Source organism: Haliotis rubra, unplaced genomic scaffold (genome assembly GCF_003918875.1).
Source record: "Haliotis rubra isolate DU_JTF1 unplaced genomic scaffold, ASM391887v1 Scf1723, whole genome shotgun sequence".
NCBI classification, from domain to species: Eukaryota; Metazoa; Mollusca; class Gastropoda; order Lepetellida; family Haliotidae; genus Haliotis; species Haliotis rubra.
In genome coordinates, this window is record NW_025765696.1 from 1 (window position 1) to 121,284 (window position 121,284).

General features: G+C 46.3%; 2 protein-coding genes across 2 annotated transcripts; one reads left to right on the forward strand and one right to left on the reverse strand.

Annotated features, from left to right (window-relative positions):
• Positions 1–15,373: 15,373 nt before the first annotated feature.
• Positions 15,374–94,598, reverse strand: LOC124272759 (protocadherin Fat 3-like). The gene is made up of 26 exons (XM_046707961.1): positions 94,108–94,598; positions 89,270–89,349; positions 88,653–88,774; positions 75,224–75,389; positions 73,676–73,840; positions 69,746–69,871; positions 68,885–69,010; positions 67,918–68,091; positions 67,146–67,327; positions 65,245–65,557; positions 63,320–63,561; positions 46,044–46,224; positions 44,407–44,571; positions 41,191–41,328; positions 40,959–41,093; positions 39,235–39,408; positions 35,878–36,062; positions 35,199–35,378; positions 32,115–32,292; positions 30,430–30,632; positions 26,999–27,164; positions 26,699–26,860; positions 22,577–22,717; positions 19,655–19,780; positions 16,453–16,644; positions 15,374–15,432 (listed from the first exon to the last, which is right to left on the reverse strand). The coding sequence occupies exons 1-26, from the start codon at positions 94,596–94,598 to the stop codon at positions 15,374–15,376; spliced, it is 4,572 nt and encodes a 1,523-aa protein (XP_046563917.1).
• A 19,165-nt stretch (positions 94,599–113,763) lies between these two features.
• LOC124272760 (circumsporozoite protein-like) lies at positions 113,764–115,688 on the forward strand. Its single transcript, XM_046707962.1, has 5 exons — positions 113,764–114,267; positions 114,342–114,689; positions 114,921–115,090; positions 115,139–115,369; positions 115,529–115,688. Exons 1-5 carry the CDS (start codon positions 113,764–113,766, stop codon positions 115,686–115,688), a joined length of 1,413 nt encoding a protein of 470 aa, XP_046563918.1.
• The last annotated feature ends 5,596 nt before the right edge of the window (positions 115,689–121,284 follow it).

The window sequence follows — 121,284 nt, forward strand, 5'->3', positions numbered from 1 at the left end:
TCAATACGGACGCATCTTAATTACACATACCAATGGTAATCGTACAGGCGCATCTTAACAAGCTACAGACCAACGGTAATCATACAAGAGGAAGTTAGTTACACACAGACCAATGGCAATCATACGGACGCATCTTAGCTTCACACAGACCAATGGAAATTATACAGACACCTCCTAATCCACACAGACTAATGGTAATCATTACAGGCGCATCTTAACTTCGGACAGACCAATGATAGTCATACAGACATATATTTAACAACACAGACCAATGGAATTTATACAGACGCCTCCCCTAATTACACAGACCAATGGTAATCATACAAGCCCGGATGTTAACTGGACAGACGAATGATAGTAATCATTAAGGCGCATCCTAACTACACAGACCAATGGAAATTATACAGATGCCTTAATCACACATACCAATGGTATTCCAACATACTCATCTTAATTACACAGACCAACGGTAATCCTACAAGAGGAAGTTAATTACACAGACCAATGGTAATCATACGGACGCATCTTAACTAAACAGACCAATGGTAATCCATACATACGCATCTTCATTACACATACCAATGAGGGAATTATACAGACGCCTCTTAATTACACAGACCAATGGTAATCATACAGGCGCATCTTAACTAGATAGACCAATGGTAATCATACAGGTGCATCCTAAATACAGAGACAAATGGTAATCATACAGGCGCATCACTTCTACTACGAGACCAAGTAGTACCATTGATGGAAGCGAGTTAGATGTCAGGAAAGTACTTACACATGTTGACTTTGACACTTGAGGTGGTTGCTGACACGAGTTGTTCTTGAGGTTTGACTCGCCGCAAGTGTGGAAATGTTGGATTTGGGACGTGTCACTCATACCAGAGACCATATAATTATCATAATAAACTAGCGTCCAAAGAAACGCCACCAAACAGATTTCTTCACTAAAACACAACAAACGCAGAGTGTAAGCAACAAAGTGTTGTATTGTAAAACACGATCATTTCAGCAACAGTTCTTGGGAAACTTTTCGAGATTAGAAACAGAAACAGTTCGTGTTCTGAAGGCACATGGATGGCACACCGGTGTGCAGTGTCCAGTATTCGATCACGCCATAACGCTGATTCGTCTTTAAAGGTCTTAAACTGTCTTGAACAACACAGATGATTCAGTTTCGTGTGTGGCCACTATGCTAGCAGTGATGCAGGCTCTATCGCTGCGTCGAACTGAATGTGTCAGCCTTCTGACGTCATCATTTTAGGATTCGGCGCCATTCCTCTTGCAGGGCAACTGCCAACGCGTCCATAGTCAATGGCGGCTGTTGACGTTTCCGAATACGTTGCCCCAGTTGGTCCCAGATGGTGTTCGATTGGAGACAGATCGGGTGATCTCGCTGGCCACTGAAGAAGGTTGACGTTGTTAGTGTTGTGGAAGTCACTTGTGATCCGGGCTGTGTGAGGTGTGGCGTTTTCCTGTTGAAACAAGAGTCCTTGGGTGACGTTGCAGGTAAAGGCAGCACCACAGGCCGTAAAACCTCGTCGATTGTAAACGACGTGCGGTGATGATAATACCGTTGATGATGACGGGATCTGTCTTCTGGTCCCCACAAGCTCCGCCCCAGACCATAGCAGCGCAGCCACCGCCGTAATGCTCCACTTCTTGGATGCAAGCAGGTTCCGTCCGTTCGCCCGACGTCTGGTAGATTCGAACGACGACCATCAGATTTGAATGAAACGGAACCTGCTCTCGTCACTGAAGGCACTCTTCGCCAGTTTCGCTGCTGCCACTGCATTTACGGTCCGTGCCCCTGCAATCCTGGCGTCGTTGTCAGACGTTAACGTCATGCAGCAGAAGGTCGATGAAGGCACGAATACCATACTGGCGGAGTCGTCTTGCTACGGTCTGTCTCCTGACTGCATGTCCAAGGCTATTGGCGCTTGGTGACGTCACAGTGAGGTAGCGGTTTCTCAGATGAAGCATCCGTGAGAGATCCCGATCTTCCTGTGGGGTCGTGACCTTAAGTCTGCCACTCCTGGGTCTGTCAGCGAAGTACTGCCAGTCTGTCTGTGACGATGTGACAAGTCTGGCGATGGTGGACTTTACAGCATCCATGATCCTGGTCACGTGCTCCTGTGTTGCGCCCATCTGGAAGCATACCAATTGCTCTTTCCTCTGTTCTTTGGTCAATCAGGGCATGTTGGCTGCTTTCAATCATCTCTCACATGATGAGAGAGAACAAATCTAGTCAGGTTTTATACCCTCATGTCATACAGGTAACTTTGTACCAAAATTTCCATTATTTCTGTGCGAAAAGAATTCATTTGACTCACTAATCATCAAATTTCTTGCACTTGTGCACTGGGAATAGACAGGTTGTGTTCGAGGGATGTGTTTTTCAGACGTTTTCGCCGTTTTCAGCAGATTGGCAATTATTTTGACAATTTATGATAATTTTATTTTGGTGGCGATTCTTTTGGACGCTAGTTTATTATATGGTCTCAGCTCATACATTGTAACAGCAGTAAGTAGCCACATGCGGCGAACTATAATTAATTGGTATTTATTCACATGGTGTGAGTTTCACATCCTCAAATACTAAACTATTCCACTATTATATAATATTGCTATACTCACGAGAGTTGACTTTGTATCTTCTTGTGTTCGACTTATTACTGTTCCTGGTTGCACATCGCTTCTTCGCCTGGATCCACCAACAACCGCTGCAGCCGTCAGAGCGCCTCCTATGGCCACAGCTCCACAGATTAAACCAGCCATAGCCCCCGGGCTCAACGAAGAGAATCCATTGGAGCCTGACCCAGCTGAGTTGGACAGTAGGTTAGGAGAGCTCCATTGGCCCCACCGGCTATGTTGCCATTTTGTATTACCGTTAGCGTTAGCGTTTGCGTTTGCGTTGGCATTTGCATTTGCGTTGGCGTTCGGATCTGGTGTCTGGAGTGGGTGGTGGTGGAACGGTAGTGACAAGCACGTATTGGAGGGTCCAGCTGGAGACACACAAGATATGCTACCATTTCACAGATGCAGACACACAATATATACTACCATTTCACAGATGCAGACACGCAAGATATGCTACCATTTCAAAGATACAGATACACAAGATATGCTAAGATTTCACAGATGTAGACACACAAGATATGCTATTATTTCACAGATGCAAAACACACAAAATATGCCACCATTTCACATATGCAGACACATAAGATATGCTACCATTTCAAAGATGTAGACACAAAGACATACTACCATTTCGCAGATGCAGACACACAAGATATACAACCACTCACGGATGCAGACCACGCAAGATATGCGACCATTTCACAGATGCAGACACTCAAGATATGCTACCATTTCCAACATGCAGACACGCAAGATATGCTACCATTTCACAGATGCAAAATACACACAAGATATGCCATTATTTCACAGATGCAGGCACGCAAGATATGCTACCATTTCATAGATGCAAACAAAATATCTGCCACTATTTTATAGATGCAGACACACAATATATGCCACCATTTTACAGAGGCAGACACACAAGATAGTCTACCATTTCACACATGCAGACACAAGACGCTTGACACCACTTCACAGATGCAGACACACAAGATATGACACTATTTCACAGGTGCAGACGCACAAGATATGCCACCACTTCACAGATGCAGACACACAAGATACTCCACTATTTCACAGATGCAAACGCACAAAATATGCCACCATTTCACAGATGCAGACACATAAGATATGCTACCATTTCAAAGATGTAGACACAAAAACATACTACCATTTCGCAGATGCAGACACACAAGATATGCGACCATTTCACAGATGCAGACACAAGATATGCTACCATCTCACAGATGCAAACACACAAGATATGCCACCATTTCCAGCACGCAGACACGCAAGATATGCTACCATTTCACAGATGCAAACACACAAGATATGCCATTATTTCAAAGATGCAGGCACACAAGATATGCTACCATTTCAGAGGATGCAGAGTCTCAAGGTATGCTACCATTTCATAGATGCAAACAAAATATCTGCCACTATTTTTTACAGCTGCAGACACAATATATGCCACCATTTTACAGATGCAGACACACAAGATAGTCTACCATTTCACACATGCAGACACACAAGATATGCCACCACTTCACAGATGCAGACACACAAGATATGCCACTATTTCACAGGTGCAGACGCAGAATATATGCCACCACTTCACAGATGCAGACTCACAAGACATGCTACCACTTCACAGATGCAGACACACAAGATATGCCACTATTTCACAGGTGCAGACGCAGAATATATGCCACCACTTCACAGATGCAGACACACAAAATATGCCACCACTTCACAGATGCAGACACACAAGATATGCCACTATTTCACAGGTGCAGGCGCAGAAATATGTCACCACTTCACAGATGCAGACACACAAGATATGCCACCACTTCACAGATGCAGACACACAAGATATACCACCACTTCACAGATGCAGACATACAAGATATGCCATTATTTCACAGATGCAGACGCAGAAGATATGTCACCACGCTATAAACATGCAGACACACAAGATATGCCACCATTTCACAGATGCAGCCACGCAAGATATGCCATTATTTCACAGATGCAAACACACAAGATATGCCATCACTTCACAGATGCAGACGCAGAAGATTTTGCCACCACTTTACAGATGCAGACACACAATATATGCCATTATTTCACAGATGCAGACGCAGAAGATATGCCATCAATTCACAGGTGCAGACACACAAGATATGTCACCACTTCACAGATGCAGACACACAAGATATGCCACCACTTCACAGATGCAGACATACAAGATATGCCATTATTTCACAGATGCAGACGCAGAAGATATACAACCATTTCACGGATGCAGCCACGCAAGATATGCGACCATTTCACAGATGCAGACACGCAAGATATGCTACCATCTCACAGATGCAGACACACAAGATATGCCACCATTTCCAACACGCAGACACGCAAGATATGCTACCATTTCACAGATGCAAACACACAAGATATGCCATTATTTCAAAGATGCAGGCGCAAGATATGCTACCATTTCAGAGATGCAGAGTCTCAAGGTATGCTACCATTTCATAGATGCAAACAAAATATCTGCCACTATTTTACAGCTGCAGACACAATATATGCCACCATTTTACAGATGCAGACACACAAGATATGCCACCACTTCACAGATGCAGACACACAAGATATGCCACTATTTCACAGGTGCAGACGCAGAGATATATGCCACCACTTCACAGATGCAGACTCACAAGACATGCTACCACTTCACAGATGCAGACACACACAAGATATGCCACTATTTCACAGGTGCAGACCGCAGAATATATGCCACCACTTCACAGATGCAGACACACAAAATATGCCACCACTTCACAGATGCAGACACACAAGATATACCACCACTTTCACAGATGCAGACATACAAGATATGCCATTATTTCACAGATGCAGACGCAGAAGATATGTCACCACGCTATAAACATGCAGACACACAAGATATGCCACCATTTCACAGATGCAGCCACGCAAGATATGCCATTATTTCCACAGATGCAAACACACAAGATATGCCATCACTTCACAGATGCAGACGCAGAAGATTTGCCACCACTTTACAGATGCAGACACACAAGATATGCCATTATTTCCACAGATGCAGACGCAGAAGATATGCCATCAATTCACAGATGCAGACACACAAGATATGTCACCACTTCACAGATGCAGAACACACAAGATATGCCACCCACTTCACAGATGCAGACATACAAGATATGCCATTATTTCACAGATGCAGACGCAGAAGATATGCCACTAATTCACAGATGCAGACACACAAGATATGCCACCATTTCACAGATGCAGCCACGCAAGATATGCCATTATTTCACAGATGCAAACATACACAAGATATGCCATCACTTCACAGATGCAGACGCAGAAGATTTTCCACCACTTTACAGATGCAGACACACAAGATATGCCATTATTTCACAGATGCAGACGCAGAAGATATGCCTCAACTTCACAAATGCAGACACACAAGATATGTCACCCCGTTATAAACATACAGACACACAAGATATGCCACCACTTCACAGATGCAGACATACAAGATATGTCATTATTTCACAGATGCAAACACACAAGATATGCCATCACTTCACAGATGCAGACGCAGAAGATTTGCCACCACTTTACAGATACAGACATACAAGATATGCCACCACTTCACAAATGCAGACACACAAGATAATGTTACCACGTTATAGACACGCAGACACACAAGATATGCCACCACTTCACAGATGCAGCCACGCAAGATATGCCATTATTTCACAGATGCAAACACACAAGATATGCTATCACTTCACAGATGCAGACGCAGAAGATTTGCCACCACTTCACAGATGCAGACACACAAGATTTGCCACCTCTTCACAGATTCAGTCACACAAGATATGCCACCACTTCACAGATGCAGACACGCAAAATATGCCACCATTTCTTAGGATGCAGACACGCAAGATATGCTACCATTTCATAGATGCAAACACAATATATGCCACCATTTTAAAGATGCAGACACACAATATATCCCATTACTTCACAGATGCAGACACACAAGATTTGCCACTTCACAGATGCAGACACACAAGATATGCCACCACTTCACAGATACAGACGCAGAAGATATATAATGCCCCCAAAACAGAAACACAAAATGGATAAAAACGTATATTTAAGTAGTATTCTACATGATATTCAATTTTTGTTTAGTTTTGAGAGATGAAGTGGTACAAAATGCCATTTCCTATCAGATGGAAGTTTTCTTCAGAATTGTTCAGACAGAACAACATGGAAATTGACCAAAACGAAGCCACATGCTAAGCATGTCACATCCATGAACTGCACCTGAAACATGCCTGCATTAGCAATAAATGTGTGGGGTGTTCAACTGAATGGCAATTGTTGCTAAAGCAAACGAGAATTCTGACAAATGCCACGCCTCAGCGACGCTATCGGCAGATTGGAAGCTGGTGAATCACGTTCTGTTGTGGCCAGACTGTTCAACGTGTTGCCAAGCACCATAACAAGACATGTGGAACGTATGTCAAAATCAAAGAACAACACGTTACCGACTCAGAACAGAGTGACCACGAGTGACCAAGGGGCGGGACCGATACATCAGCTTTCGTCATCTACGAGACAGAACCACAATCCTCTACGGCATCCAACATACCGGATATGTGTAGGGTATCGGCCCAAACAGTTAGGAACCTATTATGAAAAGCAGGACATCTTGCAAGACGTCCTGTTCTTAGAGGTCGTTTTAACAGCACAGCACCAAATCCAAAACCAATGTCAGTTATATCAAGCACACTTGGTATTTGTTGCTTTGTGACCTTGACCACTGTATGATTGTTTTGGTAAAATTGTTCTTTGTCGCATTTTTCCTTTTCAAATTAAATGTTTCTGAATTTTATAACCATTTTATAATTCTATAATCTTCATGTGCGTTTCTTTTTAGGGTGAGTATGCTATCATTTTACAGATAGTGACACACGCAACACAAACCACCATTTTAAAGATGGATACACACAAGTGTACAAATGGAGATTTAAAGATAACATTATTTCACATTTACAAATGAAGAGTGGTTTCAGGTCGTGAGATACAAACAATACAAGCGTGATTTCCGCTATTGAGACACAAACAATACAAGTGTGGTTTCAGTTCGAGGAGATACAAGCAATACAAGTGTGGCTTCAGCTCCACAGACACAGACAATACAAGTGTGGCTTCAGCTCCACAGACACAGACAATACAAGTGTGGCTTCAGCTCCACAGACACAGACAATACAAAGTGTGGCATTGGCTCCACAGACAATACAAGTGGGGGCTTACAGCTCCACAGACACAAACAATACAAGTGTGGTTTCAGCAGTGTTCATAGTTAAAGCTAGATACTCATAAGAATGTTTCCATAGTGACAGCTAGATACCCACTAGAAATACTTCGATAGTGACGGCTAGATACCAACAAAGAAATTCTTCAATAGTTACAGCTAAGATGCTCCAGAATGTTTGTATAGTTACAGCTAGAGACACACAGGAATGCTTCCATAGTGACAGGTACATACCCACAAGATTTTTTTCCATAATTACAGCTAGATACTCCAGAAATGTTTCAATAGTTACAGCTAGATACTCACAAAGAAATGCTTTCATAGTGAGGCTAGATACCCACAAGAAATGCTTCCATAGTTACAGCTAGATACCGACGAGGGCATGCTTTCATAGTGACACCTAGAATCCCACAAGAACTCTTTCTATAGTTACAGCTAGATACCCACAAGAAATGTCCCCATAGTTACAGCTAGATACCCACAAAAATGTCCCCATAGTTACTGGCTAGATACCAACAAGGAAATGTTTCTATAGTGACAGCTAGATGCCCACAAGTAATGTTTCCATAGTTACAGCTAGATACCAAGAAGAAATGTTTCTATAGTTACAGCTAGATACCCACTCAAGAAATGTTTCCATAGTTACAGCCAGATACCCACAAGTAATGTTTCTATAGTTACAGCTAGATACCAACAAGAAATGTTTCTATAGTTACTGCTAGATACCCTCAAAACATGTTTCCATAGTGACAGCTAAACACCCACAAGAAATGTTTCCATAGTTACAGCTAGATGCCCTCAAGAAATTTTCCATAGTTACAGGTAGATACCCACAAGACATGTTTCTATAGTTACAGCTAGATACCCAGAAGAAATGTTTTTATAGTTACAGCTAGATACCAACAAGAAATGTTTCTATAGTTACAGCTAGATACCAACAAGAAATGTTTCTATAGTTACAGCTAGATACCAACAGAGGAAATGTTTCCATAGTTACAGCTAGATACCCACAGAAATGTTTCTATAGTTGCAGCTAAATACCCACAAGACATGTTTCTATAGTTACTGCTAGATACCCCTCAAAACATGTTTCTATAGTTACAGCTAGATACCAACAAGAAATGTTTCCATGGTTACAGCTAGATACCCTCAAGAAATGTTTCCATAGTTACAGCTAGATACCCACAAGACATGTTTCTATAGTTACAGCTAGATACCAACAAGAAATGTTTCTATAGTTACAGCTAGATACCAACAAAGAAATGTTTCCATAGTTACAGCAAGATACCCTCAAGAAATGTTTTCATAGTTACAGCTAGATACCCAAATGAAAATGAAAGAACGTGAACATGAACCCCTAATGCGCTGAAGCTTGTTTACTGATTCAATGTTACGAGTTGACTGTCTGAACAGAATCTGAAATTTTACAAACATTCCTTATAATAATCACATAATATTCATTTTTTTCATCTTTGTCTTTGTAGATAATGTAGCCCCCAAACATCCCTTCTCTTTTTCCGAATGGTGAACATGGCATATGGAACATCACATGTCATATCCACTGTGTTTTAACAATGCTGTTGGGGATTATCTGGTGTGGGCATGTGAGCACAATGGGGTGGTGGACTTTGCTACATCAGAGACTTAGGGAGCCACGAATACTGTGGAACCATCAAAACATTAAGAACATTTCAGCTTAGTGTTGACATTTTTGGACAGTTCTCAATACAATAGAAGGGGACACACCCTCTTCTCCATCACCTCACATGAAGACTAGCGTTTGCACCCTGGAGCTCGGGCCTGTTTTGAAAGCTTGACCACTATTGTCTCAAGGTGAACAATATTATCACTGACTATTGCTATTATAGTTGTCATACTGTTTTATACTTCGCTTGTAATAGTAAACCCACCGCATATTGATCTGCTTCTATATTTGCTGATACTGTCATTTCCGTAAAACCAGCCATACAACGTACCTTAGTCTCGCTCTTTCTTTGAGGATTCCCATTATCAATGACTTCAACGTCACATTTGAAGTTCTGTCCTCAACAAACCCAGTAGCCATCAGGCTGGATAGTCGGACTTTGCAGTCAGCGCCGATAGTGATGTATCCATCCAGAGCGGCGTCGCATTGCTTGGCTCTACACGTGAACATACCGTTTGTCAGGCGTCAAGATCGTCAGCTACCATGGCAAGGATCTCTTTCCCTCAACGTCGGTGTTAAACACTTGGCCGAAGTAACTTGCCTGCTCAAATATGGGGTCGTTGTCGTTCACCTGGACATAGAATATAGCGTGTATTAGACTGCCAGTATATTGCGGGAAGGACGGACAGGGTATTCATCCGCTTGATGTATAGTCTATATAACGGAACATTCTATCAATTTCAATTAGCAGCATTTGAGACTTATAGTTGCGTTATGTTATTAAACTGTGCAGCTACCTCCAATACTGTCACTGCAACGTCAAATTTGACTTTAGCTGCAGGTAGGTCTCCTTTATCTACGAACTCGACCTTGAGATCAATCAGTTCCTTGTCTGCCTTCTTGTCTCGCAGCTCAGGGTCAAAGCTCAATCGCTGCCCTAAGACACAGCGTGCAGTCAGCGCCACTGATTGTGAAGGAGTCCTTGTACTTTGCCGGGTCAGTGATTGTCCACTTCCATTTGTCGACATCGCCGATGTCGGGGTCAAAACCACCGCAGCCTAAATTCACACAGTGGTTCACTTGATCCTGAAATGTAGATGTCATGAAGGGACTTGTAGTGAACACACAATATCAAGAAGGCAACGTGTAGTGAAAACAAAATGTAAAGATGGTAACATGTAGTGACGACACAATATCAAAGAAGGTAACATGTAGTGAAGACACAATGTAAAGAAGGTAACATAAAGTGAAGACACAATATAAAGATGGTAACGTGTAGTGAAGACACAATGTAAAGATGGTAACATGTAGTGAAGACACAATGTAAAGATGGTAACATGTACTGACGACACATTGTAAAAATGGTAACGTGTAGTGAAGACACAATGTAAAGATAGTAACGTGTATTAAAGACACAATGTAAAGATGGTAACATGTAGTGAAGACACAATGTAAAGATGGTAACGTGTATTAAAGACACAATGTAAAGATGGTAACATGTAGCGAAGACACAATGTCAAGAAGGTAACATGTAGTGAAGACACAATGTAAAGATGGTAACGTGTATTAAAAGACACAATGTAAAGAGATGGTGACATGTAGCGAAGACACAATGTCAAGAAGGTTACATGTAGTGGAGACAAAAGCCAAAGAAGGTAACATGTAGTGACGACACAATGTCAAGATAGTAACGTGTATTGAAGACACAATGTAAAGATGGTGACATGTAGTGAAGACAGAATGTAAAGACGGTAACATGCAGTGAAGACACAATGCAAAAAGATGGTAACACGCAGTGACGACACAATGTCATCAAAGTAACATGTAGTGAAGACACAATGTAAAAGAGACAGTAACGTGTATTGAAGACACAATGTAAAGATGGTAACATGTAGTGAAGACACAATGTCAAAGAAGTTAACATGTAGTGGAGACAATGTCAAGATGGTAACATGTAGTGAAGACACAATGTCAAAGAAGGTAACGTGTAGTGAAGACGCAATGTCAAGATGGTAACATGTAGTGAGAGACAGAATGTAAAGATGGTAACATGTAGTGAAGACCTGCAATGTCATGAAGGTAACATGTAGTGAAGACACAATGTCAAAGAAGGTAACATGTAGTGAAGACAGAATGTCAAAGAAGGTGACATGTAGTGAAGACACAATGTCAAGATGGTAACATGTAGTGAAGACACAATGTAAAGATGGTAACATGTAGTGAAGACCACAATGTAAAGATGGTAACGTCTATTGAAGACACAGTCAAGAAGGTAACATGTAGTGAAGACACAATGTCAAAGAAGGTAACGTGTAGTGAAGACACAATGTCAAAGAAGGTGACATGTAGTGAAGACACAATGTCAAGAAGGTAACGTGTAGTGAAGACACAATGTCAAGAAGAAGGTGACATGTAGTGAAGACACAATGTCAAGAAGGTAACATGTAGTGACGACACATTGTAAAGATGGTAACATGTAGTGATGGGAGACACAATATAAAGATGGAAACGTGAAGTGAAGACACCATGTCAAGATGGTAACATGTAGTGAAGACACAATGTCAAAGAAGGTAACATGTAGTGAGAGACACAATGTCAAGATGTTAACATGTAGTGAAGACACCATGTCAAGATGGTAACATGTAGTGAAGACACATTGTACGACAAGAAGGTAACATGTAGTGAGAGACACACTGTCAAGAAGGTAACATGTAGTAACGACACATTGTAAAGATGGTAACATGTAGTGAAGACACACTGTCAAGAAGGTAACATGTAGTGAGGGACACAATATCTTGAAGGTAATGTGTAGTGAAAAGAATCTGGGATTAAATTCATTAATGCAAATTTTAGTTTCCGAGATGAGAGACAAAAACAGGTTCACCTCTTGGAACTCGGCGGAGTATTTCAACCCGTTAGTGATGCCCGGAGCCTCATTGACGTCATCTAGGTCCAAGTACGTGACGATGTCGTCAGACGTCCAGCAACCATCATTGACGTTAACAAAAAAGTGTACTTGTTCAACGTCTCGAAATCCAGCTCCTACCAGCACGTAGTTTAATTGAAATGACTGAAAGAAGAACGTAAAACTCATAAAGGGAACGGAACAGTTCCTTGTACTGAAATAAGCTTGTGTTGATGGGTTTGTTGAGTTACGTTGTTTGCTGGTGTTGACATAAAGCTTGTCTGGAGAGTTGGTTGAGTTAAGCTGTTTGTTGGCTCTGGGATAAGCTTTTGTTCAGGGTTGGGTGAGGTAAGCTGTTTGTTGGTGCTGACATAAGCTTGTCTTGAGTTGGTTGAGTTAAGCTGTTTGCTGGTACTGAAATAAAGCTTGTGTTGAGGTTTGGTGAGGGTAAGGTGTTTGTTGGTGCTGAAATGAAAAGCTTGTGTTGAGGGTGGATGAGCTATGCTGTTTGCTGGTACTGAAATAAGCTTGTGTTGAGGGTTGGGTGAGTTAAGGTGCTTCTTGGTGCTGGGATAAGCTTCTGTTCAGGGTTTGTTCAGTTAAGCTGTTTGTTGGTGCTGAAATAAGCTTGTGTTGAGAGTTGAATCAGTTAAGCTGTTTGTTGGTGCTGAGATAACCGTGTGTTGAGGGGTGGATGAGTTACCGTGTTTGCTGGTGCCTAAATAAGCTTGCGTTGATTTAAGCTGTTTGTTGGTGCTGAGATAAGCTTGTGTTGAGGGTTGGGAGATTTAAGCTGTTGGTTGGTTCTGAGATAAGCTTGTGTTCAGGGTTGGTTGAGTTAAGCTGTTTGTTGGTTCTGGGATAAGCTTGTGTTGAGAGTTGGTTGAGTTAAGCTGTTCGTTGGTGCTGAAATAAGCTTGTGTTGAGAGTTGGTTGAGTTAAGCTGTTTGTTGGTGCTGAAATAAGTTGTGTTGAGAGTTGGTTGAGTTAAGTTATTTGTTGGTGCTGATAAGCTTGATTGAGGGGATGAGTTAAGCTGTTTATTGATGCGGGATGAGCTTGTGTTGAGGATTGGATGAGTTAAGCTGTTTGTTGTTGCTGGGATAAGATTTTTTTGAGGGTTGGATGGAGTTAACCTGTTTGCTGGTGCTGAGATAAGCGTGTGTTGGGGTGGATGAGTTACCGTGTTTGCTGGTGCCTAAATAAGCTTGCGTTGATTTCAGCTGTTGGTTGGTGCTGAGATAAGCTTTTGTTGAGGGTTGGTTGAGGTAAGCTGTTTGTTGGTTCTGGGATAAGCTCGTGCTGGTTGTCTGACGACCAGTATTGTTACTACTACCAGGTAGAACGTCAACACTGTTACTACAAGGATCTGACGACCAAGTACTGTTACTGCTACCAGGTAGAACGTCAACACTGCTACTACAAAGGGTCTGACGACCAGTATTATTACTACTACCAGGCAGAACGTCACCACTGTTACTGCTACCAGGAAGAACGTCAACACTGTCACTACAAAGGGTCTGACGACCAGTATTGTTACTAATACCAGGCAGAACGTCACCACTGTTACTGCTAGGGGCAGAACGTCAACACTGTTACTGCTACCAGGAAGAACGTCAACACTGTCACTACAAGGGTCTGACGACCAGTATTGTTTACTACTACCAGGAAGAACGTCACCACTGTTACTACAAGGGTCTGACGACCAGTATTGTTACTGCTACAACCAGGAAGAACGTCACCACTGTTACTACAAGGATCTGACGACCAGTACTGTTACTGCTACAACCAGGTAGAACGTCACCACTGTTACTACAAGGATCTGACGACCAGTATTGTTACTACTACCAGGTAGAACGTCACCACTGTTACTGCTACCAGGTAGAACGTCACCACTGTTACTGCTACCAGGTAGAACGTCACCACTGTTACTACAAGGGTCTGACGACCAGTATTGTTACTACTACCAGGAAGAACGTCAACACTGCTACTACAAGGGTCAAACGACCAGTACTGTTACTGCTTCAACCAGGTAAAACGTCAACACTGTTACTACAAGGGTCTGACGACCAGTATTGTTACTAATACCAGGTAGAACGTCAACACTGTTACTACAAGGGTCTGACGACCAGTATTGTTACTACTTCCAGGAAGAACGTCAACACTGTTACTGCTACCAGGTAGAACGTCAACACTGTTACTGCTATCAGGTAGAACGTCAACACTGTAACTACAAGGGGTCTGACGACCAGTATTATTACTGCTATCAGGTACAACGTCAACACTGTCACTACAAGGATCTGACGACCAGTACTGTTACTACTACCAGGTAGAACGTCACCACTGTTACTACAAGGGTCTGATGACCAGTACTTTTACTGCTACCAGGTAGAACGTCAACACTGTTACTGCTACCAGGTAGAACGTCAACGCACTGTTACTGCTACCAGGTAGAACGTCACCACTGTTACTACAAGGGTCTGACGACCAGTATTGTTACTTCTACCAGGTAGAACGTCAACACTGTTACTACAAGGGTCTGACGACCAGTATTATTGTTACTGCTACCAAAGGTAGAACGTCACCACTGTTACTACAAGGGTTTGACGACCAGTATTGTTACTGCTAGTAGGTAGAAGGTCAACACTGTTACTACTACCAGGTAGAACGTCACCACTGTTACTACAAGGGTCTGATGACCAGTATTGCTACTGCTACCAGGTAGAACGTCAACACTGTCACTACAAGGATCTGACGACCAGTATTGTTACTAATACCAGGCAGAACGTCCACACTGTTACTAGAAGGGTCTGACGACCAGTTTTGTTACTTCTACCAGGTAGAACGTCAACACTGTTACTAGAAGGTTCAGACGGCCAGTACTGTTACTGCTACCAGGTAGAACGTCAACACTGCTACTACAAGGGTTTGACGACCAGTATTGTTACTACTACCAGGTAGAACGTCACCACTGTTATTGCTACCAGGAAGAACGTCAACACTGTTACTACAAAGGGTCTGACGACCAGTATTGTTACTACTATCAGGAAGAACGTCAACACTGCTACTACAAGGGTCTGACGACCAGTACTGTTACTGCTTCAACCAGGTAGAACGTCAACACTGTTACTACAAGGGTCTGACGACCAGTATTGTTACTAATACCAGGCAGAACGTCACCACTGTTACAACAAGGGTCTGACGACCAGTATTGTTACTAATACCAGGCAGAACGTCACCACTGTTACTACAAGGGTCTGACGACCAGTATTGTTACTACTACTAGGCAGAACGTCACCACTGTTACTACAAGGATCTGACGACCAGTACTGTTACTGCTTCAACCAGGTAGAACGTCACCACTGTTACTACAAGGATCTGACGACCAGTATTGTTACTACTATTAGGAAGAACGTCAACACAGTTACTGCTACCAGGTAGAACGTCACCACTGTTACTACAAGGATCTGACGACCAGTATTGTTACTACTACCAGGCAGAACGTCACCACTGTTACTGCTACCAGGTAGAACGTCACCACTGTTACTACAAGGGTCTGACGACCAGTATTGTTACTACTACCAGGAAGAACGTCAACACTGTTACTACAAGCGTCTGACGACCAGTACTTTTACTGCTTCAACCAGGTAGAACGTCAACACTGCTACTACAAAGGGTCAGACGTCCAGTATTGTTACTACTACCAGGTAGATCTACCAGGCGTGGACCTTCTTGACCTTTAATAGTATTTAATAGTCCACGATAAACATTTCTCAATTCGGATTCGAAAGTCAAGATTGTGAAGAACAAGTCAGTCGCAATCCAAATTGTGTTGATGCAGCGTTTGAAACAATGCCCTTTCGAAGATCCTAAGCTTACCTTTGCCGGTGACTTCAGCCTCAAAATTGGCGGCCGCTTCTTCAGGGAGCGTTTTAATGGTCGTCACATAGGTGGCGACGTGGGTGTCAGGGTCCTCGATGTTCAGAGTGAACATCACATCACCGGCTGCAGCATCCTCTTTGATAAACACCTTGGTGTTGGTCTGCTTCAGTACTGGCTTCTTGTTTACATCTAAACAAAGAAAACGATGGTTTCATTGTTAAATATAGAAGACATATCTCCTACCTCTTCAGGTGAAATTGTTTACCAGCATATTCCTGGAGTAACTTTGTGTATATATCAATCCCAGGTGACACATACACAGCTACGCTCTCCCAGGTGACACAAACACAGATACACTCTAACAGCTAACACATACACAGATACACACTCCCCAGATTACACACATACACAGATACACTCTCGCAGGTAACACAGACACAGATACACTCTCCTAGGTGACACATACACAGATACACTCTCCAAGGTGACACATACACAGATACACTCTCCCAGATTACACATACACAGATACACTCTCGCATACAGGTAACACAGACACAGATACACTCTCCTAGGTGACACATACACAGATACACTCTCCAAGGTGACACATACGCAGATACACTCTCCCAGGTAACACATACACAGATACACTCTCGCAGGTGACACATACACAGATACAATCTCCCAGGTAACACATACACAACTACTCTCTCCCGGGTAACACACATACACAGATACACTCACCCAGGTGACACATACACAGATACACTCTCCCAGGTAACACATACACAGATACACTCTCCCAGATGACACATACACAGATACACTCTCCCAGATGACACATACACAGATACACTCTCCCAGGTAACACATACACAGATACCTCTCCCAGGTAACACAAACACAGATACACTCTCCCAGATGACACATACACAGATACACACTCTCCCAGATGACACATACACAGATACTCTCTCCCAGGTGACACAAACACAGATACACTCTAACAGCTAACACATACACAGATACACAACCCTAGGTACCACAAACACAGATACACACTCTCAAAAGGTAACACATACACAGATACACTCTCCCAGATTACACATACACAGATACACTCTCGCAGGTAACACAGACACAGAAACACTCTCCTAGGGTGACACATACACAGATACACTCTCCCCAGTGTGACACATACACAGATACACGCCTCCCAGGTAACACATACACAGATACTCTCTCCCAGGTGACACATACACAGATACACTCTCCCAGGTAACACATACACAGATACACTCTCCCAGATGACACATACACAGATACACTCTCCAAGGTGACACATACACAGATACTCTCCCAGGTAACACATACACAGATACGCTCTCTTAGGTAACACATACACAGATACACTCTCCCAGGTAACACATACACAGATGCGCTCTCTTAGGTAACACATACACAGATACACTGTCCCAGATGACACATACACAGATACACTCTCCCAGGTAACACATACACAGATACGCTCTCCCAGGTGTACTCACACACATACACAGATACACTCTAACAGGAAACACACACACACAGAGCTAATCTCTCCCAGGTAACCCACATACACAGATACACTCTCCCAGGTAACACATACACAGATACACTCTCTTAGGGTAACACATACACAGATACACTCTCCCAGGTAACACATACACAGATACGCTCTCCCAGATGACACATACACAGATACACTCTCCCAGGTAACACATACACAGATACGCTCTCCCAGGTAACACAAACACAGATACTCTCTCCCAGGTGACACATACACAGATACACTCTCCCAGGTAACACATACACAGATACACTCTCCCAGATGACACATACACAGATACACTCTCCAAGGTGACACATACACAGATACACTCTCCCAGGTAACACATACACAGATACGCTCTCTTAGGTAACACATACACAGATACACTCTCCCAGGTAACACATACACAGATACGCTCTCTTAGGTAACACATACACAGATGCACTGTCCCAGATGACACATACACAGATACACTCTCCCAGGTAACACATACACAGATACGCTCTCCCAGGTAACACACATACACAGATACACTCTAACAGGAAACACACACACACACACACACACAGAGCTAATCTCTCCCAGGTAACCCACATACACAGATACACTCTCCCAGGTAACACATACACAGATACACTCTCTTAGGTAACACATACACAGATACACTCTCCCAGGTAACACATACACAGATACGCTCTCTTAGGTAACACATACACAGATACACTCTCCCAGATGACACATACACAGATACACTCTCCCAGGTAACACATACACAGATACACTCTCCCAGGTAACACATACACACAGATACGCTCTCTTAGGTAACACATACACAGATACACTCTCCCAGATGACACATACACAGATACACTCTCCCAGGTAACACATACACAGATACACTCTAACAGGAAACACACATACACAGATACACTCTCCCAGGTACACACACACAGTTACCCTCTCCCAGGTAACACACGCAGCTACACTCTCCCAGGTAACACACACACACGCACACTCTTCCCGGTAACACACATAGCTACTCTCTCTCCCAGGTAACAGATACAGCTACACTCTCCCAGGTAATTCACACAGCTTCAATCTCCCAGATAAACACACAGCTACACTCTCCCAGGTAACACACACACGCACACTCTCTCCAAAGTAACACAAACACACAGAGCTACGCTCTCCCAGGAATCACACAGGCATAGATTCCACTGTACAAACTGTACAGTCCCCACGTGTGATACACACTGTACAGTTCCCGCGTGTGGTACAAACTGTACAGTCCCCACGTGTGATACACACTGTACAGTCCCCACCTGTGATACAAACTGTACAGTCCCCGCGTGTGATACAAACTGTACAGTCCCCGCGTTTCAAACGGAAACTGTGCCCTCCGTTTAACTGTGTATGAAATGAAGGGTTCGTGTCTTTTGCAGGATGTTATTTTACGGATATTTGGACAGTGCGTGCAAATCATTTTAGGCACCAATTTGTTTCGTTGTACATTCAGATTAGTATGTCCTAGTATGCCTCATAGTCCACCCTACTTCTGATATCCTGAACTGAACTTAGCACATCCTGCTGCAAAGTAACACTTACTGTTGATGGTGATGAAAGCTTTGCACACGGCCGTGTTTTCATACAGGTCACTGAGTGTCGCAGTGACCTCTACGAAGTCAGCCTTCTGGCCTTTCAGATCGGCACTGGCCGTCAGCTCCCCGGTGTCTGCAGAATGTGTCAGCGGTGACATTTGAGTAGCTGCGTAATTATAAACTACGAGGCAAATGAAGTAAGAAAGTGAGATACTTTATGGATAACAACTTCTTTATTACATATGATGCGACGTTTCGGTATAGATTCTTATACCGTTGTCAAAACAAGACTTGTCGTTACCCATAAAGTATCTTACTTTCTTATTGTTCACCAACTGCTAAAATGCCAATCAACGTCTAGATTACCAGGCAAAGAACGTTATCACCGACTTTGCTTGACCAACCGATAAAACAGACGCATGTGTGATTTATGATACGTATTTTACAAACAGAAATCATTTTCCCATAATCAGACTGAAAATTCATTTTGTAAGGCTGGTCTTGTCTTTGCCATAAATCATTAAAAGAAGAGTCAAGGGGTCACATCGAAAAAGTGCACAAATCAGAGGTCATTCAAAGAGTGCATAAATGGAGACACTTAATAAGGCAGGAGTCAGGGACAAGTCATCAATAGAGAGAGTGTGGTCACCCGGGGCATCCATACATGCCAACATACGTCTCCATATTGACGTCATCAGTGGGCAGGAGGAGGGGGCTGGTAAGGAGGGAATGTGTAAGGAGGAAACAATGGAATGGGGTGTTGATGCAAGGAGGGGCATGTGTAAGGAGGAAATCATGGAATGGGGTGTTGGTGTGAGGAGGAGGGAATGTGTAGGAGAAACAATGGAATGGGGTGTTGGTGTGGGGAGGGAATGTAAGGAGGAAACAATGGAATGGGGTGTTGATGCAAGGAGGGGCATGTGTAAGGAGGAAATCATGGAATGGGGGTGTTGGTGTGAGGAGAGGGAATGTGTAAGGAGGAAACAATGGAATGGGGTGTTGGTGTGAGGGAGGAATGTAAGGAGGAAACAAATGGAATGGGGTGTTGATGCAAGGAGGGGCATGTGTAAGGAGGGAGGAGGAAATCATGGAATGGGGGTGTTGGTGTGAGGAGGGAATGTGTAAGGAGGAAATCATGGAATGGGGGGTGTTGGTGTGAGGGGAGGGGCATGTGTAGGAGGGGGTGTGAGGGGAAATCATGGAATGGGGTTGTTGGTGTAAGGAGGGGAATGTGTAAGGGGGAAATCATGGAAGGGTGTTGATGTAAGGAGGGGCATGTGTAAGGAGGAAATCATGGAATGGGGTGTTGATGTAAGGAGGGGCATATGTAAGGGGGAAATCATGGAAGGGGGTGTTGGTGTAAGGAGGGCATATGTAAGGAGGGGGAAGTCATGGATGGGGTGTTGATGTAAGGAGGGGCATATGTAAGGGGGAAATCATGGAAGGGGGTGTTGATGTAAGGAGGGGCATGTGTAAGGGGAAATCATGGAAGGGGGGGTGTTGATGTAAGGAGGGGGCATATGTAAGGAGTAAATCATGGAAAGGGGTGTTGGTGTAAGGAGGGAATCATGAGGAAATCATGAAATGGGGTGTTGGTGTAAGGAGGGGAATGTGTAAGGAGGAAATCATGGAATGGGGTGTTGGTGTAAGGAGGGAATGTGTAAGGAGGAAATCATGGAATGGGGTGTTGGTGTAAGGAGGGCAATGTAAGGAGGAAATCATGGAATGGGGTGTTGGTGTAAGGAGGGGAATGTGTAAGGAGGAAATCATGGAATGGGGTGTTGGTGTAAGGAGGGGAATGTGTAAGGAGGAAATCATGGAATGGGGTGTTGGTGTAAGGAGGGGCATGTGTAAGGAGGGAAATCATGGAATGGGGTGTTGGTGTAGGGGAGGGCATGGTGTGGGAGGGGAAGGAAATCATGGAACGAGGGGGGTGTTGGTGTAAGGATGGGGGCCATGTAAGGGAGGAAATTATGGAATGGGGTGTTGGTGTAGGAGGGGGCATGTGGGGAGGAAGTCATGGAAGGGGTGTTGGTGTGAGGGAGGGGAAATGTGCAAGGGGGAAATCATGGAATGGGGTGTTGAAATCATGGAAGGAGGGGGCATGAGTGCCAGGTGGGAGGAAATCATGGAAAGGGGTGTTGGTGTAAGGAGGGGCATGTGTAAGGAGGAAGTCATGGAAGGGGTGTTGGTGTGAGGAGAGGAAATGTGTCAGGAGGAAATCATGGAATGGGGTGTTGATGCAAGGAGAGGGGCATGTGTAAGGAGGAAATCATGGAATGGGGTGTTGGTGTGATGGTAAGGAGGAGCCATGTGTAAGGAGGGGAAATCATGGAATGGGGGTGTTGGTGTAAGGAGGGGAATGTGTAGAGGAGGAAATCATGGAAAGGGGGTGTTGGTGTAAGGATGTGGGGGCATGTGTAAGGAGGAAATCATGGAATGGGTGTGTTGGTGTAAGGAGGGGAATGTGTAAGGAGGAAATCATGGAATGGGGTGTTGGTGTAAGGAAGGGAATGTGTAAGGAGGAAATCATGGAATGGGGTGTTGGTGTAAGGAGGGGAATGTGTAAGGAGGAAATCATGGAATGGGGTGTTGGTGTAAGGAGGGGAATGTGTAAGGAGGAAATCATGGAATGGGGTGTTGGTGTAAGGAGGGGAATGTGTAAGGAGGAAATCATGGAATGGGGTGTTGGTGTAAGGAGGGGAATGTGTAAGGAGGAAATCATGGAATGGGGTGTTGGTGTAAGGAGGGGCATGTGTAAGGAGGAAATCATGGAATGGGGTGTTGGTGTAAGGAGGGGCATGTGTAAGGAGGAATCATGGAATGGTGTGTTGATGTGGGAGGCGCACATGTAAGGAGAAAATCATGGAATGGGGTGTTGGTGTAAGGAGGGGCATGTGTGTGGAGGTAGACCTGGAGATTCACTCACCTGGATTGACCTGGAACAGGGCGGAAGCTGGACTCATCAGAATAGAGTAGGTGATGTCGTCGTTCTCGGGGTCGTCGCTAGGGAAGGTCAGAATCTCGGTCCCCTTGGTTACTGCTAAAGCGTCTGCTATCGTTTTTGTCACTGAAACAGTAGCATCGGCAATCTTCATGTGGAACACTGGACTTAGCGAGGTATAAACACTGTCTTTTTCTGAAAGCCTTTCCCTGGACGTAAAGTATGAGAATAAGATCCAAACATAACAAACCCCCAGAAATCTCCATTACTTTCTGGTAATACACTGGTCATATGTCGACAAACATCCATGTTATATAATGCATGGCGGAGACTTTCAAAATATCCTACCTGAAAAGAGTTCCTATGCACTACTGACTTTCATGAGATGAGATTACTTTACTGAAGGAAAGTCGCATTCATCGTAAGAGTGTCAAGTCAAGTTCTCCATTAAAGTCTTCTCAGGCTGGAAGACGCGGAGGGTCAGCTGTCAACAAGGCAGTATGGGATAAGATCGCCATGTGCCATTACGGAAATATAAGTATTTTGTGGTCTCTCAGCTGGGATGCTAAAAGGTTTTCTCTGAGCCGCAACATTTCTGCTCACATCAAATTAACAAACTTCTTTACAGCGGAATTATTATTAGAACAACATTTACTGATGTGACGTGATCTGAAGTGGTTGCATAAGAGACATTTAAATCACAAAATGGAACGCATCTTTTAAACAACTGTCTCAACAATTTGTTCACAGCCTTTCCTCTCTCGGTAACTATTGCTGCGCAGTAACTATTACTGCGCACCTATTGCTACGCAGTAACTATTGCTGCCGTGTCGACAAGCCTCCAAATATAGTGCCTGCAATAAAAGTCTTCATGCAGTTTGAGAAACTATGTAAATGCTTAAAATGTTATTAATATAAACTCTTAAAAAAGGGAAACGCACAGACCAAAAACATAGAAATGCATTACAAGTACACAAGTCGATTAAGCTTGAACATGGACACACGCGGATGAACATATGCAGTGTTGTCAGTGTCAGCATTAATTCAGTTCACTCACTGTACGTGTGTCGCCGCAAGGGGGCGTTCAGGTTAGTACCTGGTAACACCAGCCCTTGTAGCCGTCACTACTCGACACCGCCTTGGAAGGGACTGCACAAGTCGTTGGATTTTTGCTTGAGGAATTCTTCGCTATTCCTCCTGCAAGTTCAGCAAGTGCCTGAGGACCAAGGTAACGTTTACGGACGCGTCGATCAAGTTAGTCCTACAGATGCTCGATCGGATTCAGATCAGACAATTTGTAAGGCCAGGAGACATTGACATTTGCATTGGCGAGATAGACACCTGTTAAACGAGCTATGTGGGCTCGAGCGTTGTGTTGAAACAGCTCCCTCTGGCGGTTAAAAGGTGGGAGGTGGTGAGGTCGCAGGATTTTGTCGATGCAGCGATTTGCTGTAAGATTGCCGAACCAACAACTGCTCTGATCTACCCGTGTAGGACATGGCTCCCCACACCATGACGCTTCACCCACCAAATATGACCACCTGTCGAACGCACAACAACCACGACATGATTAACGGGATTCAGGCACAGGAATTGTATCAATGAACCGCTGTGCTCTATTTTCTTCTTTTTTGTTTTGTTTTGAAGAGTGTAGTTGTCGTGCACGGATTCTCCTTTAAATTATTTACGTAACACAGTACTGGACGTACGCTATACCAGCGTGTTTTCAAAGTGATTAAAGGAAAGTGGATTTACATCCAGTCGTGATGTGACGTCTTTATCCTAGAGCTCCTAATATTCCATTCTGTAAGCGACGAATACATTGCTTTCAACATAGTTTTCGGATGCAGTAACCTATAAACAGTATTTAACCATCTGTAGCTGACGCCGGATATAAAACAAGAAATCTACCTAACTTCCCATAAACCAAAAGATTACTAGTACCATATTTATATTCCAATCTATTTTTACTAAACCTTATATCTCTCATATACATATGTATTAAATATATTCATCCATATTGAAGAACGGGCTAGCTCCACCTAGTATCAAATATATTTCAGCGGTATAGCGTCCAAATCTTTATTTCACTTTTAAAGCAGTAAACTACTTTCCGGAAGTTCCACCTATTGATTTTACAGCTGTATACCTAAATTACCATTTGGTTCCAATAATACAACATAATCAATGAACAAATTCTAATGGGAACCTGCACTCAGTATGTACACCGAGTACCCGCATTGAGTATGTTCACCAAGTACCTGCACTGAGTATGTTCACCAAGTAGCTGCACTCAGTATGTTCACCAAGTACCTGCACTCAGTATGTTCACCAAGAAGCTGCACTGAGTATTTTCACCGAGAACCTGCAGTTCACCGACTACCTAAACCAAGTATGTTCACCAAGGACCTGCACTTAATATGTTCACCAAGTACCTGCACTGGAGTATGTTCACCAAGTACCTGCATGAGTATGTTCACCAAGGACCTGCACTGGAGTATGTTCACCAAGGACCTGCACTCAGGTATGTTCACCAAGTACCTACACTCTATGTTCGAGGCACCACCAAGTAGCTGCACTGACTGGCGTGTTCACCATGTACCCGCACTGAGTATGTTCACCAAGTACCTGCACTGAGTATGTTGCACTGGAGCATTATCAAGTACCTGCACTGAGTATGTTCACCAAAATTACCCGCACTGAGTATGTTCACCAAATTACCTGCACTGAGCACTGAGTATGTTCACCAAGTACCTGCACTGAGTATGTTCACCGAGTACCTGCACTGAGTATGTTCACCTGCACTGTACCTGCACTGAGTATGTTCACCAAGTACCTGCACTGAGGTACCTGCGCTGACCATTTTCACCAAGTACCTGCACTGGGTATGTTCACCACCGTAAAGTACCCTGCACTGGTATGTTCACCAAGTACCTGAGGTACCTGCACTGTATGTTCACCAAGTACCTGCACTGAGCATTTTCACCAAGTACCTGCACTGAGTATGTTCACCAAGTACCTGCACTGAGTATGTTCACCAAGTACCTGCACTGAGCATGTTCACCAAGTACCTGCACTGAGTATGTTCACCGAGTACCTGCACTGAGTATGTTCACCAATTACCTGCACTGACTATGTTCACCAAGTACCTGCACTGGAGTATGTCCACTGAGTACCTACACTCAGTATGTTCACCAAGTACCTGCACTGAGCATGTTCACCAAGTACCTGCACTGAGTATGTTCACCAAGTACCTGCACTGAGTATGTTCACCGAGTACCTGCACTGAATATGTTCACCAAGTACCTGCACTGAGTATGTTCACCGAGTACCTGCACTAGAGTATGTACACCAAGTACCTGCACTGAGTATGTACAGCAAATACCTGCACTGAGTATGTTCACCAAAGTACCTGCACTGAGTATGTTCACCAAGGACCTGCACTGTAGTATGTTCACCAAGTACCTGCACTGAGTATGTTCACAGAGTACCTGCACTTGAAGTATGTTCACCAAGTACCTGCACTGAGTATGTTCACCAAGTACCTGCATTGAGTATGTTCACCAGAAGTACCTGCATTGAGTATGTACACCGAGTACCTGCACTGAGTATGTACACCGAGACCGTACCTGCACTGAGTATGTTCATCAAGTACCTGCCTGCAGTATGTTCAACGAGTACGTGCACTGAGTATGTTCACCGAGTACCTGCACTGAGTATGTTCACCGAGTACCTGCACTGAGTATGTTCACGAGTACCTGCACGAGTACCAAGTACCTGCACTAAGTATGTACACTAAGTACCTGCACTGAGTATGTTCAACGAGTACCTGCACTGAGTATGTTCACTTAGTACATGCCCCGAGTACCTGAGTTGAATATCTGAATCGGCTGACTGCACCAAGTACCGCGAGGAAGCAAATGTAAAATCTCACCGTAATATTAAAAAGTCGAACAAGAGCACACTTCGTCATAATGAAAACAGAAAGCATTTGATCACAGCAGACCAGGAAAGCATTTGCTCACGCCAGAGTAAGAAAGCATTCAGTCACGTCAGAAGAGAGGCAAAGATAACACTGCTAGAAAACACTTGTCGATATGTACGTACGTGCACTACAAGACGGATTTGGTGGTTTGTTCTTTGTAATTGTGATTGTAAAGTTCTTCTCGTCACTTCCTCCATTCCCATCCGCGCATATCAAAACACACGTGTAGCTGGGGGTGTTCTTGAAAGACAACGCCGGAGAGCCGGAATAGTGGACCTTCTTGTCTGGCAATATATAACACAGTTTTTAATATTGTTTTATCAAGTTTGGGAATGCTTATAAGTAAAGGATAGAATTCAAACACTGACTTGCTCTGACCTCTATTGGTACTGATTTCCCATTCTATCAGTGTAGCGACTTACTTTGAACTGAGAACTCCGTGCTGCCAGGCGAGCACGACATGGCGATGGTGACAGTGTCTGCTGGTTCGGGGTCCGTGGCAGTTATGTCCGACCCTGGGATGTCCTGTTTGCTGGCGTCCTCGGCAAGCTGAAGTCCCACAGGAGCAGTACAGGTGGGCGGCTTGTTCTGACACAGACGCAGACAGACACAGATTCAGACACAGATTCACAGGAGAAGTATATCTGGGCGTCTTGTGACAGACAGAGATTCAGAAAACGATTTCATAGGTGTGTACAGAGCATTTCTAAGTGAGGCCTACTAGTCCACATGAAGCTGAACCCTGTAAAAGTCCACATCAATCTAGCTACATACGTAGAAGATGTACAGGTCCTTCTGTGCATATGTGTTGTACATGTACAGGGGGGTGTTCTGTTTTGATACACGCGGATCCATACTGTCCTACATATTGATAGGTAACTACAAAACGTATGCAGTAATTGACACCGATACTAGCTTCTGAGAACGTGTCAGGGTGTAATGAAAGATTGGAGGAAGAGTTGGTGTTCTGGTTTCTCTCTGTACAAAGGAAGAGTGGAGGAAGAGTTGCTGTTCTGGTTTCTTTTAGTATAAAAGAAGAGTGGAGGAAGAGTTGCTGTTCTGGTTTCTCTCTGTGTAATGGAAAGGTTGAGTTAGTGTTCTGGTTTCTCTCTGTACAAAGGAAGAGTGGAGGAAGAGTTAGTATTCTGCTTTCACTCTGTTTAAAGGAAGACTGGAGGAAGAGTTAGTGTATTATGTTCTTTTGTATAAAGGAAGAGTTGAGGAAGAGTTAGTGTTCTGGGTTCTCTATTTATAAATGAAGAGTGAAGGAAGAGTTAGTATTCTGGTTTCTCTTTGTGTAATGGAAGAGTTGAGTTAGTTTTCTGGTTTCTCTTTGTATAAACCAAGAGTTCAGTTTGTGTTCTATTTGCATAAAGGAAGAGTGGAGGAAGAGTTTGTGTTCTGGTTCCTCTTTGTGTAATGGACGATTTGAGTTAGTTTTCTGGTTTCTTTCTGCTGTATAAAGCAAGAGTGGAGGAAGAGTTAGTGTTCTTGTTTCTCTTTGTATAAAGGAAGAGTGGAATTTCTGTTCTGATTTCTCTTTGTGTTATGGAAGAGTGGAGGAAGAGTTAGTGTTCGGGTTTCGCTTTGTATCAAGCAAAAGTAGAGTTTTTGTTATGGTTTCTCTTTGTATAAATGAAGACTGGAGGAAGAGTTAATATTCTGGTTTCTCTCTGTATAAAGAAAGAGTGGGGAAGATTTAGTGTTTTGGCTTCTCTTTGTTTAAGGCAAGAGTGGAGTTTGTGTTCTGGTTTCTCTTTGTGCAATGGAAGATTTGAGTTAGTGTTCCGGGTTTCTCTTTGTATAAAGGAAGATTGGAGGAAGAGTTAGTGTTCGGGTTTCGCTTTGTATCAAGCAAGAGTGGAGTTTTCGCTCTGGTTTCTCTTTGTGTCATTGAAGATTTGAGTTAGTGTTCTAGTTTCTCTCTGTACAAAGGGAGAGTGGAGGACAAGTTATGGATATCTTGATGGGGGCTGAATCTGGTTTGGGTCCCCTACATTGGCAAACCGTCACATCAAATCAGCCGTGTACTAAAACAACAAGCTGGCATAGATACCACCTTCTCCGCGTCCTCCAACCTTAACAACATTCTCCATGCCAATGGAAGAAAACCCGCCACCGTAAAGAACAACCCAAAATGTGTCATCTACAAAATAAACTGTGGTTGTGGGCAGAGCTACATACGCGAAACTTCCCGACCCATCAACACCCGAGTGAAAGAACATCAGACCTCTGTTACCAATTCCAACAGCAAATCAGCCATTTCCGACCACATCAAAGCAAGCCCCAATCATCAATAGAGTGGTCTGACATCACCATTCTTTCCAACAAACAAACAGACTTCACTAAACGCAAGCTCACCGAAGCCATCCACATCAAACGCCAAAAGCCCACCATCAACAGAGACCAAGGATACTTCCTTCCATCCGCTTATGATGCACTCATCCACCAAGCCCAATCTACTGTATAAACTCTGCTGCATAAACATCTCATTATTATTTGTACATCATTGGCTTCCACGCCTGTCCTTTGTCTACTCTCTGGCTTCATCAGCTTTCTGCTTAGCCAATTATGTTAATTATGTTGTTTTCTTTGTTACATTGTTACATCCAGTATATATACACTTCCCCCTTCTTCATGTTCCATTATGCTTGACAACGCTACAAGAATCCGTATCGAAACGTCGCACTCCCGAATAAAAAGAAGTTGTTATCCATAAAGTTTGTTCTATATTGTGCTCTATTGGATTAAGGTCAGGGGACCTCGATGGCCAGTCCATGACGTTGATTCCAGCGTTTTGAAGGAAATTTCGTGTCAACATCGCGGTATGCGGCCGAGCATTATCATGCTGGAACTGTAGACCTGGGCCATGAGCCGCCATGAAAGGAACGAGTTCAGGGTACAGCACCTGGTCGCGGTAAGCAGCAGCTGTGAGGTTTCCCCGTAGACCAGAAGTCGGGAATGGTTGTTCCCACAGAAAGGACCCCACACCATGCAATTTCCGCCCCCGAATCTGTCGACTTCCTGTACACAACATTGGGCATACCGTTCACGACGTCGTCTCCAGACTATGCCTGCCGTCCACGAATCTGAGGGTAAACCTGGATTCATCGCTAAAGACGACTCGATTCCAGTCTCTCTGGGTCCATCGGAGGCGACGTTGGGCCCACAGCAGACGTTGACGAAACGGCGTCAATATTGGCCCACGATATGGACGTCGAGAATGGAGATTGGTCGCCCTCAACCGATTTCGAATGGTCTGTGAGGACAGTCGACCTCTAAACATCTCAGCCCTGGTTCGTGTAGCCGGCAGAAATCTGTCACGTAGTAGACGTAGGACGATTTGACGGTCTTCTGCTCGTGACGTCACACGTGGACGACCCGACCTTTGGCGATCAGAAGTGGTGCCAGTTTGTTGTAGACGACCTCGCAAGTCATCCACAGTACGACGCCTGCATCCCATTACTCTTGCGACGTCAATAACTGATCTTCCCGCTTGCAACATGCCAACGGCACGTTCACGTTGCACATTTGACAAGCGTGGCATTGTAAGTACCGTTAGAACTGTGGTTTAAAAGTGTTTTTTTCAATTCTTGAGGCCAATGCAAATACGCGCATATGAAGAAAACTTCGATGCGAAGATCACGTGATCGACTGCACGTGCACAACCTGATTTGGGACTAACGTCATTTGCACGACGAATTGATGGGTTTGAGTGGGTTTTGCTTTTCCCATTTCGGATACATAGATGTATCATCAGAGAAAAATTATTCATTATTTCTTAAATTCCTTTTTATTAAGTTTCTTTTTTGACTCAGTATATTAGTCTGAGGGACGTTTCAGATTTCCTCACCCATTCGAAAGCGACATTGACTGAGCCTGACAGTTTCCCGGGTTCGACTCCTGCATCTGTGGCGATGACCTCCACGCTCATCAGCTGGCCGTAGTAGGCTTGTTGAAGCGCCTCCTGCAGATAGATGCCATTACCAACCATCTTGAACACTCCGGGGTGGCTGGAGGCGCCAATAGAGTATGTCAGAGTCTTGTCCTGGAGAGCTGTGAAGATAACATTCATAAAAAGGTCTGATTACACCAGGTTTGTATCAAGACTTTCACTGGCTCTACACTCCTCAGGACCATCCTCCAAACCAATGGCCGTTACCCATCCTACAAAAAGCAACCCCAGAAAGGAGTGATCTATAAGATTAATTGTAAATATGGTAACTTGTTTAAGTGGCATTTAGAAGGTGGTGTGATGAACAATCAGCATCCCATGGGGTCGCTCATATCATATACTCACCCATCAAAAAGTTTAGACTCACTTAAAGCACTCACTATATGTTATGTATATGTATGTGGTTACATCGAAGATGAATTTCTCCACCAACTTGGGGGAACCAACTGAAAACCTTATGCAGATGAATTGCACAAGGATGATGCTTCAAATTGCGAAAGGCATGAGCAAATGTCGTGCATGTGAACAGATGCGTTTTGGTGTAAAGTTTTGTTAAGAATTCGCCAATTTTCACAGATTTTAATCATTTACTGAACTCATGACAATAATCTTTTCAATGTTACGAATATGTTTTACAATACAACAGTTCATAACTAAACAGTACCTTTAAACAGTATGGAATATTTTGCAAAAGCTAGTTTAGAACAGTGGACAAGTAAGTGGCTACATTTACACTAGTGAGTCTAAACGGTGTTTTGATGGGTAGTATATCATATTAAAGAAGGTGTATATCCATAGAACTCTCCTTGTTGTAAATATGGTGACTCTTATATAGATGAAACCTCCCCTCCCGTTGATACCCGCATAAAAGAACATAAAAAATCAACAGCCAATGAAGACAGCAAACCAGCCCTCTCGGAACAGTAAAAAATTCCCTTCCCATCAAATCAAGTTTGACAAATTCGAAATCCTAGCCACAAAGATTCAGAACTTCACAGAAAGAAAACTTTTGGAAGCCATCGAAATCCGCCGCCACAAACCTTTGATCAACAGAGACCAAAGAAACTACACACCATCAGCCTATGAAGAATTAATCAAACTATAGACATTATCAAAGCAACCTAACCCCCCTTGTTTATTGGCTTTACCACCAGTTCAATTTGTTGTTCTGACGGTAGTCCCAAATTGGCCTCTTCCAATTATATATTCAGTTACATGCTGTTGTTAACGTTAATCTGTTTTTTGTCAAAACATACCATGTATATATATATATATATCTACTTCGAAACGTCACTCTATGCAATATACAAGAAGTTGTCATCCATACAGTTGAATGTTTTAGTTTTCGCCAATTCTTGTGCCTAAGAAATCCGAAACAAATGTTCCAAAAGTAGAACTGAAATGTACACGTTTGGATGCGTGTAACCTTATACGCTATGCCCTGACACTTATTCTTTCTCTTGTTTCTGTCTAGATATAGTTACATGCTGAATGGCTTACCGATGTTCGGTGTGGTTGAAATCCACAACATTGCAACTCATAAATGTATGTGTCCGTATGTGGAACTACTGTACATAACGCACCTGCGTCATCATCTTTAGCCGTGCCTGAGCATATTTCAGTCGAAGTTTGTAACGCCACTCCAATGATGCAGTTGCTGAAAGAATTGGGTTCAAAGTAGGGGGTGTTGTCGTTGATTTGCTGGACAATGATGCTGACGTTTGTTGTCGCAACACCTCCTTTGTTATCATCAGCTTCAACCTGTACAAAGCATATAATAAACTGTTTAAACTGGCAGGTCATGACTTATAGTAAGTAAACAGATGGTGACTGGGAGGTATTCATTCGTAGTAAGTAAACAGATGGTGACTGTGAGGTGCTGAATTGTAGTAAGTAAACAGATGGTGACTGGGAGGTGCTGAATTGTAGTAAGTAAACAGATGGTGACTGGGAGGTGCTGAATTGTAGTAAGTAAACAGGTGGTGACTGGGAGGTGCTGAATTGTAATAAGTAAACAGATGGTGACTGGGAGGCTCTGAATTGTAGTAAGTAAACAGGTGGTGACTGGGAGGTGCTGAATTGTAGTAAGTAAACAGATGGTGACTGGGAGGTGCTGAATTGTAGTAAGTAAACAGATGGTGACTGGGAGGTGCTGAATTGTAGTAAGTAAACAGATGGTGACTGGGAGGTGCTGAATTGTAGTAAGTAAACAGATGGTGACTAGAGGTGCTGACTTGTAGTCAGTAAACATATGGTGATTGGGAGGTGGGAGGTGCTGAATTGTAGTAAAGTAAACAGATGGTGACTGGGAGGTGCTGAATTGTAGTAAAGTAAAAACAGGTGGTGACTGGGAGGTGCTGAATTGTAGTAAGTAAACAGATGGTGACTGAAGGAGGTGCTGACTTGTAAGTCAAAGTAAACAGGTGGTGACTGGGAGGTGCTGAATTGTAGTAAGTAAACAGGTGGTGACTGGGAGGTGCTGAATTGTAGTAAGTAAACAGATGGTGACTGGGAGGTGCTGGTGTAGTAAGTAAACAGGTGGTGGCTGGGAGGTGCTGAATTGTAGTAAGTAAACAGATGGTGACTAGAAGGTGCTGACTTGTAGTCAGTAAACATATGGTGATTGGGAGGTGCTGAATTGTAGTCAGTAAACAGGTGGTGACTGGGAGGTGCTGAATTGTAGTAAGTAAACAGATGGGACTGGGAGGTGCTGAATTGTAGTAAGTAAACAGATGGTGACTGGGAGGTGCTGAATTGTAGTAAGTAAACAGGTGGTGACTGGGAGGTGCTGAATTGTAGTAAGTAAACAGATGGTGACTGGGAGGTGCTGATTTGTAGTAAGTAAACAGATGGTGACTGGGAGGTGCTGAATTGTAGTAAGTAAACAGGTGGTGACTGGGAGGTGCTGAATTGTAGTAAGTAAACAGATGGTGACTGGGAGGTGCTGAATTGTTGTCAGTAAACAGATGGTGACTGGGAGGTGCTGAATTGTAGTAAGTAAACAGATGGTGACTGGGAGGTGCTGAATTGTGTAAGTAAACAGATGGTGACTGGAAGGTGCTGAATTGTAGTAAGTAAACAGGTGGTGACTGGGAGGTGCTGAATTGTAGTCAGTAAACAGGTGGTGACTGGGAGGTGCTGAATTGTAGTAAGTAAACAGATGGTGACTGGGAGGTGCTGAATTGTAGTAAGTAAACAGATGGTGACTGCTGAATTGTAGTAAGTAAACAGATGGTGACTAGAAGGTGCTGACTTGTAGTCAGTAAACATATGGTGATTGGGAGGTGCTGAATTGTAGTAAGTAAACAGGTGGTGACTGGGAGGTGCTGAATTGTAGTAAGTAAACAGGTGGGACTGGGAGGTGCTGAATTGTAGTAAGTAAACAGATGTGACTGGGAGGTGCTGAATTGTAGTAAGTAAACAGGTGGTGACTGGGAGGTGCTGAATTGTAGTAAGTAAACAGGTGGTGACTGGGAGGTGCTGACTTGTAGTAAGTAAACAGGTGGTGGGCTGGGAGGTGTAGTAAGTAAACAGATGGTGACTGGGAGGTGCTGACTTGTAGTAAGTAAAACAGGTGGTAGTAGGAGGTAAATTGTAGTAAGTAAACAGGTGGTGACTGGGAGGTGCTGAATTGTAGTAAAGTAAACTGGGAGGTGCTGGTGTAGTAAGTAAACAGAGGTGACTGGAAGGTGCTTGTAGTAAAAGTAAACAGGTGGTGATTGGGAGGTGCTGAATTGTAGTAAGTAAATAAGGGGTGACTGGGAGGTGCTGGTGTACAGTAAACAGGTGGTGGCTGGGGTGCTGAATTGTAGTAAGTAAACAGATGGTGACTGGAAGGTGCTGAATTGTAGTAAGTAAACAGGTGGTGACTGGGAGGTGCTGAATTGTAGTAAGTAAACAGGTGGTGACTGGGAGGTGCTGAATTGTAGTAAGTAAACAGATGGTGACTGGAAGGTGCTGATAGTAAGTAAACAGGTGGTGATTGGGAGGTGCTGAATTGTAGTAAGTAAACACATGGTGACTGGGAGGTGCTGATTGTAGTCAGTAAACAGGTGGTGACTGGGAGGTGCTGAATTGTAGTAAGTAAACAGATGGTGACTGGAAGGTGCTGAATTGTAGTAAGTAAACAGATGGTGACTGGGAGGTGCTGAATTGTAGTAAGTAAACAGATGGTGACTGGGAGGTGCTGAATTGTAGTCAGTAAACAGATGGTGACTGGGAGGTGCTGAATTGTAGTAAGTAAACAGGTGGTGACTGGGGGTGCTGAATTGTAATAAGTTAACAGGTGGTGACTGGGAGGTATTCATTCGTAGTAAGGAAACAGGTGGTGACTGGGAGGTATTCATTCGTAGTAAGGAAACAGGTGGTGACTGGGAGGTATTCATTCGTAGAAAGGAAACAGGTGGTGACTGGGAGGTATTCATTCGTAGTAAGGAAACAGGTGGTGACTGGGAGGTGCTGAATTGTAGTAAGTAAACAGGTGGTGACTGGGAGGTGCTGAATTGTAGTAAGCAAACAGGTGGTGACTGGGAGGTATTCATTCGTAGTAAGGAAACAGAACTAACAGGAATCTGATATCAAGCAGGTCATTGTTGCAGCCGAGTGTACCCCAAACCTACCACTATATCGTACCCCAAACCTACCACTATATCGTACCCCAAACCTACCACTATATCGTACGTCGTCTGGGAGCCGGCTGCGTCCAGGTCAATTGGCACCAGATTCTTCAGTGTAGTTCCGTCTATGGTGAAGGTGCTGCTGTGTGGAGCAAGGACGCGGAAGGAGTGTGTGTCCCCAATGTCGGTGTCCGTCACCTTCAGACCCAAGTCCACGCTGGATCCCAGGGCCTACAAACAGGCCATAGACACACATGCGCCTCAACATCAGCCAATCAATCAAAGTCTATTTCTCAAAAAACACCTACGGTGGTACAAGTGAAGACAAATATACATATATTATATAACCAGACAAAAATGATTTTATCAGGAGCATAGGTCATTGTAACTTCTCAAAAACAATATGTTAATATTCTTCCAGATTATTCAATTCTGACAGTGTTCTTGTGCATATAAATCATTTGTGTTTGTATACATGTGGCCATACAAAGTAAATTCATGAACATAAAGACGACGTTTTGTTTCAAAGACTACAATTAAATATATAATGTGTATGGTGTATTCACACCTGCCTGACACACGGACATGCCAATACACTCACTGGCCCAAGACGTAATGGCCCCGAAGTTCAGCTTTCTAAAAGAATTTGCGACTTTTGAAAATCCAACCTTCTAAACGTCTATATGTGAGTGAAACATTGGCACAGGTCTATTGTATGCGGTTTACTTACTTTCCCTTCATTGAGAGACACTATGTACTTATTTTTCTCGAAAACCGGGGGGTCGTTGTCGTCTGTGATCTGCAATGTTACCGTCCCCGTTGCTTTGAGGACACTGTCATCAGCGACGATGGTGATGGTGTATGTTTTTGGCAGTGTCTCAAAATCCAGATCCTTCAATAACGTTACGGATCCCGCTGCGGAGGAAATCGGTTTCTGGCGTTAGGTTCAAATAATTCTCTGAACACGTAGATCCTGTGAGGAACAGGCAATTCTGTCAATACACATAATACAGCTAATGTCTACATAGTGTAGGCATAGGCAGTTCAGTCAGTACCTTAGTGTTGTGATCACATGATCCAGTGAATGTCTACATAGTGTAAGTATAGGCGGTTCTGTCAGTACCTTAGTGTTGTGATGATCACATGATCCAGTGAATGTCTACATAGTGTAAATATAGGCGGTTCTGTCAGTACCTTAGTGTTGTGATGATCACATGATCCAGTGAATGTCTACATAGTGTAAGAATAGGCAGTTCTGTCAGTACCTTAGTGTTGTGATGATCACATGATCCAGTGAATGTCTACATAGGATAATATAGGCGGTTCTGTCAGTACCTTAGTGTTGTGATGATCACATGATCCAGTGAATGTCTACATAGTGTAAGTATAGGCGGTTCTGTCAGTACCTTAGTGTTGTGATGATCACATGATCCAGTGAATGTCTACATAGTGTAAGTATAGGCGGTTCTGTCAGTACCTTAGTGACCATTAGTGTTGTAGATGATCACATGATCCAGTGAATGTCTCACATAGAATGTAAATATAGGCGGTTCTGTCAGTACCTTAGTGTTGTGATGATCACATGATCCAGTGAATGTCTACATAGTGTAGGCATAGGCAGTTCTGTCAGTACCTTAGTGTTGTGATGATCACATGATCCAGTGAATGTCTACATAGTGTAAGCATAGGCAGTTCTGTCAGTACCTTAGTGTTGTGATGATCACATGATCCAGTGAATGTCTACATAGTGTAAGTATAGGCGGTTCTGTCAGTACCTTAGTGTTGTGATGATCACATGATCCAGTGAATGTCTACATAGTGTAGGCATAGGCAGTTCTGTCAGTACCTTAGTGTTGTGATGATCACATGATCCAGTGAATGTCTACATAGTGTAAAATATAGGCAGTTCTGTCAGTACCTTAGTGTTGTGATGATCACATGATCCAGTGAATGTCTACATAGTGTAAATATAGGCAGTTCTGTCAGTACCTTAGTGTTGTGATGATCACATGATCCAGTGAATGTCTACATAGTGTAAGAATAGGCAGTTCTGTCAGTACCTTAGTGTTGTGATGATCACATGATCCAGTGAATGTCTACATAGTGTGTAATAGGCAGTTCTGTCAGTACCTTAGTGTTGTGATGATCACATGATCCAGTGAATGTCTACATATAGTGGTTCTATCAGTTGATGATCACATGATCCAGTGAATGTCTACATAGTGTAAGATAGGCAGGTTCTGTGATACCTTAGTGTTGTGATGATCACATGATCCAGTGAATGTCTACATAGTGTAAATATAGGCGGTTCTGTCAGTACCTTAGTGTTGTGATGATCACATGATCCAGTGAATGTCTACATAGTGTAAGTATAGGCGGTTCTGTCAGTACCTTAGTGTTGTGATGATCACATGATCCAGTGAATGTCTACATAGTGTAAGAATAGGCAGTTCAGTCAGTACCTTAGTGTTGTGATGATCACATGATCCAGTGAATGTCTACATAGTGTAGGCATAGTGTAGGCATTGGCAGTTCTGTCAGTACCTTAGTGTTGTGATGATCACATGATCCATAGTGAATGTCTACATAGTGTAGTGAATATAGGCAGTTCAGTCAGTACCTTAGTGTTGTGATGATCACATGATCCAGTGAATGTCTACATAGTGTGCGATATGTAGGCATTGGTTCTGTCAGTACCTTAGTGTTGTGATGATCATGATCCAGAATGAATGTCTAGGCATAGTGTAGTTTTGTGATGATCACATGATCCAGTGAATGTCTACATAGTGTAGGTATAGGCGGTTCTGTCAGTACCTTAGTGTTGTGATGATCACATGATCCAGTGAATGTCTACATAGTGTAATATAGGCGGTTCTGTCAGTACCTTAGTGTTGTGATGATCACATGATCCAGTGAATGTCTACATAGTGTAAGCATAGGCAGTTCTGTCAGTACCTTAGTGTTGTGATGATCATAGTGAATGTCAGTACATAGTGTAGTGGTTGATGATCACATGATCCAGTCATAGGCAGTTCAGTCAGTACCTTAGTGTTGTGATGACCTGATCCAGTGAATGTCTACATAGTGATAGGCGGTTCACAGTACCTTAGTGTTGTGATGATCACATGATCCAGTGAATGTCTACATAGTGTACATAGGTAGTATAGGCGGTTCTGTCAGTACCTTAGTGTTGTGATGATCACATGATCCAGTGAATGTCTACATAGTGTAAGTATAGGCGGTTCTGTCAGTACCTTAGTGTTGTGATGATCACATGATCCAGTGAATGTCTACATAGTGTAAGTATAGGCGGTTCTGTCAGTACCTTAGTGTTGTGATGATCACATGATCCAGTGAATGTCTACATAGTGTAAATATAGGCGGTTCTGATTCAGTACCTTAGTGTTGTGATGATCACATGATCCAGTGAATGTCTACAATGTCTACATAGTGTAAGCATAGGCAGTTCTGTCAGTACCTTAGTGTTGTGATGATCACATGATCCAGTGAATGTCTACATAGTGTAGGCATAGGCAGTTCTGTCAGTACCTTAGTGTTGTGATGATCACATGATCCAGTGAATGTCTACATAGTGTAAGTATAGGCGGTTCTGTCAGTACCTTAGTGTTGTGATGATCACATGATCCAGTGAATGTCTACATAGTGTAGGCATAGGCAGTTCTGTCAGTACCTTAGTGTTGTGATGATCACATGATCCAGTGAATGTCTACATAGTGTAAGTGTAGGCGGTTCTGTCAGTACCTTAGTGTTGTGATGATCACATCATGTGTGTTAGTGGCTTTGCAGTGTCAGGTACAGGCAATACTCTACATGCATTTACGATGTAAAGTGCAAGTGATCATGGGATGTCTTGGCAGTGTCAGGTACAATTAATCTTTTACAATGTTTATGGTAAAAGAAACTTATAGTCACGTAAACGGTTCATACATATCATCCTGACAAGATATTATAGTGAATGAAATACAGTTCTTAAACTGAAAATATCTGATTAATACTTTAGAAAATCACTTATGAAATAATTTTACATCATGTGTACATGATCGAACTTTCATAGACATGGACTAACTAGTAGAGCTGACGTTGAAGTATGAAGCGAAAGCCACAGGATCCACTTCAAAGGAAATGTCGACGGTGTCGTCGTCGGTGATGTCGAACTTAAAGAGTTCCACGCCTGGCTTGGTCAGCTCGCTGTGTTTCACCAGTTCCTTGTCGTTGTTTATTACCGGGGCTTGGTTCTGATCTGTGGGTACATTGAGAGACAGGGAACTTTACAGCCATGGTTTTTGTTCCAGGGATGTACGTTTCTTAACCTATCCTTACTGATATGCATCCATGATAAGACATCCAGACATAACGGGACCCTCTAAACAACAGTTTGAATGTAGACCCTTAGCAACGGGACCCTCTTAACAACACTTTGAATGTAGACCCTTAGTAACGGGACCCTCTAAACAACAGTTTGAATGTAGACCCTTAGTAACGGGACCCTCTAAACAACAGTTTGAATGTAGACCCTTAGTAACGGGACCCTCTAAACAACAGTTTGAATGTAGACCCTTAGTAACGGGACCCTCTAAACAACAGTTTGAATGTAGATCCTTAGTAACGGGACCCTCTTAACAACAGTTTAAAGGTACAGTCCGTTTGGATTCATTTAAGACCGATGAATTTCTCACTAACACAAAATCCAATAATTGCAGCAAAACCGAATTAAGCACAGTCGCGTGAAATCGACAGACCAACAGTTTGAATGGAGATCGTTTAGTAACGGGACCCTCTAAACAACAGTTTGAATGTAGACCCTCTAAACAACAGTTTGAATGTAGACCCTCTAAACAACAGTTTGAATGTAGACCCTCTAAACAACAGTTTGAATGTAGACACTCTAAACAACAGTTTGAATGTAGACACTCTAAACAACAGTTTGAATGTAGACCCTCTAAACAACAGTTTGAATGTAGACACTCTAAACAACAGTTTGAATGTAGACCCTCTAAACAACAGTTTGAATGTAGACACTCTAAACAACAGTTTGAATGCAACAGTTTGAATGTAGACACTCTAAACAACAGTTTGAATGTAGACCCTCTAAACAACAGTTTGAATGTAGACCCTCTAAACAACAGTTTGAATGTAGACCCTCTAAACAACAGTTTGAATGTAGACACTCTAAACAACAGTTTGAATGTAGACACTCTAAACAACAGTTTGAATGTAGACCCTCTAAACAACAGTTTGAATGTAGACCCTCTAAACAACAGTTTGAATGTAGACACTCTAAACAACAGTTTGAATGTAGACCCTTTAACAACAGTTTGAGTGTAAACCCTCTAAACAACAGTTTGAATGCAGACCCTCTAAACAACAGTTTGAATGTAGACACTCTAAACAACAGTTTGAATGTAGACACTCTAAACAACAGTTTGAATGTCCAGCATATACAGACAGAGAAGCATATCCATGGAACTGTCTCCCATATTGGTGATATATATTTCTTATCTTTGGACACTTACCTACTACTAATCATGATGCGTTTATCTACTACTGACCTTATATCCCCATATCTACTAGTGATCCTGACGGGCTAATCTACTACTGACCTTATATCCCCATATCTACTAGTGATCCTGATAGGTTAATCTGCTACTGATCCATATTCCCATATCTACTAGTGATCCTGATGGGTTAATCTACTATTGATCCATATCCCCACATCTACTAGTGATCCTGATGCCATCTCCTCCTGGCCATGCCTACTATTTGCGTGGTGCGCCTGGTGCGTCTACTTACCTGTGATGGTGATAGTGACAAAGCAGGTGACGTCATCCATTGGCGGATGTTTACCGTCACTAATGCGCAACGTGCAGGTGATGCTGGACTGTGTCACACCATGGAATGATGTTGTCGCCTTCAACGATACAGTGGCTGCAAGCATAAAAAGTAAAATAGTATTGTGACTGGTGGTAATGCTGTGTACAGCGACTCACGGTTGTGACAGACATCACCTAGCGCATTCACTTACCAGAGTCATAAACGAACAGTCCCAATTCCGGAGTACACAATGTTACCACAGATAGAGGATTGTTCTCCTTGTCTGTGACGGGAATGGCGTATACGATGTCATTCGTTTTGATGGATTTGGCGCTAACTTGCGTTGTTGCTGAAAAAGAAATGCACAGGTTCCTTTTCATATCAAATTTGTGCGACAGAACATGGAGTTTATACTGATCATCATTGAAAACGCACCACTTATTCAGAAGCACGTGTAAGGAATTGATATTTTTTGAGTGGATAATAACAGATGGACGACTGACAAAACCAACAACATAGAAAAAACGCTCATTCATTGAAATGTTTTACAGTCAGAAAGGATCAAACACACGTGGGGTCAAATCGAAAAGGCAATATCGCGTGTGACCGCCATTTGCATTGACACGTGCAGTTCAACGTCTCCTCATTGAGTCAATAAGCGTCCGAATAGAGTTCTTGAGGATTGCATTCCACTTCTGCAGTAGTGCAGCCTCAAGTTCCCGGATGTTTCGCATCTGTTGTCGCCGCGAAAGACTTTGACCAATTTCGTCCCACAAGTGCTCCATGGGGGATACATCTGGCGACTGTACTGGCCAATGAATAACCTGGATGTGTTTCTGGGACAGATAATGCATGGAAAGTCTTGTTGTATGTGCCCGTGCGTTGTCCTGTAGAAAAGTATGGACATCTTGGTGGTGATTGGAGACAGATACGATGTGATTCTGAAGAATCTGCTCACGGTAATAAAGGGCATTAACTAACTCTCCCTTGACAGACATGAAGGCAGTCCTGTGATTGTAATTTATTCCACCCCAGACCATGACACTCCCACCACCCAAAGGTCTGTCTGAACAACACACTCATCAGCATAACGTTCACAACGTCTACGCCAAAGACGTAATCGGCCGTCAGCATTACGTAGATGAAGACGTGACTCGTCAGTGACTACCACACCATGCCATTGTTGTAACCTTTACTGAAAATGCATGCTAGCCCATTGTACACGCTCCTTACGGTGTCTGTCAGTCAGAATTGGTCCAACGTAAGGACGTCGAGCATGGAGCCCTGTAGCGTGTAGACGGCGTCGCTTGGAGTCAGCGTTGATGACCCCCATGTCAACCTTGAACTAGTGCAGCAGTCTTGGCAGTCGGCAGTGTTCAATCACTGATATGGACAAGGTCAATATGGCGATCCTGATGGAGCGTCGTAACACGTTGTTGCCAAGGTCATTGAAGGTCACGGGTGCTGCCTGTCTACTGATGTCGTCTATGAAGCCTAACCATGGTGGAGTGGCCAAGTCCAAGTTGTCGTGCAATATCCCTGCTGCTGGTGCCAACCTGAATCATGCCTAGTGCACGTTCTCTTTTGTGAGGTGTTAACCTCGGCATCTCTGTCCTCGTTTCACAATCGTTAGTGAAGCAATGACAATCGGTTCTCATACAGCTGCTTTTAATGTCACAGTCAGCATGATTTCAGAATGAAATTCGCGCTTTTTTCATGGCGCGGCTGCATGTTGATGCATTTTGGAATTAAGAGTCATACTGTGGACAGGAATTTGTTTCTAATGCATTTTTTCAATTGGACATGCCCTTCGACTTCATGTTTATTATATTCATTGATCATTGTCATACTGAAATCCATCTTGATGAAAATATGGACAATTTTAGACTAGTGCATTTTCAATGATGTTTAGTATATTATCTTCTGGAGACTTAAAGCCTTCAATTACTGTCTCTACATACAACAGGAACACTGCCCTCTATCTCTGTCTCTACATACAACAGCAACACTGCCCTATATCTCTGTCTCTACATACAACAGCAACACTACCCTGATTCTCTGTCTCTACATACAACAGCAACAGTACATTCAATCTCTGTCTATACATACAACAGCAAAACTACCCTGTATCTCTGTCTCCACATACAAAAGCAACACTACACTCTGTCTCTACATACAACAGCAACAGTACATTCTCTGTCTCTACATACAACAGCAACAGTACATTCAATCTGTCTATACATACAACAGCAACACTACCCTGTATCTCTGTCTCCACATACAAACAGCAACACTACACTGTATCTCTGTCTCCACATACAACTACATACAACAGCAACAGTACATTCAATCTGTCTCTACATACAACAGCAAAACTACCCTGTATCTCTGTCTCCACATACAACAGCAACACTACACTGATTCTCTGTCTCTACATACAACAGCAACAGTACATTCAATCTCTGTCTCTACATACAACAGCAACACTACCCTCAATCTCTGTCTGTACATCAGGGGCGTAGGAACACGGGGGCTTTGGGGGTTAGTAACACTACCCCTCAATCTCTGTCTTCACATACATCAGCAACACTACCCGGATTCTCTGTCTCCACATATATCAGCAACACAACCCGGATTCTCTGGCTCCACACACATCAGCAACACTACCCAATATCTCTGTCTCAACATACAACAGCAACACTAACCGGATTCTCTGTCTCCACATAAAACAGCAACACTACCCTATATCTCTGTCTCCACATAAAACAGCAACACTACCCAATATCTCTGTCTCCACATACAACAGCAACACTAACCGGATTCTCTGTCCCCACATACAACATCAACACTATCCTATATCTCTGTCTCCACATACAACAGCAACACTACCATATATCTGTCCCCACATACAACAGCAACACTACCAGGATTCTCTGTCTCCACATACAACAGCAACACTACCCTCAATCTCTGTCTCCACATACCAGCAACACTACCCGGATTTTCTGTCTCCACATACAACAGCAACACTACCCTATATCTCTGTCACCACATACAACAGCAACACTTGATTTTCTGTCTCTACATACAACAGCAACACTACCCTCAATCTCTGTCTCCACATACAACAGCAACACTACCCTATATCTCTGTCTCCACATACAACAGCAACACTACCCTCTATCTCTGTCTCCACATACAACAGCAACACTACCCTCAATCTCTGTCTCCACATACAACAGCAACACTACCCTCAATCTCTGTCTCCACATACAACAGCAACACTACCCTCAATCTCTGTCTCCACATACAACAGCAACACTACCCTCAATCTCTGTCTCCACATACAACAGCAGCACTACCCTCAATCTCTGTCTCCACATACAACAGCAACACTACCCTCAATCTTGTTTTATTTCCTACTTACCGGTCGGTGAGCACGTAGCCTGAGGTCTTTCGTTGGGTTTAAGTTGCAGGTCGTAGTTCTTCACAACAGAGCCGCCTTTTCCATCTTCACAAATAACTCCAATTTGAATGTTCTTTACCGGAAGGGAATTCAGTTGCACAGACTGGGTATAGTATATGCCATATTCTGTAAAATGAATATCCACGTATACTCCGAGTTGGAGGATAAAAAGTTCCAGCTTAAAATGATATACATTGTTAGTTACAACTATATGTTCAAATATGTAATGATATAATCCTTAGTTGCAACGGTATGTTCCAGTACATAACTATATACGTCCTTAGTAACAACTATATGTTCAATATGTAATAATATAACGTCCTTAGTACATGCAAATGATATAATCCTTAGTTACAACGGTATGTTCCACTACATAACTATATACGTCCTTAGTAACAACTATATGTTCAATATGTAATGATATAATCCTTAGTTGCAACTGTATGTTCCGGTACATAATGATATACATCCTTAATTCCAACCAAATGTTCAAGTATAAAATTCTATACATCCTTAGTTACAACTGTATGCTTCAGTATATATTCATACAATTCCTTAGTTACAACTCTATATGTTCTAGTATATAATGATTTACATCCTTCATTGCAACTGTATGTTCTAGTATATAATGATTTACATCCTTCATTGCAACTGTATGTTCTAGTATATAATGATATACATGCTTAATTACAATTGTATTTCCCAGAACATAATGATATGTATGCATAATTGCAACGGTATGTTCCAGTATATAATGATATTCATCCTTGGTTACAACTGTATGCTCCTGTATATAACCATACACATCCTTAGTTGTGAATATTTATGCAATAAACAACTCACTGACCAGCTTTTCGGTCATTGGTAGTACATGTTATGTTTGGGATTACATATTACTCAGTAAAGAACAGATTACACATTACTCAGTGAAGAACAGATTCTAGCAATTCTGTTGGGGTGAGTCCCATCCGTGCCCACACTCTCAGAGTCAGGCATCTACTGGCAGGCACACAAAGTCAGGCATCTACTGGCAGGCGCACAAGGTCAGGCATCTACTGGCAGGCACACAAGGTCAGCCATCTACTGGCAGGCACACAAGGTCAGCCATCTACTGTCAGGCATCTACTGGCAGGCACACAAGGTCAGGCATCTACTGGCAGGAACACAAGGTCAGCCATCTACTGGCAGGCACACAAGGTCAGCCATCTACTGGCAGGCACACAAGGTCAGCCATCTACTGGCAGGCACACAAGGTCAGCCATCTACTGGCAGGCACACAAGGTCAGCCATCTACTGGCAGGCACACAAGGTCAGCCATCTACTGGCAGGCACACAAGGTCAGCCATCTACTGGCAGGCACACAAGGTCAGCCATCTAACCCACTCAGCCGCAGCAGCTTCCACGAAAACTGAAGTCGAACAACGGGTAGTCTAGATCACAGACTTTGTTTATCATCACTTGGTTGTAATCACCTCAAGCTTGATAACGGTGTACGAATCTTCACTGAAACGACGCTCTGTGCAATAAACAAGAAGTTGTTATCTATACAGTTATCTGCTTCATGAAGCATCATGACACTGCTTGTTATCTCAACTTACTGCCAAGGGAAACCAGCTTCACCGCGAAAGGTGCTCCGGCTTGACTGATTGTGCCAGTGTGACACATGACCTCGTTTCCTTCCGGGTCACTTGTGACCAGTTCCAAGATGAGCAACTCCACGGTTGTGTCTTCCGATATACTACCCGACTTCGGGAGATTGGTGATATCGGGAGCCTCGTTCTGAAACAACACTTTAAGTTCTATAACAGCAGAAACAGATTTTGCTTGAATACTTTAAATGCTAGTATACATATATATTGTTTGCAAATGTTCTTTTGGAAGAACTGAATAGAATAGAAAATAGAAGGAACAGAACAATATTTAGTGTACCAGATGATGATTGTGCATGTTGTTTGTATACCGATACCACCAACACAAGAAACACTAGACCAGTGTGTGAACCAAAACCAACAATTATTGGACCTGTTTGGGAACCGAAAACAACGAAACGTGGAACTGTGTGTGTGTCAAAAACAACAAATACTGTGTGTGTATGGATATTTGTAGGAACCGGACTTTTGTGTGAACCATTACCCCTAGATACTGGACGTGTCTGTCAAAACAAACCTTAATGTACTGGAACTGTTTGTGTGCCTACAAAATTGATGTAGATGCTGTAATGAGAAGGAGAACGACCTAAGTGAGACTGTGGGTGTTTTGACATAATAATACCCAACTAATCGTCATGTTGAGATCTACATTGTTGTGAAATTGTTGTGTCAGATTTAAAATATCAATATATGTACATAAAACATACTCAAGTGTGGTTTCACGACAAAAGTTGTTTTGGCACAAAATCATTTGAAACAAACACATGATACAAATATTAAAAAACCCAAAAACATTCAGTCAGTACTCAAATTATCTAATAAAAACGTATTTTATAGAAACTTTTAATCGTAGTCATCACACAAAGGACGCATATAGTGTCATCAATTAATATGCAGAACAGGGTTCACAGGGGACAGTACTTTCGGGCCGAGTAATAGTGCTCCAGTTTGACCGTATTGAATTTGGATACTGACAGACACTAGGTTCCGGTGTGTTCCAGGTTAATCACATTTGTTCTGCCCTTACTAAAGTCAGATGAACATGTGCTGCAATGACAGTTACACTGTCCTGAACAGAGCAGAAATATTGCAGTTTCATATGGATATTACATAGGACAATAATAGGACAGTTGTACTGCTCATTACTCCGTGCTTGGCGCACGCTCGAAGCACACAGTCACATAAAACGAGTTTATCTAGAGCTGTTGAAAGAGGTAGGTCTTGAGATGACGTCTAAAAGACATACGATCTTGCGATCTATCCTGGAGCATCGCCGGACGACACTGGTGGGCTAAGCAGAGGATGTTGAAAGGAATCCTGTGCTGCACAGAAAGCCAGTGTAGATCCCTCAAGATAAGGGATATGGTCGTGCTCTCGGACGAGTGACACGATCCTGGCAGCCGTATTCTGTACACGCTGGAGACGATTTATCGGCACAGCAGGGGTTCCAACAAGGAGACTGTTACAAAAGTCGATCCTTCTCGTGACTAGGGATAGTACAGAAATGAAACACGTTTTGGGTATTTGACTGATCTGACTATCCATGGCGAGGTCCGAGGCCAGGATAACACCTAAGTGTTTGACACTCTCTGACACTGGTTCTTCAGTGTCTCCAATTACCAAGCTAGTGACTCTAAACGCCTTGACTTTGGTCCAACCACACCAAACTCCGTTTCTCCAGCATTCAACTTGGTCGACAGCCATTTCTGTATGTCATGGCAGCAGTGTGTCATACCTGGAGCTGCAGCAGTGCTTCAAATTGCTTAGGCTTGGAGAGAGACGCCAGCTAAGTGCCATCTGCATATAGATGCCACTTGATCTCAAGAATGATTGAGCCAAATGCCTTGGAGTACAGTGTGAATAGAACTGGACCAAAAACCGATCCCTGTGGCACACCGCTTAAAAGATTCACTGGTGCTAAAAAGACACCATCGAGATACACTGATTGATACCGATTCGACAGATAGGATTCGAACCAGGACCATACACTGCCATTGAGAAAGAAGTCATCCTTGAGGCGACTGAGTAGCATCTGGTGGTCTATGGTGTCAAAGGCCGCGCTCAAATCTAACAGCACCAGGAGGCCAACATTACCTCTGTCAGTACCACGTCTAAGGTCGACTTTTAATAGGGCTGTCCCCTTACTGTGTTTAGGTCGGTATGCCGATTGGAAAGGCATGTAATGATAACAGAAGTATTGCTTTCCCTAGCAAGAAGAGTAGAGGAGACAAAAGCTTTTCTTGATCATGCTTTCCTTGTGTGTATGATATATTCTATTCTATAAAGATGAATTGTGTATATGATATATTATATTCTATAAAGATGAATTGTGTATATGATATAATATATTCTATAAAGATGTATTACATGTGATGTTTAGGATGTTCTATGTTTGAATAAATTTGATTTTAATTCTAATATGGAATTTTATGGCTCATTTTGATGGCTGATGGGTGTACTGCAGTCTGTAAACCAATGAAAAAGGATCACTAATATCCTCTAAGGTTGAATTGAGTTTCGGAAAAAATACATCGTTTTCAAACGCAATATTCCTCCCAAAAGTTCACCAGAAGCATGTGCAAAGGGTACACACAACTTGATTTGTATCTTTGTCATAGTTATTGTGGTATTTCTTGAAATTATTTTATGCATAATGACTTAAGTTGTTTTCCTTCTCAATTTTAGTGAAGTAGGTTGTTCCGCCACTAAAAATATCCCTGACTCAGGTCATTCTGCCAGAAAAATGAAATTCATTAATCAGTTTTCCCTTCATCATTCTGAAAATATTCAATGAAACAATATTAAAAGATGATTCGTTGTATCCCGCCCCGCAAGTCTGACCAAGACGACAGGACAAGGACAGTTGTTTTCAAGAAACCAGTTTTTCGTCTCTCCGGTATTCCTTAAAAGGACTTTGGTCGTTTTGCTCCTGAACCCTTCGTATGTGGATATTCTGGATGTAGGACCTGTGTGTAAGCTGATGCCCACATTAATGTCGATAACTCTGGGACTGAACCGACCCGTCTAGGTACTGTACTTGTGTGTGTGTAGCCACCCGCCTTGGCACTGGACCCGTGTGTCTTCCTAACCGCCTTGGCACTGGACACGTGTGACTACCAGCCCGCCCAAGAACGGGTCCTTTCTGGACCGGTTTTTTCTACCTACCCGTCTACTGGGTCTGTAGATCTGGTTTTAGATATTTATCTTTTTTGACAAGATATTCTGTGAATGTTTCTATATTTACAATTCCAGATTTCTATATTGTTCTGAATCAAAAGTGTTCATACTTAACCCTGAGTGTGAACATTGTACATTTAGCCTTGCATGTCCACACTTTAACAGTTGCTAACCTCGAGTAGTATACACAATGGGGCTACGGGACCAGGTACCCCCCAATGGCTCAATTTTTAAGTTGAGCCCTTGGGAAGTCCCTAATCCCGTAGCACCATTGTATGGTGCATTCAAAATTTAATGAAAATCGGTCGAATAGTTTCTGAAATATTTACTTTTAAGTGAGCATGGGGTCGTTCGGGAAAAGGCAAAATGTCCAACTCTTTGTCGTAATTAAGTCTTAATTAATCTAATGAAGTCATCGAGAGTGTTACGAATGCTAGTTTGCTATAGCGTAACCATCTGCCGAGATGCATGCAAAAATTCACGAAAATCGGTCAAATAGTTTAGGAAATGATCACTTTGTAGTGAGCATGTGGTCGGTCTGGCGAAAGGCTAACAATCCAACGTATTGTCGTACTTGTTGTATATTATCGAGGCGAGAGGTGGTTTTAGCTGAATGAAACGCAGGTCTCGGAAGTCATCTCCTCGCTACCGTCTCGGGGGTTGCTTTGAACGATCGCCGTGGACGAGTATAAGTGTGTGCGCGTGTGTGTTTCGGCTCGGCTATGATGATGCACGGCCGGCTGACAAGATAGGATACAGATGTCTGAAGGAGCCATCTCGGTAGCTTGAGCGAGCACTGTGAGCCAGTCGCAGTGTGTGTGTCTTGACTCGGCTTGTACAGCCAACCGGCTGGCTGGCTGGGCTACGTTATGTTGATTTCCAGTACATCATACCGCAGTCCCCTCGGGTCGCCTCGCTGTCATCTCGATAATACTGAGTGAGTCGCAGTGTGTGTGTGTGTCTCGACTCGGCTTGTACAGCCGACCGGCTGGCTGGCTGGTTACGTTATGTTGATTTCTGCAAAATCATACCACAGCTCTCGGCAGTTCCCCTGGGTCACCTCGTTGCAGTCTCGGTAGCATTGAGCGAGTTCTGTGGGCGAGTCGCAGTGTGTGTGTCTTGGCTCGGCTGTTCAGTGTTTTTGCTACTTCATCCACGACTGGGTACAGTCCCATCCTGTGTGTGTGTATATATTTTTTTTTTATAAAATAATATTTAAATGGTTTTCCGTTAATGTACGATCGATGTATTTGAGGCTGATAAGGTTTAAATTATCGTACACGTAAATATTCGAGACATGAATCGAAATTATTTCTATAACACGCACTCCATCGAGGCTTATTAAGGGTGTTGATCCCGGTCTCATGACGATACGACAACCGTTGGTGATTGTGTCTAGTGAACCAGCGTATTATCAACCAGTCAAAAGTGTTCATTCTGACCCACGAGCGTCTGCAAGATAGACATCTACTATGAGCGTGGTGTGTGATTTGATAGTCAAATTTGAATCGAAAAAATCTAGTTGGCAATCGGGTACGTCAAACCGTAAATATGAAGCCATGTCGTTTGAAGCTAACATGTTGCCCGTGTGACCTGGTATTCGTAAAACGTGTACATCAAACTCTGGAGTGAAAGATCCCGTTGTTCGTAGTTTTGGAGACGGAACCATTGTTTTTAAAAGATATGCGGGTTGAGGTGATGGTCATGTTGATCAACCAGTCGGGCTGTTTGATTTCTGCTGGTGACACCCGCTCGAATATGTTGTCTTTTAAGTGCAGGACGTACAAGGTGTTTTCCTCGCCGGGCAGATCGAATCTCCGCGTGTCCCCCAGATCGGCTAGCGTTACGTTGGGATGATGGTCGTTCATCGGTTGTTTTATACAAAATTACGAAATGGTTTTCAATTGGTTATCAGATAATTCCTCGGACGTGCACTTTAAACCCATGAGATGTATGTTGTTGAGTAAGAAAATTTTGGTGAGCGATGTCTTCCACGGTCACGGTGACTCCTGCAGACTGGTGTAGGGGTTAACGTTCACCCGCATGTAAACGGAGCAAACTTGGTATTGTGGTTGTTTGACCCAGCGGAGTTTGGTCCCTTTCACAATTTCAACAACGTCACGTGACGACGGCGGTTCGCGTTTTGCGTCCCGGGTTTGCACAACAGCATGTGGGCTACTCTTTGCCTCAACGTGCTGACGATCATGCTGCATCTTTGCATAGGGACGTAAGCCACGAGAAGGGTTCCGTTGTTCACGACTTTCGTCAGTAGTGATCTTTGTTGACCGTGAAAACGTGGGGAGAGTCGAGCGTGATGTTGAGATTCCAGTGGATTTGGGATGGCACTAATACCCATTTGTTGTCGCTGTTGAAGATGAGAGTGTGCTGCATGTTTCTGGAGACGGCCGTGGTCTCGACGTCGTCCAGGTGGAACAGCCTGCCGTGGAACACTGGGGTTATCATCATTTGGTACTCGTCGTTGCGGATCAGGTTGTATCGCGTGTTGTTGACCGCTCCTTCGGTATCGAGGAAATTGCATAGGTCGTTGTTCTTATGTGTGTTCCTGGACCTGGAGACTCGGTCATTGTCGTATGTGCAGCATCTCGCTGAGATATCCTATACTTATGGGATCGTGTTTAATGTCTAAAACAGATATTTTCAATTCCGTGATGTTGCCTCGGATTTATATCTTGTATTGCCGCAACGAAAACGATTCAGTTCTGCCGTCGTTCAACTTTTCCGTTTTCACAGGCACGGCTCTCAGTAGTGTGGAAGGTCCTTCGCCTTGAACGTTGTCGGTCGTGCTCAGCTGATCGAGATGAATGCACAATTCACGATATGGAGCTAGATCAGGTAATTTCGTGGTAATTTCGTGGTATGTCTTTCGACGTAAACCCAAGCGTTTTAGCCAATGGCCGACTGAGTCGTGTTTTCCGTTGATGGCTAACATGACCATGCCGTTAGAGTCATTCATTTTGAGTTGTCTCAGACGGGTTTGAAGATTTCTTCGTTGAGCGAGGACACGCTGTAGTACCGGTCCGTTGCTTGGTTGCGGACGTTATTGACGAACAGCCTGTTGTTTCTGTCTTTGATATTGGTCCATCGTAGGTGATGTCGCAGAGCGTGACTTCGAGCTGACCGGACGTGTTATCGATCACGTGCAGCAGTTGAACGGACTCGCCGCTCGTTATTACCGGAAGCGTCACGTACATATGGAAAAAGTATATATGTATACTATATATAACAATTCAAATATGTACAAACCGGGAGTGTTTTCTTATAAAAGTGATAATATAAGAGCTACCGATCTCACGCAACGGAGTACTGTGGTTGATACAAAAGATGGTTTACATTTCGTGGTTCGGTTCATCGACGTTTTTAAAAATTACAGGTTTTCGGTCACGAATGTGATGACGTTCTGGCAGAATCAATTCAATTTCGTCGTGTGGTGCGTGACAACCGGGTGTGGCGTGACATTGAACGACACTCATCATGATGAACTGACTCGGTCTTTGTTCTAAATTCATGTGTACTACAAGATCAGACATATCCTGAAAGAAATCAGCGCAGCGATTCCGCAGGACAAGGCATCGAATGTCGTAAGCAATCCATATGATCAACGCGTAAACAATCCAAAAGACAAACGCGTTTGCGGTGAATTCAAACTAGATGTGAAGACAGTCGATTGGTGTTTGCCGGTCGAACCACAGTTTGGGCATTCCCATCGTTCGTTCAGCTAGTGAAAGAATCGGTTACAAGTCGACGTCACGACGAACGTGGCTTTCAATGACAGCAAAGCGTGTTTAGAATTTGAGCAGGGACCCGCGGGTTAAAAGTTCGCTGGACACTTTGAAAGGGTTTACTCGCATGGAGTCGTCAGACGATTCGAACGTCAGGACGTGGAACGATCCGCATGAACATGGCTTTCAATGAAACAGTTTGTGTTTAACGCGAGGATGCCATTGGAAGACCGCCCGATCTTAAGTGCCATTGAACGCTATCAAAGTCAACTATGTGTTCGGGGTGGGACTGTACATGGCTCTGAGCGACATGCGACTGAGGGTGAACAGAGTGGTGGGCTACAACAGTGAACTCGTCATCGCGACCGCTGATCAAAAGTTTAGTTTGAACCAGTGGAGTCGTGTCGCAATACGAAACGGGGACATCGAGGCACCAACACCGGAAGAAATAGAACCACCACGCCAACAACAGCAGCAGCTGCCCCCGCAAGTGCAGGCAAACAATCAGCGGCACGTCGATCGCAAAACGGCGCTGGTGGTCGGCGGGATCGCGGTTGGACTGTTCCTCATTTGGTTAAATATTCCTTAGCTGCAACGTACAGCAGACCCGCCATGGCGACGACGAAAGCCCACAGGTTTTGACCGATCCATTTGGCCATTTTCGACAAGAAGCCTAACAACCAGGAAACGATGCTGCCCAAGATGCCAGGCAACGCTTCGGCGGCTTTGCCGGCCAGTTTAGCCAGGGCCTCGCTGGTGGTGTACCACCACTGCCCATCAGCGATACAACCAGGGTGGATATGATGAAGCCCAAAGCCGTGAGAATGCTGGCGATGGTGATTTCTTGTTCCCGGAACAGAATTCGGATCCTGTCAGCCAACGTGGTGTCCTCTTTCAAGACCTGGTTGATGGTTTCACGCATGCGGCTGTTCTGTGATCGTCTCCCTTCTGGTCCGTCTCTCGTCTTCCTGGTCGCGCAATCTCTTCTTGATGATGTTTTCATTGCTTGATGAGTTTTCTTTTCTCGCGAGGGATGTGCTTGTCAATTTCGTTCAGTTTGCCCATGTTGTTCATGAGGTCTCCGCGCACGTTTTTCAAGGCTTCGTCTAGACCCTGAAGTTCCCTTAGAGGAAATTCGAAACCGGGCAAGGGTTCTTTCATGTATGTGACCAATATTTTTTCTATTTCGTCCGACGCTTCTTTGGCGCATCTCGGATCAGTGCCAGCATCACCGTGTTCGGTCCTTACGTTTTGCAGAACTCGGACGACCTTCGGCGGAAGTTGTTTGGGTTGTGCACCGCTGTAATCTTGCAGGTTTAGTAGCGTATCATTTGACTACCACCACGGCGACTGGCTAGCATTGACAGGGCGATCAGTTTTCTCGTGTGTTTGTTCATGAGATCAACCTCAGGATGAGCTTTCAATCGCAGCGTCCCTTCATTGTCGATTTTGAACTTCGGATAGTCGCGACCTAATGGTTCGACGTAGTTTTTATCGCACTTTAAAGCATCATAATACTCGTCCACGGCCTGCTTTAAAAGCTTGTTGCCAACGATGCATATCACGCCGTCGTGGTCACCTGACTAACCATAGGTTACGCTCTCTTCACGAAAATGGTTCTCAAAAAGCCAACGATCAAACTAGATTTCATCGTGCAGGACATGGGCATGCTCGTCATGGACTTAGGGATGGTGATACCCATTAAGGACATTCTTGTGAAACAAGGAATTATATCCGAAAATATTTTGAAGTAATATTAAAAAACACATAATATAAAAAAGAATGGCTACGATTGCCATGATGGTCGGTGGTGCATTAGTCAATGCCCTCGCATTCCGGCAGCAATTATCTCTTCTCCAAATTACGAACGTCGAACGTGGCTGAAATGGAAGCGGAATGTAAACGTCACGATTTCGCCTTGGAGAAACTGCAAGCGGCTCAAGCCGAGTACACCAAAAAAAACGCGTGCAGAGAATACAGTTCATCAATGACCAACTCTCGCGCGAAAACCACACCATTCAAACGTTCAAGAACGTCAACGATGATTTTCGTGGCGCTGGGTCTAGCGGCGACTGTTGATCGCCAACAAATTAGACTAAAATATATGTATATGTATATACATAAAGATGGCAAGGCGTGCACCGTATAACTGCAAGAACGTGCTGCTACGAAAAAACTGAAACCTGCAGCAGGAAATGCACCACCGAATGTTGCAGCATACACATGATGTCCATATGAAAGTGTTTTGTGAATTACACATGCGAAGCATGCGGCAAAGGCGTGAAATGCCATTATCGTTGTTGCAAAGCCCATGGAACGGACGTGGCACGAGGCCATCTAATCTACTTGACAAAAAGAGACTACCTCAACAAACACAACCGACTGCTAAGAATAAAAATCTAACGTGCATGCTGAAAATCGCTTTTTTTTTAAAAAGACGGTTGGAAGTTTAACTATCCAACGTATTGACGGGGTTGCTAAAATTTAACAGCAAGACATACTTCGCACACCAACAAACTACTAGAGATTTGGACTCGCAGCCGAACAGAGCGATGAAAATCCTATTAGAGATTTGAATTCACACCTGACTATAGCGAACAACTTATTAGAGATTTGATTTTTCATCTCACTATACCGAACAACCTATTAGAGATTTCACTTCGCATCTGAATATAATTGACACATTGATATAGCAAAATATAGCCAAAAAACGCGGAGTGATCGGTTACTCGCGTTTGAGGAAACCTCAGCTGTTGAGATTGCTCGGCATCGTCGACGAACCGCTTCACCCACGGTGAATCAGCTCAAACTCCAAGCGAAGGAGGGTGGGCTCAGATTATTCACACATGATGAAAGCCGACCTCATCGAACTGCTTGAGGAACACAAACCCGTCGAACTATGGTTCGTGTGGACGAAGCCCCCCCCGTAGATAAGTATCTAAGAGGCTGGAAGCAAGAATCCATCAACGCATCCATTGACACCTCGTTTGCAAAAACACGAGAATCCCTGGAACGCTGCACGCACATGGGCTCAGGCTGGATAGTGGACACGATCGACACGGTCTACCTGGACATAGCGAACTATGTGCCGTTCAAAGGAGGGTCGTACCTAGACTTGCCACCGTACTACAAGAAAAAGCAAGCCATGGTCAATGTCAAAAACAAAGGCGATGATTGCATGAGGGGTGCGATCAGATCCGCGAAGTTTCCGGCCAAAGCACATTCAGACAGACTTTTGAGCTATCCTGAAGACGATGGGATCAACTGGAATGGCTTAGACGAACCCACCCCCATCTCCCAGGTCACCAAAATCGAAAAACAGAACAACGACATAGCCATCAATATCTTCGGACACGAAGGAAATAAAACGATTGTGCACAGGATCAGCTCCAGCACAAACGAAACACCGCAAGACAATCAATATATTCATGTTCCAGCAAGGCGACAAGTATCACTACACGTGGATAAAATATTTCAACAGACTGTTTTACGATCAATCGAAGCATAAGGAAAAGAAACACTTCTGCGAAAGGTGCCTGCACGGCTTCACGTGAGCCGACCTGCTGGAATCCCACCAGGAGGATTGCCGAGGCGTGGGAGAGACGGCCATCCGAATAGACATGCCCGACGAAAAGAAAAACATGCTAAAATTCTTCAACCACAAACATCAAATGCCCGTGCCCTACGTCATCTACGCCGACCTCGAAGCCCGTCGTATAAAACGCAAGAATACAAAGCCTGCGGGTTCGGTTATGTGGTGGTTTGATCCGACAGGAAAACAAACGCTCCCGTGGTCTACTGAGGTCCCGACGCGTCCGAAGGATTTCTCACGTGTTTTTTTGCAAAACGAAGAGAAAATCATCAGGAAACAGTTGTACGCCTTCATCCCCATGCGCATGACCCAAGATGACTGGCAAACTCATAAGAAAGCTAAGAATTGCCACGTGTGTGACGAACCCCTGAAGTGGGATGTCGTGAGAGATCACTGCCACATCACCGGTAAGTACAGAGTAGCCGCTCACAACGCGTGCAACTTGAAGCTAAAAATCAATCCCAAAACCATCAAAATCCCCGTCGTGTGACACAAACTTCGAGGTTACGATTCTCACCTGATCATGCAGGCCATCACGAAGGTCGACGACAACATAACGTGCATCCCCAACAACATGGAAAAATACATCTCCGTTAGCGTTCAGTTCCTGCTGCCATCTCTAGACAGTCTGGTGAACACCAACCACCTGAACGACTTCGACATCACCAATCGATACACTGACACTGAGACTCGACCCCTGCTGCTGAGGAAGGGCGTCTACCCCAACGAGTACATGGACGATTACCTCCCATAGACCACTTTTACAGCAACTTGACCGATTCCAATATCTCTCAAGACGATTACGAGCACGCGATTAACGTGTGGGACAAACTGGGCTGCAAGAATTTGGGCGATTACCACGACCTGTACTTTAAAAAGGAGGTGCTGCTGCTGGCCAACTGTTCGAGATATTCAGAAAAACGTGCTTGAAACAGTACGGCCTGGTACGGCATGCGTGGTATTTCTCATCGCCCGGTCTCTCTTGGCATGCCTTGTTGAAAAAGACCAGCGTGGAGCTGAAACTACTGACGGATTACGCAAGCACCTGTTCGTGGAGAAAGGCTTGCGAGGTGGGATTTCCATGCCCGCCAAACGATACGCCAAAGCCAACAACAAGTATGTTCCCGGTCACGACCCCGGCAAACCAGCCAAACACATACTCTATCTCGGCGCCAACAACCTGTACAGCTGGGCCATGAGTCAGTATCTCCCCACCGTGGGATTCGAATGGGTCTCCTCACCCGAGATGATTATCATGAATAACATCGCACGGATTCGAACAAAGGCTACGTACTCAAAGTGGACTTGGACTATCCCGCAGAACTACATGAATCACACAACAGCTATCTGCTAGCTCCCGAACGATTGACGGTGAACCCAGACTGGATGTCTGAATGTCAACGAAACTTTCTGGGAAACAACAAGTTGGCTAACGTCGAAAACCTCGTGCTGAACTTGATGAACATGTCAAAATACGTCGTCCAATATCGCAATCTGCAGCTGTACTTGTCGCTGGGAATGAAACTTACACACAAAAATACACAGGGCGCTCCAGTTCGATCAAAGTCCGTGGATGGAGCCCTACATCAGAATCAACACAGATTTAGAAGGCTAGCCACCAGCGATTTCGAGAAAAAAACTTGTACAAGCTCATGAACAACTCGGTGTTCCGGAAAACGATGGAGAGTTTGAGAAAACGTGTTTACATGAAATTAGTCAGATCCAGCGAGGAAGAAAAACTCAGGAAACTTATAGCCAGCCCGGCGTTGAACCGAAGCAAGATAATCGAATATGACTTGGCAGTGCTGCACATGAACAAAAGATCACCCTATGCACAGCCAAGTCAACCAAAAAGTGCTCTGCAAGATGAAGGACGAATGCGCGGGCCGCCGATCACCGAGTACGTCGGCTTGAGACCCAAGAAGTATTCCATCAAGTAAGCCACCACCGCCGAAATCCGAAAGTCGAAAGGCGTGATAAAACATGTCGCGAAAAAAACAAACACATCAAGCACGCCAGATTCAAGGAAGCCCTGTTCAAGAATAAAACGTTCAAACACCAAATGAACATGCTGAGAAGCAACCGACACAGGATATACGGACTGAGAATCAACAAGACCTCGCTGTCTCCTATGGACACGAAACGATGGATCGCCATCAACGGAGTCACCACTTACACGTACGGGCACAAATGCGTATAGAATAATTGAACACTTATGCACACATGCGTACATATATCATGGAGAAAATTTGTTACAGCCCGTGCGGGTACTGGAAAGGCACGGACGCCATCCCGAAACTCGCTAAAGCCGCTCGAGTCTCGGAAGAGAAAGCCAAAGACTTGATTTTTAAGCCATCTGGTAAGTCTACCTGCCAGTGCCTCGTTACATCCCGAGAAGAAAATTCGACATGTCAACGCCGAAATCGCGTCCACCAAGCCGACCTCTTGTTTCTCCCTTACGACAGGGTGAGGCGCAAAACTTAACCAAACCTGCAGAGGTTTTCAATTCTTTGAGAGAGTCGTCCTCGGTACCTCGGTAGTCGAGTCGTAAGAGAACCGAAGGTACTGCTTGAACGATGGATGTATGGGTACATGCAGATACGCATCCTTTAGGTCGATTGACGTGAGCCAATCGCCGGGCTGAACAGATGAGATCACCGAGCGCAGTGTCTCCATCTTGAAGGATGGTACTTCGAGCATGCGATTCAACCCCTTGAGGTTGAGAATCGGACGGAACCCGCCGTCTTTCTTCGGGACGAGGAAGTACGTGGAATAAAATCCCGCCTGTTCCTCTCCCGGTGGAATGCGCTCGATTGCGGACTTGTCCAGCAGAGCCTGAACAATATGTCCGCCTGGCGACATGATGGCACCGGAGTGCGCACGTATGCGGTGAAGTCGGGCGGACCTCGCTTCCACAGTGGGAGATGGCCTATGCTGACCGTGGCCAGCACCCAAGCGTTGTTGGTAGCCTTCTCCCATTCCGGCAGGAATAGAGAGAGGCGGCCTCCCACTGGGATATGGGGTAGGAGCGCGTGTGTAGACCCGAGTAGCGGAGCTGACTGGGTGTGACACACGGCTTGAGCGGCAGCCTGATGGGTTAACGGGAGGTCGGGGCAGACCTCCCGCGCCCGCGAAAAGGCTGGGAGCTAGTCGAGGACTGCTCCTTGCCCCTACCCTTGGCGGACCTGTTCCTCCGCCTACCCCTACCAAGCGGCCGAAGCCAGCCGGCAGACTCGGGTGTAGGCTGCACCCCTCGGAAGGTGGAAGGGGCATCGGAGGGGAGACACCCAGCGGGTGCTCCAACAAGGCCTTAGAGTCCTTGAAGGAGGTAGCTGCAGCGGCAGCCTCCCGTATGACCTGCTGGGCCCCTGGAAAGAGGGTCGCTCCCAGACGGAAAGGGAGGGCCAGCAAGGTCTGCTGTGTTGCTGCCGAGTACCTAGACGTCGACAGCCACAGCCTGCGCATCCCCATGACTGCGCACATCACCGTCGACGCAGCAGACCGCAAAGAGTCGCGCGCGAGGTGAGCCTGCACTTCCGAAAGCTGACGGAGCAGCACGACATGCGGCGACACGTCGCCAGCATGCCCCTCCGCCTCCAGGGCCGACCTCTGAACCGAGGAGAGGTAGGCCTCATGGACCACCACCCGCACCTGCTGCATCGCGTTCCGGTAGACCTCCTCGTAGGTCCGGTACGCGTGCCGCAGGGGGGCGCCCGCGAGGGCAAAAGGTGGAGTCAAGGCGCCCTTGCCGAGCAGCCGGAGCTGCTCCGGAGGAAGCCGAGCCTCCCCCCAGGGCGACGGAAGTGAACACACATTCGTCTACAATTGGCACAACGAACAGGGAATCCTCCCCAAGCTGGTAGCGCCGCACGAGATCCGGTAAGTCAAACCGTACTCGGGCACCAGACAAGAGGGGATCGACCACGTCCGAGACCAACGAAGGCAGAATGCGGAGCTGCGTCTGCGAGGGTTGCCTAGGGGCAAACGCCTCGCCTGGCAAGCGGAACTCAGTCGAGTCCACGCAACCAGCAGGCACCGCGGCCTGGGGTAGGCCCTCGGCAATTCTCTGCCGGACCTCCCGCAAGGCCGAAGCAAAACGGAAGCCTCCGTCCTGCTCCTCAACCTCCCCAAGCTCCATTGCCTCGGCGCCCGAGCCCGAGTCAGAGGCTGGGTCTCCTCCGTAAGAGGACCCTAACCCCGACCCGGTGGACTGCCTAGCGCTAGGAACCACAGGAAGGGAAGAACAGACAGACGGCTCCACGTCAGCGCCAGCCGGCGTGCGTGGACCCCGGTCCCGAGACGCTGGAGGCAGGCCAGGCAGAACTGGTGCCTCCGCTCTCAAGGGGCGGGTGTGCGCAAGGACCGGAATACCAGGAATACTCAACGGTCCCTGCGCTAACTCCGAGAGGGGGACTGGGAGCACCTCCCTCTCCGGAGCAGCCGAGGCGTCCGGATCCGAAGCCAGAGGCAACGGATCTACAGACGCCTCAAGGCTGAGGGATCGAGCCGAGCCCGGCGATCCCACCCCCGGACTCTCCGCCCCCCGTCCGGAGTGGGTGAGGAACTCCTGCCGGAGACCTCCAACCGACTCCCGAACGAAGGACTTCACGGAGTCCATATGCTGCTGAAACATAGATTCCATTACCGACATGTCAAAACCACTCGAAGTGGTAGGAGAGGGGGAAGGGCCTCGGGATTTTTTTCCCTTTTTTGACGTTCGTTTTGTTTTAGACGGGGGGACCTGCGTCAGGTCCCCTCCCGCCTCACGCATCTCACGATAAAACAACGTATCGGCGACCACAGACCGAACAGGATGAAAAGGCCTGAAAGCAAAACACGCAAGCATGTAGCTAACAGCGGCCAGCAGCATATAAACACGTAGAAAACATTGAAAAAATACGTGAAGGTTACCACGGAAAGTAATAGTTGGTTTTAATGCGCAATATTACGACCACATGGCAGTTGCTTGACCTGGCCTGCCCTGTTGCAAGTCGATCCTGGATGCGAGTTCATGGGAGCCGTGTCGCACCTGCTGGCCAAGCACGACGTCCATGCAAGACGAGGTATAGCGGGAGCTCACCTTAGCCAAGCGATCGTTGAGAGATTCAATCGCACCCTAGCCGAACGCCTGTTCTCTCACCAATACTCGCAGGATTTAATCGATCCCGAAACAGAAACACAGAATGGGTTGTACGCTTGCCACGATTGGTGGATGTCATCAACAGCGAAGTCACCAGACTCGTGGGCAAAAGACACGTCGAAGCCATCAAAATGAAATCAGTCGAATCATCACACGTGGCGGCGGCACGTCGCAATTAAACAGAGAAAACATTACCGGACCGGGTCAGCGTTAGGTACTTGTACCACCTGGAAGAATACGAGGGAGACAGCAGAAAACGCGCCACCGATCCGATATGGTCCATGAAAACGTACAACGTAGACCTTGTCGACATCAAAGAAGGCGAACCGAACTTGTACTACTTGAAATACGGACCGCCGAGAGCATTCGTCAGAGAGGAGTTGATGATCGTACCTCACGACACAGTCCCTTACACATCCCCAACCGTGTGATGATAGTTTCTCGTGATGATTTTTTATCAGTCTTGCAAGCCTATTTTTCTGCTTAATGTAGCCAGCCAGCCAGCCACCCGTACACCAATCCAAGAGAGACACACGCACACGCACTGCGACTCGTCCGCCCACAGCGCTCGGAGGAGAAACTACCCCCAAGGCGACCCGAGCCTTTTTCCCTACCGACCCCATGCTCACTTAAAAGCCAATATTTCAGAAACTATTCGACCGATTTTCATCAAATTTTGCATGCACCTCAGCAACATTGTACACAATGGGGTTACGGGATTAGGGACTTCCCAAGTGCTCAATTTAAAAATTGAGCCATTGGGGGGGTACCTGGTCCCGTAGCCCCATTGTATATACTACTCCTCGTCATCTCAGTCAATTAATAACCCTACACATTACAGAAGCAACACCTGATGACGTCACAAGAGGTTGATATAAAACATAAACAGCTATCTATTGTGAAGACCATATCACCCCAAGGTGTGTAAGTATTGATGTCCTGCCGGTGTATGACCTGTATATGTATCGATGTACTGTTGATGCGTCGATGTACTGTTGATGTATGACATGTATATGCATCGATGTACTGTCGATGCATGACATGTATATGCATCGATGTGCTGTCGATGCATGACATGTATATGTATCGATGTGCTGTCGATGTATGACATGTATATGTATCGATGTACTGTCGACGCATGACATGTATATGCATCGATGTACTGTCGATGTATGACATGTATATGTATCGATGTACTGTCGATGCGTCGATGTACTGTCGATGTATGACATGTATATGCATCGATGTACTGTCGATGTATGACATGTATATGCATCGATGTACTGTCGATGTATGACATGTATATGTATCGATGTACTGTCGATGTATGACATGTATATGTATCGATGTACTGTCGACGTATGACATGTATATGTATCGATGTACTGTCGATGTATGACATGTATATGCATCGATGTACTGTCGATGTATGACAAGTATATGTATCAATGTCCTGCCGATGTATGTCATGGATATGAATTGATGTCCTTCCAACGTATGACAAGTATATGTATCGATGTCCTGTGGAAGTATATGTATCAATTCCTTTGAGTTGCCATACCAACAGATTACCTACCCATTTAAACAAGAAAGTCGCAGTGCTTTGTCTGGACCCAGCCCCTTGGTCTGTCGCCAGGATCTCCCCGGACACTGTGTCGCCGTACATGCTGGAAATGTCTGCGTCGATCAAGACGTCCCCGTCAGGTAGCACCTTCACAACACCCACCGGATCTGACACCTTCAGACTGTACTGCACCTTGCCGTTCGTCGTCGTTGTGATGTCCTTGTCAGTAGCACTTACCTTGCCGATAGACGTCCCTGGCAACACAGAGGAGAATGAGGGAACAACGAGGGAAGAAGCATAGGTAAAACCTTCCCGATAGTTTCATGATATAAAGTGACGACCAAATTTACCATTTTAAAAGGAAATTGCCAAATATTAGAAACTCAAGTCGAAACTCAACTAATTCGCAAACCTTATCGTTCAACCCAACACAGCGCTCTGTAAGGAATAGTGATATGCCCACGGCAACATTGTACTTGTTGTTTACGGATTGAAATGTAACATGCATCAGAAAGAGGTGGTCATGGCAGTCAGGCTTGTGAAGCCCATGATCAGCTCAGGTCACCTCACCTCACACCCCACTGTCATGATGAGCCTCCAGCCCCCGTCCGCCCGAATTGATTGGCATATACAAATGAATAGGCCAGAACCGGGGGTGGTTGGATCTGATATCAGACATGATCCTTCTGATCAGGCGGTCAAGACTCTGGATGTCTTGTTCTGTCTAATGAACTACTCAAAAATAATACGAAACGACTGGCACATCAAAAGTGTTGGTGGTTTTGACCGTGTTTCGAGCATTTAGCTCTGAGCTCCAGATTTTCTTTAAACTAGTTTTTTTTTACTCGGCCCGAAGTTATGCTGGCACAGTCAGGCTGGTAAGGCTCATCATCAGCTCAGGGCTCTTGCCCCCTCTACACGCAGCCCAGTCAGCGAATGGGACTTCTCCCAGGAACGCTGCCTAGTGGAACCCACCAAGAACTTTCCGGACAATATGTACACTCTCAAACGCTGCAGCCTTCTGCATTACCCAGAGTGTCAGAAGGGCTGTACTCCCGGTGGAGAACCCGGGCACTCTCCTGATCTGTGCCAAGAGATCAGGAGATCTCAAACCAAGGGCACCGAGAACAATGGGGAGCCTGACGACAGTGTACTGGGGATGTACGCGAGACATTTCAAAGGCGAGGTCCGCATATTCAGCTTCTCCTGGACTTGCTGATCACGTTGCTTTATTGTTATTGTTACTTAGTAGTACCTACGTAGTCTAAAACATGGTCCGCCAAGGCACCCGACACTACTCGCCAGGGGATATCAGTGTTACGGGCGGCATGTGAAACACACACAGAGACAAAACGCCGTACAAATGCTCTAAATGCCCAGGGTATAGTTGATTAGTTGCTCGTGTGATGGTGTAACTACTGTACAGTGTTACAGACAGACCGGGCACACATCAGACTGGCACAAGGGACATCCAAGGTCACTAAAGCCCAATGAAGACCAGTACATTGCATCTTCGGAATCGATCCCTGACAGTGTCATTGATTTATATTTAGTCGACAGACAGCAGTGGCGGACAAAGGACAGTTATGAGACTAAGATGGGCCCAGACTTAAGTAAGCGACGTTACCGGCAGAGAGCCCTTGTCATTCTCTTGCAACTACAGCCACGTGTTCTTTCTCAGCATGACAACGCCAGCCCCCATACAGCCTGTGCTAACTGTGCTGAGATTCCTTGTATCCACACCCTCGCGCCCTAGACATGTCCCCAGCAGACACTGAATATCATGGATAGGCATTGAAAGCTTGTTTTGCTACCCCACCACAATGTCCCCCATTGTAGGTGAGATACCGATATATATTCTGAATACTGTTCACATTTCCCTCTCTCATTCTCTTACTACTATGTACACGTGTGATACTGACGAGTTGGAAGCTCACCGACTGCCATGTCGGTCGCCACCAGGAAGCTGTACGTGGATGTCACAAACTCGGGGCTGTTGTCGTTTAGGTCGTTGCACTGAATGGTGACGGCACACGTCCCAGAGGCACCGAAGTTGTCGGTAACGGTAATGTCGACGGTCACGGGGTTTGGAATGGGCGTACTTGATTCGCAGTCAAGGGCGACGTTTGGCTTTATTTGCATCGGACCTTCTACCTGAAATACGCTGAACAATGGGCTGGAGAGAGCCAGAGTGTGAGTCTGTCCGCTGGCGTCGTTGATACCGAACGCACTGACCGAGATTGGGGTCATCTGTGAAGAATACATACATAGATGCATGAATTATATACATGGGAAATGGGATGGGGGCTGGTGTGTCAACGATGGTGGAGCAAGGGAGTGGGAGGGGGGCTTGGTGTGTGAACGATGGTGGAGCAAGGGAGTGGGAGGGGGCTTGGTGTGTGAACGATGGTGGAGCAAGGGAGTGGGAGGGGAGCTTGGTGTGTGAACGATGGTGGAGCAAGGGAGTGGGAGGGGAGCTTGGTGTGTGAACGATGGTGGAGCAAGGGAGTGGGAGGGGGCTTGGTGTGGATGGTGGAGCAAGGGAGTGGGAGGGGGCTTGGTGTGTGAACGATGGTGGATCAAGGGAGTGGGAGGGGGGCTTGGTGTGTGAACGATGGTGGAGCAAGGGGTGGGAGGGGGCTTGGTGTGTGAACGATGGTGGAGCAAGGGAGTGGGAGGGGAGCTTGGTGTGTGAACGATGGTGGAGCAAGGGAGTGGGAGGGGAGCTTGGTGTGTGAACGATGGTGGAGCAAGGGAGCGGGAGGGGCTTGGTTTGTGAACGAGGGTGGAGCAAGGGAGTGGGAGGGGAGTTTGGTGGTGTGAACAATGGTGGAGCAAGGGAGTGGGAGGGGAGCTTGGTGTGTGAACGATGGTGAAGCAAGGGAGTGGGAGGGAGCTTGGTGTGTGAACGATGGTGGAGCAAGGGAGAGGGAGGGGAGCTTGGTGTGTGAACGATGGTGGAGCAAGGGAGTGGGAGGGGGGCTTGGTGTGTGAACGATGGTGGAGCAAGGGAGTAGGAATATTTCAGTTATTCACAAACTGTCAGCTTGATATTGGAGAAATGTCCAAAGTGATGAATGTGCATGGTGCTGGGATTCGAACTAATGATCATAGTTTTCTTGTGCGACTAAGAGACGCAACCCTGCACAGCGAATTGCCCCGCCTACAATGACGGGGCCAGTGTGTGCCGTCATTACAATGAATAGCTAGAAGCGCTAATAATTTGTTTTGCTTATTGGCTAAATATCCCAACATTTACAATATATGAAATAATTTTCAAAGCAGCAATCAAAGATTTGCATTATATTGATTAAGTTCAAGAAAAGCAGCCCCGATTTCCATTACGAATACTATTTCATTTTAAAACCCATTGGCGGTAACAAAAGACCACTGAAGTCTGAAATAGAGTATAACTTTTCTTGCGCATGCGTAGTCAAATTGATTTTCTACGCATGCGCACCGGTAATCGAAAAGGCACTCTCCTACCCAGAGTTCCATGCGACCAGCCAGCATATTAAGTCATCTCTGCGCCGGAATGTGTCGAAAAGTGCGACAACGCGACAATGCGACAACACGACATATTTTCACCTTGAAAAATGTCGCTATGTCGCATTGTCGCCCTTTGGATGAATAATAATATTCAAAACGCGACAATGCTACAGAGCGACAATGGGATAAATGGCCGGAATGTTGCGTTGTCGTATTGTCGCATTGTCGCCCTTTGGTTAATTTGGCCTCTTTTTGCTTGTTTTTGAGAGGGCGACAACGCTACAATGCGACAACGCAACAATGCCCCTTCTAGGATTCAATAATATACGTGCATATATAGAATTATTACCGTGTTTTCGTCTGCATTAACAATGTAGCTATTACTGGTACATGATGGGGGGTCGTTGGCGTCGATGATGTTGACGGTGATGTCGTAGCTGGTGCGTTTGTAGCCGTCATTGAGCAGAACCGTCAGGGTATATGTCGAGACAGTAGCGAAGTCGAATGGTCCAACAACCTGAATCTGGTTGCCTTAAACACAAGTATAACACATCGATATAATAAGTAACCCAAGCACTTCACTTAAAATACAAAACTGCAGAATACAACAGACAGATCAAGTGGACAAACCACCTGACTCTGAATCATTCCTGACATTTCCTTACGAAGATTGTGTTCAGACGCAAAGTAGATAGCTAACATTCATATGGAACTGCGTCACCGAAACCTGTGTAAATATACACCCGACGAATTCTTTCCATATCCGAATATGAGACTTAACGCGGTTCGAGAATAACAGGTCTGGGTTGTTAACTTACATACGGCACGGGTGCAATGCCAAGAAAAACTAGTGAACCGAACCCACCCACACCCACACACCCCTACCCCTACCCCTACCCCTACCCCTACCCCTACCCCAATTTCCATCCCCACCCCTACCCCTACCCCTACTCCAGTTTCCATCCCCACCCCTACCCCTACCCCACCCCAGTTTCCATCCCCACCCCTACCCCACCCCAGTTTCCATCCCCACCCCTACCCAGCCCCAATTTCCATCCCCACCCCTACCCAGCCACAGGTGATGTCCTTGGTCAGGATGACCTTGGCGTTACTTCCCTTACTTTCAATCTTAAACTTGCTTGCACCGGAAGAGGGGCTGACGCTGAGAGACATGCTGAGGCTATCGAACAAGGTGGTGTCCTTGACGTCGAAGGTGTGGATCACCCCGCTTGTAGCATCTTCCTGTACGTTCCTGGTGGTAGGAATCGTGTTGTCCACCGGCTTCGTGTTCAGCTCTACGTTAAGAGTAAATAATTTAGCATGTGAATGTTGTAGGTGGAGTTGGCGGTAAAAAGAGGAATGGGCACTCCACGGTGGGTTCCCAAATCTATGAGGAGTGTGGGTTTTAAATAGGTCGTTATGGTTAGAAAGAACGGGTAAATGGGAGAGCGTCAGACAGATGGGACAGTGTCGGTTTCCACCTTGAAACACGAAAAATTTAATCTAAAACCAACAAAAAACAGAACTGTTATGGCAACGGTTGATGCAGATCACTGCAAAGGAGTGAGTGAGTGAGTATGGTTTTACGCCTCTTTTTCAGCACTATTCAAGCAATATCGAGGCGGGGGACATCCCAAATGGGCTTCAAACGCTTTAACCATTACTCAACCCCACTGCCCCCACTGCAAAGGAATTACAGTGACAGTGTCAAATTGAGTGACAGTTCTAACACAAGGCAATATGGAATAGAGGAAGAGATTGCAGCAACAGGGACAGTGATGAGATGGATCTAGCAACAGTCGACAAGCTTCCGGAACCCAGGGTGAACAGTGGTCTTCTCGCAACTACTGATCCCTATGTAATGTGATAAAGGCAAGTACCTGCCCCTTTATACATTGTATGGATACCCGTTGGAAGTATCATGCCGGGTTAATTCAGATGTTCTCTAACTACCAGATTAGTCTTCCATACAGTCTCAATACATTATACAGCTCTGTCCTCAACGGATCGTAACACAAACGGTACAATACAATCATTGATAAACAATGAATTACACCATGAGACATATGAAGGAATGGTAACACGTACTATCCAGTGTAATCCTGACTTGGAACATTGTGGTGTGACTCGCCGTGTCGCTCACACTGGCACTGATCACAGCTGATATGGCGTCCAACTCAGCCATATTTTTAGTGGTACTTATTTGTCCACCAACTGAAACAAAGTTAGTCAACAATTTAAATAAATAAAACTGTGACATGTAGTATATAACTCAAAGAAAGTACATACATTTAATGCCAATATAGCTGAAGTTCGTCCAGTATTGAATTTGAATATATGAATGTCTACAGGCTACTCACAATACCTGGAACCCTTTCCACTGGCCACATCAGTGGGGACCCCTGTCTACAGGCTACTATATGGAACCCCCCTTTGGCCAACTATACATCAGTGGGGACCCCTGTCTACAGGCTACTCACAATCCACCTGGAACCCTTTCCCTGGCCAACTATACATCAGTGGGGACCCCTGTCTACAGTCTACTCACAATCCACCTGGAACCCTTTCCCTGGCCAACTACATAGACGTGGGGACCTTTGTCTACAGTCTACTCACAATCTGGAACCCTTTCCCACAATCCACCTGGAACCAGTCTACTCACAATCCACCTGGAACCCTTTCCCTGGCCAACTATACATCAGTGGGGACCTTTGTCTACAGTCTACTCACAATCCACCTGGAACCTTTTCCCTGGCCAACTACACATCAGTGGGGACCATGTACAGAGCAACTTTAATTAAATATGTTATGTTATATTGTAAATATGAAATATCAGCAAACACGTAGATAAATGAAGCTCCTGAAACCATTTGTGAAAGATCCTGCACTTGATGTTATGCGGTCTTTTATAAAATGCATTATTTTATTTGAAATTTATTTACTACTCACCGTCCATGTTGAAGCCGTCCGCTGGCATACTGACATTAAAGGTGAGCAGATCCCCGTCATTGTCCGTGGCATTCACAGTCCCTATAATCTGACCAATGGTTGTAGCAACCGGTACCATTATCGTCACTGTAACATACAATATTTTATCAAATAATTGCCAGACATTTCCAATGCCCAACAGAAACGTTACCTCTACAAGGAGTTTAACTCAACAACGACGAAGTTAATTCTACAACACAAAGTTAACCCACCATCAAGGTTTCAACAAGGGTAACCTGAGGAGGTTTCTCAACAACGAAGTTAATTCAGCTGAACAACAAGGGCAATTTACTGCAAGAATAATTCAGCAAAAGGTCATCTCAGCGACAAGGTTAACCCAGTAACAAAGTTAACTCAGCAACAAGGTTAACTCGGCAAACGGTAAAATTAGGTACAAGGTTAACTCAATATCAAGGTTAACTTAGCAACAAGATTAACACGACAAACGGTCAAATCAGTAACAAGGTTACCTCAGCAACATGGATAACTCAGCAACAAGGTTAACTCGGCAAACGGTCAACTCAGTAACAAGGTTAACTCTGTAACAAGGTTAACTCAGCAACAAGGTTAACTCGGCAAACGGTCAACTCAGCAACAAGGTTAACTCGGCAAACGGTCAACTCAGCTCTGACAAGGTTAACTCGGCAAACGGTCAACTCAGCGACAAGGTTAACTCGGCAACACGGACAACTCAGCAACAAGGTTAACTCGGCAAACGGTCAACTCAGCGACAAGGTTAACTCGGCAAACGGTCAACTCAGTAACAAGGTTAACTCAGCAACAAGGTTGACTTAGCAACAAGATTAAAGATTAACTCGGCAAGCAAGGTTAACTCAGTAGCAAGGTTAACTCGGCAGCAAGGTTAACTCAGCGACAAGGCAACTCTGTAGCAAGGTTACCTCAGCGACAAGGTTAACTCAGCAACAATGTTAACTCGGCAAACGGTCAACTCTGTAACAAGGTTAACTCAGCAACAAGATCAACTCGGCAAACGGTCAACTCAGCGATGAGGTTAACTCTGTATCAAGGTTAACTCAGTAACTAGGTTAACTCAGCAACGAGGTTAACTCAGCAAACGGTCAAATCAGTAACAAGGTTACCTCAGTAACAAGGTTACCTCAGTAACAAGGTTCCCTCTGTGACATGGATAACTCAGCAACAAGGTTAACTCGGCAAACGGTCAACTCAGCGACAAGGTTAACTCTGTAACAAGGTTAACTTAGCAAACGGTCAACTCAGTAAGAAGGTTAACTCAGTAACAAGGTTCCCTCTGTGACAAGGTTAACTCAGCAAGAAGGTTAACTTGGCAAACGGTCATCTCAGTAACAAGGTTAACTCAGCAAAAAGGTTAACTCGGCAAACGAACAACTCAGCAACAAGGTTAACTCGACAAACGGTCAACTCAGCGACAAGATTAACTCGGCAAACGGTCAACTCAGCGACAATGTTAACGCGGCAGGCAACAGTAACAAGGTCAACTCACAAAGGTCAACTCAGTAACAAGGTTAACTCAGCAACAAGGTTAACTCAGTAACAAGGTTAACTCTGTAACAAGGTTAACTCTGTAACAAGGTTAACTCAGTAACAAGGTTAACTCTGTAACAAGGTTAACTCGGCAAACGAACAACTCTGTAACAAGGTTAACTCGACAAACGGTCATCTCAGTAACAAGGTTAACTCTGTAACAAGGTTAACTCGGCAAACGGTCAACTCGGCAGTAACAAGGTTAACTCAGCAGCAAGGTTAACTCGGCAAAAGGTCAACTCGGTAACAAGGTCAACTCAGCAGCAAGGTCAACTCAGCAGCAAGGTCAACTCAGCAGCAAGGTCAACTCAGCAGCAAGGTCAACTCAGCAGCAAGGTCAACTCAGCAGCAAGGTCAACTCAGCAACAAGGTCAACTCAGCAGCAAGGTCAACTCAGCAGCAAGGTCAACTCAGCAGCAAGGTCAACTCAGCAGCAAGGTCAACTCAGCAGCAAGGTCAACTCAGCAGCAAGGTCAACTCAGCAGCAAGGTCAACTCAGCAGCAAGGTCAACTCAGCAGCAAGGTCAACTCAGCAGCAAGGTCAACTCAGCAGCAAGGTCAACTCAGCAGCAAGGTCAACTCAGCAGCAAGGTCAACTCAGCAGCAAGGTCAACTCAGCAGCAAGGTCAACTCAGCAGCAAAGGTCAACTCAGCAGCAAGGTCAACTCAGCAGCAAGGTCAACCCAGCAGCAAGGTCAGCAGCAGCAAGGTCAACTCGGCAGCAAGGTCAACTCAGCAGCAAGGTCAACTCAGCAGCAAGGTCAACTCAGCAGCAAGGTCAACTCAGCAGCAAGGTCAACTCAGCAGCAAGGTCAACTCAGCAGCAAGGTCAACTCAGCAGCAAGGTCAACTCAGCAGCAAGGTCAACTCAGCAGCAAAGGTCAACTCAGCAGCAAGGTCAACTCAGCAGCAAGGTCAACTCAGCAGCAAGGTCAACTCAGCAGCAAGGTCAACTCAGCAGCAAGGTCAACTCAGCAGCAAGGTCAACTCAGCAGCAAGGTGAGCAGCAGCAAGGTCAACTGCAGCAGGCAGCAAGGTCAACTCAGCAGCAAGGTCAACTCTGCAGCAGCAAGGTCAACTCAGCAGCAAGGTCAACTCAGCAGCAAGGTCAACTCAGCAGCAAGGTCAACTCAGCAGCAAGGTCAACTCAGCAGCAAGGTCAACTCAGCAGCAAGGTCAACAGCAGCAGCAAGGTCAACTCAGCAGCAAGGTCAACTCAGCAGCAAGGTCAACTCAGCAGCAAGGTCACCCTGCAGCAAGGTCAACTCAGCAGCAAGGTCAAGCAGCAGCAGCAAGGTCAACTCAGCAGCAAGGTCAACTCAGCAGCAAGGTCAACTCAGCAGCAAGGTCAACTCAGCAGCAAGGTCAACTCAGCAGCAAGGTCAACTCAGCAGCAAGGTCAACTCAGCAGCAAGGTCAACTCAGCAGCAAGGTCAACTCAGCAGCAGGTTTAACTCAGCAGCAAGTTTAACTCAGCGACAAGGTTAACATAGTAACGAAGTTAAATCAACAGCAAGGTTAACTCAGCAAACGGTCATCTCAGCGACAAGGTTAACTCGGCGAAAGTTTAGCATCAGATGAACTTAACTTATCAAGTTCACCTCAACAAAAACCGTGTGAGTGAGTGAGTTTTACGCCGCTTTTGGCAATATTCCAGCAATATCACGATAGGGGACACCAGAAATGGACTTCACACATTGTACACATTTGGGGAATCGAACCCTGGTCTTGGGCGTGACGATCGAACGCTTTAACCTCTAGGCTACCCCACTGCCCCTCAACAAAACGGTTGACCCTACAACCAGTTTAAGTCAACAAGTAGGTTGACCCAACAAGTAGGTTGACCCAACAAGTAGGTTGACCCAACAAGTAGGTTGACCCAACAATGAGGTTGACCCAACAATGAGGTTAACCCAACAAGTAGGTTGACCCAACAAGTAGGTTGACCCAACAAGTAGGTTAACCCAACAAGTAGGTTAACCCAACAAGTAGGTTAACCCAACAATGAGGTTAACCTAACCCAACAATGAGGTTAACCTAACCCAACAATGAGGTTAACCCAACAAGTAGGTTAAAACAAGTTGGTTAAAACAAGTAGGTTAACCCAACAATGAGGTTAACCCAACAATGAGGTTAACCCAACAATGAGGTTAACCCAACAAGTAGGTTAACCGAACAAGTAGGTTAACCCAACAAGGTTAACAGAGCAACATGGTAAACGCAAAAACAGCAAGGTCGAGTCAATATCAAGGTCAAGAAATCATATACGAGACATGAGGTGTTATAAATTCGCAAAGGTGCTTGGTGACTGTACGAGTGGAACTTTATGTCGTGAACAACATTCCAATGTGAAGGCCACCTATTTACCTAGTGTCCCGGGGTGCACAACTGGGGGTTGGTTGTTGAGGACGAACACCTTGACGGAGAAGGAGTCTGAGTTTGGTCCAGGGATAACGCAAGAGCCGTTTATGGTGTACTCGGGAGCCAATATCTGTGGAGGACCAACCGAGGGTTCGAAGTAAACCCAGAAGTCTGTAATGAAAATACACTTCATGTTTTCAAACGTATGTAGTTTAGAATGTGGATTTTTTATGTACTCATTAAGTGATTACAAAGACGTTAGATATTGATAACGTGGGTACACTACTTGGAGGCTTCCCATAACGTTAGGGTTAATAACATGGACACAGATGATGTAAAGCCTGGATGCTTCGTATAATGTGAGGTTAATAACATGGACACAGCTGATGTAAAGCCTTGATGCTTCGTATAATGTAAGGTTGATACCATGGCCACAGCTGATGTAAAGCCTGGATGCTTCGTATAATGTGAGGTTAATAACATGGACACAGCTGATGTAAAGCCTGGATGCTTCGTATAATGTGAGGTTAATAACATGGACACAGCTGATGTAAAGCCTGATGCTTCGTATAATGTAAGGTTGATACCATGGCCACAGCTGATGTAAAGCCTGGATGCTTCGTATAATGTGAGGTTAATAACATGGACACAGATGATGTAAAGCCTGGATGCTTCGTATAATGTAAGGTTAATAACATGGACACAGCTGCTGTAAAGCCTTGATGCTTCGCATAATGTGAGGTTAGTAAGGTGGTTTGGTTGTCGGGCATCACGGACACACAGTTCGAATACCGAAAAGCGCCTTTTGAATTTTCATCCTGTGTGACATAAGGTGTAAGAAGACATCATGTTTTTACATACTGTCATTGAAATCAATAACCTGATATTATGAATTGTACATAACAATAGTTACTGCGTGTTGTAAGTTGTACATGAAGTAATAGTAATCAATAACCTGATATTATGAATTGTTCATAATAATAGTTACTGCGTGTTGTAAGTTATACATGAAGTAATAGTAATCAATAACCTGATATTATGAATTGTACATAACAATAGTTACTGCGTGTTGTAAGTTATACATGAAGTAGTAGTAATCAATAACCTGATATTATGAATTGTACATAACAATAGTTACTGCGTGTTGTAAGTTATACATGAAGTAATAGTAATCAATAACCTGATATTATGAATTGTACATAATAGTTACTGCGTGTTGTAAGTTATACATGAAGTAATAGTAATCAATAACCTGATATTAATGAATTGTACATAACAATAGTTACTGCGTGTTGTAAGTTATACATGAAGTAGTAGTAATCATGAAGTAGTAGTAATAACCTGATATTATGAATTGTACATAACAATAGTTACTGCGTGTTGTAAGTTATACATGAAGTAATAGTAATCAATAACCTGATATTATGAATTGTTCATAATAGTTACTGCGTGTTGTAAGTTATACATGAAGTAATAGTAATCAATAACCTGATATTATGAATTGTTCATAACAATAGTTACTGCGTGTTATACATGAAGTAATCGTCCACCTACTGATGTCTGGGGCGATCTTCTTGATGCTGAAGTTTGGTTCTGATGTTGTTTCTGTACACAAGTAACTTGTCTCGTTGGTGTCCACCTTGATCTCGTACAGTTTCTGTTCAAGCTGGGTGTTGCTGCGTGCGATCTGTGTTTGTCCAAACTTCTCAGTCACTGTGATCTGCAGTAGAGGTACCACAGTTGGTTTAGGGGCTTTACCTCATTTACAGTCGTGCTTTTGCTGAGGACATCTGCACGTAACACCCTGTACTCATAAATACCACTCTGGACACCAGCCCCCCTACCTGTACCCACATCAACCCCTACCTGTACCCCACCACCCCCTACCTGTACCCACACCAACCCCCACCTGTACCACACACTACCTGTACCCACACTACCCCTACCTGTATCCTCATCAACCCCCCCACCTGTGCCCACATCAATACCTACCTGTATTCACACGGCCCCTACCTGTACCCACGCTACCTCCTACCTGTACCCATACTCACCCCATACCTGTACCCACACTACTCCCTACCTGCACCCACACACTACCCCCTACCTGTATCCACACTATCCCCCTAAATGTACTGACATCAACCCCTACCTGTACCCACATCAGCCCATACCTGTACCCACACTCACCCCATACCTGTACCGACATCAACCCCCTACCTGTACCCACACTACCCCCTACCTGTACCCACATCAGCCCATACCTGTACCCACACTACCCCCTACCTGTACTCGACATCAACCCCTACCTGTACCCACACTACCCCCTACCTGTACCCACACATCAACCCCCTACCTGACACTATCCCCTAAATGTACCCACACTACCCCCTACCTGTACCCCACACTATCCCTCTACCTGTACCCACATCAACCCCTACCTGTACCCACATCAGCCCCTACTTGTACCCACACTACCCCCCTAAATGTGCCCACACTACCCCCTACCTGTACCCACATCAACCCCCTACCTGTACCCACACATCAGCCCCTACCTGTACCCACACCGCCCCCTACCTGTACCCACACACTTCCCCCTACCTGTACCCACATCAACCCCCTACCTGTACCCACATCAACCCCTACCTGTACCTATACTACCCCCTACTGTACCCACACTATCCCCTACCTGAACCCACATCAACCCCTACCTGTATCCACACCAACCCCCACCTTTATACTTACATATGGTTGGCTGACACCTATGTATCCAAGCAGGAGCACCAGAAGCGATAAGTGATGCCCTTCCCCCGCCATCACGGATACGTTTTTGGAAAAACTATGCCAGTAAACCTTCAGGAATCTCGACAAACCCTGTGACTTGGCAGCTCGTCGCGTTTAAAACACAACTGACCGATCCACAGATTACCGGGGATTTGAATGACGAGTCATGTAACTACGTATATTACTGTGATAAACGATCTGTATTGATAAGTACAAACCACCTTTGACATGTCGTATATTGCAAACCTTGAATCTCACTGACAAAGTCTACCTTTGTGCAGCAAAGCTCTGTATAGCAGTGTTTTGTATACGGTGTGTGTTATGCCAGAGGAACACTGTACGTCACCTGCATACCAATACCTGTGCTACCTTTGCTTACGGCTTCACCAGATTAAAGTTCCCATTCATCCCCCTGAGAGAAGACTGCTTAGTCTCTTTATTACTGCACTTTCTTTCATCAAACAATGCGACATGTTTGTCCACATAGATCGGTCGAGTAACCATATTTCACAAACAACTGTCATTAACAAAATTCTCTTTTATTGATCATGAAAGGAATATTAAATCCCTTTACTCATGACAGCAATAAGCATTGAAACCTGTGTCTTGAAAACCGTCAGAGAATAACTTAACGACTCCAGTGAATAGGTGAATGAGTGACGGTGACCAGGGTGTAGGTCTTTCTGGCAATAACTAGTGCTCTCGGGACAGTCTCGAGGTGATGGTTCAGTTGGAAATGAAGGAACATGCCATGCTTTAACACACTGATAAAGGCAGAGTTCAACACACGTATAACTCCGGTAGCGGACAGAACAGGACGGTGACACGCTCTCAGTTGAAGTCTTCACTGTGTCAGGTAGTCTCGCCTTGTGTCGGTAGTAACATTGGTGAAATACATACAGCAACAACCGGATACAGTTAACACACATAACACAGGTAACCAGATACACACGTAACTTACATAACACAGGTAACCAGATACACAGTTAAAACGCATAACACAGGTAACCAGATACACAGTTAACACAAATAACACACATAACACAGGTAACCAGATACACAGTTAAAACAAATAACACAGGTAACCAGACACAGGTTAACACACAATAACTTAACAGACACACATAACACACAGGTAACAGTACACAGTTAACACACATAACACAGGTAACATTAGACATTAGTTAACACACATAACACGTTAACCAGTACATAACTAGTTAACACTGTGTAACACACAGGTAACCAGACACACAGTTAATACACATAACACAGGTAAGGTAACCAGGATACATTGTATAAGTTAACAATCTAACACAGGTAACCAGATACACATTAGGTGTTAACTGTGTATCACACATTACCTGTGTTATTTAACCAGATTAAGTTAGTGTATAACACAGGTAACCTGATTATGGGTGTTAACACAAATAACACAGGTAACCAGACCCACGGTTAACACACATAACACATATAGACACATAACACACATAACACAGGTAACCAGATACACAGTTAACACACATAACACAGGTAACCAGATACACAGTTAACACACATAACACAGGTAACCAGATACACAGTTAACACACATAACACAGGTAACCAGACACAGTTAACACACATAACACAGGTAACCAGATACACAGTTAACACACATAACACAGGTAACCAGATACACAGTTAACACACATAACACAGGTAAACACAGTTAAAGCAAATAACACAGGATACACAGTTAACACAAATAACACAGGTAACCAGATACACAGTTAACACACATAACACACCAGATAACACATAACACAGTAATACACAGTTAACACACATAACACAGGTAACCAGACACAGTTAACACACATAACACAGGTAACCAGATACACAGTTAACACACAACACAGGTAACCAGATACACAGTTAACACACATAACACAGGTAACCAGATACACAGTTAACACACATAACACAGGTAACCAGATACACAGTTAACACACATAACACAGGTAACCAGATACACAGTTAAAAACACATACACAGGTAACCAGATACACAGTTAACACACATAACACAGGTAACCAGATACACAGTTAACACAGGTAACAGTTAGCACACATAACACAGGTAACCAGATACACAGTTAACACACATAACACAGGTAACCAGATACACAGAAACATAATGACACACAGGTAACATATTTAACATAACACATGTAACCAGATACACAGTGGTATAACAACACATAACACAGGTAACCAGATACACAGTTAACACACATAACACAGGTAAACCAGATACACAGTTAACACAATAACACAGGTAACCAGATACACAGTTAACACAGATAACACAGGTAACACAGATACACAGTTAACAACAACACACATACACAACACAGGTAACACATCAATACACAGCATAGCACACATAACACAGGTAACCAGAAACACGGTTGATAAGAAATAACACAGGTAACCAGACACAGGTAAAAACAAGTAAACCATACACAGTTGGTACAAGACAACACACATAACACAGGTAACCAGATACACAGTTAACACACAGGTGGTATACATAACACAGGTAACCAGATACACAGTTAACACACATAACACACACAAACACATAACACAGGTGGATACATAGTTAACACACATAACACAGGTAACCAAACACACAACAAACACATAACACAGGTAACCAGACAACACAGTTAACACACATAACACACATAACACAGGTAACCAGGTGATACACAGTTAACACACATGACACAGGTAACCAATCAAACAGTTAACACACATAACACAGGGAACCAGATACACTTTCATAACACACATAACACAGGTAACCAGATACACATTTAACACACATTAACACAGGTAACCAGATTACACAGGTAACCACATATAACAAACAAAAATACAGCTGCAATACAGGTTGCAAAGGTAACACACACATTTAACACAGATAACACATCACACAAACCATGCAGGTAGTATACACAACACAGATGACACAGGTAACACATCAAACAAAACACGGCAGGTGGTATAAACAACACAAATGACACAGGTAGCACATCAATGCAAACGACGCGGTAGTAGTATATACAACACAGGTGCCAGGTAGTATAGAACTAACACATCAAACAAACCATGCAAGTGGTAGAGACAACACAGGTAACACATAAAAACAGGCATGTGGTATAAATAACACAGGTAACACAGGTAACACATCAAACAAATCAGGCAGATGGCATAGACAACACACACGACACATGTAACACATCAAACAAACCAGGCAGGTGCCATATAGAGAACACAGGTACCACAGGTAACAAATCAAACAAACCAGGCAGGTGGCATAAACAACACACACGACACAGGTAACACATCAAGCAAACCATGCAGGTAGTATAGACAACACAGATGACACAGGTAACACATCAAACAAATCAGGCAGGATGGCATAGACAACACACACACGACACAGGTAACACATCAAACAAACCAGGCAGGTGCCATGGAGGAACACAGGTACCACAGGTAACAAATCAAACAAGCCAGGCAGGTGGCATAAACAACACACACGACACAGGTAACACATCAAACAAACCATGCAGGTGGTATAGACAACACAGATGACACAGGTAACACATCAAACAAACCATGCAGGTGGTATAGACAACACAGATGACATAGGTAACACATCAAACAAACAATGCAGGTGGTATAGACAACACAGATGACACAGGTAACACATCAAACAAACCATGCAGGTGGTATAGACAACACAGATGACACAGGTAACACATCAAACAAACCATGCAGGTGGTATAGACAACACAGATGACACAGGTAACACATCAAACAAACCATGCAGGTGGTATAGACAACAATGATAACTCTGATAACACACCCTTTGATCTTTAATCAATTTTCAAATTGGATAAGAACCAAAACAGATATCACATTGGATATCAATAAGATGAAATTCATATTTGATTCCTGAAAATAGGAACAATGACCTTAATATTCTGATAACAGTTGTCAAATTTACTCTTTTTGAAATACGATTATATACTTGTACACCAGGTTTCGATATGATCAGAAAAGGAAATAAGTAAAGTTTATAATATCGAGAGAACGCATGCCATCTCGTCTTGTAATTTTACCAAATATGTTAGATTCTGGTCTGATTGCCATCAATTGTTTGATAGATATTAACGTACAACCGACCCTCTTTCCTACAATGTCATTTGTTATAATATGCTTGTCAATGTGAGATACCGCCAAACTCTGCATACAAATGCATGATTTATATTTCTATGATATTTGATGGTTTTATACCTTAAAAAAGACGAATAAACAAAAAGAAGAAATCCTTGATTTGAAACAAAAGTAACAAAAATGACACCAATAATAGACGCCACCGATCTCCAGTTGATTCTATTTTGCAATATTTTTTGTCTATATTTATTAATCATGATGTGAATACCCACATGGTCTATGGCTGAAGTAATGCCCACGGGGTGGGGCTCCGTGATAGAATTGTATCAGTTTATCACACATGTACTTGTCTGAAGACCCACTTGTATAGCAAGTCTAAACCCCTTTCCGCTGTATTCAAAAGCCAGCCACGGATGTTGGACACAAGCAAAATGTCAATTTCCATGTTCATGGTTCAGGACAAAGACTTCTTGACGCACAGAAATGAATGTCATCCAAGCTAATCGGCAAAAGGCTCTGATGTTCAAGTGAAGGCGTTCTGCTGACCATCGGCTTTATGTGCCGCTGTGTGCAGCTTGGACCAAGTTGGCGTGCATAGCGAAACAGTAGGACCTGCGGTTTAGATCAAGTTGGAGTGAATAGTGAACAGTAGGGTGTGTGGCTTGGACCAAGTAGGCGTGAATAGCGAAACAGTAGGGTGTCGGGCTTGGATCAAGTAGGCGTAAAAAGTGAAACAGTGTGTGGCTTGGATCAAGTTGGCGTGAAAAGTGAAACAGAAGGGTGCATGGCTTGGATCAAGTAGGCGTAAATAGTGAAACAGAAGGGCGTGTGGCTTGGATCAAGTTGGCGTAAATAGTGAAACAGTAGGGTGCGTGGCTTGGGTCAAGTAGGCGTAAATAGTGAAACAGTAGGGTGTGTGGCTTGGATCAAGTTGGCGTAAATAGTGAAACAGTAGGGTGTGTGGCTTGGATCAAGTTGGCGTAAATAGTGAAACAGTAGGGTGTGTGGCTTGGATCAAGTTGGCTGTAAATAGTGAAAGAGTAGGGTGTGTGGCTTGGATGAAATTGCTGTAAATAGTGAAACAGTAGGGTGTGTGGCTTTGATCAAGTTGGCGTAAATAGTGAAATAGTAGGGTGTGTGGCTTGGCCTCAAGTTGGCGTAAATAGTGAAACTTTCCCAAACCTGCAGAGGTTTTCAATTCTTTGAAGAGAGTCGTCCTTGGGTACATATTATGCATTTTCCGGCTGTAAAATGTCCTGTGACAGTTGTATCAATGTTTTTGAATAAAAGATTGTACAATAAATAAACTCTTTATTTATTATACGGACCCTACCTCACGGAGTTACCTCCCTTAGCGCATGCGCACCAACTGGTAGGCTCCTAGACCCGTATCATCATTCCTTCTGCTGAATTCTCATCAGTGAACAGAATTGCGGGAGGTGGGTGGGTCCCTACCCTAAGGACGACTCTTCAAAGAATTGAAAAACCTCTGCAGGTTTGGAAAATTTTTTCAGAGAGATCGTCCTTGGGGTACATATTATGCATAAACACAGACTCCCAAAGACCGGAGGCCAGGGAGGAGGGAATTCTGTCCAAGCACACACAAAATATAGCGATCGTATCATGGAAAAAAATTGAACAGACGCCATAACACTCACCTGTCACTCGACCCAGTTTCGCCTTCCGCGAGAGGCATTATGGGAGGGGAACTGACAGGAGGATTTGTGCTCAAAGACGACCTCTAGCATAATGAGACATTGCACGTAGTGCGAATGTCAGTGAAATCCGACCCACTAAGTGGCTTCTTCGTGAGAGCACCGTAGGGGGAAAACAAAAATACCACTCACTAACGATATCGTAACTCCTTAGAGAATCGAAAGGGGGTACAGGTTCTCTGAGTGCTCGTAGCAGACATGTCAATAATGGAATCATTGTACAGTAGCGTCAACACAAACCAATAAACCAAGACTCACTTGGTCAGGGTGGCAGGACACTGTCCACTGGAGAGAACGGTACGACCAAAGCTCGCACGATTGCGTGAATGTGTATCGAGCTGATAATGGCGTATAAAAGTGCTTGGCCGGCTCCAAATAGCGGCAGAGCAGATCTCTTCAATGGGGAGTGCCGCTGCAAAAGCTTTTGATGCGGCTACTGCCCTGACCGAGTGAGCCTTCAACCCCTCAGGGGGAGGCTTGCCCTTAGCCTGATAAGCGGCACAAATATACGAGAAACAAGCCAGCGAGACAAAGTTTGCTTGCTCGCTGGCAGACCAGCCTTCCCGCCACCGTAACAACAGAACAGCTGGGTACCCGTACGGATCCCCTGCGTTCGTTTGATATAGACTTTGAGCGTCTTACGGACATCCAACGGGTGAGTGCTCGTAGGAGTGGTCCCCGATGTGGAAGGCTGGGTAAGAGTAGGAAGTTCGATAGGAGCTGTCACATGGAAAGCGCGGATCGACCTTCGGTCGGTAAGCATCTGGGAGGCGAATGCTGACACGATCCGCGGTGAAACACAGTCAGCGCCGGGTCGGACGACATAGCATGTATATCGCCGACTCTTCGACCAGATGTTACCGCCACCAGAAACACAGCTTTCCAGGTCAACAACTGAATGGAAATAGCCGATAGGTGTGAGAAAGTGGGACCGGACAGCCAATCGAGCACGATCGACAAATCCCAAGGTGGACTGGTTCGCCTGAGAGCAGGTCGAATCCGTTCCGCGCCAGCTAGAAAGCGCTGTACGAGAGGGTGCTGCCCCAGAAGAGCACCATCGACAGGGGTGTGAAAAGTGGAAATAGCGGTGGAGTAGCCACGAATGGTCGAAGCCGCCAGGCCTTCTTCCAAACGAGCTTGCAAAAACTCCAATACTCGGACTAAATCCGCAGAAAAGGGATCTGCAATGCCCCTATCTGAACACCAGCGCGCATAGCGGGACCACCTATCCTCATACTGAACGTTTGTCGAATCCCGCCTCGAAGCCAGAATTGTGTCTGCAACTGCTGCAGGAATTCCGCGTGCCTCGAGGTTAGACCTGACAGAGGCCAAGCCACCCACTGAATCCGTGGATTTGGGTGGGGCGCTCCGTTCTGAGTGAGAATGTCCGGTCGCAAAGGTAATAGAACAGGAGGCTGAGCCAGAAACCTGAGAATTACCGGAAACCAGCTCTGTGACGGCCAAAGCGGTGCCAGTAGCACAAGTAGCCGAGCTGGCTGGGTGGACAGCTGTGAAAGGACACGGGGAATGAGTGGTAACGGCGGGAACGCCCAGAGCACTTTGCCCGTCCAATCCAGCAGGAAGGCGTCGGCAGCCAACGCCCTCTGGTCCGGTATCCGAGAGCAGAACACGGGTGTCTGATGCGTCCCGCCGGACGCAAACAGATCCACCTCGAACGACCCGCATAACTGGGAGATTACTGTGAATATCTGCCTGTCGAGCATCCATTGCGTGCGGGGCCAGGATCCGGCGAGAGAGCGCATCTGCTCGCACGTTCTCCAGCCCCGGGAGATAAACAGGGAGTACCTGACAATCGTACTGGTCGCCCAGAGGAGAAAGTCCCACGCTTCCCGGAGGAGCGCTGGGGACACCGTGCCTCCCTGCTTCAGGATGTACGACATGGCCGCCTGGTTGTCTAACTGAAGACGGACTACCTGGCCACGGACATGCTCTCTGAAGCGCCGAATACCAACCGCACAGCCTCAGCTCCAACACGTTGATGTGAAGGTGAGCTTCGGCTTCGGACCAGAGTCCGGAAGCCGACAGACTGCCCAGAACGCCCCCCCAGCCCGTGAGGGACGCATCTGTCTGAACTGTGAGAGCTGGCGTCGGGATTTCCAAGGGGAACCCCCTGGTGAGATTCCCGACATTTGTCCACCACTGAAGGTGAGGTGTCAACCACTCGGGGACTGTGAGACTGCGCTCCAGATCCTCCGTGTGAGTCCACAGCCGAGCCAAAGCTTGCTGTATGGGACGCATCTCAACCGCGCCCGCCACACTACAGAGATCGTCGCCGCCATATGGCTCCAGTAGACGGAGCCAAGTCCGTGCTGGTGCCTGGGGCTGGGAGAGGAATGAAGATACCATCTCCCGAACTCTGGTGACCTGGTCGGGCGACAAGGAAACGAGATCCTTGTTCGTTTGAATCGCGCTCCAAGAAAAACCAAGTCCTGGGTGGGTACCAGGTCGGATTTCTTGAGGTTGATGATCCACCCCAGTCGAGTTAGAATGTCTATCACTGTGTGAGTAGCATCTTGACTCGCTGGCTGTGTTAGTGCTCCGAGCAACCAGTCGTCTAGGTAAGGGTAACAACGCCTTCCTTGCGAGCGAGCTAGGGTAGCTGGGACTAACATGAGCTTGGTGAACACCCTTGGGGCAGTCGATATGCCGAAGGGGAGCACCCTGAATTGGTAATACATCCCGTCGTAAGAGAACCGGAGGTACTGCTTGAACGAGGGATGTATGGGTACATGCAGATACGCATCCTTTAGGTCGATTGACGTGAGCCAATCGCCGGGCTGAACAGATGAGATCACCGAGCGCAGTGTCTCCATCTTGAAGGATGGTACTTCGAGCATGCGATTCAACCCCTTGAGGTTGAGAATCGGACGGAACCCGCCGTCTTTCTTCGGGACGAGGAAGTACGCGGAGTAAAATCCCGCCTCGTTCCTCTCCCGGTGGAATGCGCCGACATGCGGACTTGTCCAGCAGAGCCTGAACTTCGTCGTCGCAATATGTCCGCCTGGCTTGGCATGACGGCACCGGAGGCCAGATGCCGGGTGAAGTCGGGCGGACTCGCCTCCACAGTGGGAGATGGCCTATGCTGACCGTGGCCAGCACCTGCTGTTGTTGGTAGCCTTCTCCCATTCCGGCAGGAATAGAGAGAGGCGGCCTCCCACTGGGATATGGGGTAGGAGCGCGTGCGTGGACCCTAGTAGCGGAGCTGACTGGGTGTGACACACGGCTTGAGCGGCAGCCTGTTGGGTTAACGGAGGTCGGGCAGACCTCCCGCGCTCGCGCTGAAAAGGCTGGGAGCTAGTCGAGGACTGCTCCTTGCCCCTACCCTTGGCGGACCTACCTCCTCCTCCCTACCCCTACCAAGCGGCCGGGCCAGCCGGCAGACTCGGGTGTAGGCTGCACCCCGGCGGAGGAAGGTGGCACGGGAGCGCGGGGCGAGACACCCGCGGGTGCTCCAACAAGGCCTTAGAATCCTTGAAGGAGGTAGCTGCAGCGGCAGCCTCCCGTATGACCTGCTGTGCCCCGGAAAGAGGGTCGCCCCAGACGGAAAGGGAGAGCCAGCAAGGTCTGCTGTGTTGCTGCCGAGTACCTAGACGTCGACAGCCACAGCCTGCGATCCCCATGACTGCGCGACATCACCGCCGACGCAGCAGACCGCAAAGAGTCGCGCGAGGTGAGCCTGAACTCCTCCGACAGCTGACGGAGTAGCACGATGCGCGGCGACACGCCGCCAGCATGCCCTCCGCCTCCAGGGCCGACCTCTGTATCGAGGAGAGGTAGGCCTCATGGACCACCACCCGCACCTGCTGCATCGCGTTCCGGTAGACCTCCTCGTAGGTCCGGTACGCGTCGCGCAGGGGATATTCGCGAGGGCAAAGGTGGAGGAGGCGCCCTTGCCGAGCAGCCGGAGCTGCTCCGGAGGAAGCCGAGCCCCCAGGGCGACGGAAGTGAAAACACACTCGTCAACGATCGGTACGACGAACAGGGAATCCTCCCCAAGCTGGTAGCGCCGCACGAAGTTCAGGTAAGTCAAACCTGACTCGGGTACCAGACAAGAGGGGATCGACCACGCCCGCCACCAACGATGGCAGAATGCGGAGCTGCGTCTCTGTGAGGGTTGCCTAGGGCAAACGCCTCGCCAGGCAAGCGGAACTCAGTCGAGTCCACGCAACCAGCAGGCACCGCTGCCTGGGTAGGCCCTCGGCAATTCTCTGCCGGACCTCCCGCAAGGCCGGCAAAACGAAAGCCGCCGCCATGCTCCTCGACCTCCCCGAGCTCCATTGCCTCGGCGTCCGAGCCCGAGTCAGAGGCTGGGTCTCCTCCGTAAGAGGACCCTAACCCCGACCCGGTGGACTGCCTAGCGCTGGGCACCACAGGAAGGGAGGAACAGACCGACTGCTCCACGTCAGCGCCAGCCGGCGTGCGCGTGGACCCGTCCCGGTGAGACGCTGGAGGCAGGCCAGGCAGAACTGGTGCCTCCGCTCTCATGGGGCGGGTGTGCGCAGGGACCGGAATACCAGGAATACTCAACGGCCCAAGCGCAAGCTCCGAGAGGGGGACTGGGAGCACCTCCCTCTCCGGAGCAGCCGAGGCGTCCGGATCCGAAGCCAGAGGCAACGGATCGACAGACGCCTCAAGGCTGAGGGATCTAGCCGAGGCCGGCGATCCCACCCCCGGACTCTCCGCCCCCCGTCCGGAGTGGGCGAGGAACTCCTGGCGGAGACCTCCAACCGACTCCCGAACGAAGGACTTCATTGAGTCCATCTGCTTCTGAAACATCGACTCCATTAGAGACATGTCAAAACCACTCGAAGTGGTAGGAGAGGGGGAAGGGCCACGGGATTTTTTTCCTTTTTTGGACGCCCGTTTAGATTTTGACGGGGGAACCTGCGTCAGGTCCCCTCCCGCCTCACGCATCTCGCGGTAAAACAGGGTGTCGGCCGCCCGCCTCTTCTGTGCCCGGGGGGAAAAGGCCAGACAAATTGAACATGTATCAGCCACATGGCCCGTCTTCTCCAGACAGGCCACGCATTGGGAGTGACTGTCAGCCCGGGAATACTTCCCCCACAGACCGAACAACAGGTAAAAGCCTGAAACAAACACGTAAACATGTTAGTTAACTTGTGGCCAGAAGCAGAGAAACACGTAGAAAACATTGAAAAAATACGTGAAGGTTACCACGGAAAGTAATAGTTGGTTTTAAAACGCAATATTACGACCACGCGGCACGCTAAACTTCCCGCCATGGCAGAGCAAACTTGCGTAAAACCACGGGAAAGTTTGCGATTTTGATAGTACTTATACAAAGTCACAATTATGAAAACAACCACTGTAAGGCTTTACTGTTATTGTTTTAGACAAATAAAACCAAACATACAGGTGGTGTCTCAGACATCTTAAAATACAGCGCCGTACGGCTCATGAAAGGTAATCACAACGAACGTCTGTTCAGGGCCGTGACAGCAGAAGGAATGATGATACGGGTCTAGGAGCCTACCCAGTTGGTGCGCATGCGCTAAGGGAGGTAACTCCGTGAGGTAGGGTCCGTATAATAAATAAAGAGTTTATTTATTGTACAATCTTTTATTCAAAAACATTGATATTAACTGTCACAGGACATTTTACAGCCGGAAAATGCATAATATGTACCCCAAGGACGATCTCTGAAAAAGAATGCTAACACAATTTCTGGCAAAACTCTGTCCCACGTTTTGTCACACTCTGCTGTTTTCACTAAAGAAGTTTTTAATGTTCTGTGAGCTCTTTCAACTGGATTTGCCGGAGGTCTAGCAACTGGAGTATAACTGCATCTAACTCCCAACTTGGAAGTAAACACACAAAACTCTTTTGATGTAAAAACAGTACCTTTATCCATATGTAAAACAGTGGGTGAGCCAAATATGGAAAACAGACGTTCAAGCACTGTTGTTGCACTAGATGTCGTCGCCGTACGAAATGGAAAGGTGAAAAACATCCTACTCAAATCATCTAAACATGTTAACACATACAAATAACCACAAGACGAACGTGGAAGTGGGCCAACAAAATCACAATGAAGAACCTTCCAAGGACGCGAAGCAGTAACAGTAACACTTAACGGAGATCTTGCTATAGCATGTGGACCCTCTATACACACAGTACATTTCTCCACTATTTCAGCTACCCTCGCGTTGTGTAACTGAAGAATCAACTTTTGTGCTAATTGCCATGTTCTTTTATACCAAAGTGACCCAGTACATGTGCTTTGAGAATAATATCACGTCGTTTTTCTTGACCTCTAGTCACAGCTAACACTGGTAATTCATTGGCGTCTTCAACAGGCTTACGACTCAAAATATCACTTGGAATGTTTTCATTCCCTGGAATGTGATCAGTGTCAAATGAGTAATCAGAAAGTTCTAAACTCCATCTGGCGAATTTCTCTGATTGATTTCAAAATGTATGTCTGAGGTTTATGATCTGTTCTCAAACGAAACGTCTTCCCGAACACATAGGGTCGAAAATTCCTAACAGCCCAAATTATCGCCAGTGCTTCTCGGTGGATAGTGGAATAATTTCGTTCAGTTTTGGAAAGTTTCTTCGAAGCATAACTGATGGGGTGGTCATCTTGCAAAAGCACTCCCGCTAAACCTGTCTTACTAGCATCTGCTTGTATTATGAATTGCGAGGCCTCTGCACTAAAAATCAGGATGTTTCAAAACAGGGTAAGACGTCAAGATCAACTTTGAGCCTATCAAAGATTCCTGATGTGGCGACTGCCAACAGTAGACACGCTTTTCAACAACACGACTGAGAGACATAATAAGATCTGAACAATTTGGAATGAACCTCTGAAAGTACGTTGCAAGGCCTACCAACGAACGAACTGCTTCCCATGAAGTCGGAACCGGGAACTGCCTGATTGCTTCCAAACCTTTCTTTCCTGGACTCACACCTGAAGCAGAAATCTCATAACCTAGATATTGGACACTCTCCATGAAGAAAAACATTTGTCTGGCCTCAAAGTAACACCAGTGGATGCAACTTTTCAAATACCTGTCTCAAACTGTCCAAATGTTCATCAGCTGTACTGGAATGGACTAACGCATCGTCCAAATACACCCAAAACATGATCACGAGTTAAGCCACCTAGTACTACATGCATCGTACGCTGAAAGGCTAATGGCGCAGTCTTTAATCCGAAACACATTCGTTTGAACTGGTAAACACCTGAGCTTGTTTGAAATGCAGTGAGAGGACGAGATTGTTCGGCAAGATTTATCTGGTTATACGCTGCATTCATGTCAAGTGTGCTGAAATATTTTGAATTTTAAGTCTCATAAGTGCTTCACTTGGAGACATCAAAGGAAAAAATCATCTTTTATCTGCTTGTTTATAGCGCGTAGGTCCAGACAAAATCTCAGAGTTGAATCAGATTTGCGTACCAAAACGATTGGTGATAATACAGTAGAGTTACTTGGTTCAACTATGTCCTGCTCAATCATAGATTGTGTCTGTTTGTCGATAATGTCATCAATATGGGGACCGAACTGCCGTCGACCATGTCGCACTTGACAGATCAGCATCTTCCTTCAGGTTCAGTTCATAGGTAAAGTCTTTCACAAAACCTAACCCACAAAATATGTTTTTCTCTTGTATATTGCTTCAACAAACTGCATAATTTTGACTTGTGTTTATTGTCAATGGGACCTATATTCCAATTTGTGGAACTAGAATCGAAGATACAGAATCATTCACAGGCAGATTGCCGGCAATGTTAGACGCCTGGCCTACTGTGTCTGACACCTATAAACACGCTTGTTGACAACATCGGGATTCATAACGGCAACATAAGCATCATCAGTTCAAGAAACAGATCTACCAACTATCAACCCAGTCCTAGATTCAAACTCAGAATGTTTTTCTATCATCACATGTTCGGCCACAGTATTTGACTGACTAATAGCTACTCTCAAGATTGCTTGACTTCTTGGTGGAATAGTAGTACCTTCAGCAATATGAACCTTGTGTACGCTTCCATCAGTAACTAGATGTTTAAAGTCCGCTGACTTTTCCTTTGGCTTAATGACTACTTCCTCAAACCTACACATAAAGTCCCATCCTAGCAACAAATGGTCATCACGAACATCCAACACATGGAATCTACTATCATGGATTTCACCACTGATCTGTATAGTTGTATCGAACACACCGATAACGCACAAAGAACCCGACAGATCAGTTAATATAGATTTTGTCTCTCCTAGACAAACACCATTTGGAAAAGCTTTCTTAAGCAAAGACACACTTATGCACGAGACGCTAGCTCCACTATCTATGATTGCAGTGAAAGACTCGCTACCAAGACGGATTTGTGTGGTTGGTGAATTTTGAGGAATTGAGGGAAAGTTACTGTTGGTGTCTGAAGAAACACAATGTACATGGGATTTATCTGGACATTTAGTCGCAATGTGTCCATATTTTCGACAGTTGTAACACCGAATGTTTCTGTACTTTGACATATCACTCGACTCTGTATCACGACATTCAGCTGCTGACTTTAAGAAACAAAGCTTGCTACGACTATTTGATGAACCTAAATCCGTTTCTTCTTGTAACACTGTCGCTCCTTGTTACCTGGCTTCTAGCAATAATTGCACTTGATAAGAAACACAGACTTATCACTGTCCTCACACGGAGAACCTGCAAGACTTCTAGCCATGTCTACAAGAGCATCAAATTTTGGAGATTTAGATTGTTGACAAAGGCAATGTTCAGTTCTCAATTTCTCACTTGACAAGCCATCAAAAAATCTTTTTTTCATTTTTGTTTGCTTTTTGCGAATAAGGGGTATGTTTCATCAACCTTAACCTGAAGACGGTGGGCGAAATCATCAATGGATTCATGGGGTTTTTGACACATGTCTCTGAACTCCCTAGCAGCAGTTTGAGTACGCTCTTGGGTTCTATCAAGTTCTTTAATCAAAGCGGCTTTCAGACTTGCATAATTAGTTTTGTTTTCATCAGAAACATCGTTGAATACTCGTGAGCAAAACCCTGCAGGAAGTACTAAAGCTAAGCCACGTAACTGTTTATCAGAGTTCCAGTTTTGGCCCAAAGCTTTCACTTCATACACATTTTCAATACAGTTCGCAAACGTTGACCGTTTGGGATCAAACAGAGGAATTTTGAAATGCTTGATATCGCCAGAATGTTCTTGACTTGTACCACCTTCAGCCATGATGAAATGAAGAGTATTCTTGCTTAAATGTTCAAAGTCACAGAAGACGAAAGAGTTCAACCACAAGGTCAAAATGGCAAAATGGAACAAACTCACGTTACAGTTCGATGAAGAGCACATTCCGTGAAATTCTTCATAAAGTCGTACTTCCTTCAAAGTTCTTCCATGTGTCCACACTATCCCACCGCTGCCACCATTGTAAGGTCTTCAGGCCCACATAACACGCAACACAGGTGTACAAATAACAGACGTTTACTTGACGAAGACAAAGACGAGACTGACTACAATTGAGAAACAATCACACAACACAGTTGACGAGTCCACGTGCAGGCGCACGCTCTTGATGGATGCGTTCGTGCGATGCTGTCCAAATACCGGGAACAACCTCACAGCGTAAACAGCGAAACAGTAGGGTGTGCGGCTCAGATCAATTTGGCATGAATATTTAAACAGAAGGGTGTGCAGATTGGATCAAGTTGGCGTAAATAGTGAAACAATAGGGTCTACGGCTTGAATCAAGTTGGCGTGAATAGTGAAACACTAGGGTCTGCGGATTGGATCAAGTTGGGTAAGTAGTGAAACAGTAGTGTGTGCAGCTCTGATCAATTTGCCATGAATAGTGAAACAGTAGGGTGTGCAAGTGGATGGAGCTGGCGTAAATAGTGAAACAGTAGGATCTGCGGCTTGGATGAAGTTGGCGTGAATAATGAAACAGTAGGACATGCAGCTTGGATGAAGTTGGTGTGAATAGTGAAACAGTAATACGTGTGGCTTGGATCAAGTTGGTGTGAATAGTGAAACAGTAGGATCTGCAGCTTGGATGAAGTTGGCGTGAATAGTGAAACAGTAGGACATGTGGCTTAGATCAAGTTGGTGTGAATAGTGAAACAGTAATACGTGTGGCTTGGATGAAGTTGGTGTGAATAGTGAAACAGTAGGATCTACGGCTTGGATGAAGTTGGTGTGAATAGTGAAACAGTAATACATGCGACTTGGATCAAGTTGGTGTGAATAGTGAAACAGTAGGACGTGCGGCTTGGATGAAGTTAGCGTGAATAGTGAAACAGTAATACGTGCGGCTTGGATCAAGTTGGTGTGAATAGTGAAACAGTAATACGTGCGGCTTGAATCAAGTTGGTGTGAATAATGAAACAGTAATACGTGTGGCTTGGATGAAGTTGGTGTGAATAGTGAAACAGTAGGATCTGCGGCTTGGATGAAGTTGGTGTGAATAGTGAAACAGTAGGACATGTGGCTTGGATGAAGTTGGTGTGAATAGTGAAACAGTAGGACATGTGGCTTGGATGAAGTTGGTGTGAATAGTGAAACAGTAATACGTGTGGCTTGGATCAAGTTGGTGTGAATAGTGAAACAGTAGGATCTGCGGCTTGGATGAAGTTGGTGTGAATAGTGAAACAGTAGGATCTGCTGCTTGGATGAAGTTGGTGTGAATAATGAAACAGTAGGACATGTGGCTTGGATGAAGTTGGTGTGAATAGTGAAACAGTAATACGTGTGGCTTGGATCAAGTTGGTGTGAATAGTGAAACAGTAGGACATGTGGCTTGGATGAAGTTGGTGTGAATAGTGAAACAGTAATACGTGCGGCTTGAATCAAGTTGGTGTGAATAATGAAACAGTAGGACGTGCGGCTTTAATCAAGTTAGTTTGAAGAGTGAAATAGTAGGATCTGCGGCTTGGATCAAGTTGGTGTGAATAGTGAAACAGTAATACGTGCGACTTGGATGAAGTTGGTGTGAATAATGAAACAGTAGGACATGTGGCTTGGATGAAGTTGGTGTGAATAGTGAAACAGTAATACGTGTGGCTTGGATCAAGTTGGTGTGAATAGTGAAACAGTAGGATCTGCGGCTTGGATGAAGTTGGTGTGAATAGTGAAACAGTAGGACATGTGGCTTGGATGAAGTTGGTGTGAATAGTGAAACAGTAATACGTGTGGCTTGGATCAAGTTGGTGTGAATAGTGAAACAGTAGGATCTGCGGCTTGGATGAAGTTGGTGTGAATAGTGAAACAGTAGGACATGTGGCTTGGATGAAGTTGATGTGAATAGTGAAACAGTAATACGTGTGGCTTGGATCAAGTTGGTGTGAAGAGTGAAACAGTAGGATCTACGGCTTGGATGAAGTTGGTGTGAATAGTGAAACAGTAATACATGCGGCTTGGATCAAGTTGGCGTGAATAGTGAAACAGTAGGACGTGCGGCGTCATGGACTGGTCCTGGTATGGTATAACCCTAGGCCTGTATCGGGCGTCATGGAGTGGTCCAGGCGTCACGGATGGTGATGAACAAATATCAGCCGAACTGTGCCGGGGTGAGGACACTGGCTGGTGATGAACAATATCAGCCGAACTGTGCCGGGGTGAGGACACTGGCTGGTGATGAACAATACCAGCCGAACTGTACCGGGACGAGGACACTGGCTGGTGATGAACAATACCAGCCTAACTGTACCAGGGCGAGGACACTGGCTGGTGATGAACAATACCAGCCCTAACTGTGCCCGGGTGAGGACACTGGCTGGTGATGAACCATACCAGCCGAACTGTGCCGGGGTGAGGACACTGGCTGGTGATGAACAATACCAGCCTAACTGTATCGGGTGAGGACACTGGCTGGTGATGAACCATACCAGCCGAACTGTGCCAGGGTGAGGACACTGGCTGGTGATGAACAATACCACACTGGCTGGTGATGAACAATACCAGCCTAACTGTACCGGGGTGAGGACATTGGCTGGTGATGAACAATACCAGCCGAACTGTACCGGGGTGAGGACACTGGCTGGTGATGAACAATACCAGCCTAACTGTGCCGGGGTGAGGACACTGGCTGGTGATGAACAATACCAGCCTAACTGTACCAGGGGTGAGGACACTGGCTGGTGATGAACGGTACCAGCCGAACTGTACCGGGGGCGAGGACACTGGCTGGTGATGAACCATACCAGCCGAACTGTACCGCGGCGAGGACACTGGCTGGTGATGAACAATATCAGCCGAACTGTGCCGCGGTGAGGACACTGGCTGGTGATGAACAATACCAGCCTAACTGTGCCGCGGTGAGGACATTGGCTTGTGATGAACAGTACCAGCCGAACTGTGCCGGGGTGAGGACATTGGCTTGTGATGAACAGTACCAGCCGAACTGTGCCGGGGTGAGGACACTGGCTGGTGATGAACAATACCAGCCTAACTGTACCGGGGTGAGGACACTGGCTGGTGATGAACGGTACCAGCCGAACTGTACCGGGGTGAGGACACTGGCTGGTGATGAACCATACCAGCCGAACTGTACCGCGGGCGAGGACACTGGCTGGTGATGAACAATATCAGCCGAACTGTGCCGCGGTGAGGACACTGGCTGGTGATGAACAATACCAGCCTAACTGTGCCGCGGTGTGAGGACACTGGCTGGTGATGAACAATACCAGCCCTAACTGTACCGGGGCGAGGACACTGGCTTGTGATGAACAGTACCAGCCGAACTGTGCCGGGGTGAGGACATCTGCTTGTGATGAACAGTACCAGCCGAACTGTGCCGGGGTGAGCCCAAACCACTTTACTGCATCCGTATTTTGTAATCGGTAAACAATAATAACACATTATGATTGAACTATGTAAGGTAGAACCTGAACTTGATCAATATGTAGCAGGACTGCGTCAGTCACGCACAGACAACAGACGCTACTTTTGTTGTTCTTCAATGGCCGATGATTTATTGGAGATATGGTATAGGTGAAACCGACAACCCTGAAACAATCAGATGTACAATATAATAAATGCAGCAATATACACATATCCAAACACAGATATACACATATAATTCGTACATATGTCATAGCATTACAAAATAGTTGCTTCAGTAAACAATTACTGTGTACAAAATGTATTTCATTTGATATACATGACATATATACAACATATAAACCTACCAGGTGTGTGGGCCTAGGTTTTTATTTCACACCTGGGGACGCTGCTGTATCTGTATCAAATGTTTGCCTGTAGAGAAAATAACAATAATATATACAGACATGCTAATGATGAACATATACAAAAAGCATTCTCAGCACTGATACAGTAATCAAACACAAACTTGGCTGTAGCTGAGCAAGATATAAAACAATGCAAAATAAGACCTCATTCATTCATTCATTCATTCATTCGTGCTTATTTTCATTCACCCATTTATGATTACAAAGCTATACTTGTGTTCATCCATTCATCTCATGCTCACGTGGTTAACCTTGCCTTTTAATAATCATGTTACTAATATTACATTATAATGAATGTAGAGTATTTATCACCAACTTCACAGTACTAATTTAAGACTAACACACACTGATACAACTAAACTGAGGGGCAAAAGAAACGTCCCCGATCATTTTTGTATCATAAAATGATACAAACACGTGCAATTCAATGTTGAAATGTTTGATATAATTTTTGAACATATTATGCAGACTGTCATTACAGAACAATTGAAACAATTTGCTGTAAGTAGAGTTTTTGTGACGTTTTTCACAGGAGGTTCAAATGTCCGGTTGTCGATCATGACAACACATGCACATCAGTACTGACAGAGTGTCTTTGAGTGTCCAACTCCTCAGTAGCGAGTGTGTCCACCTCTTGCAGCGATACATGCTGCCACACGACGTCGTGCAGAGTGCACAAGACGTCTGATCACGTGATGTGGGATGCGACGCCATTCTTCCTGTAGAGCTTGAGCCAAAGCGTTTCTTGTCTGTGGGGATGTTGACGTTGCTTCACCTGACGGCCGAGATGATCCCATAGGTGCTCAATAGGTGATAAATCGGGGATCTTGCTGGCCAAGGAATGACGTTTACGTTGTTGTTGTTCAGGAAGTACCGGGTAACAACAGCAGTGTGGGGAGTAGCGTTATCCTGCTGAAACAACACGCCTCGATTCTGCTGGAGGAAGGGTAACACGACAGGTCGTAAAACAACATCAATGTATCGACGGGCATTCAGGTTTCCCTCTATCACCAACAAGTCAGTCTTCCTCTCGCCACAAATTCTCCCCACACCATCACACTACCGCCGCCAAACGTCTCAACTTCCTGAACGCAACAACGTGCTGGAGCGTTCGTTCCGACGTCTGTAGACTCGTACCCGACCATCAGCTTTGTTCAACTGGAAGCGGCTCTCGTCACTGAAGAGTACCCGGCGCCAGTTCCGCGGCTGCCACTGCCGAACTCTACGTGCCCAAGCCAATCGACGACGTCGATGTTCACGCGTTAACGTCACGCCCCGGAATGGTCTGTAGGCTCTGATACCGAATCGGCGGAGTCGTCTGGATATGGTCCTTCTACTGACTGGATGGGTAAGGCTGGTTGTTGCTGATGACGTCACAGTCAGGAATCTGTTGCGCAAGTGAAGCACCCGTAAATGGCGGTCTTCCTGAGGGGTGGTTACGGGTGGTCTCCCTGTCCTAGGCCTGTCTGCAGTCCGACCTGTTGTTCTGAAGCGTGTCATCAGTCTGGTGATGGTTTTCTTGCTGCAACCCATGATTCTTGCAACGTGACTGTGAGAAGCACCCAGCTGCAACATCCCAATAGCTCGTCTCTCTGTTCTGCCGTGAGTCGAGGCATGTTCTTTGTGTCCAACGTATTGAAGTGATGAATTCGAACAGTCGAGCATCATTTTTATACTGTACTTTCATACGGGTATGTTTCCACAGAAGCATGCAAAAAACGTGAATAAAAGCAATTTTCATGCTTACAAAAAACTCCACGTGGATTTCCTTTCTGTGAGACGTGGGGATGCGTTCGGGAGACGTGTTCCTAAATAAATTTCCGTCATAACGAAAACAGAAGAAATGTTTTTACAATTTTACTTTGGGGACGTTTCTTTGCCCCCTCAGTTTACAAGTTATATCTACAAATGATATACATGAACAATAAATAGATAAGATATCCAAATTACCTTAGAATATGATCCATAGATGTGATCCAAAGGTATGTCCAGAAAATGAACAGGACATGTTGACACACTGAAGATTGAATGTGAGTGACCACAAACCTTGTAATGTGTAAAAGTGTAAAGCTTAGCTGATTGCCCAAGCTGGCTATAAAGACAAAAAGAACGTAGGTGGGGAAGGGCTTATGTTATTGTGCTGTGTGGTGAACATGCGGTAAGCATGCTCAGTGAACTGGCTGTGAGTGAAAGTTAGTTAAGGCAGGCTAAGTATCATGATAAAAATAAAATGACTAAAGCTGTGCAATGAAATTTGAAGCATTTATTTACATGAAATCTAATCAATTTACAACATGTTAAAATATACAAAATCTGTTACTGCCACATACTTCCTCCTGTGGGAAAATGACGTCCACGTCATTCTTGGGGTTCGTCAATGAGTGAAAGAAGTGCTTTGGAAATGCCACTGCTGATGTGACCAATGACGCCGGTAGCAACTAACTGTTTTATGCGTCGACTCTTCTGATGCCAATCTGGATCAGAAGTCTGGCACATCACATATTCCCCGGACGTCTGCCATGTTGGTTTCTTAGATTGGCGTCCAGAGCGTCGTGGAAGTGGTGTTGGTCTTGAGACAACTACAGGAGTTACAGGAGGAGATTCCCTTCCAAATGAGTCTTCTTGCTCTGGTGTGTCTTCAGGTTCTGCTTCTGTGCAGTCTTTACTAGTATCCGTCTGCATGTGGTCGTCACCACCAGAAGCATTACAATCTGTCTCAGCAGACACCTGGTCGTCACCACTTGTCTGTGAGATAGATGTATCCTTGTCCACAGTACTCCCACTGATGAAAGTGTCTTCATCAGGAACTGCTGGAATTATCAACAGATCTTCCTTCTCTGACTCATTGTCCTGAGTGTCTTCTGATTCCACTGATGATTCGGTGACTGGTTTGGTCGGTTTCCTGGATCTTGGTGCAGGTGTTGGCTTTGGTGTAGCAGGTGCGTTGGAAATGGGAACTGATCCTATAGACGTCCTGGATCTTGGCGCAGGTACTGGCTTTGGTGTAACTGGTGCTTCAGAAATGGCAATTGACCCTATAGGAAAGAGGTGATTCCGATGAAGGGTCCTCTTCCTCCCCTCTCCCGTTTCTCTCTGCACAACAAACACAGGGATATCCTGGTTTGGCTGCGAGAGAACAACAAACGGATCCTCTTCCCAGCGATCTGCCAACTTATGTTTTCCATCAAAGGCAAGCGCCTTTACTAGTACTCTGTCTCCAGTCTGAACAATCGTGCCAAGCACTTTCAAGTCATAACCAGTCTTCTGTCTATCTTTGGCTGTCTCTGATGCTCTGGCTGCTAGCTCATAAGCCTCTTGAAGTTTCTTTCGAAGAGAATCCCTGTATGATGAAACTGATCCATGCCCCTGGCTGGTTTCAATGCCAAAAGCCAGATCAATTGGCAGACGAGGCTCTCGACCAAACATCAAGTAAAATGGGGGAATGGTTGGTGGATTCATGCCTAGTACTGTTATATGCATGGACAGGGGGGAACACATAGCTCTTCCAATCCGTCTTCTTGTCAGGCTGTAGAGTTCCGAGCATGCTGAGTAGTGTCCTGTTGAAACGCTCAACCATTCCATTGCCCATTGGATGATATGGAGTTGTCCTGCTTTTCTCCATTCCCAAGATGGTACATAGTTCCTTCATCAGACGGCTCTCAAAATTAGCTCCCTGGTCACTATGTATACGCTTGGGAATGCCATAGTGTAGAATGAAGTTTCTAAAGAACACTTCTGCTGTTGTTTTTGCAGTCATGTTGCGTGTTGGAATCGCTTGTGCATATCTTGTAAAATGGTCAGTTATGACAAGTACATACTGATGACCTCCTTTAGAAGCTTCTAGAGACAAAAAGTCAAGACAGACTAACTCCAAGGGCTGGGTGGTAGTTATGTTCATCAGAGGTGCACGAGCATTGGTAGGAGACTTCCTGCGTAAACATCGACCACATCTTTGAATGTAATCCTCCACATCCTTGTGCATTCCTGGCCAGAAGAAACGGTCACGTAGGAGCGATAATGTGCGGTCTCTCCCAAGATGTCCAACATCATCGTGCAATCCTCGCAATGCATCATCTATAAAGGCAGAAGGCAATACCAGCTGTTGTCGCTCTTGTCCATCATGGATAACCTTTCTGTACAGAACTCCACTCTGTAATGTCAAGCTGTCAAAGTGCCGATAAAAGCATTATTAGCTGGACATGGTGGATAATCCTGTCGTCTTGGTTTCTTCCTTGTTTTAACCAGCGCTATCCATGGTCTCAGAATGTCATCTGAAGACTGAGCCATTCTCCAGTCTCGCTGTGTCATTGCTGTGAGATGCTGTCCAGGTGGATCCATATCTGTATATAAGATATCCAAATTACCTTAGAATATGATCCAAAGATGTGATCCAAAGGTATGTCCAGAAAATGAACAGGACATGTTGACACACTGAAGATTGAATGTGGAGTGACCACAAACCTTGTAATGTGTAAAAGTGTAAAGCTTAGCTGATTGCCCAAGCTGGCTATAAAGACAAAAGAACGTAGGTGGGGAAGGGTTTATGTTATTGTGCTGTGTGGTGAACATGCGGTAAGCATGCTCAGTGAACTGGCTGTGGGTGATAGTTAGTTAAGGCAGGCTAAGTATCAAGATAAAATAAAATGACTAAAGCTGTGCAATGAAATTTGAAGCATTTATTTACATGAATTCTAATCAATTTACAACATGTTAAAATATACAAAAATCTGTTACTGCCACAAATATACAACTGAACAGCATTACATATTCTTTCAAGTTCATCGACGGTGACATCCATATGTCCACCCAAAAGTAGTTTGATGTCGAACGAAAGTCGGTTCACAATATGATAATGAACACGATGGATCAGGTTCGATTCAAATAATGTGACTCTAATATTTATGGTTGCTACTTTGGCGCCGAAAGTTGGCGGAGTCCAAATGAAATTGGAGCAAGATAAGTCTCCGAACTGTGCAATGCAGCTGGGACGCACCTTTTGTTAACGTTATAGTGCGTATCAGTTGCTGCGCGGGCAAATGGTTTCGCTCGTCTGAGGGCTAACTACTTCCCATCTTTCAGCAAACTGGCTTCCATCTTCTTCAGGGGAGTGGCTTCCTTCCTTTCTCTATAGCACTGTGAAGACCAGGATTTGAATTGATCTTCAGCAACCCATGGGTGTCGTTTGGGGCGATTGAGGAATATTGCTGAGTGCGACATCAAACAAACAAACAGACATTTCTCGGAAGGAAACTGGATTCCACCCGACATAAACAAATTCGATTTCTATAAGAAACCGGCTTCTTCTGTCCGAAAAGAGTGAAATGCTAGAGGCGGTGTTATCTTCCAAACATTATAACAACCTACCCATCTTTGGGGAGCTAATTCCTTCTCCATTGCTATCGTTCTCTTTAAGTTTATTTTCTCCTTTAGGGCATATTTGTATCCCTGTGTTTTTACCTTTCGAAGCTACTCACCTTATCTTCATTAAAGCACACACACACACACACACACACACACACACACACACACACACACACACACACACACACACACACACACACACACACACACACACACACACACACACACACACACACACACACACACACACACACACACACACACACACAACCCCAACCCCCAGCATTAGAAGGTACCGCGCCTTCACGATATTGACCTTACTTCCTTATAGGGAACAGCACCTTCATGGTATTACCCTTACGTCTTGAAGAGTGCATAGCCGTCTTAGCAGTAACCGTACATCATTGGAACGTACATTACCTTCATGGTATTACTCTTTATGTTCCTAGAAGGTACCGCGCCTTCACGATATTGATCTTACTTCCTTTTAGAGAACAGTACCTTCATAGTATTAGCCTTTACGCCCCTAGAAGGTACAGCGCCTTTATAGTGTTGACCTTACTTCCGAAGGAGTGCATAATCTTCTTAGTATTAACCCGTCATTAGAAAGTACTTTACCTTCATGGTATTAACCTTCTGCTTCCAGTTCTAACTTGACATTCCTTTCTTGTACCTACTTTAGGTTCCTAGTTCTTACCTTCCGTTCCTAGGGCTTGCCTTGCGTTTGTAGCTGTTACCTAATGATCACTGAACTAGCCCTGCATTCCTAGTACTTACCTTCAGGTCAAGCCTAGGTTCAAAACACTGGGCCAAATCCTGTTTTTTACGTATAGATGATGAGTTTAGCAATAAACATCGAGTCCGGTACGACGTGTAATTGACAGCGGTAGGGTTAACCCAACATTCTTTCCGCAGTCTGTGTTAGGTGGAGGGTAAGTGTTAAGGGTTAACTGTGAGCTTCGGAATGTGAGCTCGGTGCTCAGGATATGATTCACGTGAATCCTTCTCATGTCGGAAGGAATTGTGTACAACTGCAGGCCTGGCTTTAGTATGTCATTACGCCACAGCTGTCCGGACTAAACGCTTAGAGTGGAGAGTGGAGGTACGTACGCTGACATTATCTTCTTACCTCCAAGGTAAGGGTGGGTATGGTGTGAGGCAAGGCGGCCAGGCGTCCTCGATACTTATTGTTAACAGACCTCGCCGACCCACTCGCCTGACTTACGATATCGCAGTTACAGTTTAAGTTACAGTTACTATTCCTAGCAACCAATTGTGTCCCGAACGTGCTTAACACTTTGATCATATGACTTGTTTATTATTTGATGAATGTAGCGATGCGTAGCAGCAGTCGTCAATGGCAGGTCAACGACTACGATATCTGACTCTATTTACTTCCCGGTTGTACCTATCAACACGCCATGTGTAATATGAAAGTGTCATACACCTCGCTGACTGTGTACGGAAATAGGTAGTCCCATACACTTGCATGTGATATAGTCAGTTCTATACACTTGCCTGTGATATACGTAGTCATATACACTTGCCTGTGTTATACGTAGTCATATACACATGCCTGTGGTATACGTAGTTCTATACACTTGCCTGTGGTATAGGTAGTCCCATATACTTGCCTGTGATATACGTAGTCCTATACACTTGCTGTGGTATAGGTAGTCCGATACACTTGCCTGTGATATAGGTAGTTCCATACACTTGCCTGTGATATACGTAGTCCTGTACACTTGCTGTGGTATAGGTAGTCCCATACACTTGACTGTGATATAGGTAGTCCCATACACTTGCCTGTGATATAGGTAGTTCCATACCCTTGCCTGTGATATAGGTAGTCCCATACACTTGCCTGTGATATAGGTAGTCCCATACCCTTGCCTGTGATATAGGTAGTCCCATACACTTGCCTGTGATATAGGTAGTCCTATACACTTGCCTGTGATATAGGTAGTCCGATACACTTGCCTGTGATACAGGTAGTCCCATACACTTGCCAGTGATACAGGTAGTCCCATACCCTTGCCTGTGATATAGGTAGTCCTATAACCTTTCCTGTGATACAGGCAGTCCGATACACTTGCCTGTGATATAGGTAGTCCGATACACTTGCCTGTGATATAGGTAGTCCCATACCCTTGCCTGTGATACAGGTAGTCCCATACCCTTGCCTGTGATATAGGTAGTCCGATACCTTTGCCTGTGATATACGCAGTCCCATACACTTGCCTTTGATATAGGTAGTCCCATACCCTTGCCTGTGATACAGGTAGTCCCATACCCTTGCCTGTGATATAGGTAGTCCCATACACTTGCCTGTGATATGGGCAATCCGATACACTTGCCTGTGATATAGGTAGTCTGATACACTTGCCTGTGATATACGTAGTCCCATACCCCTGCCTATGGTATAGGTAGTCCCATACACTTGCCTGTGATATAGGTAGTCCCATACACTTGCCTGTGATATAGGTAGTCCTATACAATTGCCTGTGATATAGGTAGTCCCATACCCTTGCCTCTGATATAGGTAGTCCCATACCCTTGCCTGTGATATAGGTAGTCCCATACACTTGCCTGTGATATAGGTAGTCCCATACCCTTGCCTGTGATATAAGTAGTCCCATACACTTGCCTGTGATATACACAGCCCGATACACTTGCCTGTGATACAGGTAGTCCCATACCCTTGCCTGTGATATAGGTAGTCCCATACCCTTGCCTGTGATATAAGTAGTCCCATACACTTGCCTGTGATATAGGTAGTCCCATACCCTTGCCTGTGATACAGGTAGTCCCATACCCTTGCCTGTGATATAAGTAGTCCCATACCCTTGCCTGTGATATACACAGCCCGATACACTTGCCTGTGATATACGTAGTCCTGTACACTTGCTGTGATATAGGTAGTCCCATACCCTTGCCTGTGATATAGGTAGTCCCATACCCTTGCCTGTGATACAGGTAGTCCCATACCCTTGCCTGTGATATAGGTAGTCCCATACCCTTGCCTGTGATATAGGTAGTCCCATACCCTTGCCTGTGATACAGGTAGTCCCATACCCTTGCCTGTGATATAGGTAGTCCCATACACTTGCCTGTGATATACACAGTCCGATACACTTGCCTGTGATATAGGTAGTCCGATACACTTGCCTGTGATATAAGTAGTCCCATACCCTTGCCTGTGATATAGGTAGTCCCATACACTTGCCTGTGATATGGGTAATCCCATACACTTGCCTGTGATATGGGTAATCCCATACACCTGCCTGTGATATAGGTAGTCCGATACACTTGCCTGTGATATACGTAGTCCCATACACTTACCTGTGATATAGGTCGTCCCATAAAACTTGCCTGTGATATAGGTAGTCCCATACACTTGCCTGTAATATAGGTAGTTCCATACACTTGCCTGTGGTGTAGGTAGTCCCATAAAACTTGCCTGTGATACAGGTAGTCCCATACACTTGCCTGTGATATAGGTAGTCCCATACACTTGCCTGTGATATACGTAGTCCGATACACTTGCCTGTGATATAGGTAGTCCCATACCCTTGCCTGTGATACAGGTAGTCCCATACCCTTGCCTGTGATATAGGTAGTCCCATACACTTGCCTTTGATATACGCAGTCCGATACACTTGCCTGTGATATAGGTAGTCCCATACCCTTGCCTGTGATATAGGTAGTCCCATACCCTTTGCCTGTGATATAGGTAGTCCGATACACTTGCCTGTGATATACGCAGTCCGATACACTTACCTGTGATATAGGTAATCCCATACACTTGCCTGTGATATAGGTAGTCCCATACCCTTGTCTGTGATATAGGTAGTCCCCATACCCTTGCCTGTGATAAAGGTAGTCCGATACCCTTGCCTGTGATATAGGTAGTCCGATACACTTGCCTGTGGTATAGGTAGTCCCATAAAACTTGCTTGCCTGTGATACAGGTAGTCCCATACACTTGCCTGTGATACAGGTAGTCCCATACACTTGCCTGTGATATACGCAGTCCGATACACTTACCTGTGATATAAGGTAATCCCATACACTTGCCTGTGATATAGGTAGTCCCATACCCTTGCCTGTGATATAGGTAGTCCCATACCCTTGCCTGTGATAAAGGTAGTCCGATACACTTGCCTGTGATACAGGTAGTCCCATACACTTGCCTGTGATATAGGTAGTCCGATACACTTGCCTGTGATATACGCAGTCCGATACACTTACCTGTGATATAGGTAATCCCATACACTTGCCTGTGATATAGGTAGTCCCATACCCTTGCCTGTGATATAGGTAGTCCCATACCCTTGCCTGTGGTATAGGTAGTCCCATACACTTGCCTGTGATACAGGTAGTCCCATAAAACTTGCCAGTGATACAGGTAGTCCCTTACACTTGCTTGTGATACAGGTAGTTCCATACACTTACCTGTACTTTTAAAATTTGTTCGTTTTCCATAAACAATGGCATGAGCACTGTTTGTTTTAAAGTTATTTTATTGTCCAAAAGACAAAGGCATCCAGCACAAGCGCACCTATCATGGTGACCTTCTACCTGTGTATTACACTTTTCACTTATAATGATATTGTCGAACCTATGAACCTATGAAATTTCATTTCTGTGAAATTGTACGTATGAAACCGGCGTTGGGAAGTATTGTTAGACAATGCACCAATGTTTATATCCAGTGACTGACACGTGCTGGTGATGTGATGTGCAAGTTCTATATTGTCTAAGGCGTCCATGCCTACGACATGTCTGAGTAGTACGATTAGAAGTTGTAGTTATGTGTCTTGAAACAGAGTAAGAAATTGCTGGTGGTATGTACATTATACGCCCTGCGACGCAAGAAGAGACCAAATTTATGTTTGTTTGTATCACCACTAAAGCCGGTCAAGCCCATACAGACCGACACCTGTGTCAGGAATGGCGTCTGTTGGGACACAACTTCGTGGTTGTGGTCACATGGGTCGTCAGTGACGCCATGCATGAAGGTAGATGGCTCAAAGACCCTTGACTGAACGGTTCGTTTTCAGCGTGGGCAACGAACAACTGTGGGAAATGTGACGCTGTGAACAAGCGGAAATACACGACTCCTGTAGATAGGAGCCGTCAACTAATGACACAACAGGGAGCAGTGTCACAGAGGGGGCACGCATAACGCATAACAGTCTTATGACGCTATATACACAAAACACCTTATTGTACCCAATACCTCAATACACACATTACCATAATACAGAAAACACCTTAATGTACCCAATACCTCAATACACACATTATCACAATACAGAAAACACCTTAATGTACCCTACACACAAAAGGTTAACCTCAATACACACATTATCACAATACAGAAAACACCTTAATGTACCCTATACCTCAATACACACATTATCACAATACAGAAAACACCTTAATGTACCCAATACCTCAATACACACATTACCATAATACAGAAAACACACACAAAAGGTTAATGTACCCAATACCTCAATACACACATTATCATAATACAGAAAACCCACACAAAAGGTTAATGTACCCTATACCTCAATACACACATTATCATAATACACAAAACACACAAAACGTTAATGTACCCAATACCTCAATACACACATTATCATAATACACAAAACCCACACAAAAGGTTAATGTACCCAATACCTCAATACACACATTATCACAATACAGAAAACACACACGAAACGTTAATGTACCCAATACCCCAATACGTACATTATCATAATACACAAAACACACAAAAGGTTAAAGTACCCAATACCTCAATGCACACATTATCATAGTACACAAAACAAACACAAACACATTAATAAACCAAATACCTCAATACACACATTATCCCAATACACAATACACACAGAAACACATTAATATACCCTATACCTCAATACAAACATTATCACAATACACAATACACACACAAAACGTTAATACACCCGATACCTCAATACACACATTATCATAATACAGAAAACACACAAAACATTAATGTACCCAATACCTCAATACACACATTTTCATAATACACAAAACACACACAAAAGGTTAATGTACCCAATACCTCAATACACACAGTATCATAATACGCAATGCACCACACACACAAAAATATTAATTTACCCAATGCCTCAATACACACATTATCATAATACAGAAACACACAAAAACGTTAATGTACCCAATACCTCAATACACACATTACCATAATACAGAAAAAACACATTAATGTGCTAAACACATTAATGTACCACTACCTCAATACACACATTACCATAATACAGAAAAACACACAAAAACGTTAATGTACCCACACATCAATACACACACCATAATCACAAAACATTCATGTGCCAAAATGTCACTGCACACATGAGCAATAATACACACAAAATGCACACACCAATAATACAACACCTATACACACTATACGCACAGCTCCCAGTTGCACTCAATACACACAGCACCCTCATTTACACGCAATACACACAGCACCCCAGTAGCACACAATACACACAGCACCAAAATTTCACACAATACACACAGCACCCCAATTCCACACAATACACACTACACCCCCAACACACACAATACACACATAACCCTTAAATACACACTATACACATAACATACCAAACAAACACTATACACACAACACACACAATACACACAGCACCCCAAATACACACAATACACACACCACCAAAAATACAAAATATACACACAGCAGCCGAAATACACACTATGCACACAGCACCTCAAATACACACTATGCACACAACACCGAAATACACACAATACAAACACCTCAAATACACACTATACACACACCAACCTAAATACACTATACACACACACCTCAAATACACACTATGCATACAGCACCCTAACTACAAGCTATGCACACAGCACCTCAAATACACACTATGCACACAGTACCTTAAATACACAATATACACACACCACCTCAAAGGCACACTATACACACACACCTCAAATATACACTATGGACACAGTACCCCAAATACAAGCTATACAGACACTACCTAAAATACATACTATACACAGACGCCTCAAATACACACTATGCACACAGCTCCCTAAATACAAGCTATGCACACAGCATCTCAAATACACACTATACACACACCACCTCAAATACACACTATACGCACACCGCCTCAAATACAAGATATGCATGCAGCACCCCAAATACAAGCTATACAGACATCACACCAAATACACATTATGCACACAACACCCCAAATTCACACTATGCACACAGCACCCCAAATACACACTATACACACACCACCTCAAATACACACTATAAACACATCACCTCACATACACATTATGCACACAGCACCCCAAATACAAACTATACACACAGCACCCCAAATACACACTATGCACAAAGAACCCCAAATACACACTATACACACACCACCTAAAATACACACTATACACACACTACCTCAAATACACACTATGCACACAGATCCCTCAATACAAGCTATGCACACAGCGCCTCAAATACTCACCATGCAAAAAATACCCCAAATACAAACTATACACACACTACCCCAAATACACACTGTAAACACATCACCTCACATACACACTATGCACACAGCACCCCAAATACAAACTATACACACAGCACCCGAAACACACACTATGCACAAAGAACCCGAAATACACACTATGCACACACTACCCCAAATACACACTGTATACACACTATGCAAAAAGTAACCCAAATACAAACTATACACACAGCACCCCAAATACAAACTATACACACAGCACCCCAAATACACACTATGCACAAAGAACCCCAAATACACACTATACACACACCACCTAAAATACACACTACACACACACTACCTCAAATACACTCTATGCACACAGATCCCTAAATACAAGCTATGCACACAGCACCTCAAATACTCACCATGCAAAAAATACCCCAAATTCACACTATACACACATCACCTCAAATACACACTATACACACAGAACCCCAAATACAAACTATACACACAGTACCCCAAATACACACCTTGCAACAAATACCCCAAATACAAACTTTACACACAGCATGACAAATACACACTATACACACAGCACCCCAAACACACACTACACACACATCACCCCAAATACGCACTATACACACAACGCCCATACATACTTTACACATCTCACCCCAAAAACACACTATACACACATCACGACAAATACACACTATACACACAGCACGGCAAATACACACTATACACAAAACAAGAAAAACACACTATACACACAGCACACAAATACACACTATACACACAGCACTCAAATACACACTATACAAACAGCACTACAAATACACACTATACAAACAGCACCCAAATACACACCATACACACAAAACAAAAAAACACACTATACACACAGCACCCAAATACACACTATACACACAAAACAAGAAAAACACATTATACACACAACCCCCCAAAAACACACTATACACACAGCACTACAAATACACACTATACAAGCAGCACCCAAAAAACACACTATACATACAGCACGACAAATACACACTATACAAACAGCATCCAAATACACACCATACACACAAAACAAGAAAAACACACTATACACACCTCACCCAAATACACACTATACACACATCACCGGATAAAAACATTAAACACACAGCACCCAAATACACGCTGTACACACAAAACAAGAAAAAAACACTATACACACAGCACCCAAATACACGCTATACACACAAAACAAGAACACGCTATACACACAGCACTCAAATACACGCTATACACACACAACCAGAAAAACACACTATACACACAGCACTCAAATACACACTATACACACAAAACAAGAAAAACACACTATACACACAGCACCCAAATACACACTATACACACAAAACACGAAAAACACACTATACACACAGCACCCAAATACACACTATACACACAAAATAAGTAAAACACACTATACACACAGCTCTCAAATACACGCTATACACACAAAACAAGAAAAACACACTATACACACAGCACTCAAATTCACACTATACACACATCACCGGATAAACACATTAACATTCAACACCTCAAATACACACTATGCAAACAGCACCCCCAATACACACTATGCAAACAGCACCCCAAATGCACACTATACACACAGCACCCCAAACACAGACTATACACACAGCACCCCAAAACACGCTATACACACAGCACGACAAATACACACTATACACACAACACCCAAATACACACTATGCACACAGCACCCAAAACACACTCTATACACCCGGAATATAAAATACACACACACCGCCCGAAATGCACGCTATGCACACAGCACCCCAAAAACACATTAAACACACAACACCAAAGTACATACCATACACACACCACCCAAAAAACACACTGATGTCAGTAGAGTTGGGAGTGATGTCAGAAGAGCTAGGAGGGAAGTCAGTAGAGCTGGGAGGGTTGTCAGTCGAGCTGGGAGAGTTGTCACAGCTGGAAGAGATGTCAGTAGAGTTGGGAGAGTTGTCAGTAGAGTTGGGAGAGATGTCAGCAGAGCTGGGAGGGATGTCAGAGCTGGAAGTGTTGTCAGTAGAGTTGGGAGAGTTGTCAGTAGAGTTGGGAGAGTTGTCAGTAGAGCTGGGAGGGATGTCAGAGCTGGAAGTGTTGTCAGTAGAGTTGGGAGAGTTGTCAGTAGAGCTGGGAGAGCTGTCAGCAGAGCAGAGCTGGGAGAGCTGTCAGTAGAGCTGGGAGAGGATGTCAGAGCTGGGAGAGTTGTCAGTAGAGCTGGGAGAGTTGTCAGCAGAGCTGGGAGAGCTGCAGAGCTGGGAGAGCTCAGTAGAGTTGGAGAGTTGTCAGCAGAGCTGGGAGAGTTGTCAGTAGAGCTGGGAGAGCTGTCAGGCTGGGGAGAGCTGTCAGCAAAGCTGGGGAGAGCTGTCAGTAGAGCTGGGAGAGCTGTCAGCAGAGCTGGGAGAGTTGTCAGTAGAGTTGGGAGAGTTGTCAGCAGAGCTGGGAGAGTTGTCAGCAGAGCTGGGAGAGCTGTCAGCAGAGCTGGGAGAGCTGTCAGTAGAGCTGGGAGAGCTGTCAGTAGAGCTGGGGAGAGTTGTCAGTAGAGCTGGGAGAGCTGTCAGCAGAGCTGGGAGAGCTGTCAGTAGAGCTGGGAGAGCTGTCAGTAGAGCTGGGAGAGTTGTCAGTAGAGCTGGGAGAGTTGTCAGCAGAGCTGGGAGAGCTGTCAGCAGAGCTGGGAGAGCTGTCAGTAGAGCTGGGAGAGCTGTCAGCAGAGCTGGGAGAGTTGTCAGCAGAGCTGGGAGAGCTGTCAGCAGAGCTGGGAGAGCTGTCAGCAGAGCTGGGAGAGTTGTCAGCAGAGCTGGGAGAGCTGTCAGTAGAGCTGGGGAGAGTAGAGCTGCCAGAGAGCCGGGTCAGCTGTCAGAGAGCTGGGAGAGCTGTCAGCAGAGTTGGGAGAGTTGTCAGTAGAGCTGGGAGAGCTGTCAGCAGAGCTGGGAGAGCTGTCAGCAGAGTTGGGAGAGCTGTCAGTAGAGCTGGGAGAGCTGTCAGCAGAGCTGGGAGAGCTGTCAGTCAGAGCTGGGAGAGCTTGTCAGTGGGAGAGTTGGGAGAGCTGTCAGTAGAGCTGGGAGAGCTGTCAGCAGAGCTGGGAGAGCTGTCAGCAGAGCTGGGAGAGCTGTCAGCAGAGCTGGGAGAGCTGTCAGCAGAGCTGGGAGAGCTGTCAGCAGAGCTGGGAGAGCTGTCAGCAGAGCTGGGAGAGCTGTCAGCAGAGCTGGGAGAGCTGTCAGTAGAGCTGGGAGAGCTGTCAGTAGAGCTGGGAGAGAGAGCTGCAGAGCTGGGAGAGAGCTTGTCAGCAGAGCTGGGGAGAGCTGTCAGTAGAGCTGGGAGAGCTGTCAGCAGAGCTGGGAGAGCTGTCAGCAGAGCTGGGAGAGCTGGGTCAGCAGAGCTGGGAGAGCTGTCAGCAGAGCTGGGAGAGCTGTCAGCAGAGCTGGGAGAGCTGTCAGCAGAGCTGGGAGAGCAGAGCTGGGAGAGCTGTCAGTAGAGCTGGGAGAGCTGTCAGCAGAGCTGGGAGAGCTGTCAGTAGAGCTGGGAGAGCTGTCAGCAGAGCTGGGAGAGCTGTCAGCAGAGCTGGGAGAGCTGTCAGTAGAGCTGGGAGAGCTGTCAGCAGAGCTGGGGAGAGTCAGTGCCAGCAGAGCTGGGAGAGCTGTCAGCAGAGCTGGGAGAGCTGTCAGTAGAGCTGGGAGAGCTGTCAGCAGAGCTGGGAGAGCTGTCAGCAGAGCTGGGAGAGCTGTCAGCAGAGCTGGGAGAGCTGTCAGTAGAGCTGGGCAGAGCTGGGAGAGCAGAGCTGGGAGAGCAGCAGAGCTGGGAGAGCTGTCAGAAGAGCTGGGAGAGCTGTCAGCAGAGCTGGGAGAGCTGTCAGCAGAGCTGGGAGAGCTGTCAGCAGAGCTGGGAGAGCTGGGTCAGCAGAGCTGGGAGAGCTGGGTCAGCAGAGCTGGGAGAGCTGTCAGTAGAGCTGGGAGAGCTGTCAGTAGAGCTGGGAGAGCTGTCAGCAGAGCTGGGAGAGCTGTCTGTCAGGCAGAGCTGGGAGAGCTTGTCAGTAGAGCTGGGAGAGCTGTCAGCAGAGCTGGGAGAGCTGTCAGCAGAGCTGGGAGAGCTGTCAGCAGAGCTGGGAGAGCTGCCAGTAGAGCTGGGAGAGATGTCAGCAGAGCTGGGAGCTGGTCAGTAGAGCTGGGAGAGCTGTCAGTAGAGCTGGGAGAGCTGTCAGCAGAGCTGGGAGAGTTGTCAGTAGAGCTGGGAGAGCTGTCAGCAGAGCTGGGAGAGCTGTCAGTAGAGCTGGGAGAGCTGTCAGCAGAGCTGGGAGAGCTGTCAGCAGAGCTGGGAGAGCTGTCAGCAGAGCTGGGAGAGCTGTCAGCAGAGCTGGGAGAGCTGTCAGTAGAGTTGGGAGAGTTGCAGCAGAGCTGGGAGAGCTGTCAGCAGAGCTGGGAGAGCTGTCAGTAGAGCTGGGAGAGCTGTCAGTAGAGCTGGGAGAGCTGTCAGCAGAGCTGGGAGAGCTGTCAGTGGAGAGCTGGGAGAGCTGTCAGGAGAGCTGGGAGAGATGTCAGTAGAGCTGGGAGAGCTGTCAGTAGAGCTGGGAGAGCTGTCAGCAGAGCTGGGAGAGTTGTCAGCAGAGCTGGGAGAGCTGTCAGTAGAGCTGGGAGAGCTGGTAGAGCTGTCAGTAGAGCTGGGGAGAGTGGCCAGTAGAGCTGGGAGAGTTGTCAGTAGAGCTGGGAGAGTTGTCCAGCAGAGCTGGGAGAGCTGTCAGGAGAGAGCTGGGAGAGTTGTCAGGAAGAGCTGGGAGAGTTGTCGCGGTAGAGCTGGGAGAGTTGTCCAGTAGAGCTGGGAGAGCCAGGTCAGTAGAGCTGGGAGAGAGCTGTCAGTAGAGCTGGGGAGAGTTGTCAGTGAGAGCCTGGGAGAGTTGTCAGAGCGAAGAGCTGGGAGAGTTGTCAGTAGAGCTGGGAGAGTTGTCAGTAGAGCTGGGAGAGCTGAAGTCTGGCAGAGATGCCAGAGTTGGAAAGGAGAGCTGGGAGAGTTGTCAGTAGAAGTTGGGAGAGTTGTCAGGCAGAGCTGGGAGAGTTTGTGTCAGCAGAGCTGGGAGAGATGTCAGCAGAGCTGGGAGAGCCGGTCAGCAGAGCCGGGAGAGCCATCAGCAGAGCTGGGAGAGCTGGTCAGGGCAGAGCCGGGGAGAGGAACCGCAGAGCCGGGAGAGCCGTCAGCAGCCGGGAGAGCCGTCAGCAGAGCTGGGAGAGAGCTGTCAGCAGAGCTGGGAGAGCTGGTCAGCAGAGCAGGAGAGCTGTCAGCAGAGCCGGGAGCTTGGTCAGCAGAGGGGAGAGCTGGGTCAGCAGAGCCGGGGAGAGACTGGCTCAGCAGAGCCGGGAGAGCCAGTCCGCAGAGCCGGGAGAGCTGCCGCAGCAGAGCCGTGGAGAGAGCCGCAGAGCTGGGAGAGCTGGGTCGGGCAGAGCTGGGAGAGATGTCAGCAGAGCTGGGAGAGCTGGCCCAAAGCAGAGCTGGGAGAGCCGTCGCGGAGAGCTGAGAGCTGTCAGTAGAGCCGGGAGAGCTAGTTCAGCAGAGCCGGGGAGAGCTGGTCAGCAGAGCCGGAGAGCTGTCAGTAGAGCTTGGAGAGCCGGTCAGCAGAGCTGGGAGAGCTGGGTCAGCAGAGCTGGGAGAGCTGTCAGCAGAGCTGGGAGAGACGCCGCAGCTGGGAGAGCCGGGAGAGCTGCCGGCAGAGCTGGGAGAGCTGGGAGCAGCGGAGAGCTGGGAGAGCTGTCCCGGAGAGCCTGAGCAGAGCCGGGAGAGCTGGGTCAGTCAGTGCCGGGAGAGCTGGGCTGGCCGCAGAGCTGGGAGAGCTGGTCAGTAGAGCCGGGAGAGCTGTCAAAGCCGCCGGAGAGCTGGCCGCAGAGCTGGGAGAGCTGGGCAGCAGAGCTGGGAGAGCCGGCCGTGCCGGAGAGCCGGGCAGAGCTGGGCCGCAGAGCTGGGAGAGACGCCGCAGAGCTGGGGAGAGCTGTCAGCAGAGCCGGGAGAGCTGGGTCAGGCAGAGCTGGGAGAGCCTGGTCAGCAGAGCTGGGAGAGCTGTCAGCAGAGCTGGGAGAGCTGGCCGCAGAGCTGGGAGAGCTGTCAGCAGAGCTTGGGAGAGCTGCCCGCAGAGCTGGGAGAGCTGTCAGCAGAGCTGGGAGAGCTGTCAGGAGCCGGGAGAGCCACAGCAGAGAGAGCTGTCAGTAGAGCTGGGAGAGCTGTCAGCCAGGGGCAGAGCTGGGCAGCTGAGAGCTGTCGCAGAGCTGGGAGAGCTCGTGTCAGCAGAGCCGCAGGGAGAGCTGTCTGCAGAGCTGGGAGAGCCTGGGTCAGTAGAGCTGGAGAGCCGCTGTCAGCAGAGCTCGGGAGAGTTGTCAGCTGCAGAGCTGGGAGAGCTGTCAGAAGAGCTGGAGAGTCAGTAAAAGCTGGGAGAGCTGTCAGCAGAGCTGGGAGAGCTGTCGTGCAGAGCTGGGAGAGCTGTCAGTGCAGAGCCGGGAGAGCTGGGTCAGCAGAGCTGGGAGAGCTGGGAGTCAGAAGAGCCGGGGAGAGCTGTCAGCAGAGCCGGGAGAGCTGTCAGCGAGCCGGGGAGAGCTGTCAGGCAGAGCCGGGGAGAGCTGTCAGCAGAGCTGTCAAAGGAGAGCAGTCAGCAGAGCTGGGAGAGCTGGCAGAGCCTGGGAGAGCTGGGAGAGCTGGGAGAGCTGGTCAGCAGAGCTGGGAGAGCAGAGCTGGGAGAGCCTGGTCAGCAGAGCTGGGGAGAGCCTGTCAGCAGAGCTGGGAGAGATGTCAGCAGAGCTGGGAGAGCTGGGCCCTGCAGAGCTGGGAGAGCTGTCAGCAGAGCTGGGAGAGCTGTCAGCAGAGCTGGGAGAGCAGGTCAGCAGAGCCTGGGGAGAGCTGCCAGGCAGAGCTGGGAGAGCTGTCAGCAGAGCTGGGGAGAGCTGTCAGAGCCGGCAGAGCTGGGGAGAGCTACAGTAGAGCTGGGAGAGCTGGGAGGGCAGAGCCGGGAGAGCTGTCAGTAGAGCTGGGAGAGCTGGGTCAGCAGAGCTGGGAGAGCTGTCAGAAAAGAGCTGGGGAGAGCCCGTGAAGTCAGCAGAGTCAGGAGAGCTTGCCGAGCCAGCTGAGCTGGGAGAGCTGGGTCAGCAGAGCTTCGGGGAGAGCTGCAGTCAGTAGAGCTGGGAGAGTTGTCAGCAGAGCTGGGGAGAGCTGTCAGGAGAGCTGGGAGAGCTGAGAGCAGCAGAGCTGGGAGAGCTGTCAGTAGAGCTGGGAGAGCTGTCAGCAGAGCTGGGAGAGCTGTCAGCAGAGCTGGGAGAGCTGGGTCAGTAGAGCTGGGAGAGCTGGGTCAGCAGAGCTGGGAGAGCTGTCGCAGAGCTGGGAGAGCTTGTCAGCAGCTGGGAGAGCTGTCAGCAGAGCTGGGAGAGCTGTCAGCAGAGCCGGGAGAGCTGTCAGTAGAGCTGGGAGAGCTGTCAGCAGAGCCGGGGAGAGCTGTCAGCAGAGCTGGGGAGAGCTGGGTCAGCAGAGCCGGGAGAGCCTGTCAGCAGAGCTGGCCGGGGAGAGCTGGGTCAGCAGAGCTGGGAGAATGTCAGCAGAGCTGGGAGAGCTGGGTCTGCAGAGCTGGGGAGAGCTGGCAGTGCAGAGCTGGGAGAGCTGTCAGCAGAGCTGGGAGAGCTGGCCGTCGCAGAGCTGGGAGAGCTGTCAGCAGAGCTGGGAGAGCTGTCAGTAGAGCTGGGAGAGCTGTCAGCAGAGCTGGGAGAGCTGTCAGTAGAGCCGGAGAGCTGTCAGCAGAGCTGGGAGAGCTGTCAGTAGAGCTGGGAGAGCTGTCAGTAGAGCTGGGAGAGCTGGGTCAGCAGATGAGCTGGGAGAGCTGTCCTCAGTAGAGCTGGGAGAGCTGTCAGCAGAGCTGGGAGAGCTGGGTCAGCAGAGCTGGGAGAGTTGTCAGTAGAGCCGGGAGAGCTGCGTCAGTAGAGCTGGGAGAGCTGTCAGTAGAGCTGGGAGAGCTGTCAGAAGAGCTGGGAGAGCTGTCAGTAGAGCTGGGAGAGCTGCCGCAGAGCTGTGGAGAGCTGTCAGTAGAGCCGGGAGAGCTGGTCGGGCAGAGCTGGGAGAGCTGTCAGGCAGAGCTGGGAGAGCTGGGAGAGCTGTCAGTCGCAGAGCTGGGAGAGTGCCTCAGTAGAGCTGGGAGAGCTGTCAGTAGAGCTGGGAGAGCTGGGTCAGAAGAGCTGGGAGAGTTGTCAGTAGAGCTGGGAGAGCTGGCCTGTGCAGAGCTGGGGAGAGTTGCCAGCAGAGCTGGGAGAGTTGCCAGAGTTGGGAGAGAAGGTCAGTAGAGCTGGGAGAGTTGTCAGTAGAGCTGGGAGAGTTGTCAGTAGAGCGGGGGGAGAGATGTCAGTAGAGCCATGGGGAGGAAAGAAGAGCCTGGGAGAGTTGGGGTCAGGGAAGAGAGCTGGGAGAGTGGCTCAGTAGAGCTGGGGAGAGCTGCCGAGGTAGAGGTAGGAGAGCCTGGGAGCTGTCAGAGCTGGGAGTTGGGTGTCGAGCTGGGAGAGTTGTCAGTAGAGCTGGAAGAGAGTTGCTGAGCTGGGAGAGCTGGGTCAGCAGAGCTGGGAGAGCTGTCAGAAAGAGCTGGGAGAGCTGGAGAGCTGGAGAGCAGCTGGGAAGAGCTGGAGAGGGTCAGCAAAGCCTGGGGAGAAGGCCGTGGAAAGAGCTGGGAGAGGAATGTCAAAGTAGAGCTGAATGAGCTGGGCCAGCAGAGCTGGGAGAGAGGAAAGTAGAGCTGGGAGAGCTGTCAGCAGAGCTGGGGAGAGCTGTCAGCAGAGCCGGGAGAGCTGGTCGCAGAGCTGGGGAGAGCCGTCAGCAGAGACGGGGAGAGCCGGAGCCCCAGTAGAGCCGGGAGGAGTCAGTGCAGAGCTGGGAGAGCCGTCAGCAGAGCCTGGGAGAGTCAGCAGAGCCTGGGGAGAGCTGTCAGCAGAGCTGGGAGAGCTGTGCCAGCAGAGCTGGGAGAGCTGGCTCTGCAGAGCTGGGAGAGCTGTCAGCAGAGCTGGGAGAGCTTGGCCAAGCCAGCAGAGCTTGGGGAGAGCCGTCGCAGAGCTGGGAGAGCTGTCAGAAGAGCTGGGGAGAGCCGTCAGCAGAGCTGGGAGAGCTGTCAGTAGAGCCTGGGAGAGCCGTCAGCAGAGCTGGGAGAGCTTGTCAGCAGAGCCGGGGAGAGCTACCCGCAGAGCTGGGAGAGCTGTCAGCAGAGCCTGGGAGAGCTGTCGCAGAGCTGGGAGAGACGTCAGCAGAGCTGGGAGAGCTGGGTCAGCAGAGCTGGGAGAGCTGCCCGCAGAGCTGGGGAGAGCTGTCAGAGCCAGAGCCCGCAGAGCCGGGAGAGCAGTCAGCAGAGCTGGGGAGAGCTGTCAGCAGAGCTGGGAGAGCTGTCGCAGAGCTGGGGAGAGCTGTCAGCAGAGCTGGGAGAGATGTCAGCAGAGCTGGGAGAGCTGTCGCGCAGAGCTGGGAGAGCTGTCAGTAGAGCTGGGAGAGAGCAGTCAGCAGAGCCGGGAGAGCTGCCAGGCAGAGCTGGGAGAGCTGGTCAGCAGAGCCTGGGAGAGCTGGGTCAGTAGAGCTGGGAGAGCTGGGTCAGCAGAGCTGGGAGAGCTTGTCAGCAGAGCTGGGAGAGCTGTCAGCCGGGAGAGCTGTCAGGAGAGCTGGGTCAGCAGAGCTGGGAGAGCTGTCAGCAGAGCTGGGAGAGCTGGTCCGCAGAGCTGGGAGAGCTGTCAGCAGAGTTGGGAGAGCCGGTCAGCAGAGCTGGGAGAGCTGTCAGCAGAGCTGGGAGAGCTTGTCCGGGGCAGAGCTGGGAGAGCTGTCCGTCGGGGAGAGCTGTCAGCAGAGTTGGGGAGAGCTTGCCGGGGCAGAGCTGGGAGAGCTGTCAGCAGAGCTGGGAGAGCTGGGTCGTGCAGAGCTGGGAGAGCCTGTCAGCAGTAGTCTGGGAGAGCTGGGTCAGAAGAGCTGGGAGAGCTTGTCAGTAGAGCTGGGAGAGCTGCATTGTCAGTCAGTAGAGCTGGGAGAGATGTCAGTGAAAGCTGGGAGAGCTGTCAGTAGAGCTGGGAGAGCTGTGCAGGAGAGCCGTAGAGCCGGGAGAGCTGTCAGTAGAGCCTGGGAGAGTTGTCAGCAGAGCCGGGGAGAGTTGTCAGTAGAGCTGGGGAGAGCTGGTCAGCAGAGCTGGGAGAGCTGGCAGCCAGAGCAGTGGGAGAGCTGTCCGCAGAGCTGGGAGAGATGTCAGCAGCTGGGAGAGCTGTCAGTAGAGCTGGGAGAGTTGTCAGTAGAGCTGGGAGAGCTGTCAGCAGAGCTGGGAGAGCTGTCAGTAGAGCTGGGAGAGCTGTCAGCAGAGCTGGGAGAGCTGTCAGCAGAGCTGGGAGAGCTGTCAGCAGAGCCTGGGAGAGCTGGGTCGCAGAGCCTGGGAGAGCTGTGGAGGTCAGCAGAGCTGGGAGAGCTGTCAGCAGAGCTGGGAGAGCTGTCAGCAGAGCTGGGAGAGCTGGCTCCGCAGAGCTGGGGAGAGCTGTCAGCAGAGCTGGGGAGAGCTGTCAGTAGAGCTGGGAGAGCCAGCCGTAGAGCTGGGAGAGCAGTCAGGCAGAGCCGGGAGAGTCGGTCAGCAGAGGCCCGGGGAGAGCTGTCAGAAGAGCCGGGAGAGCTGTCAGCAGAGCTGGGAGAGCTGTCAGCAGAGCTGGGAGAGCTGTCAGTAGAGCTGGGGAGAGCTGGTCAGCAGAGCTGGCCGCAGAGCTGGGCGAGCCGTCAGCAGAGCTGGGAGAGCCAGCCGCAGAGCCGGAGAGAGCTGTCAGGAGAGCTGTCGCAGAGCCTGAGAGTCAGAAGAGCTGGGAGAGCTGTCAGTAGCCGGGAGAGCTGGGCAGAGCCGGGGGGAGAGCCGGGAGAGCTGTGCCGGGAGAGCTGTCAGAGCTGTCAGAGCTGTCAGGCAGAGCTGGGGAGAGCTGTCGGCAGAGCTGGGAGAGCTGTCTGCAAAGCTGGGGAGAGCTGTCAGCAGAGCCTGGGAGAGCCGTCAGCAGAGCTGGGGAGAGCTGAGCCGGTCAGAGCAGTCGCAGAGCTGGGAGAGCTGTCAGCAGAGCTGGGAGAGTTGTCAGCAGAGCTGGGAGAGATGGGTGCAGAGCAGAGAGAGCTGTCAGTAGAGCGGGGAGAGCTGCCGCAGAGGCAGAGCTGGGAGAGCTGTCAGTAGAGCTGGGGAGAGCTGTCAGCAGAGCTGGGAGAGCTGGTCTGCAGAGCCTGGGAGAGCTGTCCGCAGAGCTGGGAGAGCTGTCAGCAGAGCTGGGAGAGCTGGGTCAGCAGAGCTGGGAGAGCTGTCAGCAGAGCTGGGGAGAGCTGTCAGCAGAGCTGGGAAGAGCTGTCAGCAGAGCTGGGAGAGCTGTCAGTGGTGAGCTGGGAGAGCTGGGCCGCAGAGCTGGGGAGAGCTGTCAGTAGAGCTGGGAGAGCTTGCCTCGTGGAAGAGCTGGGAGAGCTGTCAGCAGAGCCGGGAGAGCTGTCAGCAGAGCTGGGGAGAGCTGTCAGGTAGAGCTGGGAGAGCTGTCAGCAGAGCTGGGAGAGGTGTCAGCCAGAGCTGGGAGAGCGTCGCAGAGCTGGGAGAGTTGTCAGCAGAGCTGGGAGAGATGTCAGGAAGAGCTGGGAGAGCTGTCAGCAGGAGCTGGGAGAGCTTGTCAGTAGAGCTGGGAGAGACTGGGTCAGTAAAGCTGGGAGAGCTGTCAGCAGAGCTGGGAGAGCTGCCAGTAGAGCTGGGAGAGCTGTCAGCAGAGCTGGGAGAGATGTCAGTAGCTGGGAGAGCTGGTCAGTAGAGCTGGGAGAGCTGGGTCAGAAGAGCTGGGAGAGCTGTCGGGCAGAGCTGGGAGAGCTGGCCGTGGTGAGCTGGGAGAGCTTGGTTCAGCAGAGCTGGGAGAGCTGTCGGGGCAGAGCTGGGAGAGATGTCAGTCAGAGCTGGGAGAGCTTGCTCAGTAGAGCTGGGAGAGCTGTCAGTGAGCTGCAGAGCTGGGAGAGCTGTCAGTAGAGCTGGGAGAGTTGTCAGTGGAGAGTTGCTGGTAGATGAGAGGCTGTCAGTAGAGCTGGGGAGAGTTGTCAGTAGAGCTGGGAGAGCTGTCTGGGCAGAGCTGGGAGAGGTGGAGTAGTCAGCTGCTGGGAGAGAGCTGTCGAGTAGAGCTGCAGAGAGCTGCAGCAGAGTTGGGAGAGCTGTCAGTAGAGCTGGGAGAATGTCAGTAGAGCTGGGAGAGTTGTCAGTAGAGCTGGGAGAGTTGTCAGTAGAGTTGGGAGAGCTGTCAGCAGTGAGCTGGGAGAGTTGGTCAGTAGAGCTGGGGAGAGCTGTCAGCAGAGCTGGGAGAGTTGCCAGGTAGAGCTGGGAGAGTGGCCGCAGAGTTGGGAGAGATGTCAGCAAAGCTGGGGAGAGTTGTCAGTAGAGCTGGGTGAGATGGCTGTAGCTGGGACAGTAGGTAGAGCTGGGAGAGCTGTCAGTAGAGCTGGGAGGCATAGTGGAAGAGTGGTTGTAGAGCTGGGAGAGTGGCCAGCAGGGAGAGTTGGTTGCAGAAGGAAAGGGGAGGAAAGTGGAGAGCAGCCAGGAGCTGGGAGTGGGAGCGGTTGCACAATAATTGAACGAAGGAATAA

Bases quoted from the DNA above. Each gene is read 5' to 3' on its own strand.
- LOC124272759 (XM_046707961.1), bottom strand. From the start codon at position 94,598: ATGGTTCATCACCAGCCAGTGTCCTCGCCCCCGGTACAGTTCGGCTGG. The intron at 26,861-26,998 runs GTAAGTCGCTAC...ATATATTGCCAG, and splicing joins CACGGAGTTCTCAGTTCAAA to ACAAGAAGGTCCACTATTCC. The intron at 19,781-22,576 runs GTGAGTGAATCT...CACATTCTGCAG, and splicing joins CCTGTTCCAGGTCAATCCAG to ACACCGGGGAGCTGACGGCC.
- LOC124272760 (XM_046707962.1), top strand. From the start codon at position 113,764: ATGTCAGCAGAGCTGGGAGAGCCGGTCAGCAGAGCCGGGAGAGCCATC. The intron at 115,091-115,138 runs GTAAAAGCTGGG...GCTGTCGTGCAG, and splicing joins TCAGAAGAGCTGGAGAGTCA to AGCTGGGAGAGCTGTCAGTG. The intron at 115,370-115,528 runs GCTGGTCAGCAG...AGCTGTCAGCAG, and splicing joins GAGCTGGGAGAGCTGGGAGA to AGCTGGGAGAGCAGGTCAGC.